The sequence below is a fragment of the Pangasianodon hypophthalmus genome, chromosome 7 (genome assembly GCF_027358585.1).
Source record: "Pangasianodon hypophthalmus isolate fPanHyp1 chromosome 7, fPanHyp1.pri, whole genome shotgun sequence".
Taxonomy (NCBI): domain Eukaryota; kingdom Metazoa; phylum Chordata; class Actinopteri; order Siluriformes; family Pangasiidae; genus Pangasianodon; species Pangasianodon hypophthalmus.
This window is the reverse complement of record NC_069716.1, coordinates 16,783,812-16,905,829: the sequence shown is the minus strand read 5'-3', so window position 1 is coordinate 16,905,829 and position 122,018 is coordinate 16,783,812. Positions and strand designations below refer to the sequence as shown.

Below are 122,018 nucleotides of genomic sequence, written 5' to 3'. Positions count from 1 at the left end.
AAAGTTCAGGCAAATCATGCAAATGTTTAATGCGTGATTTAGTAAGAGAATTCATGATTTAGTAAGAGAAATAAACTCTTGTGTAAAACAGATCTGAGCTATTTAAATATTGTATGAGTGTGATGCCATGTCACGTGGCCTTCCCAATCTCTTACTGAAGAATAATGTTAAGGAATTACCCAAGCGAGTGAAATGCTGCATGTTGGAAGTTTTTATTTTTTCTCTTTTTCTCAGTTTTGTGGATAAACGTGAAATACGCATTGATCTGGAATAGCAGAGCGGATTCAGGTGAATTGTTCGAGCTCTTCAGCAGCGTGTTTTCCACGCGCCCTTCACCATCAAAATGGAGGATCTCCACTGAGGAGAACGGAAGGAACCAAGCCAAAAAACCAACACAAAACTACAATCTGACCTAAAGCCTGAAGCGATCTTAATCTAAGAACTGGCTGATTATTCACAAACTACATCTGAATGAAAATATAGATATATAAATGTGGCATTTCCCTTGTGACCTCAGAATAAAAATAAATAAAGCAGTAGAAGGCCTGCTCTCCAAGCGCCTCCTCATTGTTGCAGATGAAGAGCTCGGAGAAGATGATCAGCTTCTCAGAAACTTGAGCAGGAATTCAGTGTGTGGCCTCGTATTTTACAACCAACACTAAAAGCTGATAAACCAGCACAGCCGGTAGGCCTAAAGTTCTCCGAGATGGAGAGGGTGACCTCGTGCAAATCGGTGTGTTGCTTTTAGGTTGCAGGTGGCCTAACACACAGCACGTTTAAAGGGGGATGGGGGACAATTAACCACAAGAATTACTGGTGTAAAATTTACAAAGACAACACACAAGTCTTAAAATAAAGCCCTGATCAAATATCCGCATATATATTATATATACTATTATATATTGAAACAGTGTAGACAGTTCGACTCTCTAACAGCACAGCATTATGACTGAGTGCTACAGCAGCTTCAGGAACTAACCAGGATCTGCCTGATGAATTAGTAGAAAGTTAGGGAATGTTGCTGTGAATCCACTTTGGCTTCCTAATAGGCCTAGCTGGACTCGAGGGAACTCCACACTTTGAAGTACAGATTGGATTTCACCTGAAACCCACTGAGTTGAGACCAAAACAGTTACCAAGATATCACATTAGAGCTGATAGGTGTGAATAACAAAGCTGGGGGAAACATGAAAACATTTTATCTCCATTTATTTGAAAAGGGAAAAAAAACACTAGATAAATACGTCATAAAGGCGTAACTTGGTTTAAATCTTATTGGCTGGTTATAGTTTCCCCCCTGAGTGTTTCTCTTTCCTCATATCTAGCAGCTAAATTAGGGTTTCAGTGTTCAATCACACAGGTGGTGATCAAATGATTTTTTTTTGTTTTTTATTTTGCCAAATTTAAAACAGCAATCAAAACAGAACTAAAGCATTTCTCCTAAATTAAGAAAACATCTCTTTTTTTTAATCATGAACATGCTGCTATAAGATTTAGCAGTAAATGAACTACACACTCGTCTACATGTTAACTATTGTTATGTGATCTACCATGGAAGCTCTGGTTTGTCACACAAAAGCCTCAAAGCCTCTCCAACGAAAACACGATGAGTTCTCAGACACACACTAAAGTCAGGAAATCACCAACAAAATGTTAAAGTAGCAGAAAGGAACTTTGTAAAAAAAAATGAATGTTACCTCCTTTATAGAGGTTAAATGTGTCAATTACCTTGAAAACTTGTTTTGAATCTTCGAGAATCCAAAAGAGGCGCGAACGTCTGGTCATGTGTTGGGTTTGTGTTGGGCGCCTCCCCAGTGCGCTCGCGCTCTCTCTCTCTCTCTCTCTCTCTCTCTCTCTCTCACACACACACACACACACTCACTCACTCACTCACTCTCTCTCACACACACACATGTGTACACACAAAAAAAAACCCCACACAAAATCCTCCTGCACTCAGGGCACGACAACATCCGCTACAATTCCATTTGCATAATTATTGCGGCTCCTCCGTCTTTGATTCCTTCTTAATAAAACAAATGAACACAATCTGTCATGCAAACTAAACTAAACAAATCGTTATAACGTAGCATATGTTATAATGCCTGATTACCCAGTTAGATTATTGAATATTCTTTGAAACAACTACTCGCTTAAAATCCTAAGTAGAAATCATAACTATAAAAACAGCACAATCCATTAAGTGTTAGTTCTTAATGTAATAAAAAAGCTAGTAGTAAGGAACCATGGAGCCAAAAATAGTCCTATAATAACTTAGACTCTTGGGATCATAAAGGAATATAGTGTATAGCAGTAGATAGTGTATTTCTTAAGTTTTTGTCCGACTTGGAGTTATAAAAAAAATAGCCTAATAATGATAATAATAATAATAATAATAAAGTCAACTTTGGTTTGTGCTAGGATTAAAAAAAAGATACACAAATCTGGATTTAAAAATTAAAATAAATAAATAAAAAAAATTCACAGATTTTAACCCTGAAACTGCTTGTAGTCCAGTTAGTGCACAGATGTGTCATGATGAAGAAGTGTTCTCCATGGAGCACAAAAAGTTATGTCATGCATGTAATTGAAGAGCATCTTTTTTTTTTTTTTTTTTTTTTTGCTGGGGGTTGGGTAAGAGCAGAGAGAAGACATATATACCAGTAAAAAAAACTTCTTCATTTAAGCCCAAATTCAAATTGAACAAAAATGATCAGCCCTGCAAAAAGCAGTTCTTACATAAGAAAACAGCATTTAGAGTTAAAGTCGGCCAAGCAGTGGAAGTGTGCTGTTGGAGTATTTCCTTTTGGTTTAGGCGCCTTATCGAATAGCTGGGAAGCCCTAGGAAGGCTGAGGTCACCTCTGACCTGTGTAAACCCTACCCCCACAACTCTATAGGGCCATTGTGCTGTGCATCAAAGGCACAGCTTCCCTAAACATTCCCGGCTGGATTTCCCTCTAAGCCACCAGCCCAAACTCTATTCACTTATTTATTCCTAGTGGAGTTGTGTCTATTTCTAAAAAGTAGCTTGTAACATTACAATATGCCTTCCTACTATGAAATATGGTTTATTCTGTAGGCCTACATAGGCTGCCCCAATTATATTCCACTTAGACTTTAATACTTGCAAAATCCTTGTGAATAAAACTGATTCTGATTTCTGATTAGTTTCCTTTGTTTAAGGCGATTATATCTAATCCGACATTGAAGTATTTCTAAATATGGTTTGATGGAACTAACTGGTAAGAAATAAGAATAGTAAAGGTGTAATATTCTCATATTAGGCTATAGGCTATACAGCATAAACTATTTTGCATGTGCAAAAGTCTGAAAGTAAACCTAGATGTTATGAGACTCACACCTCAGTTTAATTTGTTAAGTGTTTGCTGTTTATATCATGAGATAATAATCACCTTTTATAATCCGAATCAGGGAAAAAAAAAAAAAAAGAAAGAAAGAAAAAAAAACCTGGAATATGTGTAGTTTGGCATTTTTAGACTGATAGCGCCTCGACATTACTGAATTATTCTTTAGAGGTGTTGTTGCCAGGTCAGAGCAGCAGGGGGCAGTATACACACAGAGAACAGCATGTCCAACACTGCGCAAGCGCCGCCCTGGTGCATTTCCTACATACAGCATGCTGCCAGGTATAAAACATACAATATACTTTTACTACACTGTTCATTTGATTTTTATATGAAGGTAGTATTGTATATAAAAGCTTCCTGCTACTAGTAACAAACCTTATTTTGTATATAATAAAGGTTTGTAAATAATAAACAAAAAATGGGATGGGGGTTACAATTAACCACAAGAATTACTGGTGTAAAATTTACAAAGACAACACACAAGTCGTAAAATAAAGCCCTGATCAAATATCTGCATATATATATATATATATATATATATATATATATATATATATATATATATATATATATATATATATATACACTCCAGTACATATGTACAAACAGTGTAGACAGTTCGACATTCTAACAGCACAGCATTATGACTGAGTGCTACAGCAGCTTCAGGAACTAACCAGGATCTGCCTGATGAATTAGTAGAAAGTTAGGGAATGTTGCTGTGAATCCACTTTGGCTTCCTAATAGGCCTAGCTGGACTCGAGGGAACACCACACTTTGAAGTACAGATTGGATTTCACCTGAAACCCACTGAGTTGAGACCAAAACAGTTACCAAGATATCACATTAGAGCTGATAGGTGTGAATAACAAAGCTGGGGGAAACATGAAAACATTTTATCTCCATTTATTTGAAAAGGAAAAAAAAACACTAGATAAATACGTCATAAAGGCGTAACTTGGTTTAAATCTTATTGGCTGGTTATAGTTTCCCCCCTGAGTGTTTCTCTTTCCTCATATCTAGCAGCTAAATTAGGGTTTCAGTGTTCAATCACACAGGTGGTGATCAAATGATTTTTTATTTTTTTTGCCAGATTTAAAATAGCAATCAAAACAGAACTAAAGCATTTCTCCTAAATTAAGAAAACATCTTTAAAAAAAAATAAATAAAAATCATGAACATGCTATAAGATTTAGCAGTAAATGAACTACACACTCGTCTACATGTTAACTATTGTTATGTGATCTACCATGGAAGCTCTGGTTTGTCACACAAAAGCCTCAAAGCCTCTCCAACGAAAACACGATGAGTTCTCAGACACACACTAAAGTCAGGAAGTCACCAAAATGTTAAAAGTAGCAGAAAGGAACTTTGTAAAAATGATTGTATATGAAAGCTTCGTGCTACTAGTAACAAACGTTATTTTGTGATTGAAGAAAGTGCTGTGTGCATTTTTCACTTTTACCACTAGATGGCGATATTTCGCAAAAGGAACAGGTTTGATAAAAGGTGCAAAACATGACCGTTGCTTCCGTCTTTCCTTCTGATTATTATTATTATTATTATTATTATTGTTATTATTACTAAATGATATAACATTAAATATAATACTTTATAACAAAATGTGCTTTGATTCTGATGTGTTGAATATAGTCCTCCTTGGTTACCCATGTAAACAAAACAAAACAAAAAAAAACACATGAAGAACCAGTTCTCGCTCCCATGAACGAGTAGCTGATTCCTTCCAGATCTGCTGGTTTTTTTTAATGCTTTAAGCAGTCTTTAGTAGGTAGTTCAAGGAAAATGACTGAGTGCAGCGCAGTAGAAGAACTTGACTCCAGCCAGCACTGGGTGGAAAAGCTGTTTCCTCCTCACTTCACTTTCCAAGACTTGCTAGAAGGGAAAGGCTACAGTGCTGAAGAACCACGAATCGATTATACACCTTTAAATCTGCAATCTGACAGGACTCATTCTAAGAAGCAGATCTATTTAAGTGTATTAAGAAGAGTACAGCAGCAGGAAGAGATGATCAAGAGGAGGAACCTGGTACAGAGAATGAGCAGAAATGACAAGCCAGGGGATAGAGTCAGTCCTCAAGTTGATGGACAGGATAAACATTTGTGTGAAACACTGAATACAGACTGCAATGAGAGAGAGAGGTGCATCTGGAACCAGAAGGACATCTCAACAATCCGGGCAGCCCTGAATGAAATAGAAAGAGACAGATGGAGGCTGAGGGAACAGCTCAAAACTTCTGAGGAACAACTGAGCAACAAGCAAGAGGAGAAGAATCAGCTGCAGGGGCTGCTGGAGGAACGTGAGGAGCAGCTGAAGGGTTCAAGAAAAGAGGCAGCACGTCAAACCTTGGTGGTGAAGACTCTGAAGATGGAAATTCACAAAATGGGTGTTCAGTTAGAGGAGCTTGCTAAGCAGAGCCAAGAAAAGGCCATGGAGGCAAATAGGCTAAGGGCTGAGATGAGAAAAGCCAATGCCAGATATTGCCAGATCAGGCAGGAGTGCTCAGATTTAGCCCAAGAGTTGAAGAGCGTGAAGGAGCAACAGAAGATTGAGTGTGCGAGGGAAGTGCAGGCCACCAAGATGGAGCACGAGGCTGCTGTGGTGAGGCTGCAGATAGAGCTGGATGAGACTCGGGCCCAACTCAGGGCTGAGAAGGACAATCATGCACGAAATCTCAAGGCTCTGGAGCACCTACGCCACCACTTTGATAAGCGGTGACTTGGTTCAAGTTCAGTGTTTGCTTATGTGATTTTAATTGTAGCATCTGAGGATCATCAACGATTATACATCTGTAGATAATAAAATTCCACATTATTCAAGTATAAGGGTATTGATAAGAATCCAAGAAGCTCTTTAATATAACGTGTCAACATGTAAAGTGAACACATCAGAGATGAGACAATAAAAATGCAATTCTGAACATGTCAGCTTTGCTGGAAGTTTGATTTCTGAAATCAAATTTGAAGACATGATGTTTAACGTATGATTATAAAATGGGTCAAGTGACCTTTTGACGAGAAGAGATTTTACTGTTTGTTATAGTACTAGCATAAAAATGACTTCATTTTTTTTTTTAAAAGTCATGACATTTACTGTACCTTTGACTAATAAATTATTTGTGGTGAGACTGCAGACGAAGGTGGAGGAGGCTCGGGCAGAACTCATGGCTCCAGAGCACCTATGCCAGCATTTTAATAACCAGTGACTCGGTGAAGGACAAGAAAGTCCAGTGTTCATTTTAATCCACATCACTGCAGCATGTAGTGTTTCCCCTGCTCAAACACTTAGATTGAACCAGGTCTACGAAAAGCTCGGGAAAGTCTGAACTGTAGAAAATTTGGTCCTGTGGGACTGGGAGCAAAGAACACTGAGGCAGTCTGTGTATATACTCAATCCAGCATTGTAGTTGCATTTCCCCCCCAAAAAAATTATTTCTTCTGTACCAGGTCAGCAGTTTTTTTTTTGGCAAACATGACCTATGCTGCTCATGTATTTTGAGAGAGAAGTGCAAGCTGTATATTTACAACTTTACCAGAACACTGGTGGACTCTTGAAACTGACAAAGTTATTTCTCAATTACCTTTTTTTAAAAATGATTAATGAGCCACGCACAGTTGTTTATTTTATTTCCAATGTCTTCACACTTGTTTCATAAAATAAATCTTTTATGTACATATGTAACGCTAACATAGTGGAACAGACAACAGAAAACATACAGGAAACTGAAAGTGGAGTAAAACTTATATTTAAGTCTAATCCTGAAGCCAGAAACCCCAAACAATAATTTAGTAATCATTGGACATTGTCATTCTCAATCACTTTCATCAACAGACACATATCAGTTATTAAAACTTGGTGACAAAGGCCTGCATCCTATCCAAAACTGCACCACTCTTAATATAAACTATTCAGCCAAACAATTATATTCATTTTGACCCACTGGTCCTGTATTTGACTATTATATAGGTTTAAACTTTATAGGACAAACTCATATAAGTTTGTGTTGACTATCTTAGTATGATGGAGGTTCACAGTCACACTTTGTATCATTTGTAAAAGACGAAGGCAAAATTTTACGTACTGTATGTTGAGCTTATTAAACCCTGCACTCTACTTGCTGTTCACATCTGCTCGTCTTGGCACCATCCTGCTGTATTAAAAGGGACTTTTACTCTACAAACTCAGAGAACTAAAACATCCACATACACTGAGAAAACATATCAGCACACTCACACTCAAGAGTACCATACCAGCACATATCACAGTTAATGTTTTCCCTTGTAGATCCTATTCAGCAACTGAAGGGCAAAATTTGTTGTAAGATTTTACATTTTCTTGCATAATTGACATTGCTGCCATGGTAATTTAACATAAAACTGGTCAAATGGGGAAAGGACACTTAAGTACACAGCACTTAAGCAACTCAAAACCTATGAGGTATATAAGAGAAGAATTTGTGCAAACAGAGTACACTGAATACAAGGCTGAACTTAAGGTAATTCAATGAAGGCTTTTCAGTAGAATCCTGTTTTGCATTTCCATTTAAAAAGACCTTCCAATAACCAAGATGTACGGAAAAGTGCAAAATAGATTTGAACCTAAAAATACAATCATAAGATGCAACACATTACCACAGTTTGGACTCATTCAAGGTTGACAGTACAAATGATGGTATGAAAATGGTGTTAAATGTGGGTTTTGTGTGTGTGTATGGATTGGAGGCATCTGTTAAAGGCTTCAATGGTCTCTAGATTCATGTGCGTAGGCTGAAATTCAAAACGCAGCACCTGAGAAGCATCAAACATGGATCTGTAATCATCATTCTTACAATTTTACAGTGTATGTGAAGAGGTTAATGTTCCACATGTTATGTGTGTATCAGTGAAATAGGCAAACCCAGAATTAGTTTCACAGCTAATATACGCAACAATACCTAATTTTAAAATCTATATCTTAAATAGCCTCACATCCAGTTAAAATAACATGCTGACCAAGCTAAATCAGAATAATAGAAAAAAGACAATGCTATTTGAGAGTATCAACCAATCAATGCTATTCAAATAATGTAACCACTCAGGAAAGTGAGCAAATGGTCAGAAATGAGATAGTAAACCTATAAAGTCTGCAAGTTTTGAATTATAGTCAACTATGCTGGAAATTCTCCTTTGAAAGATTAAAAAACATTCCCAGTTGGCTTTTGGGGAGAAGGAAAAGAGATTTAATTATTATGATAAGGCTGGCATAAAAGTGTGCCTTACTTTCTAAATTCATGACATATCTGATATACACCTTTGCTTCAAATGCTTTGTTAACATTTGCTTTTAATGTACCCCTAAACAGCTATAACAGCCTACCTAAGACTTGAAATGTAGTAGAAATGACTGTGTGAAATGGCTTTCTTCCTTAAGCACTTCACGTCCTTAAAAAAATTAACTGCCTCGGAAAGGCCTCAAGTAATTATTTAAACTGCTTTTATACCATAGATTAAATAAACTGTTCACAGTCAGGAGCTGCAGAGAGACTGCAAAATAATCCATCAAATAATGTTTCACACATAAGGGGGAAAAGCTTTGGAGTATAAACAGAGTGCTTGGGTCCATCTTGCTTTTCACACAGCAAATTCACACGTGTTCCTAAGCAAAGGGAAAAAACTGAGTTTGCACATACTGACTACAACATTTTTTGCGCATTTTAGAGGTCAGCTGCAAAGAAATGGGATCTGAGAGAGGCCTGTTTGTCATTCTTTCTTTGTTATTTCCTCAACTGCATAAAACATGTCACCATCTCAACTGTTCAGTCCTGTTCTTTTGTCCTTTACGCGTCCTCCGGTGGTGCGGGCCTCTTGAGATCTCGTATCTGCTTGATGAGATAGTTCTTTTCGTCGCAAAACTGCTCGTCTTCTGAGCGGTCTGTTTGGAATTGGCTCAGGAAGTCCACCAGTTTGGACTGGTTCTTCAACAGGATGTCCAAAACAGGTTGTGTCTTATTTGGGTTTGCCACAAACACCTGATAAGCACACAAAAAGCTTGTTTAAATTTAAGCTGAGGCTATTCAGTCTAGCATCACTGTGGTTATAATGAAGGATAACAACACCCAAGACAACCCTGAATTCTAATACTGCTTTTTAATGTGCCTTCATTGACTTTCACTGACCATTTGTCCTTAGAGGAATCCTTCTCACCATCTTTAAGGGCCATACCATTACTAGATCAAGTGAGATTTGTGAGATGACCCCCATGGAGGCCACTGACATCAACAAAATAGACAGATACAGACTGTACAAAATGCCAAGCAGTCATTTCAACTAGACTGTTGCTGCTGACATAGGCACGCACAGTCCAACTGATAGTATGCTCTCCGCCCCTTAGGCTGCAAGTGGCCACTCAAGTGAGGTAACTGATATGCACTTCCAAACTGTAAGGGGAAGTCAATGTTAATGACAGAAGAGGAAGGGAAGCGCTGTTCAGTTCACAAAATCATTGATAACGAGAGGGAAAACTGTAAATAACGTCTACAAATTGACACGCGCACACACACACACTGCTTTTCAACTGAACAGTACAGCATGACATGGAATGTTAAGTAAACTGAACCCAGGACTTTTGTATCCTGGTTGAGTACCAGTGTCTATTTCTCAACACATTATTTCTTAATACTACAGCATGGAACATTTAAATAAGCCAGCAGCAATCTGGTGCTGTATTCTGCCTATAAGCTAATCAAGCTGAGCATGCTACATTAGATTCAGATGTGCAAAACACAGTACAGCGGCTGCAGGAGCAGGTGGACAGATAAAGAAAACCTGCCCCTCTAAAATTAAGACAAGCTCAAAAAGAGTGAAGCTTGGGTATATTTCTTTTATCTTCCCGACAAAGATTGGCACTGAACAGACACAATAAAACCAGTATATATCCCTCTACGGGAAAATGGCCAACGTGCATGGCATATGTGCTATGATTAGCCGCTTTTCTTGTGTAGTGACTCTTTTCTTAACATTTCTAATCACAAATGAATCGATTAATTTTTACATAGACTCATTTTGATGGAGCATGACAAAATATCGGTGATCAAAAAGAGATGTTAAACATACAAAAACACCACTTCATGAAATGATCCTGCTTAACGATACATGAACAGTGCAGTTTGAGGTTGTACAGTGTTGAGCTATAACTATCACTGCTATAACTAACATTTAACAACAGTTAATTCAGTCCACTAATTTGATTGGACAATCGGCGTTCCAAGATCGCTTATATTTAGTATAACCCTCCTGGGACATTTCGCTATTTGTCTGAGTTTGCAAAGTAAATTTACAATTCTTTTAACAGTCCCACTAAAACTGTTACTACAGTAGAGTTAGCGACATCAGCGAAAGCAGCAAACAATTTTTCATGAATATAACTTAAAATATTAAAGTTCGTAAGATGAAGATTAAAAGGAAGAAGGGAAACCAATTTCACTGGATGCACCTTTAACAGGAACGTACAAAGAATTGTGAGTTGGATTGCCAGCTAGACGGGCTATCAGTGAGTGTGGCTTTTTCAGGATCTATTTCCACTGATGGAGCAAAAATAAACAAATTATTTGACTATGTTGTGTCCTGTGTTACTCGATATTAATTTCTTATTTATAAAACTGGTGTATAAAAGCAATCGTGCTGTTATACTGAATATCGTTACAGCTGTGATTACCTGCGTCACTTGGCCTGCAGCCAAGCTTAATTAGAGCTTACCGACAACAGCAACAGTCTCCCGACTGCCGATTGGTCAGTCCTAAGTGTCTTTAATAAGTGATTTCAGAACATGTTACATGAAACCAGACTTCATTTAAATTGAATAAATTAAGAATTATTATTATGAATTATTTAGTTACTTATTTGTCATGAATAGCTCAGAATCTGCATTTTGGTTGTTTTCAAGTACTTCTGTGTGTCTCCACATTTTGAGGTATTTAACTACTTTTGGCCCAAGTATCATTTTGCTATCTGCTAACAAGAATGTCAGCACTGTACCTAGTACTTGTCAATATTTTGGTATTGTTACAACATTATTTGTCATCACATAATGCCAACCATGTAATGATAGGTTGTGGAGGTTGTGCAGTGAATAATAACAAGTACAAGTTGAAGTTACAAATATTTACAGATATTTCTGACACTTGACACTGAATCTCAAATTCATTAGTCTATTAGTCTATTAGTCATACCTGCATGAGGTATGATGTACAGCCAATTAGTAATGTTATCCTGTATATAGTGGGCAAACAGTTAAAAAGGAAGCTGTTTGGGATATCACCTAATTTAAAGATGGATTTCACACAGATTGTGAAAATGAAAGCAAATCTATCAAAGAGGAGGTCATTAAACTACTCCCAAATATTTCTATGCTGTACCGTACAGTAGAAAAGTCCTTCTAGCTAGAGACAGTATAGTCAGGGTGCTAACAAACGTACCTTAAAGACATGAAAAGCTTCAAATTGGATGTTGCGGCTGTTGTCTCTCAGCAGGTTCATCATCAGTTTCAGGTTCTCGGCTCGACTGATGTATTTGGTCATGACTGTAAAGTTGTGTCTGTCCAGCAAGAGTTCTCCCAAGAGCTGTGTGTGACATAAAATAGAACATGTCTTCAATGAAGCAATTTCAAGCAGTTGCACAATAACATGCGAGTCCTACTATTTACATCAACATGTATTTTTCTGTGGGTTCACAATACAGTGAGATTTCCCGAAAGACAATACATACTGCATCCAGTATGTCCATGCTATAAGGAGATACTTGTTTGGATGTTGTCTGTCTCACTTGATGTTTAAATTGGCTTATGCTGATTTATCTACAGCAAGATCTAATCACAGTGCAGGTGTGTCCAAATCATCAGTATGACTGCTAAAGTCACACGTGTCACGCATCTCTGTTCTCATCATAGAATTGCTAGAATGTGGACAACAACCAGAAATATGACATTTTAATAAATAAATGCAGACAGAACAGTACGCCTTTCCTTTACAGTGCAAAATTGCCCAAATATGTGGATATGCCAGTCACAAAGTAGAAACATAAGTGCAACCTGAGATTTCAACACAGCTATGTGTTATGTGTCTGTCCAAACAGGTGAACATCTTTCCTTGTTATTGGTTAACATGCGACAAGTGTTTGCAAAGTACCCTCACCTTTAGAGACTGACGTTTGGTGACGTAATTATCAGAATGCAGCAGCTTTTCGTACTCTGTAAACACCTGGAAAATTGTCAAAATATTGCCATTTTAACAGATGCACAGTTGTATTTCTGGGAAGCTTTCAAAAACCCCACAGATCACCTTAAATTATTAGTAATCTTTTTTTTAGCATATGGCTGAATTATACTACAGGGGAAGGTGACGCTTACTCTGTCATAATTTGTCTCCAAGAAATCTGCACACATGATTTTGTGTCTTGTTAGAAGATCCTAAAAATAAGAAAACCATGCAATAAATGAGTCAGTTCAACAGTTTTTTTTTTTTAACTGAAGTCATGTAAACAGGTAAGTAGTAGACAATACTCACCTTAAATGAAGCAAAGGCATCTGAGGCAATGTCGAAAGTGGAGAGTTCCACATAGTTGAAGAAGCAGTAGAAATTCTCAGAGAAGAGAACAGTGCGGGCCAAGGGCTCGTGACGGAGACACTCTCTCAACATCATGCCGCAGTTCAGAGCCACTTCAGGAGTTTCATAGCTGCAGTGATCAGAGCATAGATGGCCACCAATGAAGAACATCACACCACTGAAGGATAACTAATTACTGGTAATTACTAAAAACCTGAGTTCACTAACAAGATCATATTTTTAGCAGTTATGATATTTTATTCATTAATAAAATCAGATCAATAAAATCATCAATGAAAAAATCATAAATGTAGATACATGTAAAGGGCTTCAGTTAATGTTCACATCAAACATCAGAATAGGGGAAAAATTGTGATCTCTGTGACTTTAACTGTGGCATGGTTGTTGGTCCTAGAAGGTCTGGTTTGAGTATTTCAGAAACTGCTGATCTCCTGGGAATTTCACACACAACAATCCCAAGAGTTTACACAGAGCTGACATGAAGTCTATAGTAAGGCTTGTTTCACACTGGACGTGAGCAGAGCAGAAGCAGCAGCGCATATTGTTTTCAGCGCTCATGTTAACAGGTTAGAGCTTTCACACTGCATGCCGAGGCTACGGGGCAGCGCGTAGCAGAGCAGAAGCAGCAGTGCTGTGATCGGTTCAGTGTTGAGTCTATTTTTTTGCGCTGCTCACGCTGAATTAAAGTGACAGTGCATTTTTCCTGGTCAAAATAAACATGGGTTGACATTTTCACCATAAAAGCATATAAGTGATGTCTACTGTCTTTCATACAGTCACCATATGACTTTCACCACTGTGAAAAATAAAAAAATACCCTAAAACACACTATTGCCAGGAGTTTTTTGCCCAAACCACAAAAGCATGTTTAAATGATTTAAACTACAAGTCTAGCTTAAGCTGAAGATTAATTTTATCATATTAACTACATACACACAGCATGTTACTGTTCCGGGGTGACCAAAGCTTCAAAGTTCTGTCACCCTCCCCCATCACATCCTCCTCAAAGTTATATAACCAACATCAACAGTAAAATAAGACTCTTTAATAGGTTTTCCTCCTAGATATATTAACTGTAACACCATTTGCATTTGAAATCAAAATAAAATAATGCCCAATCTTGTATTTGCAGTACACAAGCTGTGGTTCAGTGGCGCGATACAACCGCTGCCAGTGCAAAAGCACAATGGGCATGTGTTGCCTCCGCTCTGCTTACGCATCCAGTGTGAAACAGGGCTAACTCGAGCACCCTACAACCATGGTGAACAGAAAAGCATCTCAGAATGAACAACACATCAAACCTTGAGGTGAAGTGGTCTTCTGCTGTTGTAGCCCAATCAGGTTCCACTGCTGTCAGCAATGAACAAGAATCTGAATCTATCATGGGCACAGACTCGCCCAAACTGGACAGCTGAAGTCCGGAAAAAGACCAGGTGATTTTCTTTTTTTTTCTTTTCCCCCTAATCTTCAACTGTCCAGTTTGGGTAAGCTTGTGCCCATGGGTGACTATATGTCAGCTCAAACTAATCTGGCCATTTTCCTCTGACCTCTCTTATTAACAAGGTGTTTACACCCACAGAAGTGTCACTCACTCAGTGTTATTTGTTTTTCCATTCTGTATAAACTCTAGAGACTGTTGTGTGAAATTCCCAGGAGATCAGCCATTTCTGAAATACTCAAACCAGCCCATTTGGCACCAAAAACCATGCCACGGTTAAAGTCACAGACTTCTGATGTTTGATGTGAACATTGACTGAAGCGCCTGAGCTCTATCTGCATGAGTTTATGCACTGTGCTAAATAATCAAATAAAACAGTTATTGGGAATCAACTCAGAACTTTTGGACTATATTGTATGTTTTTTACTCCCTGATGATCAATGGTCAATTCTCACGCACTAACTGTCCCTTATCGAGCACTAACTAAAAACTTCGATTGGCGTAGACAGCCACTACATTAGTTTGAGGTGCCACTAATGCAATGTCATAGCACTGCTGGATTTGCCTGGAGTATAATGCTAAATGCACAATTCTGGATGCAAAACCTAACCAACACACACATGAATGGCTAGCATCGTGCTTAACCAGCATGTTCTTCTCAGCCAATGAAGAAACATTTGGACAGCTGTGATATCAAAGGAAATCAAATTAGGGTTCTTACTAACGGCCAATGGTGCTACCTGAAAGGCAAGTATTTGTTCACTATTATACGTTTGTGAGAATGTGGAAAGAAGAGAACAGGCATTTACATTATCTAAACATGTAAATGAGATAAGATAATCAAGCGGTAAATGAATCAACCAACAAATTACACACTAAAAGGTGTCCAGTGCTTGCAGTTCTAAGAACAAAACCAGTAAATGCAGACTCTGTAGCTATAACATAGTTGAACACAGCATATCAGTAACGGCAACTGGAACTGACAGCATAATCAATGGGTTTTTTTTTTTTTTGGGAAAGTGCTGATCATGATTGTGCCCTGAGGCCTGGAAAACTCACCCTTTCAGCAGCATGAAGAGGATCTGAGAGTGGGAGGAAATGTACTCGACTGTGGGCGTGCGGGTGCCAATCTGACGCCGCACTATGTTGCTGAACAGATGAACCACATCCTTCTTTCCCTTTAGGGAGCAAAATTAAATCCAACTGAGTGCAAATGCCAAATAAGGCTGAACTATATGCATGAGCAGTGTTAAGCAGTAAATGAAAGCCACAAAGTCAGGCAAGCACAAGTCAATGAAAATCAAATTTAACAGATTTCTTAACCACATTAATAAATCTGAATTTATATCATGATTTGGAACCCCTCATGGTTATAGACCCACGAAAAAAAAAAACCACAAGTAGCGATGAGATAAAAAAATAATAAATGCAAGTTATATCTCCATCAGCAAAATGCCATCTTACTTTTCAAACACCCGTGGGCAAAAAAAAAAAAAAAAAAAAATGGCTCAAGCCCAAAATGGCAAAATATGAAGCTTTTAATGGTCTTAACAACAAATCATTGGTCAGTGAATTAGCAAGAATTAAACAAATAAATAAAGCAAATTAGTATGGGGTAGCTTTTCCCTTTGACTTCTTTAAATATTTAAGCTTTGTGGGTAAACTTCCGGACAGCTTTTTACAAAAAGAAGAGTCAATGGTGTTCCATTCAATGTCGATGGCTTCAAACAGTTGATGAGTAGTTGAAAAACATTTCCCGGTTAGTTTGTGGTTAATGTGAGTAAGTAAATATTGTCTATATGGTTCAAATCTGGACTCTGACCATGCCAAAACATGAGCCTAATGGACTTGTGCTCAAGCCACTTTTTGGTTGTCTTTGCAGTGTGGGCAGGAGCATGGTCTTGTTGAAAAATAACACCTGATCATTCCTCTTTAGCAAACAACTCTTCAATTGTGGGAAGCAAGCCTTTCTGCAATATTTTCCTGTATTCCAAAGCATTAACTGACTTTTCACAGTGAAGCAGCTCACCAGTAACAGCAGCTGAAAAGGCTCCCCACACCATGACACCTTGTCCTCCATGCTTAACTGTGGTAGAGATGCATTCACTATTGTATTTCTCACCAGATCTATGAAGACACCTCTCTGGAGCATCACCATGCAACTCAAATCGTGATTCATCACTCTACACAACTCTGCTGAACCACTCTAAATCAAACTATCCATATCCTGACAAAAACTTCATTCTCTCTTCAATGTTTTTCTGAGACAGCAATAGCTTTTTAAACACATCTTCTACACACAAAACCTGCATTAGTTAACCATTAGACAGTCATTTAGGGCTAGGCCCATTTTGTGGCCCAGAAGTGCATCTCCAAACAAAACCATACTTAATGTACTAAATGATGTTAAAAATAAAATAAATAAATGAATGAATGAATGAATGAATGAAAGAGAAAAATCCAAAATAAAAAGTCACCTCAAAGTCGATCCTCTGCAGGTTGGCTATGAGGGCGATGAAGAGGTTGGTATTGTAAAGCTCCTGTGCCAGTTGGGCCACTGCTTCCGTTTGAGGCTCCTTGTCTCCAGTACCACACAACACTTCTTTCAACGAGGCTAGATTCTTTGAAACTTCCTCAGCAACCTGTTGGAAAAATCTGTCAGCTTACCACCCACATAACTACTGCCTTGGCATGCACTGATGCAACATCTCAAACGAACTCAATTTATTTTTATTTTTTTTAATTTATATTTTTTATTCATTTTTAACAACAACAAAAAAGCAGAGCCAGATCAATATACAATCGACATCCACAGCAAACATTTAAACACAAACATTCATTTTTTTTTTTAATACAATGATCACAGTACACCACACACACACACAAAAAGTTTTATTTATGCATATGTGTTGTTGTTTACCTTTTCACTCTTCTTGTTGTCAGATGTTTCCAGCTTCTCTAAGCATGCCACATTCTCCTTGAGATTCTTCACAATCTCTGCTGGACTCTTCTGAGACTTCCCAAAAGGGAATGGCATGTTGTTTAGATGGTGTGCTTGGTTTTGGATGAAGCAAGAAACCTTTCACCTTCCAAGGAACAACAAATACAAAATCTGCTGTTATACAATGTATGAAATTAAAAATAATTATAAATATAAATAATAAAGTACTGAAGTCATGTGCAAACATCTGATCAAGTTATATCTTCCATATTTCACTGAATATATGCAAAAATACACAGTTGGGGTATTAGGTACCAGCTTTGCAGCTACATTTTATCAGGCATGTCTACCATATAGGTGAACTTTGAGGGTATGACTATAGCTATGTACAATTTGTCAGCCTCGTCATACTTCCTACAATGATAGAAATGGGCCACCATGGGTCCACCACTAACCACAGACACTGACATTGTAGCCGTATTTCAGTAAATGTCGTGGAGATAAATGTGTATAAGAGGAAGCAGCATTGCTGGGGAATTTTAAAGTCCTCTATGTCATTGCGGGGTACAGAATCAACCAACTAGATAATGATTAACACAATCTGTGCTTATAAAAAGGAGCTGTAATTTCTAAATATACAAGGTGGACCAAAGAGGTGGGTGTATCTAATGTGGTGTTGAATACACAGTGTCTAAAAACTGCAGCAAAATTGCTATGCCTCATACACTTGTACAAGCTCCATACACACTACCATGCAAGTGTCACTGCCACCTTGAGAAAAAGCCATCACTCAAACAATTCCTGGTCACCGGTGGTTATAAACAGTATAGATCCTACTTAAATTGAGGCAATAGGATTTTTAATATGGCAGAAATAAGATTTGAAATAAATGAATGAATCTGTGCACTGCAGAGGGTGGGGCCATAAAAAGGGAAACGAGGTACCGTCTCCCATTACGCGTCAGGATTTTTTTCTGTGACTGTCAAAGACCTTCTGCATCATCGATTTGCTATTCAAAGTTAGCAAGTTTGGTGTACAGACGTCACAAATGACATCAAGGGGGTATTCTCTGACTGCGCCATAACAAGTAGGCTCCCTTTTAATTTTAACGCAAAGAATCATGCAGTCTATCAAACATAACCCACATCAGAGTTGATCATGTGATTTTCCTTCCTTTAGCAGCAAAACAAGTGGAAATTTTAACCTCAGTGCAAAGACAAAACCACAGAAATTACAAATTGCTCCTTATGTTTATTCAAACATAAATTAATAATATCTAAGTAAATCAAAAAATGTAGGATTTTGGAGTTGGTACACCTACAGAAACCAGAGTATGTAACCTGTAATTGGTACAATTTTTAAATAATTAATACTTAATTAATATTTATAATTTAATAACTTAATTAATAATTAGTAAAAATTAATAATTTCTGCCAGCATGATTTATATGGACCATGTCACAGGACTTCATTTTTTGCTGGGTGCTCAGCAGCTAGTAATTTTCCCTTTGGGACCTAACCGGCTGGCACATTTAGACAGCTTTTTTACATTTATACTTTACCAGTCTGGAGTGTTACATCACTCCATGATAGCTAGTCACCTTCATATAATCCAGCTTGAGCAGAGTAAATGAAAAGTTATTTATTTTAAACATTAAAGCATAGTCAATCAGTTTTAAATCTCCAAAGTTCTAACAAATAAAGCCAAAGTCCTTACAGTAAAGTCTGTCCAATTGGCAGCCATCTTAGCAATACTCCATGGTATACTTCCAGTCATACTAAGTCAGGGTCAGTATCTTTTTGTAAGTAAGCTTTTGAGAATTTCTCTTCGAAGTGTACTTAAGGCCAAAACAATTCTTAGTTAAAAGCAGAGAGCAAAAAAATGTTAAAAAATGATCTCAGTGCAACTGTTAGTGAAGATTAGGAGTTAATGAGGCATAAATGTTAAGCATGAAATACGACAGTTGCATTACCATAAATGCCTTAACCACACCCCCATTTCTATAGTATGAGCCAACTGAAGTTGACAAGAAAGATGTATGCAAAGCACAATCACGCCAAGGCTGAGTATTTCAAAAGGGGATATATTTGTCTCAGGTAGGCATTTAAGAATAATCGCTCTAAGCGATTTGATCATCCAAAACCTAAAAAAGACAATAAAAAGAGCATTTACATGATTTATAGCTTTAAGGTGAGTAGGGGAGGCATAATAATATTACCAGCTGTGCAGTCAGGAACTGCAAATATTCTCCATTTACCCTGACAGAAAGCGAGAGCGCATTAGATAGGGAAAGAGGCGGGGCTTCCAGGAAGTTAATATTGGAGAGTTCAAAATGTCTGCTCAAATCATTCCAGATTCATGTTTTTGGTTCATCTCTTGCTTTGTTGGGGAGAAGACGATTGTTTTCTTTTTTGGACATATTTTTGCTATCAAAATCAAAATGCCAGACACAGATTGCAGCATTTAAAAAAAAAAAATAAAAAAAAAAACATCACAACAACCCAGACAAGAGACAAGTAAAATAATCTTATTTCTGACTGTATTTAAAACCCATATTAAGTTTATATACCATAGATTTGTGACACATGGCAGAGGAGGACTCACTGGCTGAGCCATCACAGGTATAGCAGTGACTCAGGACCCTTGAAAGTATAAAACCTAAAGCCAGTCATACCGCAGTTAGATGCAAGCATACTGAGGTAACTGGCGTAGCAATGGAAGTGCTTTATGGCTGCAATGTGTATTCATTTATGTACACAATGTAATAACTGGATTGTAAACTTTTACTTATGAGACCAGCTGAACAAAGATGCAGCACTTCCAAAATTGTTCTGTCAGCACTGTAATGTATTTAATTAGTAATTAAGTCTGTGTTAAAAATGGTTTGACCCTGTACATCTTTATCAACTCATCAGTCAAGTGCAGTCCACCTTTACTAGCCTGGAAGTTAGCGGGTGCATGTCTGTTCTGTCTCAGTGCTGCCACCTCTCACTACTCCTAACAGGTTGAGACACCTCTGAAACACTCCTTAATAATAATATTTTCTCATTTAAGACTACTTTTAAAGCAAAAGATTTTCAGTCTTTAAACAGTTTAAACAGCTACATGTTATGAAATATGGAGCTGAAATGTAGCTGCTCTGTTTTTACAGATATATCCATGTCAATAATCCACAATACACCACAATACACAACTCTTCTTTATTATCTTTGTCATATTGCGTCAACAGGTCAGTTATAAAATCTGGCTGCTGATTTGGCATGGAGTGAAACTTAAAGCATAATCTTGTATAAGAATTTTCATAACAATCCTGAGTACCAGTCATGGCCATATATCTACATTGTAAAATCTGATAAGCCTGACTTTTTCTATGATTATATTTTTACTAATAAGCTCACTGGCTCAGTTCCAGATGGGCGGGACTTCTCATAATACAGACACTGCCCCATTACACACGGCCCCATTCATATTTCAAGCAGTGGCCTCTAGTCATCTGCCATGTCTGATAAAGCTCTCTCTTCAGTTTTTTACTCAAAACCACACCTCCAAAACACACACATGTGGGCCACATGAGGAAGAACACGTGAATGCTAGTGCACAGAGAGGAACTGCCAGGCAAGTAAAGACGCCTCCTTATCCTGATTGGTAGGATGTTCACAGTCCTCATTATTTGTTGTTGTTGTTTTTTTTCCCTCTAAGGTTTACAGAATGCCACAGAAAATGTAGTTTTAACTCGAACAGATATTTAAATGACAGCTTTGAGAGAGTTAGTAGAACGTTATAGTTTAATATCATATTACAAAAAGTGCTCTGACTTAGAAACAACCCACATTTAAATAGTCTGTCACTGCTGCTTCTTTGGTCATATTTTTCACTGTTTATAAAGGAACTTGCTTAAGTTCCCATTGCCTTCTATAATGTTGTCTACAGTCATGGTGACAATCCTGTAGCAAAAAAGTCACATAACACATTTCACATATTGTTGAGCTGATAAAATATGGAATGAAAGTCCCCCTACGATTAAAAGTTCTCACTTGGTCCTTTTGGGTGGCTAACTTGGATTAGACCTAGATATAAATGTGCCCATTTTTTTAGTACCTCCATAACAATATTACGGATTTGAGAGGGTGTTTTTTTTTTTTTTTTTTTTTTGGCTACTGCAGACTCAAAGTCAGTCCGTATCTCACCAGCTTACATTTCTAGCATACTTCACCTTCAACAGCAACAATGCTGACTTTTTTTGTTGTACATTAAAACACATAACAGTCACTATGAAGTGTGAACGAAAATAAAAGAGGGCCACATTCATTTATTTCACTAGCGGGTCAGGAAGTTGTGAAAGCTTGCAAAACACGTGAGATTGTAAAAGGTGAAAGACATTTTTTTTTTGTTTGTTTTTACCTTTCCAAACAGAGCTATAATGACAAACACAGTATGTGTTAAATTGTAGTCTGAATGCGTCTGAATCCAGATTTCCAGGTGAATTGTTGGCGTTTGTTTGATTAATAGCTTGCAAGATCACTTTTACAAGCAGGTGGCGTTTATGGTGCCAATGTTATGAATTTATACTACATGGCAGCTCTGGGACGTTGCATTATAAATCAATGAGGCATGAGATGATAATAATAATAAACCACCCTGATGTAGTGCTCCACTAAGCAAGCCAGTGTTAGTTAGCAGAATTGGCTAAGCTACTAAACAAGCAAGCTGTTGTCTGAAAGCTATCGATCGCCACCACCCAGTCAAAATGACTGACAGAGCCAGCAGGTATCGACCAACTTTGAAATTAGATCTAAAAATTAGATTTTTAGAGAGCGTTGTTGCTTTCTAAAGTACTCAAAAACCTGTGTGATACAACTTCAGCTGTCTTGCACTCATTTTTTACTTTGCTAGCTAGCGTTAGCCCACTAGGTATCTCATTGAGGGCAAGTCGATTTCCTGTCTTTGATTAGCAGGCTAGGCTAGGGTGCTGGCTCTGAAACAAAATGCTAACTTAGTAAGCCGGTTTTGACAAGAGAAGGGAGAATATTTCTCAATGTACACATGTTTAAAGCAACAGGCTTTGCGAGGAGGTGCTCGAGTTGGACATTGTTTTTCTTTTCACACTGACAGGAGCAGAGTGCATGCAAGCACTGAACTTTTTCAATGACAGCCAGCTAACCGCAACTGATATGCAGCAATAAAAGCAGCGCTATCAAACAGCACAGAAACTCACTGCTACCCTGAAGCTAACTTGAAACAGAAATGTGGATGTGCAAAGAACACGAGAGCAGGCTGGCTTTAACTTACTCGGAAAAGCCACGCTAGCTAGCATGAACATGAGCCAGTTTAGCAAGTTGTGAGAGGGGGGATACTCACCACATTCACTGCTCAAACGGCGACTTTGAAAATCACTCAGGACAAGTTAGCTCGGTCAAAAACACCTCTGTAAGTACCAAAAGGAATTAAAACTGAATTTAGACAAGTTTATACATGCTATTCGTTCCCAGAAATGGTTTGTTGTCGCTGGAGAAAAGTGTCAGATTTACTGTTACCCGTTTTATCTTCTGTAGCTCACTACAGCCTTCACCGAAGAACAACTCTATCAGGGAAGTTGGCGAGTGTTCAGAGAGCCGCCCACCGCTCAAGATTGACATTCTTTCTGACCAATGGGAGCATATCATTGATAGGCGGAAAAAATGTTTTTTCATAACGTATCAGTCTCTGATTTTGATGCAAATCGATTTTATCAGCTGGAGCTGATAGCATACAAGCCTGGTTATTACATATGCAACAATAAGGTATGAAACAAACAGTCACTAAAATGTATTTTGTTACAAATCACCAAATCCTATGCAAAAAATTCAATTCAAGTTTCCATCAACTTTATGTGCATAATGAAAGCGATGAAATAAAAATGCATTAAATATGTTTGCACACTTCTCTACCTGTTGTTTTTCCATCATACAGAAATGCTTTATGTAATGACGTTACTTCCTGCATCAACTGCTGCTGCATAAGTTCTATTTATTACAATCCACTTATTACATTGTAAACTTTTACTTAGGAGACCAGCTGAACAAAGATGCAGCACTTCCAAAATTATTCTGTCAGCACTGTACTGTATTTAATTAGTAATTAAGTCTGTGTTAAAAATGGTTTGACCCTGTACATCTTTATCAACTCATCAGTCAAGTGCAGTCCACCTTTACTAGCCTGGAAGTTAGCAGGTGCATGTCTTTTCTGTCTCAGTGCTGCCACCTCTCACTACTCCTAACAGGTTGAGACACCTCTGAAACACTCCTCAGTATTTTTCCATTTAAGACTACTTCTAAGGCAAAAGCTTTTCAGCCATTAAACAGACTACATGTTATGAAATACAGAGCTGAAATGTAGCTGCTCTGTTTTTACAGATATATCCATGTCAGTAATCCACAATACACCACAATATCTCTTCTCTATTATCTTTGTCATATTGCATCAACAGGTCAGTTATAAGGTCTGGCTGCTGATTTGGCATGGAGTGAAATTTAAAGCATAACATTCATGAGTACCAGTCAAGACAGTTTTTCTCTGCCAGTAGCTTCTTTCCATTAAACAGAAATGCTTTATGTAATGATGTTACTTCCTGCATCAACTGCTGTTGCATAAGTTCTATTTCAGCTCTCAAGTCCTTCAAGTCACAAAGTGACTGTTTAACCTTGATGTTCAGCAATGTCCGGAAATTAATTACAGGCTCCAAATAGGCCATAACAGCGACCCTCGAAATGGTGGCATAGCACTCCTATGATCCCATTCCAATGTTATCAAATGTTATTCATGCTGTGCCACCCCAAGACTGGTTCACGTCAGTGGAACTGCATGATGCATATTTTCCTGCTCCCATCGCTCTAGAGAACAGATGCTTTTTGAAGTTTTCCTTTCAAGGACAGATATTTCAATTCTAAGTCCTACATTTTGGCCTCTCTCTAGCTCAACATGTTTTTTCAAGATGCATGAAGGCAGCCCTGTCATCTCTGATGGTCAGAGGCTACTAAGAATACTGCCTTATTTATACAACTGGCTCAAATGTGCCCCCACCAAGGAGCAAGCCACCCGAGACACATCATCCCTCCTCGCATACTTTACAGCACTCGGTCTCATGGTGAACTCAGCCACAAAATTCATCAATGTGAAGCCAGATTCACAGACAATGCTCAGTACTCTGTCACCCCATAAGTTGGTCTATCTAGCCCTCAGATTTTTCTTACTGGTTCTGAGACACCAACACATGATGGTCTGTTCAGCCATGGTCATGATGGTCAAATACATCTATTTGAAATACATCAACTATCAGGGCAGCATGAAGTGGGATTGCACTCTCCGTCAACAGCACAATGGTCTGGGAAAAGTTTGTCAGGGTATAGGTGGACCTTTTTCGCTGATGCCCCACTGTTGATTGAACAACTTCCTGAGCTGAACAATCCACTAGATCAGAACACACTGGCTCATGATTGGCCACACTGGCCACTATGGGCATTTCTGCCTCTCCTCCTGATTCTGCTCACATTGCACAATCCTGCTTGTGGTCCTGAAGTTGCCCACAATGCCTTGCATTTTGTAGCTGGTCTTATTAGTAGACAGAATGCCTTTGTCATCTTGCTCCCTGAATAGGTCTGTTGTACCAAATGAAGAGAATGATTTGGCACCATTGGTCAGGTTGCTTACACCTGTAGTTTTGACCCTTGGAGTGAATATCAGGTGTGAACCAGAAGTCCAAGAGACACTCTGGATGCAAGAGCCGCCAGTACAGGAGCCTTGGTCTGTATGATCTCAGATGGAAACTCATAAATTCATAAATGTGTCACAGCCTTTCTGAACGAATCAACACTCCTTCATCCACCACATTCCCCCAAGAGCCCAGTGTGGGATTTCATCCTTGTAATGGATTTCCTTAAGACCTTCCCCATGGGTACATGCAAGATGCCAAACTGAAGTCTCTCTAAAAGCAGACTTTTCTGGGGATCACTTCAGTAAAAAGAGTGGGAGAACTACATGCCCTGGCAATAAGCTCACCTTGCATGTATTGGTGGTTGTGTACTTGAACCTTGGGTTTCTGTCAAAAACCTGCTAAGACCATTTGGACTGCATGGCAGCAATTCATTCATGAAATAAACCATTTATCTGTCATTGTGGAAAGACATGGCAAGTTCCTCTATCCACCTATCCAGTGAGGTGGTTTCTTATGATATTGTGGTATAAGTTATCCAGGTGACTCTCAATGCCTCTGGCAGTTAGGACAGGTAAAACCAGCTGACCAGCTGTCTCACTGTCTGGTATGGGAACTTCACCATTTCAGACCACAAGATTACAGCAGCTTGTGAGACCATGACAATGACAATAAAACCCACTTGACTTAACTGTGGTTCTATGTTTAAAGGTTTGGCATGCGTGCACATGCACACAACATATCCAGCTGATTCACACAGACCTGGTGGTTATGTGGTGTCCATTGAACCACAGCTACATATTTAACCAGCGTTCTTTATATAAGCAGGGCAAAGTTCAATTGTATCCTATATACAACCATGTTTTATACATAGGCGGTTTGTATAACCAGACATGGTTTAGCTACCAAGCCAGCAACACTTTCCAATTGCCCTCAAGTTGATTGCTAGCAAGGTAGCTATCAATCACATTTAGGGAACTCACAAACCATAAACAATAAAACACAAATACGAAAAGAAAAAAAAAAAATTATTCATACTGTGTACTTCACTGTCCCAACTTACTAATGACAATTTCTATTCCCCCAATGCACTGACATGTAGCACATTGAGCCAAGCTACTGTTACAGTGAGAGAATTCTTCATTCTGGTTCTACGAAGAACCCCCAATGCATACTTTTTATGTATTATTCAAGTCAAGTGGGTTTTTATAGTCATTCCTCTATATAGCTTGCATACATTGGAACAAAATGTCATTTCCCCAGGACCATGGTGCAACACAAAGTACTAAAGTATTAATTAAAGTACTAAGTGAATTTTGGCAGATCTTGGCATGCCTGTGCACACACAGGTGATAAACAGGTGTTACATACCGGCCCTAGGAGATGGGGTAAATAGAGCCAAATATTTTACGTCAAAACCTTGTTGACTCTGCCAAGTGGTTAGGACTTGAGTAAATGTCTATTTTAACAAATATTTACCTGAAACACGTATCCAGTTCAACACAGAAATGGTCACAAGACACAGAAATCTATGTTTTGCAAAGGTCATAGTCTTAAATAATGCTAAACGAAGAAGGCACTTGACATGAACAAACCTAAGAATATACAGGAGCTTGAAAAAAAAAAAAAAGCACTACTAAGGAAAACTTGAATGTTTGAAAAAATTATTTTAAAATAGTGTTCTCATGACTTTAGGCTCATGGCAATTTATTTATTAATTTTTGCACATGCCCATGAAGGGTGCCACATTTGACTGCACATAATTTGACTGCTCAAAATTATCTTCTGAAATTCCTCATTATATATCTATACACATCTCCAGCAGCTATTCTTGCTTTGTTTTGAAAAGGAAATTGCACCAATCGCAGTGCTTTCTGGGTAAGTTGTGCTTCCTTCCATCACATTTGATTTGATCTATTGGAAATCTAGGCCTAACAAGCTTCACAACAACTATTAAAGTAGTATGCGTGGAAAGGCAATTCCCTGAAGGAAAAATGGTTAATAAAATGATCCTGGCACACAGCCCATGGAGGATTGTGAGAAGTGCAGTGGTACATTCGAACATTGCTTGTTTATTTCAGACACTGTTAACCTGTATATATACTTTAAACACTGTGTACTCTTTGTACTCCTTTTTTTTTTTTTTAAATAAAAATCAAAGGATCTACTCAGTCAGTAAAGTGTTTCCTAGAGTATTTTGTCAGTTTGTTGGCTAGCCTCGTACTGAAGGGAACATAAACAGGCTGAATGGGAGTGTAATGAGACGCGGCCAGCTTTAGGGGGCGTGGCGTTCACTTCCGTGGTGAACAAACGTGCTTTTTGCAGTAGCCAATGCAACGTAACTTGAATGCTCTGCAATGGCTAGAAATGAGCTGCAGCCGTGCAGTGCTCAGTAGACGGAAGAGGTTCACGCCACCATCCTTCTGCTTCCCATCCGTACTAGAGTAACGTGATCGAAACAGATCGGTGGTAAGGACTGATTATATGACATTTTTGGGAGCCCAGATTACAGAGTGAGTGTGTGATGGAGTGAGGAACGGTAGTGTTTCTAGTCTCTCCTCGCTTGGTTTGATGTAACGCCTATGGCGGAGTGAACATGGGACGCGGGTAAAATTGACTAAACACTATCAAACGTCAAGATCTTCCGTATCTGATCCATACTATAGACAAAAAGTAAGTTGACATGAATGTTTCGAATAATGATTTGCTTCATGAAACTTGGGCCTTAGCGGAGTGTTCATGTCAATGTGTAATATATAGTTATTATCTTTTTACGCTTTGGTGACATCCTGTTGAAAATTTGCATCTCTGTCAACAAACTGTAGAATGCAATGAAATGAAATTGTTTAATTTTTGAACCGTCATGCCAGGTTTAGGGTTTGGGCCTAGGTTTCCACACCTTTAACGACACGAGAAGTGCACGGGTCTGATGTGCTTTCTGCTCTACTTTTCATTGAGACTCAGAGATCTTGTTCTTGGATGTTTACTACACGGTACTTGTGCACGTTGTGTTGTGTTTCTGGGTTTGTGCTGCCGCTGCTCCGCGTTTCTGAGCTTTATCATGGCAGGAGGCCTGCTAGCGCTAAAGCCAAGCGAAGAAATTACCTTAGAAAAAAACTAGTTATGTTTTTAGCTGAACTGGAACAACAGAGAGCTTTTACGTTACCATAGCAAACTGAAAAAAAGAAAAAAAAAATCCCTCAAGGTTACCTCGACGCAACGACAGATTTTACACACTAGTTTCGTGGGTTAGCTATGTCCTGGCTTTGAGTTTCAAAGTGAGCTAACTAGCTGCGCCACTCTTTCCATTCCACATGTTTTGTGAAAATGTGAAATGAAATGTTAGCTAGCTTTATTTTTAAACATTAAACTGAGCTGGACGTTAGAATCGTTTGAGTTCACTTCAGGCGCTTCAGTTTCACTTTGGCGCGTTTTTGCTGAGGCGACTTCATAATTTCATCTCTTCCTTACAGGTTAATTTAGCTTAAATGCACAACCTTTTTCAAATGATAAGTTAAAATATTTCGATAAATGGCGGATATTTCTCACACATGGGCCCACTGCGTTATCTATACAGTAGATAGCGTGTTTAGTCAAGCAGGCCTATTACCATTCTCTCGTTAGGAGAGATTTTTTAAAATATTAAAGTTTTAAATAATCATATCTTCACAATAAGCATACTATTAGCATGTTTGGTCGCCTATAATTGCACATAACTTTAAAAAAGCACTTTTAAAACACTCATATTTGAGAAAGTCTTACCCTTTTTTTCTGTCAGTTAATTCAAAGTGCTTTATCACATAGTCAAAAAGGCTGAATACAACTGCTATTGGACTGCTATTGCTAATTTTTTTTTTCTTCTTCAACGTTATTAATACACTTACTTCCTTTCCAAGTCAGTTTATACACTCCTAAAATGTGCTTCATTAAATTATCAGGTTAAAGATATACTATTGAAGAGTAGTGGGATGTAAGGAGTACTGAATGTTTTTATTGACTTCATGTCAGGGAGAGGGAACACTGGATGAAGTGTCATTAATAGTTTTGAAACATACAATTATATTATGACTATATATATTGTGACTATATATACTGAGGGGGAAAAAACGTAATATGACCGTAATATTTGTCATACAAGTTTTACACCTTACTACAGGGTGTCCCAAAAGTCTCCATACATAGGGGACTATGTACGCCAGCACCACTTCGGTCGTGCCTTTGTCAGTGGATGTTCATGGACGTCCACTGCTCGGGTTGGTCCACAACACTTCCAGTCTTTTTGAATTTGTTCATAAGTTTGGCAACAGTGTCGTGTGTGTGATGTGCTTGCCATGTTTCCTGTTAAAGTCCATTGCAACCTTGCGACAGCTTCCCGATCCAGCCATGAGAATGATTTCCATACATTCTTCTTTTGTCTAAGGTATTCTTCAGGCTATCTGCGAAAAATATATATAATATAAACTAAGTATGAAAACTTTTGGAAGACATGTTGATAAAAAGTGGTAATTTCCTCTGTGTGTGGAGACTATTGGGACACACTTTATCATGTGACTATTCATAATCCACGGTCTGACATTCAGTCACTGAAAATGTATTTAAATTGCGATGGAGCAAATTTGATTATAAGTAATATAATTTGGCACATTTGGTTACAGTGTAGTGTTGACCATTATATCTTTTAATCAGCCTATTGTATTTAATCAACCTGATGTCATGCAACAGTTTTACTTAAGGAGTAACTGAATTTGTGCGAATGAAGTGTACTACAAAAAAGTTATACACCAATCAGCCATAACATTAAAACCACCTACCTAATATTGTGTAGGTCCCCCTTGTGCTGCCAAAACAGCTCTGACCCATCAAGGCATGGACTCCACAAGACCTCTGCAGGTGTGCTGTGGTATCTGGCAACAAGACATTAGCAGCAGATCCTTTAAGTCCTGTAAGTTGCGAAGCAGGGCCTCCATGGACTGGACTTATTTGTCCAGTACATCCCACAGATGCTCGATCGGATTGAGAGGATTGGAGGCCAAGTCAACACCTTGAACTCTTTGTCATGTTCCTCAAACCATTCCTGAACAATTTTTGCACTGTGGCAGGGCGTGTTATCCTGCTGAAAGAAGCCACTGCCATTAGAGAACACCGTTGCTATGAAGGGGTGTATGTGGTCTTCAACATGTTTAGGTAGGTGGTACGTGTCAGACTAATATCCACATGAATACCAGAACCTAAGGTTTCCCAGCAGAACATTGTCCACAGCATCATGCTGCCTCTGCCGGCTTGCCTTCGTCCCATAGTGGATCCTGGTGCCATCTCTTCCCCAGGTAAGTGACGCACATGCACCTGGCTGTCCACCTGATGTAAAAGAAAACACGATTCATCAGACCAGGCCACCTTCTTCCATTGCTCCATGGTCCAGGTCTGATGCTTACATGCCCATAGTAGGCTCTTTCGGTGGTGGACAGGGGTCAGCATGGGTACTCTGACCAGTCTGCAGCTATGCATCCCCATATGCAGCAAGCTTCGATGCACTGTGTGTTCTGACACTTTTCTATCATAGCCAGCATTAACTTTTTTGCAGTTTGTGCGGAATTGGCCAAGGCGGGCTAGCCTTCGCTCCCCAAGCGCAACAATGAGCCTTGGGCGCCCATGACCCTGTCGTCAGTTCACCCGTTGTCTTTTCTTGGTCCCACACCCCATAAGACCTGCCGTTTTGGAGATGCTCTGACCCAGTCGTCAAGCCATCACAGTCTGGCCCTTGCCAAGTCACTCAGATCCTTACGCTTACCTGTTTTTTTCCTGCTTCCAGAACATTACCTTTGAGAACTGACAGGTCACTTGCTGCCTGATGCATCCTACCCCTTGACAGGTGCCACTGGAATGAGAGAATTGATGTTATTCACGTCACCTGTCAGTGGTTTTAATGTTATGGCTGATCAGTGTATGTCTGCTAACCATGCCTCTTGGCCTAACTACCCATTTGTAACTTGTCTTGACTATTTTCAATCACAAGATCATTTGAAAGTAATCACGTCTGTAATTAAGATACTACTTAGAATAATAATCTCCCATTCCTTTTCTGTACAGGTCTGTTTACTGACAGCATCCTTGCTATTTAGAGGAATCAACCCAAGAGTGGAAGTCGCTAGCCATGTCAGGGCAAAGGAAAGGAGCTTCGCCGCGTCTGCGAAAATGTGCCTTCTGTAGAACGAACCGAGAGAAGGAGTGTGGTCAGCTCCTGATATCAGACAACCAGAAGGTGGCAGCCCACCACAAATGCATGGTGAGTGGACAATCTGCAAGCTACGAGATCTGATGTGTTTCAGCTGCTTAAAAAAAGTCCTCTTCCAGAAACTTGTACTTAATTTAAATTTGGTTACTGAAATTATTTACTGAATTTAATAAAATCAAACAATGGTTTCAGTGCATGACCTGAAATGATGTGGCAAATTTTTTTAGTGTGTCATCTATTTAACAGCATACATTTTCAGAGCTATTCCGTATGTTTGAAAAAAAAAACAAAACAAAAAAAAAAAACCTTTCTGCATTTATTTTGCAGCTTTTCTCATCTGCCCTAGTAACATCTCACTCAGACAGCGAAAACATTGGGGGATTTTCTATTGAGGATGTAAAAAAAGAGATCAAAAGAGGAAACAAATTGGTAAGTGGCAAGTACATGTCTTCATAAACCCACATCAGATGTAATGGGGTTCAGATTCTCATGCTGCCACTATCAGACACCATTTATCAAAAAAGGGCATATTTGTTTAACAAATATAGCATACAAATCCCCACAAACCTACCCTAGAAATAACAAAATTACCCACAAAAATAACGGTGCTGAAGACGACGATCAAAAACAGGACCAACCTGACTTAGAAATTTATTGAAAGGAAGCTACACAGACAAGCATAGTTTTGACATAAAAGCTGCTTCACATTTCTGATTCCATTTTTCCGTGCTTGTGTGCTTCTAGGGGTTGGGTTGCAAAATAAAATGACAGTTCGAGACTGTGTCTGTCTAAGTAGCGAATGCAATGAGTGATGTATTGATAAATTATGTGAAGGAACAATGACTGTTTTGGATCTCACCATGGAGTGTCATAAGCTCTGTGGCAGACTCATGAATAAACTGGTAGTTAGAATGATGTGGGTGTATTACTCCAAACTGTTGCCAGTCAGCCTCCCTTACACTAATTTCTTTTGACTAGATTTGCTTACAAGTAAATGTGACAAAATGTTAGTAAAAATTAAAGAATTTATTTACTGGGGCGATCTATTCCTTCAGGATGAAATTTAAGACCTGATTTAAGTCTATAATAATAGAATATGTAGGGATCCCCAAGTGTGAAGTTGTGTCTTACAAGCTAAGTACAGAGATTACTATTAATATCTTTAATATACCTTAATTTACCCTTTTCTGTTTTGTCTGTAATATGTTTTGCCAAATTTGTGAAATTTTATTTTATTCCCCCACTCTTCTACGATTAAATTTTTGTGACACCATTATTGGATTTGTTATTGTACATTTATTGACTGACTGTACCGGAGAAGACCTTTTAACATAATGGAAGCAACATTGTCTTATTCTGTTTTTCACAATGATAAATCCAGTGCAGACACAGCAGTGTTTAAGAGCACACAGTGTAAATAACCAGCTATATCCTTTAGAATTTGAGTAATTCAAGCCACCCTTTTAAAATTTGTATAGACTGATTTATATGTGGAATAATGTCCATTACTGATGTGATTGGTAAATAGGAACCAGTACGCAGGCAGATATGGTAAAGGCACAATAGAGAAAACGGGGGTAAAACTTTCATGTTTAGTACATGTGTATGAGGTGGTACCTGAGGTAATTTGGACTGTCTGCCTAGTGAGATAATCCTGTAACACCACTGGATGCCTAAATAAACTAGTTGACTGCTCATTTATTAGCGTTATGGTTGCATTTAATTCTGCCACACTTCTAACCTGCTTTGGACAAAACCATCTACAAACAAATTAATGTAAATGTTCTTTCTAATCCCTTTTTTTTTTTTTTTTTTTTTTTTTTTACACTGTGTAAATAGATGTGCTCATCCTGTCACCGGCCAGGGGCTACCATAGGTTGTGATGTTAAGACATGCCGAAGGACATATCACTACTACTGCGCCCTGTGGGACAAAGCCCAGACCAAGGAGAACCCCTCACAAGGCATCTACCTGTAAGGGAACATTTCACGTCCTTTTTTTTTTTTTTTTTTTTTTTTTTTTTTTTTTTTTTAATTTCTGTTTCAAAAACAAAGCTGATGAAGTCTCTTTATGTACTTTTTCAGTGTTTACTGTCGTAAACATCGTGATGCCTCCCAAGATGCCAGTGATGGTAATAAATGCTTACTATTTTAATTTGATGAAGGAAGAAACTTTCATATTCCATATTACAAACATAAGAGTCCGTTCTAACACAAATATAGTAATGAGAAAATGTGAAAGTATTAACTGCTACAAAGCAAATGCTGTCATAATGTTGTATGTGCTGAATGTTTGTCATGTGTACACTCTGCCAGAAGATCAAGGAGTCGCAGCCAATGATTCAGATTCATCCCCACCCCGGAGCAGAGGGCGTGGCAGATTTGAGAAGAGCCGAATCAGAGGTGTACCCCGTGGCCAGTCAGAAGACGCCCGTTCAACTTCTTCACAAGGCGTAGATGAAACGGAGAGCTCTTCAAATGTAGGAGCCTGACTCTTTTTTTTTTTTTTTTTTTTTTTTTTTCCCTTTCATTCACTTTGTGTGACGTACTATATGTAAATGTATTGCTTGATGACTGTCTAGACTTGACTCAAAGGATCTCCTGATTGTGTCTACCAATCAATTTGCATGTGCCAGAAAAGGAAATGTTTTGCATGCTAATGTGTAGTGGCTGTGGTTGTAGCGGGACCGGTCCCCTTTGAGGGGCAGCCCCAGTGAGTCAGGCCTTCGCTGTGGATTCTGCCATGCTGGGGATGAGGAGAATCAGACCCGCGGTGTTCTCCATTGTGATAATGCAAAAAAAGTTGCCGCCCACTATAAATGCATGGTGAGTTCCATGTCAGTATACTTATTTAAATGTACTGGTGCTTCACTTTTCAGATAAACATATGAACATCTAATAATGTTATAAATCATGCAAGGGAGAGAGACCACTGGAATGTAATGATGCATTATCATAATATTTGATATGATTTACTGTTTTTGAATTTAAAGAAATTAATTGGCAGTTACATTTTTTTAATTAGACTGAATGACATACTTTTTTTTTTTTCTTTTTTTTTTGCAGCTTTTCTCTTCAGGGACTGTCCAACTCACTACCACATCACGTGCAGAATTTGGTAACTTTGACATTAAAACAGTGATTCAGGAAATAAAGAGAGGAAAAAGAATGGTGAGCTCTTTTTCATTTTCAGAGCTGATAGTCTGAATAATGTAGTGCTGTCTGTTACTCAGTTTCTCTTTAAAGTGCTTTCTCTTTTAAACTGCTAGATAAAATAATAGTGCTGTCTGTGACCTTTGCCCTGTCTTGTAGAAAAAATGCTAGCAAGCTACTTGCAGAACAGTGTTGTGGGTTGGGTTGTGCTGTGCTGTCTTCCACTGCAAATTCATTTCACAGCAACGAGTTCCAAGTCGGTACACATTGACAGAGAATTCAGGGCTGTAGCCAGTAGTATGTCAGATTAGTAATGGTGTACTAAGACTAATTAGTGTGGTAAATACCTTTAGTGCACATTAACGTTACTGTCACTTACTGAGTATCAGGTGAAAAAATCTCTTGGTTGCTCTGCTGTAATCTCATTGCACATTTGCTATCCCACTAACTCTAGATAGCTGTCTAAAATAGTGTAAAAATAGTCTGGGCACTTCTGATATTGGCACTTGTATTAATCATTTTGTGTTCTCCTGCCTGTCAAATACATTAGCACTAGGGGTTTTTTGACTATTAATTTTTACTAGTGAGCCATTAATTCTAAAATAGTTGACTAGTCATCTTTCCATAATTAATCTAATTCAGGACCTCGCTATTTTAGGCTATTATATTAGTGCAGAAATGCGGATAAACATCAGCAAAGAACATGTCAAACCACACTTCAGTTAACATACAGAGGCTACAAATCTGTTTCCAGCTTCAGGCTTTTTTTTTTTTTTTTTTTTTTTAAAGTCCTTAACAGTCCTTCACTGTTAATAATTAATATAAATCAATAAATGTGTAAAATGGAAAATTGTGTAAATTTGATTGTTTTATCAGTAGTTAACTTTGAGAGGTTACAGGAGTGTGATCCTTTTATATCATACTTATCTTTAAATGAATTAAATTAGGTTTGTCCAGTAGTCATTTAATATAACATTCATATAATATACATGTTATAAAATTCATGGAAATTTTTTTTTTTTCCTTTTTCTTCTTCTTCTAATTCGTAAACATTCTCAGTTATACAGGGATATAACAAAGTGTTTACATAATATACTTGCATGTTGCTAATGACACAGTGTCTACTTAATGTTTAATTTGTGACACTGCTAATGTGATGGATTTGTTTTAGAAATGCACCCTGTGTGGGCAGCTCGGCGCTACCATTGGATGCGAGATAAAAGCGTGTGTGAAAACCTACCACTACCACTGCGGCCTGCAAGACAAGGCCAAATACATAGAGAACATGGCCAGAGGCATTTACAAGTAAATCTTTGTTTTGTTTTGTTTCCACTCATTGAACTGAGGGATTACTAGAGTGGCGCTCAGTTGGATTAGTCAGGTTCAGCCTTGCTTATCATAAGTGTTCATAGTGCTTCAAGCATATTTACAGTCAGGTCCATAAATATTTGGGCATTAACAAAATTATTATTAATGCTGTCTTCCACATTATATTGGAGTCGATTGGGTGAATGGTGTAGGAATTACCACACTTTTTATGTGGTCCCACCATTTTAAGGGACCAGAAGTAATTGGACAAAGTAACATAATCATAAATAAGTTGTCATTTTTAATCCTTGAGTGCAAATCCTTTGTAGTCAATGACTTCCAGAAGTCTGGAACCCACAGATATCACTAGATGCTGGGTTTCGTCCCTGGTGATGCTCTGCCAGGCCTTTACTGCAGCTGTCTTCAGTTCCTGCTTGTTCTTGGGGCGCTTTGCGTTCAGCAAGTGAAATCCATGCTCACTTGGATTCAGGTCAGGTGATTGACTTTGCCTTCAAAAGCAACTCTTTTTTAAAGTATGCTTTGGGTCATTGTCCATCCGAACTTTGAAGCGCCGCCCAATGAGTTTTGAAGCATTTGGCTGAATCCGAGCAGATAATATAGCCCTAAAGGCTTCCACACCATAAGATGTGAGCAGTTCCTTCCCTTTTCCATTCTCTTTTCATCATTATGGTGCAATATATTCTGGTATTGTTGTCTCGTCTGTTCATAGGATGTTGTTCCAGAAGTATAGTGTTTTTTTTGTTTTTTTTTTTTTTTTGGAGGGGGGTTGGGTTGATGGGTTTATGGGTTTGTTCTGATTTTTTCAGCCTAATGGTGGCCTGTTTCAGCTCTTGACAGCTCTTTGGACTTCATATTGAGAGTTAATAGCAACAGATTCCAGTGCAAATGCCGCACTTTAAATCAACTGTAGACCTTTGTCTGCTTACTTGTAAGTGAAATAATGAGAGATGAACACACACCAGGCCGTGGAATAGCTGAGCAGCTAATTGTCCAGTTACGTTTGCACCTTTAAAAAGGAGGGGACCCTCAAATTAAAGCTGAAAGTCTGTACTTTGAGCTCATTCATTATTTACTTTAAACTCTAGTATACTCTGTTAAACAGTTCAAAAATAACTTTTCAATGTCCAAATATTTATGGACCTGGCTGTACATTTATCATGGGCCAACACAGTTTAATGGAAATATTCTGTGACTTGTTTTTACAAACTATGTTAAAGTAATTTTGGCTTTACTCTTATAACAAATAACAGTTCTATCAGAATCCAATAATTAATGCATCCACTGACTTAGGCAGTTAAGTGATTTGCATATTTCCACAAATAGATTGTACTGTAAGAATCACAGTGGAAATGAGGAGCGGGATGAAGAGGATGAGGAGAGGGAGAGTCGCAGTAGAGAGAGGGCTGCCAATAACAGTGGGGGAAGCCCTCCTCCATCTCAAGTGAATGGCAACTAGGTGAGTTTTTGGACAGTTAAGGTACCTTTTCTTTTCATATGGAAATCTTGTATTTTGTGAGACAGTTACTATTTTCATAACTCTTACAGACATGCTGTATAATCATGTTTGTCTTTTACAGATGGTGGTCGGAGGTGTTGGAGAAAGAACAAAATATTTTTTTATTGTGCTCAGTTAGAACCTAGGGGCCAGCTCACAATATTGACTGTTTCAGTTTTCTCTAATTGCCAGAAACCACATAACCATTGATGACAGGCCATACATTTCTCTGCCATTTTTCCTCAATATTTCAAGAATATCATGAATGAGACTGGTGAGTGCAGGTAATAAGCCCACCCAAGAGAGTGAGAGGTTTTTAAGACACAGAAAAATCCACTTTTAAACAGGTTATGTTTAAAGAAAATAATGGGAAATGCCCATCAACATTATAGTTATGCGACTATTTTGAATCTGTGCCTGAAAAACATTTAAAATGTGAGCCAATAAAAACTGAAGGTTTCATGACTGGACCAATGGAAGCTCTCTTCCCCGGAGCGCTCTTCCCCAGTTTCTTTCTTAACAAACTGCTCTTTGGACTGGACCCGTTCTTTTGAGACTGCCTTCTGGTTGTTTTTACTCTCTTCCAAATCATGAGCCTATCCCTCTAATTTCCTGTCAATGAACTGACATCATCTTTACCTCTTATTTCTCTTGTATCATGTATTATATTTTACTACTGTATTATAATCATGAGTATTGTTGAATATCTGTGACTTTCTTTATAGTCTTGAGTCAGGATTAAAGATCATTGGCTAGCATGCACTTTTCTTTACACTGACTTGTGTAGTAGTCCTTCCTTCATGCATTTTGGAAGATCGCATCACTTCACTTGAAGGTACACCTTACTGTTTGAAGTAATAATGATATTGCTGAGCTGAGTCCAAGCATGCATTGCCTTTGAGGACACGTTGGACACATTGCTAGCGAAGAACAGGTATTGCTGATATAATTTTTATTATATCATTTATTAGTATTATTATAAAGCAGACTGTTATAGAGTTTAAATTGTAGTTATTCCAGTACAAATGGTACGAAATAACCTTGGCTGTGTTTAGGTTGGTTTAATTAAGCTTTTAAGAGCCTGTGAATGTATAAATATAAGTCACTTTAATGGGCTGACTTCCTTCATGATGGTTAACCATGTACAACATACTGGCATCTGAATACAGTGCCTTGAAACAAACATGATTCATTAATTGTCCTTTTCAAAGGGACAGTTTACTGAAAAAAATAAACAATTTTCCTCTTGGACATTTGGTGTCTAGTAGAGATGTGCATTTTAAAAAAAAAAGGGTAGTAGGAGTACATGCTCAGAAATGAAGATCATGTAGTATAGTTAGTATGACTGCTTGTTAGTAATTACCAGTTTAATTCTTACTAGTTTTAGAAAAAAGGTTCTCATGTTTAAAGATTCAAAATTGCTAGGTTAATTTTCACCTGGTGGAGAAGCTAAATGAACAACAACTTTACTATTTGTTTGTATGTCATTCATTCATTCCTGCATCATTCACAAATTTGCGTTCGGCTATAGATGTATTTATTTCCTTATTATTTGCAAATGACACGTTGTTAGCGGGGGCAGTGGTAGCTCAGTGGTTAAGCCGTTGGACTGCTGATTAGAAGGTCATAAGTTCAAGTCCTAGCACTGCTAAGCTACCACCGCTCAGGTGTATAAATGAGATAAATGTAAGTGGATATGGGCGTCTGCCAAATGCTAGAAACGTAAATGTAAGAGGTGATTGAGTTCTCCTAAGGGATCAACTCTGTTACACGTTTTGAGCGTGTTACGTGAGACTGTGCTCACCAATCACAGCCTGGGGTCCAGCCCTGTGTGTGTCAGTAGCTCCAGTAAACACGCCCCGCTCGCTGTGCGGAAGCCCCGCAGTGCCTTCAGCAGAGCTGGCGGAGGTGACTCTTCCCGGCTGAACAGACAAACCGGGTTGCAGTGGACCGGATATATAAGCGGTGAATTTCACACAGTTAACGGTTTGGCCATGGCGTCCAGCAGCTCCTGTGTGGTGGTATGTACTGCTATATAGCGTGTGCTGTTTCTCCTCAGCGTGTCTCTGCTATCATGGTCCGTTAGGTAACTCAGCTCCATACAGCTACAGGCATCTCACACGTTTACATTACATTTAACCTTGCTGGAAAACCAAATGTGTCTGAAAATAATCTCGCTATGAGTGTTCTTGAGTGAACTGTTCTAGGTGTATAATTTCCGCGTTGCATGTTTTTTGAAGCTAGCATAGCAGGTCTAGCGTTAGGGCCTCGGGGCACGCGCGCGTTTGTAGCAAGCATGGCACATGGAGGCTAAACGCTCCTGCTGCTGCTGCTGCTGCTCTTTACACACCTTAGATCATTAGATCACGCCCTGCGTCAATGAAAAACACATCTGGATCATAATTTAATACAGAAATTAGGCTCAGATCCACTGCTACGTAGGTGTTTGTGTGAAGCACCATTAACCCATTAAATTCATTTCATTCCATTTCGTAAAACTGCATTATCTATATTAGTTTAAAAGCCATCCTAATTAACCTACAGTAACTCCATTCTACACAAGTCTAAATTCCCATAGCTAATTAAATATGCTTATGTAGGTCATTACATTACACTCTGTAAACGGGTTACACTGAGCTCTGGCACTATAAGTTAAAATCAGTGTAACTCATAGAATGGCTTAACAGTGGTTATAATAATAATGATGATGAAATACAGTTTCACACTACTTTGAACTTCTCTGGAAATGGATTTCTCTGTTTCCTGCAAACAACTTTTTTCTCATTTCAAGGCAAATGCATACATACATTTGATCAAAGCAAAATGTCTTCTTTTTGCTCATTTAAAGGTTTTACTGTGTATTACATATCTTTGAGAGGAAAGAATCTAAATATTGACATATCAATATCATTTTAAGGAACACATTTAGGAAAAGAAGACCCAGCCACCCAACTGTAGTTATTCAAATTAAACCCAGGACACAGCCACGGATATATCGATATCTGTTTTGATCACATTGTCATGATATCAGTGATGAGAACGTCATATAATGACACATACTTTGAACATGTTCTCAGATTTCTTGGCACTTGAATGTAGAATGTACAGAGAGAGCTCCCCTTCCTCCCATATCCCAGTTTAACCCGTGATTGTAAAAACATTGATAACATAGTTGGTTCTAACACTCAAATATTTAACTTTTCATTTCGCATAAAGGATGATACACATTAATTTTTATAACTGCGTAAATTGTATACATTTTTATACCTCCCAACCAGTTGAATGTGCTTCAGTGCCTGTGAGTTTATTTATTCATTTATTTGCTTGTTTATTGTATTTCATTAACAACAAAAAAAAAAAGTTTTGAGTAAGTCTTTAATGTGATTCTAATGAAAATGTGTTCAGCCTCAATGCGAAGCAAAGCTAATCTCATGAAATATTAATATTATCGGCAAAACTCTGTCCTACTCATAGGCCTTGAAGTCTTTGGTATATGAGCTCATTTTAATGTTACAGTTATTGTGTACAAATTAATTTTGCTTACTAATATTGAAGATGATGCACAATTAAATGAGTAATTTACAAACCATGCCTTGAGAAGGGGTGGTAACTTTTGCACCGAGTAACCCTCTCCGTGATCTCGTCGGTCACCATTCAGTTGCAGATAAGGGCCATCTGTGGGTTGAGGTTTTGAGAACTGTGGACAGCAAATAGTAAATTCCATTTGGCAAAGCATACTGAAATTTAAAAAAACAAAACAAAAAAAACAAAAAAAAAAAACAGAAATAATCCCATAGAGCTATAGTGAGAAACATGAGCCAAAGCAAAACGGTTTCTTTCTGAAGTGTCAGTCATACAACAAATTCACCGAATTCACTTGAGCTATTTGTGGGTGGATAAAGCTTTCTTTTTTTTCAGGAGAAAAATAAAAGATCAAGGAAAAACATTTTCTGAATTATAATTGAAATAATAACATATTTTCCTGTTGTATATTCAATAGAGCTTTTGTGCTAGCTGTAATGTTTAGTGAGCTAGCTAATTTAACAGTCTACCAACCATGGAACAATAATGTTAACCATCTTTACTTCAGATAGCGAACACACAATCTTGTCACGTTTTGGTTTCAAAACATTTAATGCAGTGTTGAAACAGGACACGTTTATGGCATAGGACACTATTGATCTTTAAACTGTTTAGCTACCTACACTGTAGAATCAAGCCTGTTAAAAATTGACCTTGCAGTAAATGGGACTGTAAAGGCTTTATTTTTTAGAGTACTATCAGGATGATATGTTACGTTAAAAAAGCAACTGATGCCACTATTGCTTAGTATAAGGCTACCATTAACCTAAAAACTAGCAGTATATTAAAACATATCACCACTATATAAATCACACAGAAGGACTTGAGAGGAATTGTACTTGAGATAAGATATTAAACCATATGGAGTCTGATGATGTAAACAATTTTATATGTAGTTTGCTATTTTCTATCTTTATTTAAATCTGAAATCTGAGTGGTCAGAATACATTATTGTCTCTATAGTAACATCTCATTCACAGGGACTTGTGTGCCAGATGATCTAAGGCTAATAATGTACAGATTAAAACAAACATAAGTGTTTTTATTTATCAAAGAAAAGATGTAAAATCGTTGATTAGGTGACGTTTCTGTTAGAAAATGTTTATTTAACACTAATGAACAGAGTCTCAGTGCTTTGTAAAGGTTGTGAAGTTTTTCCACCATGGGAGAGTCTTCCGGTCAGAGGACTTTGTGCTTTCCAGTTTCTCTGTATTTTTTATGTTTTTGGGGCATCCGTCCGTCCGTTAGTTGGACATCTCAAGAACGAGTGGCTAGATGGTTGTAGGATTTATATGGAATTATCATTGTAACAGCAGAATTGATTAGATTTTGGAATTGATCCAACAGGGTCAAGGTCACAGCAAGGTCAAATGTCTTTAATACTTTCTCCCTGTTTTGAAGTATTTGTGGCATACAATTTTAGTAAAAAGAGGTCAAATGTACACTCACCGTCCACTTTATTAGGAACACCTGCACATTAATGCAGTTATCTAATCAGCCAATCATGTGGCAGAAGCACAGTGCATAAAATCATGCAGTAACAGGTCAAGAGCTTCAGTTAATGTTCACATCAAACATCAGGATGAAGAAAAAGTGTGATCTCTGTGACTTGGTTGATCGTGGCATGGTTGTTGGTACCAGATGGGCTGGTTTGAGTATTTCTGAAACTGCTGATCTCCTAGGATTTTCAAACAGCAGTCTCTAGAGTTTACACAGAATGGCATGGAATAAAAACACCATGTGTGAGGAGGGTCTGCAGGCTGAAACACCTTGTTGATGGGAGAAATCAGGAGAATGACCAGGCTGGTTTGAGCTTACAGGAAATCTATAGTAACTCAAATAATCACTCTTTACAAACGTGGTGAGCAGAAAAGCATCTCAGAATGCACAACACACCAAACTTTGAGGTGGATGAGCTATAACAGCAGAAGATCACATCAGGTTCCACTGCTATCAGCTAAGAACAAGAATCTGAGGCTATCATGGGCACAGATTCACTAAAACTGGACAACTGAAGACTGGAAAAAGACCAGATTTTGTTTTCTAATCTTCAGCTGTCCTGTTTGGATGAGTTTGTGCCCATGATGGCCTCAGATTCCTGTTCTTGGCTGACAGGACTGAAACCCAATGTGGTCTTCTGCTGTTGGAGACAGTTAGGAGCTCCATCTCACGATTAGAAGCGAATTACAAACTGTCCTGCTTTCACGATGAAAATCTCACCCCAGGGAATGTTGTGACAAACAGATTTCACCATGCCATATACATCATGTGGCGGACTTCTCTATGGTAATAAATAGCATGCAGCGTGTCGTTCTTGCAAGTTGATGCGCACTGTTGCTAACCTAAGCTCCCTGGAGTAACACATGTCGTCTCTGTCATTTCTTTCCTATTCTTGGTTATGTCTCTCCTTGCCTTAATAACCACGCTGATCCTGTCAGGAAAGGATTCCATCAGTGACCTAAACCTGCCATTCCAACAACCTTTCTATGGGAATCATGCAGATCAAGCCATAGATTGTAGACAGACATGAAACTTAGTTAGTGAGTAGTACATTCTTCCCCTACTCAGACAAGAGAGATGATCTGATCAGCCTGATCATGCCCTCAGTAACCTTTTAGCTCCACCCACTTATATTTTTAACTAATTTGCATAATATGTGAAACCTATTTTCAGTTTAATTTACTCAAAAATCCGTCCCTGTTGCTAAAAGGTTTTGAACATGAAAGTATTAAACATTTCCATATTTGGACTTTCTTGACATTCTGCTTTAGCAGCTTTATGCCAGAGATTTGGATAATGCATATACATTTCAAGCAAAGCCCTCGGCAGCTTTAAAACACACTCCTTTGAGCTGTGGAAAAATGTTTGGTTGATATAATGAAGACTAGTGGATGCAGATACCATGTTTAACACAATGTTAAAAAGACACCTACTCTTTCAAAATGATATTTGATTCAGTGAAGACATTTTCCACCATGTATTACTCCATATTCCATCCATCCATCCATTTTCTGTACCGCTTATCCTATCAGGTTTGCAGGGGAGCCTGAAGTCTATCCCAGGGGACTCAGGGCACATTGCATGCACACCCACCCATTCACACACTACGGACAATTTGGGAATGCCAATCAGCCTACAACGCATGTTGGACTGGGGGGAACCCTTGAAGCACAGGGAGGACATGCGAGCTCTGCAAACGCAGGGCGGAGGCAGATTCGAACCTGTGAGGCAGCAGTGCTAACCACTAAGCCACCGTGTTGTCGCCCCGCCCCCCCCCAAGTAATAATGTAGAAACATATATCGAGTTGTGAAGTTTGTGTGCGATGACTTTATTTGGCATTAATATGTATTCCTTCTGTACTGACCGTTTTATAATGGCACCGAGCCAATGCCTTTTCATGTCTGTTCCTTAAATGTCCTTGGAAAGATGGTGTACACTGTGTTGTGTACATTGCTATGTAGCCTAAATGACTCAAGAGCTGAGTGATGGGTTAATGACCGTCTGAACGCTTCCCTTACTGTCCTACTTCTGTGTGTGTGTGTGTGTGTGTTTCAGCTTCTGTCTCACCTTTGAGTTCTGTCTGCTGTGCTATTAACCAGGAATATAATATGTGAATTTCAGATCAGCGACGATGAGCAGGGTTATGATCTCGACCTGTTCTGCATACCAAAGCACTATGCTGCTGACCTGGAGCGTGTCTATATACCTCATGGACTAATCATGGACAGGTATTTGGCGAATATCTAACATTCCCTTAGCTCTAGTCCTTACTCTTAAACCCAGAGAAAGACTTATCTCAGTCATGGGAAGGTTGAGTAACCAGCACAAGTTTACAGATATGAGATTAAATGACCTTTGCTTGCATAAAATGTGTTGTCTAAGTACAGAAAACTGATACAATCCTGACTTTGAACGTAAAAGAAGAATCCAGCAGCCTCACTGTGCCCTGATTCCTGCAGGACTGAGCGACTGGCCAGAGAAATCATGAAGGATATGGGGGGACACCACATTGTTGCACTCTGTGTGCTCAAAGGGGGCTACAAGTTCTTTGCAGACCTGCTGGACTACATCAAAGCACTGAACCGCAACAGTGATCGCTCCATTCCAATGACTGTGGACTTCATTCGCCTCAAAAGCTACCAAGTAAAAAAAAAAACCTGACCTTTCTTTACTCTTTTTATTCATATTCACCTGTATTGTATATATGCCATGTAAGAATATGTAGATGACCCAAATTACACTTGGTCTTTTACAAGTCTCATGTTTACCAGGATTATATCTGGTTTATATTTACATCCAGTCACTCAAACTGTACAGCCCCCCAAAATATACCGTTTTTTTGTATGTGGTTAAAATCTTCCAAAGCAACTAAAAATAAAGAACAAAACAGGAAGCTGAGGCTAGAATGTAACAAGCTAATTTGCATGTTTAACACACTGAAGACACATGAAATTCAAATGTAAATGCATGTGATTACAGTCATATCAGGATACAAACCAGATACAAGACACATGAAATGACCAGGTGTAAATGGGGTGAAATGGCTAAAGAGTCAGATAGTCAGTCTTACCACTAATTCACAACAGATGCATTGCGTAACTCACTTTTTAGATTTTCTCAATTCTGTGCAGATTATTTAAGTTCCTACGCAAATACAAGCTGCACAGTCATGATATCATTACAGGTTATGATTTTTAATATTAAAGTCGGTCACAGTACATTGAAAGTAGAAGTGGGATTTCATCTCTACAGAGTGTGTAAAACAAGCGCTCGTGTTTTATGCCTATTTCATGGAGTTGGTGTGTAAAATGGACGTGTCTCTGTTCCATGCTACACACATCACTTGCAGTTTCTGTTTGAATCAGTCTTGAGTGCTAATGTAAAATCCAATTGCCCACATATTATTGCCAGTAATGTCATTTCTGTTTCTCCCTTTTTTTCTTTCTTTTTTTTTTTTTATTTTAAATACAGAATGACCAGTCTACAGGGGAGATTAAGGTGATTGGTGGAGATGATCTGTCCACACTCACAGGGAAGGTACGTGCGAAGAAACATGCGACTGTTATTTTGTTTTTCTTAATGTGCTACAAGTACAGAATGTTTACGGGGGAAAATGGAGAAACTGGGTTAAAGGAACAGGAAGTGTTCAAAAACTGCTGTGCGTCCAAAATGATTAAATACTGCCTTTTTTTTTTAATCTCTTTCCATGTTTCACTGAAGAATGTCTTGATTGTGGAGGTATGAGTGAATTTATGGTACATTAAATATCCTATGATGTCTCATCAGTACTTGCGTATTTATGGTATTCGTCATTAATAGAATTTTTTTTTTGTTCTGAAGGATATAATTGATACTGGGAAGACAATGCAGACATTGTTAGAACTCCTCAAGCAGTACAATCCAAAAATGGTCAAGGTGGCCAGGTAAGAAGAGATATGAGGAGGATATGAAGCTTGATATTAAGAATATTAATCAGACACTGTGAGTATAATGAGATGTATTTTTGATTATTTATAAAACCACAGTTGCAAAAATAGTAACTTTTTGTCTGTTTATTTAGCTGCGTGTTTTACTGTAGAGTCATTTATTTCTTTATTCATTATTGAATACCTTTTAGCTAATCCATGATCTTTTTTTTTTTTTTTTTTTTTAAAGTTTACTTGTGAAGAGGACACCAAGGAGTGTTGGCTACAGACCTGATTGTAAGTTAACTTATTAAATTAATTGCTCATGCTGTAGATTAGTGTTTCTTTACAGTATCTGTATGTACATGAGAAACATTGATGCGCATTGTAAATAATTAGATGTGTTTTTGTGTGTGTTTGTATTGTATACACACACAAGGTCACATGCTCGACTTATTAATTTACATGACAAATTATGCCTTGTATTTTACTCATTCTTATTTTTCCTTTTTTCCTAGTTGTAGGATTCGAGGTCCCCGACAAATTTGTGGTGGGATACGCGCTAGATTACAATGAGTACTTTAGAGATTTAAATGTAAGTTATCGTGTTTTTTTTTTTAAAGAAATGTGAAATTATTTGTATGTAAGCAAGTGTTCTTATGTTGTCCTGCTTACACTGATAGTTTCTCCTGTTTTGCCTTTCAGCATATCTGTGTCATCAGTGAAACAGGAAAAGAGAAGTACAAAGCTTGAGGTGGTCTGCACCTCCCCCTTTTTAGCTGTGCATAATTTTTACTGATGACCATTTTATATTACATCTGGCTTGTAATTCTGAGGAGCGCTGCTTGCAGCAGATACATCTCCTTTTCTGCAGGAGTGAAAAGTGCAGAGAGACACGGTTCCTCTCAGAGCACGATGCACTCGCACATACTGGTGACCCCCAAGCCTTTCTCTGCTGAATCACAGATGTATTTTGGTTTGAATGTATTCAACTATGAAATATATATATATGGTAGTAAATTTCTCTAATTTATTTTGTATAATTTTTTAAATAATTGCCTGACCTTTTCTTTTATGTTAATACTTAACTTTATTCAGCATGATTAGAGAGCTTGCAGCCATACTTAACAAGATCTTGATTGATTGGCTCAATAAAAATGAATTTCTAGTTAAATATTTACACTGTACAAGCCATGATGTGCATAATCAAATGGAATTAATGGTTTTTTTGTTTGTTTGTTTTTTTTTTTATTAATCATGTAATTTTTATGCACAATTATTTTGGGTTGTTCTGATTTTAAGATGAGCAGGACAGCTGTACTTTTGATCCAAAAATATTTTTTTTGACCACACTTAGGATGTTTACCCTTGGCGGCGTCTTTTTCTTTTTTAAGTGTGTTATTACAATAATTTTTCTTTGCTATTTTATTTTTTATGACGTTTTATTGCATATTATTATATATTCTGTAAGCATACTTGACATTAAAAGTAAAGGGGTAAAATGTTATGGTGCCTTATATGCTATGTCATATAGCCACAATAACAGTCATATCCAATACATTTTCTGTAACATAAACATGATGAAGGGATGATGACAAAGTGAGCTACTGTACATTTGCAATTTTAGCAACACCATTACCAGCTTGTACATTAGCCTTAGACGTTAATATGATGGGCATAAAGCAGTCTAGGTCCTATAATTGATTATCCTAAATAGTTGTGTGGTTTCAGATGTACACATCATTGCCCAAGCAACATCTCAGTCCTGAGGCAGCTTTGGCAAATAGGTCATTAGATCATCTAATCGGACCACTGTATCAGAGAGGACTGTAAATGATTAACAATGTATTGGATTGAAAAATGTGTGATGACATTAAATACTATTTCATTTGAACTCGAAAAAGCATTTGTCTTTCAACATTCAGCTTCTCTTAAAAGAAGTCATGGACTCTCAGAGGTAATATCGTGTGTCATATGGTGCACAGATGGTCCAAGTGGTGTCTGAATCAACACTACACTATGCAGCCTGATCCTGGAAAATTCATAGGAATTGTAGCAGGCAAGAACGGTTCTGTTGGATATCCATAATCTCATCAGTCACCTTAACTCTAACTTTGTATGAGCTGCTATGAGATAATATATGATAATATGCCTGAGATGAAATACAATTATAAAGATAAGTCAACTGTTCTAATTACTATTGAATTGTAATTCAGGTAAAATGTATCTCTATCCTTTTTTGTTTCAAAACCAAAAATATACTGTAGCAACAAATACACCACACAGCTGTAATATTTTCAGTTGAATTTTATTCAGTATTCCAGTTATTAATACACATACTATGTATAACATACCAGACATGCTTTAATGGCTTTGTCGAGACCTGGGTTTGTGTAGACAGGCCTTACTAGAGCAGAACAGTAACACTGGATACCCCAACATCCAAACTCCAGTATTGACGTGCTGCTATAACACAGCTCATACACACATGTTTGAAGCTGAACACGACCTAAGCGCTGCTGTGTTACCAGGATTGTGCTGAGTTGGTATAACTGGAGAAGGTGCTGGGATTTTAGCAGCAGCTCCTCATGATCTGCATCTCCTTTATCACTACAAACCATGATGTGCTGCTACTAAAGCTACCAGCAAGGAGGAAAAAAAACATACACCTATAGCACCGACTCAAAGGCGGTCCACTGAAATTGATGAATAAACTGTCTGGATGGAAAAAAAATATATGTAACATTTAATCATTCACAGTTCATCAACTGCAATGGACCCTGCCAATTCCAGCCTTATTTTTCAATCTATAATGTGTGTACCTCAGAATCTCTCTCTCTCTCTCTCTCTCTTTTTTATAGTTAGAATTATTCATTTTCTAGTCACAAGTGTTGGAGAAGTATTAACTGTTTGCAAGCAAGCAGTTACCTCAATACTAAAAAGTTGGGAGTGAGAATAGAGTGCCCTCTACAGGAATCAGAGGAAACAACAGGACAACTTAGTGGCTGTCGTGGATTTGAGACAGGCCTCAGCTTGCTTGCTGTTTTTTTTTTTTTTTTTTTTTTTTTTGCCTGGTTATAAGCAAAGTAGGTTCCCTGGAAATACAAACTAAAATCTGATCTGTAGTAATAATCTCTGAGTATCACAATTAAATGCAGGGTTCATCTGGAATCAGCAGTGCGTCCTGAGTCTCATGTTGCATGTCTACTTGCATTTCTGCTACATTTAGACATACTGATTACTCCTAACTGCTGAAATAACAAACTACTAATAAATAACAGCATAAATAATTACACAAGTGGAAGCAGAAATCAGTTAACCCCTGAGGTAATGAGAGCCTTGACAAGTGCTCAGTGTGGTGTAGGTTTCTCCTGTACAGTCTCACTAAGCAAAACACACTGCACAATAAACAAACAGACTATCAAGTGTTCTTCCAAGCAGTTCAGCATATTGATCTGTTATATAGTTTTATGGTTATTCCACTGGCACTGCTGTGAAAAATAGCCTTCTTGCATGAGGTTACATGGACCACAAAAACAAGTCTGTACATGCTGGTGTTGACAAATCAATGAACATTATTGCTTACTCAGCAAGTACAACTCGGCATGGATGTTAATTAAACATTTAATATGCATATTAACTACATTTTTTCACAGATTTTCACACATGTTGTAACTTTGGTCACTGTTAGAATTTATTTGGGGACATAATTTTGAGATGATCCCTAAAGCTGTATGGTCCCTATAGTGCAGCACTTAGAACTACTATGTTAGTGCACGAAAAAACACTTTGAGCAATACAACAGATACAAATATTAAAACACAACATGCTGAAATGGTCTGTACTACAGGTTTGTCATGCGTTTTAAGCGTATAAACTCTGAAATCGTGAAATCAAAACATCTTTTTATTCAGAACTACCAAGAAAAGTGAGCGAAATTTACCTTCAGCTGCCAGGAAACACCGCTTATATGAAAGCAACACAATGAAATCTCCTCAGAAGCACAGGTAAACAAATTAGAAGCTTATAATCGGAAAGTTCACTGACAGACTAAGAGACTTCAGAATTGTAAAACATATTACACCGAAAATCCTTCAACTCACCTCCTATCCAATCGAAAATGGCGCCGAAATGTAAAAAAAAAAGTCTGAAATTTGGCAGCACGGTCTCATGCAAAGCTTTGTGGGAGCCTGAGTGCTGCAGCAGCGCCTCTCTCTCTCTCTCTCTCCCCCCCTTCTCTCTCTCTCTCTCCCTCTTCTCTCTCTCCCCCCCCTTCTCTGTCTTTATCTCTCTCTCTCTCTCTCCCCCCCCCCCCCCCCCCACTCTCTCTCTCTCTCTCTCTCTCTCTCTCTCTCTCCCTCTTCTCTCTCTCTCCCCCCCTTCTCTGTCTTTATCTCTCTCTCTCTCTCTCTCTCTCTCTCTCCCCTCCTTCTCTCTCTCTCTCTCTCCCTCTCTCTCTCTCCCCCTTCTCTCTCTCTCCCCCCTTCTCTGTCTTTCTCTGTCTTTCTCTCTCTCCCCCCATTCTCTCTCTCCCCTTCTCTCTCTCCCCCCCTTCTCTCTCTCTCTCTCTCTCTCTCTCCTTCTCTCTCCACCCCTTCTCTGTCTTTATCTCTCTCTCTCTCTCTCTCCCCTCCTTCTCTCTCTCTCCCCCCTTCTCTGTCTTTCTCTGTCTTTCTCTCTCTCTCCCTCCCCATTCTCTCTCTCTCTCTCTCCCCTTCTCTCTCTCCCCCCCCCTTCTCTCTCTCTCTCTCTCTCTCTCTCTCTCTCTCCCTCCTTCTCTCTCCCTCTTTCTCTCTGTCTCCCCCTTCTCTCTCTGTCTCTCTCTCTCTCTCTCTCTCTCTCTATCTCTCCTCTTCTCTCTCTCTGTCATTGTTAATAGATATTAATAATGCTGTTATTATAATTATTATTATTATTATTATTATTATTATTACTACTGTTATTATAGATATTTAATGTTTGGTACTAGTCATTAGGGTATTTTTTTCGATAATGACTGAATAAAAGTTGTGTGAGAAAGTTAACTCTCTCTCTTTCTCTCTCTCCCTCCTTCTCTCTCCCTCTTTCTCTCTCTGTCTCCCCCTTCTCTCTCTACCCCCCCTTCTCTCTCTGTCTCTCTCTCTGTCTCTCTCTCTCACACACACACACACACACACAGAGGAGGGAGGAGTGCAGAGCCCAGCGGCCACCTTCTTACTACACACACTAATCTACTCCACAGTGTGTTAGATAAAATCAAGTGTAATCATTTTACAGTTTACATGTGTTTGTCTCTTTCCATTTCTCACCACTAGCTTTGTGCAGCTCGAAGGAAAAAATATTTCACAACAACAGAATGTTGTTCAGAATTTTACCCTAATAAGTGCTATTACTTTTTGTAACACACAGTGCTATCCAGCATGCTTCACACTTCTAATCTATTCACAGTCCTTCATTCTCTTTTTTGTTCATTGCTGTGGTTTTGCCCTCTGTAAAGCAAAATACCTGTATAGAGCCTGTGTGTTGCTAAACATTCCTAGAGAAGTTCAATTCAATTCAGTTCAATTTTATTTGTTAAGCACTTTTAACAATGGACAAAAGCTTTACAGAAATATATAAATTCAGGATATAAATTTTAAATTTATAAATGTATCCCTAATGAGCAAGCCAGAGGCGACAGTGGCAAGGAAAAACTCCCTGAGATGACAAGAGGAAGAAACCTTGAGAGGAACCAGATTCAGAAGGGAATCCATCCTCATCTGGGTGACTGCGGATAGTGCGATTATAAATAATTGCCTTCTATATCTGTATACTATATGGTCAAATAGTGCAGTTGTGTAACCAGGAAATTCATAATAGTTTTCACATGAAGTCTGTTTTGTTGAAGTTGTCAGCTGTTCACTGATGGAGACTTGAGTGCAAAACTGTTCATGGCAAATTGTAGTACTAAAGCTATCACAGCATAACTGTTTGTATCAATTGCTGTCCAAAGCCATCTTCATTGTTTCTAAGTGGTACCCTCCTCAGTAATCTCATGTATCTTTTGGCTGTCCATATGGGTCTATCTTCAGCAGCAGCGAATGGTTTCCAAGTGATGAGAACTCCAACCAGAAGTGACATACAAATAATTAAATATTAAAGGAAAATTCCATCCTGAAACACATGAAATAAATGTACAGTACTGTGCAAAAGTCTTAGGCACAAGCAAAGAAATGCTGTAGAGCAAAGATGCCTTCAAAAATAATGAAATTAAATGTTCCTACATTAAAAAAATACTATAAAGAGCAGTAAACAGTAATAAATGAAGCAAAGTCAATACTTGGTGTGACAATCCTTCACTTTAAAAAAAAATAGTAGTCTCAGGTACAATTTGTGCAGTTTTATAAGGAAATGAGCTGTAAGTGTTACTGAGCATCTTGCAGAAGCAGCCACAGTTCTTTCGGAGACTATGACTGCTGCACTCACTTCTTATTTTTACAGCAAAACCCAGCAGCCTTCATTATGTTTTTTTGTCTGAAAGGTGGTCTCTTATGTAATATGCTGCTTTCTTTACTGACATACAAACATTTTTCTGTAACATTTGATTTTGTGCTGGAAAACTAATGTTTGTAAATCTAAAATGTTTTTGTACTGAATCAATAATGTAGAAGTCATAAAATAAAAATCTATAACAAAGTTTGTACTCAAAAAAATAGGGTGCCTAAACTTTTGAACAGTACTGTATATCAGAATCTTTCTGATGTGTTTGGTGTTTCTGGTGCCACTTTTATTTTTGTTGTTCCTGTGAGAAGTTACTGTTGTCTGCCACACTTGCGTCACAGGGTGACAATGCTAGTGCAGTTACAGTAGTGTTTAATATATATACATACATATACATATATATCTCAAACATAAGGGATAACAATCAGATTTTGCACAAAATCACAAAAGAGCAAATGCTTCTTTTATCACCTATCATTTCTATCATTCAGAAACGTTCGGTGCCCAGTGTCATATTAATGAGAAATCTGTATAGAAATAGTGGAGACAGCAAACGCTGGACTTTCCAGAATGCAATGCAACAATATAATACAATACAGTTGTGCTGATTTATGGCAGAGACTCAGTTATCTGGGTAGAAATCTACAATATGACAAGCTTGGTGGTATTGCTGGGAAGCTTTTTGTGCAGAGCATACAGGTGAGGGGATGAGAAAACGCTGCTGCATCAGTCCCTTCAGGTAGAGTTAATGCAAGGGCTAAATCCCATTGGCACCACTATCAGCAGGTAGTTGAACGGGATTATGGATAAAACAGGAAACCAATAACCATAGTTATTGGTAAAACAGACCACCATGTCAATGAAAGAAGTTTAAACTAAAACAGTCAACTCGGAATTTCATTACAAAATAAATCTTGGATGCCACTGAAGATTACATGTTAATTGTAAACGTTAATATACAAGATATTCAGGGTGAATTTTTTGAAGGATACATTTATCAAATTTACCCCAGTTTGCCATTCCAAGAACTAGATCAGTAGTTAGGGATTAAAGTGTTGGCACTTGATTACCATGTTATGTGAAAACAAAAAGAATCCAGAATGGATATGAATCCTAGTGTATTGTATTCCAGTGCTGTAATCAGAAATAAAGAAAGTGTAATAATATGATATAGTGAAAAGAGTTTGGCAGTTTGAAGCTGTGAAGTGTGAACATGTTTGAGCTGCAGTAGGCTGGGCAGTCTGAGGAAAGAGCTGAGAAGAGAAGGTGTTTGCTGCAGGAGAGGTAAGGCCTTAAAACCCAGGCTGGCTCCTTAATGTTGCAGTGCTGTGTTTCTCCTGCTTTCAGACAGGCTAAGCAATCATAATGTGTTGAGAAATCAATATTAACATGAAAACATTTTGGTGCATTTTTAACTCATGTAGCTTAGCAGCTGTTTTTGTTGTGATTACTGGTAGGCCTACCAGTATTGGCCTACAAGGCTGCTATTCTGTGGATAATGGGTGTTTGTAAAGGTGTGCGAGAATACAGCTGCATTTTCAGTATGATTCGGTGCTTCAGTGTAAATGTTTCCACAAACTTTGAATCTTGCATTTTTGTAGAATAATTTGTAAGATAACTTTACCAACAAAGAGCTCAAGGCACGCATGCGTTTCCCTGGGCCGAAAATTAAGGCGGTACAATATGACGTAGAAACGTAACGTTTTCAGGAAGTACTTTCCAAGCTGCGAATTCATTGGCTACTCGTTTACTGGTTTCCCTTTCAAAAACGCACGCCTGCGGCATCCGAGACGTTTGATTGGCTGTAGGGCCTGTCGGTCACCCGGTGAAAACAGGAGGGGCGGAACGGCTTGGTTGAGTCTCGATGTCCACTGCGGCGTCTGAAGGAATAACCACCACAACTTTGATTGAAATGAGTGATGCACTCGCGTTATTTGTTCGCTCAAACCGATGTTTAGACAGGAAAGTGGACAGATAGAGGATGATGGAAATAAGTTGTTTGTTTGCTCAGTAATACATCAGTTGGCGGGTTAGCATTGCATGCTAGCGCATCAGCAGCATATCACGAGCAGCATATCTAGGCAGGCTAATTAGCCAGGAAGCTAGTTTCCCTTCTCGGTGATGGCCAGCTGAACGTTATTGTGCGTTACTATAGTAAGCTAACCGTTTCCGAATAGTACTAGCTCTTGTTGTTTGGGGAACGGTGTGTTCGTTTAATTTCATTTTCAAAAAATACTCCAGGTTTTGGAATTTGGGTTTGCAGGAGTCAGGCGAAGGAGCATCAAGCTAAGCTAACAAGCCTGGTAGCTGTAACCTGGGCACGGGACGAACCCTGACTAGAAGTTGGCGAGATCGCGTGCTCATCCAGGTTGAGGCTAAAATCTTATTTAAAAGCAGAGTTTAGAGATGGACGCATGTTTTAGTCTAGGGGTTTGTAATCTCGGGTCAGTCTGGTCATGCATGTAGCTAGCAGCTGCTTTCGGTTGTAGAGCTCCTGAAACGTGCAGGTATCGTTAGCCTTCGCTAACCGCCTGAAAACTGCGAGATGCGCAAATAAAAAGCGGCAGTTCAACTTGCTTTGGCTGCTTTAAGACGTTCAACGATGTAGCTTTCTAGTAGAGAAGCTCTACACGGTACTGGACGAATTCAGACATTAGCAAGCACCATGAACAACCCAGCCATGATGGCGCAGGAGAAGATGGAGCTGGACTTGGACATGTCGTCGGCTCTGCTTCAGGGAGACGGGCACTTGAGGCGATCCAACAGCGAGCCTATGATAAACGGCTTAAGGTGGATTCATCGTCCAACCATCATGCCTTTCTAACTAAGCCTGCTTTCAAGCTTCATTCTTATTGTTTCAGATTTCTACAGTGAACTGCATGGCTGTTACTTAACCACACTCTTGGAAAAACCACACACACACACAAGCACCACTTCACTGAATCAACAGGGTCATCAGTCTTAAATCACTGACTGTATTGTTAGTAGACATCTCACACAATATCCATGCAGAGACATTCTACACTGTGTTGTCCATGGTTGGATTGTCTGATGCATTCAATAACCCCTACATCTCTGTCTTACAGTGACAACTCTCAGGTTTTCCAACGAGAGATTCTACGCAGCAGACGAAACAGCACAACTCTTGTTAATCGACCCAACATGGTGCGTAACATGCCATCAAACTAGTTCATATTGCAGTCCTGTTAATCACTCTGACTGTGTTCAAGGTTTTCTTTGCTTATTGTTCTTTATGTAACACCTAGGTTCCGTCTTCCCCGGTTCGCATCCCTAGCACCAGGCTTGAACGAATCAAACAGGTAAACCTGGTCTCTCTTGATGCGTAAAATCTAGTACACATGTTTTTAGAAGATTATGGTTTGAAATTTAAGCCTAAAAATATCACAGTTTAGCGGTATCAGTATATTAACGGGCCATTTAATCACAAGCCATTGGTCAAAATTAAAAGAAACATTTATAACATCCTTGTGAATACATAATGAAGACTAAAAGAAAACAAAGATCAAATTCACTAATTTGTATTTTTTCTAAAAATTCTATAAAATCATTTCCACTGTCAGTATTTATCACAATTTTTCACCTAATGGAAAGGTGTTTATCACCATTTTTCACTTTACTTTACATTTTTCACTTTATCACCATTTTTCACCTAAGCTGAAAAAGAGAATGGCTGTGAGGAAAGGTGCAATATTATAGTAGGTGCAAATAGTATACCAGTGTGCAGCACCTACTTGGCCAAAAATAGATGTCATGTTGTGTTTACTGGTCATCATGTTAGGAGTGCTAGCGGAGGTAGTAAGGGTTTTCAGTGCAGTTGCTTTTGCAGAGAAATGGAGGTTGCTGTACAATGATTTTAGGGGAGTTCAGAAGGAAGGGGGTTGTGAAATTCACCCAACTTTTTTGGGGAGTTCCAGCTGAACACAAGAGATGAGAACCACTTGAGTAAGAAACTTAATCTGGTTTTAAAAAAAAAAAAAAAAAAAATGAGTAGATGATACACAGAAATGCATTTTAATCTTTGAAAGTCACGGTGAGGTGACTCTTCAGTCATACACCGTGACACTGTAAGAGCTCTATTTATTAGAAGGTTTTCCAGAACTATTGGAAGTGTTTTTTGTATTTAATTGTTTAGAGTTTGAGAGATTTAACTGCACTTGCCTGTGCTTTATAGTGTGACAATGGAGCTTGCATGTTACTGTTTTGTAGATGGTACTGCTTGAGTAATTGGCAATATGTATGTCTTTGATTGTAGGAGGAGGGGGTTGATGTGATGAACAGGGAAACAGCTCATGAACGGTAAATAACTGGCTTTCCGGATGCTGTTATCTTCATTATGGGTGACTATAACAAAATATTTTTTAAACAGATGAAATCTTGGCATCAACAACCTCTCTATGGTCTTGTTGTGCTCATCCATTTCCTTTTTATTTTTATGTGATTGTCTTTTCCCCTTCTTTGTCCAAACAGGGAGGTGCAGACAGCCATGCAAATGAGCCAGTCATGGGAGGAAAGTCTTAGTCTGGTAAGGCTTACTGTAATGTCCAGAAATGCCAGGATGCTGTATGTTAAGTACTCCACACAATTTGGGGCACTTTTGTCTTCTGTAACACTTGTGCCCCACTAGTTTATTTCAGAAATATACAAGCTTTGTGTATTTCAGTGTAGGCTATCCTTAAACTATGTAAAGGATTTGTAAATGATCAAAGGCTGAGGTTTGCATGCAGTGGCTTTGCTGCCACAACACGTCCACCTCTCCCCACTGATGAGATTGTGGCTGTAGAAACAGCATGCTAGAGTAACATGGAGTTAACAGGGCCACCAGTCTCTCAAGAACAGACTGCGTTGGTAGTATAGCACTCCTACAATAATTCCTACCTAAATACCTAAATCAACACTTTGATGTTGATCGTGATATGAGCTGAATGTGTGTTCTGTGTTATTCCAGAGTGACAATGACTTTGAGAAGTCCACATCATCATCATCCCCAAAGCGTATTGATTTTGTGCCTGTGTCTCCGGCTCCATCTCCCACCAGGGGAATTGGGAAGAAGGTATTATACCTATTATTTCATCAAGGAAAGCACTACACATGTCCTTTTGTTGTCCTGATTTTGATATTGCTAATGTTCATGCAAATGTTCCTTCCTTAACGAGCAGCAGTGCTTCTCTCCGTCTCTGCAAATCTTGGTGAGCAGTAATGGTCTAACTCCCAGCCCGATCCCCAGCCCAACACGTCGCTTCAGGTGGACGCATACAGTTTTAATTGACAAGAAAAGAATCAAATAAATAAATATTTGGTGTAACTTACTCTGTGTGTGCTCAGCAGGAGGAGTCAGAGCCCCATTAACTGCATTAGACCCAGCATTTTGGGGCCTATCAAACGAAAAGGTAAAATTATCATCTTATATACAGAATTAGATTGTGGATAGTCCTGAGTGGTGCTGCTGTCTAAGGATGTCTGTGGCCTCTAATTAGAGATCAAAATTGTCTGTAGGGTTCAAACTCATGATTTGCTGATCATGTAAAGCAGTTCTAGCAGGTCAAAATTGGCCCTTTCTTCCCTTGTCACAGAGACACAAACTAATTATTGGTGTCTTAGCTCATGTACAGAACGGGGCAGTTAGAGCTCTTCTCCAAGTGTGTTCAGCTGCCCTGTGCCTTTTGTGCAAGCACTTTGAAAGATGCTGCGAATGACTTCACATATAGTGAATATAAAAAGTTTACACACTGCTGTTAAAATTGCAGGTTTTAGTCATGGAAAAAAAATTAAAACCAATAATCATATCAGTTCTTTTCCCAATGTCCATCAGTGTGATGGCAACAAAATTCAAATGTTTTTGGGAAAAACTTAATAATAAATAATAACCTGGTTGCACAAGTGTGAACACCCTTTTATAATCTGGCATGTGACTGTGCTCAGTACCGATGACATTCAAACTCATGTTCAGAAGTAATTATCCTACATCTGTCAATGAAGTGATTCTGACTAATCACAAATAAATATCAGCTGTTTCTATAGGAAGGGACCAGGTGCTGAAGCCATGGTCTACAAAGGGCTTACAAAGCATGTACAGAATGTCATTGTCAAAAGATATTGATTAGGAGAGGGGTACAGCAACAAGTTGAGAAAATGGAATATCACAGTGACATTCCCAAAAACAGGACATCCCTCCAGTATTGACAAAACGGCGAGAAGAAAACTTATCAGGGAGACTGCCAAGAGACCAACAGCAACACTAAGGAGCTGCAGGAATGTGTTGCAAGTGTTGGTCAATCCCTGCATGCGATAACAATCTTGTATTCTTTGACTGTCTGGGCTATGGGGTAGGGTGGCTTGGCGGAAGCCATTTCTTATGGGGGGGAAAAAAATCTAAGCCTGTCTAACCGCCAAACAATGTGGTAAAATGTGTTATGGTCTGATGAGACCAAGGTAGAACTTTTATGGGCATAACTGTAAAATGCAGTTTATACCACACCCACTGTGAAGTATGGAGGTGGCAGCATCATGCTATGTGGCTGCTTCTCTTCAGCTGGGACTGGAGCAATAGTTCAGATAGAGGGAATCATGGATAGCTCCAAATATCTATTTTGACACAAAACTTGCAGGTCTCTGTTAGACAGATGACGATAAAAAAAAAGTCACTTTCCAGCACGATAATGACAGAGAGCACAAGTCTAAGTTAAAGAAATGAAGGAAAATGATCAATGTTTTCGAATGGCCCAGTCGGAGCCCACATCTAAATCCTATTGAAAACCTGTGGAATGACTTGAAGAGGGCTGTGCACAGGAGATCCCCTCACAATTTGATAGATCTGCAATATTTTGCAAGGAAGAGTGGAATAAATTAGCCAGATCAAAATGTGCTAAGTTGGTAGACTCTTATCCAAAAAGACTGACTGCTGCTTTACAAGCAGAAGGTGCTTTAACAACGTGTGCACACTTAACTTGGTTAACTTTTATTTATTTATTTATTTTTCTCCTGAAACATGTTTGTTTTTCACATTGATTTTGTTTGCCATATCAGATTAAAAAAAAAAAGATCTGACATGATTTATCTTGGTTTCATTTTTACCTCACAAAAACCTGCAATTTTAAACAGAATGTGTTGACATTTGTATGTCCACTATATTTCGAAAGAAACACTTGTTAGCCTTTTCTGTACCAGTCTTGATGGTTGTCATGAAACAGGTATCTTTATCATTTTATCAGGATACCGTTTTTATTTATGTACACAAGACTGTGAAACGAACCCTATATTGAATTTCTGTCTTATTAAATCTCTTACATCACCTCCTAGTTTCAGGTGAGATGGAAGCAGAAAGCCAGCCAAAGAGACTTTTCCATGGTACCACCACCATGTTGTCCACAGAGACGGCCCACCTGCCAGAACTCAGCTCATGGTGCGTCTTCTGTGGTGGTGATTGTTGGTGGTGTTGTGGGTGTTGCATAATCTGTTTTTATTATGACTGGAATGACAAAGCACATGGGTAAAACACAGAGTAGAGTGCCTACTAGAAACTGGAAACTTCTGAGACTGATTAGTGAAAGGTGAAAATTTTTGGTGATCTCATTTGATAAGTAACTTTATTTCAGCGTTAATACTGTATTGGGCTAAATTATATAAGGCAGTGAAACAGATAAGTGACAGTCGTCTACATTTGTACCTTTTATTCGGACCTGAAGCTCACTTTTACATCTAGGATGATGACTTCCAGTTTAATGGTTGACACATTGTCTGATGTGGGTTTGAGCTTAATGTGTGATTTCTTTATTCCTACAGTTTATCCCCTGACCTGCTTGATGGAAGCCTCAGCAGTGTTGGCTCCTCTTCAGGTTCTCCAGCTAAGATGGAAGGGGTTTCACCCTCCTCGAGCAACTCTCCCTTCACCCCCCTCCAGGATCTTTCACCTAAGTGATCAACATATCATATAATATTACAGGAAAGGCCACATGAATGAGCCTCTGGAGTTTCTTATGCTTCTGTTCCATGCCTTCCCAACCATGCTTTTGTTCTTGTCTTTGATTTTCTGGTGAGGATTTGCTTTTTCAGTGGGACAGTGTGAGGAAGCTCTGTAATAAAAGAAGCCAAAGCCCTGCAGGTATTTTGGATGGACTGTACCATTGGGGTAATCGGCAGGGGTGAAGACTGTGAATGCTGTTTGCACCAGCTGCTATATAAAGGTGTAATATTTGGGGTGAAGCTCCATAATGAAACAAACAGCATTTCAGAGCCCTACAGTTTCTGTATGAATTTGTGTTCTTGTAGCTCTCTTAAATTAGGGGAATGCTAATATAAAAATAAAGCTCTTAGAGAGCGAAGCATTCCCTATTACAGCAGTATCATTAGGTTGCCTGTGGCCAGGCCTATTACTATAGGTCTTTAATTTACACAAACAGATTGCCAACAGGTATTGTATGAAAGAATTTAACTTATTTTTGGTTCCAGCTTTGTTTTATTTCCTTTGTAAGTATGTACATTCATCGTGATGGCTATTAGCTTGTTATTTGTAATCTGCGTGGGAGTGAATGTATGCACAGTGCTCGAGTAGTTAACTGACGATTGGGTGCGATTGCACTTGCATACATTTACAACTGAGTTTGTATCTGCCTTCGGTCAAGTGTATAAGGATCAGCCTTTCATTATTCATGTAGATGGAAGGACGCGGCAACACCATTGATGAGTGCCTATTCATCACTCTTAGTGCTTCATTAAGTTTTTCCTAATGGAGTTAACGGTTGCCGTCAGCTATTTAGGAATGGCGCAAATGTTGGTTGAATGCAATATTAATGGGGATGTTTACCACTAAATTCAGGATTTGAACACTACAGCACATTCAACAGCCTGAGTTGCAATTTGTCTTGAGGTCTACCACCCTAGGACATGGTTTAGCCTTGTCAGCTTTAGAGAAGTGAACTGCCTCAATGCAGTGTGTTTTATAGCCCTTTAAACACAGTGGCTTCACCCTTATTCACTTGTCTATGAAATATCACTGTGTGACAGTACCAACCTTAAACAGATGAGTTATTTGTGTTTAATGCATTTATTTTTTTCTGCATGGGGTGAACTACTGCAAACCACTGTCAAAGGAATTTCAGAGAGAAATTCCTGAAGCAGTTTAGATAAATAGAAGTGGCTGCTGATGGAGAAATTTGAACATGCAATAGAAATGATTCATGTCTGGAGGAAGGTCATCTACTGATTCATGAAAGTAGTGTGCCATTAAAGGTCTGTAAATAAGAGAGATGTAAAATTGTACTTGTAAGTTGTTATTCATTTGAGCTTTTGTTATTTTAGTAAATAGTATTTTTTGTAAATGGTTTTATGAATTAGTTTCCTTTAAAAAAAGAAATGGCTTTATTTCCTCAGAGCATGATTCATCGTAAGTGTTTTGTTTTTATTTGCAAGCAAGAAAATGATTGTAAATTTTTTCATGGAATTGAAATTAACGGTGTGGTTTATTGCCCCATATTAGAAATATGGCTGTGGCAAAACTGCACTGTACATCCTTTTTCTGAATGTCTTTCTTTTCAAAGAGGAAAAGGCAGTAAGTGGGTCATGTTAGGTCCCTTTTCTGTAATGTATCGATGGTTGAAGTGCTTGTGGTTTGATTTACCAGTTTGTTTTTGTTGTTTTTTTTTTTTTTTGTCCTGTGGACTTGTCTGACCTTTTATTTAATTTACGCTGTCATCTTTCAAGAGCGAAAACCTTAAGCTTGTGTGTTGAATGAGTCGAGTGCTTTGCTGAGCTCTGCTCTAAATGGACAAAAAAAAAGATATTTTCTTGTCCCCTTTATCAGTGATCTTCAGATTACAAAATAAATTATTTGTCTGGAAATTCTTGGTATGGACATCTTATATTCTGGCTTCTCACTGGGTAGGAGGTCTCATGCTTTTTATGTTCTTGTAAGAGAATTGTTCCTAATTCAGGATGTAAACATTACAGTACTAGTGGATCTACACTGGTAATTGAACTAAGATCTCATTGTAGAACTACTCACTTCTCTCTAGTTGCTTTTAGCTCTTCACCTTCCATAACAAAGACCCTAAATGTAAGATTAAATCAATCATTTTCTAAGACCTCAGCTGGAAGTTGTTTTGTGTTTATCTGCCCTCACTGTGAAATGAATCGAGTCCTGTAGTTTTTTTCATAGTTGCTTACACATTGCTGCTGGACATGGGCAGACATTTCTCAATAACGAAACTCATGTTTTTTTTTTTTTCCCCCTTAGCATTTGGTGCACAGAAGTTCACTCTCATTACAAACTCAAACTTAAACACTTTGAAAAATGTTTAACATCTAAAAATATGTTTAACTTTTATGCACCATACAGAAAATGTGTGTGTTTGCAAAACAGTGAAAGAACTCTATCAGCAGGAAGGACGTTTCTTCAGGAGCTTTTCTTTTCACTTCTGCATCACTATTTATGGTCAAAATGTAATTTTTATAGGCCATATAACGCATACAGGTAGCGATAGACCCACCTGCCTATCTTGCTTTTCCACTCAAAAGTGCAAAGCAATTACCCATAATCCTCCACACTGTCACTATTCAATGCCAAGTGAGCTGCATTGTACTTATGTACACGTGCTGAATTTGGTTACCCTACTCCCCCCATGATTTTTGAAATGGATATTTAAAAAAAAAAAAAAAAGCACATTTATCTGGCAAAAATGTCTATCCTGGGCCGATATATATCATATAGTCACAGCACGTACCCTTGTGGAGTGGGGAAAAAAACAAACTGCAATTTACACAACTACATTAGGTTACTAACGTAACTATCACCAGAAAATCATGCAGATGAGGCAATCATGAAGCATTCATATTTTTTCTGGGGTGTAAAATTGCAATAAAAATCAGAAGAGGAGAAACAGGCCCAAAAAACACTGGTAAGAAATGAATGATAATTAATTTCAATCTATTGGATTTAGTCAACCATTATAAGAATGGTACATAATGAAAAATGTTTTTAAAAAAATATTTATTCTTCATGAGCATCTCTGAATCATTTTTTGCATGGATGAAAACCAAACATGAGGTGGCACAAACAACATGGCTGACGTGGTGGACTCGATAAAGATGTTCTCAATAAAACAAGCCACATGCATGTTCATGACACATTTTATGGCAGCAACAAAATGGCACAGACACAAAGGATATGAAGTAAAACACATTTAATTTAACATATTCCTCACGGTTATGCACACAACCCCTTCCCGCCATCCCTGATAGTCAGCGTGGCTCAGTCGCCAGCTCAGTCAGTGTTTCTGGGTGTCCACTTAAGAGTACATCCCTCCCTCGCCCCATGATGTTTGCATCTTCATTGGGCGTACATGTTTGTAATGTCATTTAAGCAGTTAGTTCCTGTTAAAAGGGTGGCTTTTATCTATCCCATGGGCTCACCCCTTTTTTCACAACTCTTCTGGTTGTGCAAATGTCTATTTCCCCTCTTTTTCTTCAGTTCCTCTCTGTACAAAGTCATCAGACAGTGGCACTTCATGTGCGAAGGATAACCATTGTAAGAAGACCTGCATACAAAGAACAACAGTCACAGAAAAATCAATGACTACATGCATTCAAAAAATAAGCTATTTTGCAAAAGTTCACAGTGCAACTCACCTAACACGTAAGCAGCTACGAGTTTCTTATTAACACTTAAGTGGAGGTAGACAGGCACTGTGGATGCCTGCTCTCCCAGAGTAGGGAGCATAAGGGCAGCCATACACACTAGGCCCAACAGGACGGTTAGCAGGCTGGGGCCCCCTGACGCTGCCCGGCTCTCTGTGGAACACATACACAAAGTTTACAAATCATTACTAGTCATGAACTTAGCTCTCTACTGCTACCTAGTGACATAAAAAGGAACTGCAGGATCATCTGGAAACATTTCTACATATTGATTACTAGGAATACGTCAATCCCTCCCCCCAAACTGAGTACAAGTATATGTTTTTCAATATTCTCCAATACCGATACTGAAATGAGCAACCTAGTTAGTATTAATCAACCAGGGAACATGTTCAATCACTCAAAGAACATGTATTTAGCTCTGTCTATGGTTCCCCTGTTTAAATAGTGTCCACGCACATACTGTACTAGGCTAATTCTTTATAAAGTTAGCTTGTGCATTAGCTAGCTACATTAGTTATGGAGTATGATTGCAATCGGTTTTGTTTTGCTTTGGAAAAATGCTTCTGTACAGTTGTAATATAACTGTAGTGTAAGTAAACATCCAGTTGTCTTCATTGGGTCAGAATCCCTCGCTGTCAAGAACCAACAGTGGCTGAACATCAAGAACAACATACTGGGTAAGGGCTGTTATTTTCACTCAGTTAGGTGCTGCTAATAATAAACTCCTCATGCTGAGTTTTATGTTTAAGATGTTTTATCAAGTTACTTGTATTGTAGGAAGATGCCAAAGTTCCTCCTTTTGATATTTTTGCTGAGCACAGTCTGCAGTCTGCTTTGCTTTGATTGCCTTCATTAATCATGGAATACTTTCAGACTGCTGTCATTTCGTGCTGTCTGCTCATTAGTATGTCAAAGTATACTAAGCTTACATCACATAGTATCAGGTGGTAGCGGATGCTCGTATCGGAGCAGTTTTTACGAGTACAAATTAATAGGCATGGTATTGGACTCACACCATTATCGGTATCGACGCATCCCTACTGAATACTACATTTAATTCCTTACAAATATAATTAGAATAAAAAATATAAATATCTCTATATATTAAATGTATGACAGTGTTCCACTATATGTAAGCCAAGGGTTAGAATTAAGTTCAACTATTCAGCTTAAAGCAAAACATATGAAATTAATATCCTGCTGCAATGGAAAATAAAGGGGATACACTAAACACACTCTGTACACATGACTCACACATGCTTATTCATGATTCAAGTCTCATGAGACTTCACAGGTCTAGTACAGATTGTCGCTACCTGTCTGGAATGCAGTCTGCTCAAAGAACAAGCTGTCAGTGAGCTGCTCCTTCATCCTGCGCTCCTCCTCCTGGGGCCGGCTTTGAGGCTGCTCCTGAGCTGCTGAGGGCAGCAGCGTGGCCATCACCTCCTTCCGGCCCAGAGCTTTCCTCTGGCTCTGCTCAGACACCTGCAGCCGGAACTTATCGATCACGCCATAGTGGCAGGCCCGCACATCTCGGTGCCGGATCACTCTGTGCAGTGGAGCAAACGGCAAGAGGTCAAAGTGGAAAGATTACACATAAACCCTTACAGTCATGGGAAAAAGAAAGTACACCCTCCTTCAATTCTAGGTTTTTATTTATCAGGGATGAAATAACAATTGTTAATTGAACCAACTTCTATAACCAGACAAATAACCCTACAACAACAACAAAACAGATTTCAATATGTAGTCTTTTTTCCAAAAAGTAAACCTACACTCGGAAACCAGGTGGGGAAAAAATAAGTATGCCGTATAATACAGTAAAATGTAGAACCACCTTTAGCAACAATAACTTGAAGTAAATGTTTTCTGTAGGAGTTTATCAGTCTCTCACGCTGTTTTGGAGAAATTTTGGCTCGCTCTTCTTTACAACATTATTTCAGTTCATTGATGTTTGAGGGCGTTCATTTATGCACAGCACAGCATCAATGGGGTTGAGGTCTGGACTTTGCCATTCCAACACCTTGATTTTTTTCTTTTTTTAGCCATTCAGATGTCGATTTGCTGGTGTACTTGGGATCATTGACCTGTTGCATAACCCAATTTCGACTGAGCTTAAGCTGCTGGACACATGGCCTCACATTTGTCTCAAGAATATTCTGGAATAAAGTGGAGTTCGTCATTGTCTCAATGACTACAAGTTTCCCAGGGCCTGTGGCTGCAAAACAAACTCAAATCAACACCATTCCATCACCATGTTTCACAGTTGGTATGAGGTGTTTGTGGTGATACGCAGTGTTTGGTTTTTCTCAAACATGGCACTGTGTGTGATGGCCAATCATCTTCACCTTGGTCTAATCAGTCCAAAGGAAATTGCATCTGGACAAACTACAAAAGTTCTGAAACAATATCCTTTGGTCTGATGACCAAACAGCTCCACCTTGGTCTCATCAGTTCAAAGAATATTGTTCCAGAACTTCTGTCGTTTGTTCATATGCAATTTTGCAAACCTAAGTTGTGCTCCATATTTAAGGGGCTTTTTCCTAGCCACCCTTCCATGAAAGCCATACTTGCTCAGTCTTTTTGTAATTGTGCTGTCATGCACATGAATATTTGATGTGCTTACAGAGGTCTGTAGGTCACATGATATGATCTTGGGTTTTTCTTTATATCTGTCTGCATTAAACAGCCTGATCTTGGACTGAATTTGCTGGGACGCTCACTCCCGGGAAGACTAAAGGTTCTACTTTTATAGAGGTAGTCACACTTCTTGATGATTAACTAATCTTGTACATTTAATTAGTAATGTACCTGCTGCTAATTTCTCTCTTAATGATTGTGGAAGAAGGAAGGGTGTACTTATTTTTCCCCACCTGGTTTCTGAATGTTGGTTTACATTTTGGGAAAAAATTAATTCATATTAAAATCTGTGTTTTTTTGTTGTCACATGAGATTATCTGTTTGTTTATAGAAGTTGGTGAGAACCACACAATTGTTATTTTGGCCTTGATAAATAAAAATATTAGACTTGAAAGAGGGTGTACTTTCTTTTTCCCATGTTTTGTTTCTGCCAAAATAATCCACTGTCAAATTAAATACTAAGAAAAATAAAATCATACATTGTATATTTGTCAAAACTTCTCTAATTACTCTTTTTTTCTAATTACATTCTCCTAATTGCATTATAGGTATCAGGTCAAGATCATTTTAACCTGGTGTTAAGAAAGACTGGTCTTTGCAAATATGCAAAATCACCAAAAGCTGATTTTGGACACTGTCACAAGGCAGATGCATGTCCTTCACATTTTTGCATTAAGATAAAGTTAATACTAAAGATATACTGGGTTTGTCTTTAAAATCTATACGCAAGTATACCCAGTTTATTTTTTTTGCTATAAAATTAAAAGTGAAGGCTTGGATCAACAATATATCCCTTGTTAAGTAGTGAACTGAGAGTGACAGTTGAGAAACTCATTAAGAAGCTTACATGTCCACACAGCATTGTGGTTTCACAGCACCGGTGGCATCCACTACCGCGTACTTATTTGGTGCTGTGCACAGAACTGAGAGGGCAAAACAAACAGTTACATGAGTGCACCGGTTGTAGTATACTGAAAGACAGTCATGTATTGCTTGCAGACTTGTGTTGATCTCACCTTTGAACTTGAGTGCAAACTCATATGGGTTGTAGAGGGTAAGCACCTGCTTGTGTGAAGCCTGCTCATCTGCATAAAAAAACAGCTCAGTGGGGAACACAAACACTGGAAGTCTTCCTTCCACTAGGTCGGGCTGCCGGCTGTGCTGCTGCATTGGCACAGACTGAGCGAACCTAGCCCTTCAGCTTATACTCTCTTTTTGACTCAGAGTGTGCAGAAGCTCCCTTAAACATCAGCTGGCCTTGCTCACTCAGTTCCTTTGCAGCATGATGATTAGCCTAAAAAACAAAGGGACAGTGTATACATTTTTCTAAATTTCTAGTAACAACACAGGAGTCAAAAAGTACTATGGCACAAACAGAATTTTAACAATTCAGAGAATTTAGAAAATGAAGGATTTATGTTAATATAAGGTGGGATTTATATATTATTCATAATATATTAGTATAATACATAAAAAATTCCATCTACCCAAGCATGTAAAGATGGTCTTACAGGTACATAGGTACTTTCTATGTGTACAATTGCTAACTATAGGTTATTTGTGTGCCCTTCTCTACCCTATATATCAATGGAACGTGGCGGCACAGATATTCTCAGCACAGCAATGACAGACATGGTAGTGTGTGCGGCACTGGTACGAGTGTATCAAGCACAGTAGTGTGTACACTCTTTATAAACACACCTACCTTGTATGTCACAGTTAGAGATGTACTCATTTGGCTCATTTTATCCAAACCAACCCAGTTAATAGCCCAGTTGCTTAACCAGTGAGCTACCACTGCTCTCTACATTCTCTAAACCATCAAGGGTCAGTAGACTATTCTGAGCTCACGAAAGACACTGAAATCTGAGCAACACTGCTGTGCCTGATATACCAGTGGAACACACACACACACACAACTATGTCTGTATCATTGTGGTGCTGAGAATGGTCATAATAATATCTGGTCAGTGAAGATTCTGTGGTGGTCAGTTCCCATGGATGGAGATAGGGGTGTAGAGACAAAATGGCCAATAAGTGTAGGAGCAGGGTACATGCAGCCAAAAATATCTAAACCCCCAGTAGTTTTTTTTTTTCCTGGACACACTCTTTGCCAGATCCTGACTAAAAGTAAACCAATACGCTTTTAAGACATCCCTGAATATTTTAAATAACGTCAGAAAGCGTTTGGCAATTCCTCCTAACCTTGGCAGCTACACGTGGCTAGTCACGTGACCATGTTTACAGACATATCTAACGCGAGCGGTATTCCGCAATAGTTTCTACATTTACTTCAAGAACACAACAACGCATAACACCATGTACATTAGCCAGCTGGTAAACTATGATTTAAATCAATAATTGTCTTGAGAGTCAGAGTACTCAAACTGGCGCAGTCTTCGCCAAAGTCTTTATGGTAAATGATGACATTTTCTCGATACATGAAGCGAATGTTGTCCAACAAAGCGAGCGAGGAGCTAGCAGGAGCTAACAACACACCATAAACAAGCTGCTATAAAACCATGATAGTTTTGCGAGATGGCACTGGTATCACACCAACAGTCATGGTCTCGCATATTTGTTGACAGAATGTCGTGTTGTCAAAACTGTACTAGAATAATACTTTATACTAGCCACCTAGTATTTGGTTAACATTAGCTATATCCCACAACTAGCTAACGGAGCTACAGCAGCCTGTGCGATGTAGACACTATGACGTTAGCTATCTTCGTAACATTTTTAAGTACCAACTTTAACTAGGATCATGAATGAAGATTATAGCACAAAAACAACCCACATAACAGCGTGCTAATCCTTAGATGAGCTTGTATATATGTGTATATATATATATATATATATATATATATATATATATATTTATATGTGTGTGTATATCTGTATCTCCTGCCACACAGGTTGTTGATCAGCTGTACCTGCTAGCTTGATGAAATGATGTTCGTATTAACCCGGATACACGTAGCTCTAACAAAATATTTTATTATACAGTTACATTCACATCACTGCCTTAATTAGGTAACAAGAAAAGTTTACCTTTGTCTCGACTATTATTGTTGATGCGAGGTATTGTGCAAATCCCACCCTTGTTTTTCTTTTTTTCTTTGTCAGTGCGCTGCAGCTCGCGCACTGAATTCTGGGATGCTGGAAGGCGTTCGTTTCGTTCTATGACGCAATGAGTCTCCATACAATAATTGTGGACGTGCTGTGCTCTTTCTTGTTTACGATTGCTTGTTACACTTGGCGAGGTTATAAAGTATCCCTCTAACTGAGAAGAAGTGAGAAATTCAGAAGATATAAGCACGTGGTTGGCAGACGGCTATTTATACACTGAAAGAGCTACATTAGACACTAAGATCTACATTATTACAAATTAGAAATGAGTACAGACCAAAAGAAACAAGCACAATGCATTTAGAAGACTTTTTTTTTCTTTTTACGATGCATTTAGAAGAGGAAGGCTAAGGGTGTCGTTGGTTTAGAGATGAACAGGCTACACAGGCAGGCGGATAGAAAAACACTTCGTGCAATAGCCTACTGCTTCCTCCTTCAAGGGCAATTCCCCTCTATTGTACTATAAACCAACATATGAGGTTACTTTCTTTCCAAGACAAACTACATAATTAGATTGTACCTTATTGTTAGGATATGCTTAACAATGCTGATCTACACTATGGTTGGAAATTTGTCTTGTAAAGTGCTAGATTGGAGTAAAGTAGGCTACAGTTTACTATCTGTGGCCACAGTGCCCTTGGGGATTCAACTTCCCACCTCTTAAGCAAAGACAGTGTAGGACTTTTAAATGGTTTATGGCTCATAATATGTACTGCCAGGATTCATTAACACTGGAGGAGATATCAGATTGAGAGGGAAATTTGATATCTCCTCCAGTGTTAATGAACCCTTGCGGTACATATTATGAGCCATAAATGACACACAAATGATGGAAGAAGCATAGACACACACATGGGTAAAAATAGGTTCGTAAGATAAATATACTGTAACATAAAAGAAATCAAAAGAAAAACAAAGCTATTATCAGCTACAAGGGCAGGGCTTTTCTGTGCATCTGCTACCTACATAAATAAGCTGCCTAAGAAAGAAAGAAAGACAGAAAGTGCTGCACATGCAGAGTGTAACTGCAAATGTTGTTAGTTTTGCAGTGCACTCTGTACAAGACTATCATCTTTACCAAATGTTTTTACTAATGAAGGAGCACACCATATTATTTCACAAGTGGAGGATTGAATCCGACAATGAATATTGGTCACAATATTGTGTGGTGTGTGCAGGGTCAGTTTAAATTTCGAGTTTAAGAAGTTGAACAGGAAAACCCATATGTGTTATCTAGGCTGTGTCGGCTGTGGGCGGGGCTTTGCTAACTGTTACATGAAGCTGTCCTAAAGAGAAGCTATAAAATGTGACGTGGATCACTGCTTCTCATGTACAGTGTACCAAGTAGCCTTCTGGAGTCACATAGATGAGATATTAATCATGTCCTTTGCACCCTTAACCATAATACAACCTTCCAACTTAAATGGTGAAAAAGATCTGGTTATCAAGTTTAAATCCTCGTGGCCATGTGAATAGACAGGTATGTCGCAGGGATTATATGATTATTGCTATTATATGTCGTTATAGTTTCATATTTTGTGGAAAAAACAGCAGGATCCCCCTCCCCCACTTCTGCAGTGTTCGTATTGCAAAGGGCATGTACATACATGAGTCCATAGTATTTGTGAAGCATAATTTACGAGAAGCTCCTGATGAGCAACGTTTTTGAGCTCTCCAAGCAGCCATACAGTGCAGCCTGTAACGTAAACATGGCGCTTTTCTATGGAGACAAACAAGAGCAGGCAAAGGTTGAGGGGTAGGCGCAATTATTATAAAAATCGCATTGATGAGCACAGAGCAGTTCCCCACCCCCATCAAGACAGCCAGACAAGTCCTATTAAAGCACGACGCTTTCGTCGGGATCATCTGAAAACTGTCTAAAGCGTTTTCACTCGCGAATTATAACAAATACGCATGCCTGTTAAAGTGTATCCAATGGCGTATCATACTCGTGTTTAGAACTGAAGTGAGGAGCCCGACGTGCCTGCGGTCCCCCCTCACACCAAGAAGGAAGAAAAAGTGTGAGGCGGGTGAGAAGCGCTCAAAGACCTCATTGCATATTCATGACCCAGGGGCGTGGCCACTGTGGCTTGGCTCAGCCAATGGGGTGTGAGCGGCGGAGCGAGGGGCGTGTCGGTCTGTTCGGAAGAGAAGTTGTGTGAGCGCGAGCCCCAGCACTGCTCAGAAAAGACAGATAGAGAGTCAGGCGGCGGCAAAGGGTGGCAGTGCGACCCTCTTTTTGAGGGGGGGTCTGATTATAACAAAATATAACACACCATATATGCATGCCCAGGCCGGTCATATGCCGATCATAGGGATTTTAGTAAACATCTAGATCTATATCTATACATTTCAAAATGCCTATTTTACTTTTCCTGATAGACACGTCCGCTTCTATGAATCAGCGCACATATTTGGGTACGACGTATCTGGACATTGCTAAAGGCGCGGTTGAGATCTTTATGAAGGTAAAGAATAATTTTACCCCGACTTTTACCGCTTACTGTTGTACCTTGTGGCAGTTAAGGATCCCTGTGATAGGATCAAGTCGAAATTAATGTGTATTGTTTCGTTTTCTTTAACAGCTGCGTGCCCGAGACCCGGCTAGTAGAGGCGACAGGTACATGCTAGTTACATTTGACGATCCGCCATACGGAGTAAAGGTAAATAAATGCTGCTAAATTGTTTGTATGTGGTTAAATCGTAGATTTTTTTTCTGACAGTGAGACTCTACTGTCCCTTTGGTTCGTAGCATCGGGTCAGACGGCTTCCCGGTGACGAAAACGGCTATTTTTTGTTAAAATACCCGCAGACGCGGAGCAGCGCAGCCTCTGAACATGGCGGACATTTTGCTTTTGTGTTGGGAAGCTCTCGGGCGCTTAGATGGAGGCGGAGAGATTTATTATCTACCGTGACGTATCGCGTGACGCAATGGTGAGCTAACTCGCCCCGGATTGGACAAGCGATCTGCCCTTCTCCGTCGAGCCCGCCTCTCTCGGCGCGCTGTGGCTGACCTCTGCGCTTTCTTATTGGCCAATAAAGACTAAACAAATCAAAACTGATTTGATTTGTGAAAAGCCATCAATAAGAAAATGAGAGTGCATTTCACTTAGGGGGTTGTTTTTTTTTCTTCTGGTTAATTTTTCATTGACTATAGTGTTGATATAGTCGAGGACATATTTATAACAAACATCAGTCTTCTGCCTTCTCCATTCACTTACTTCTCTCCATCTGAGTACATGAATCACCCTCCCATTTTGAGACTGTTTCCCAATGTCAGAGCCCATGAAACCACATAACAAATTGCCTTCTACTAAAGTTACATGATTTGCATTGCTTAAACAAACAGCCTGACAGAGATGGAAAGTTCACATTGCAGTATGTGACCTGCACAAGGTGATACTGACATTACAGGCTTTTGGTCTGGCTTCCTTTTTTTCTTTTCTTTTTTTTTTTAACATCTTCCAGTTCTCAAAATGAACATCTCAGTTTTCACAAAGCCCACTGAACTTTAAAAATTGGCTACTATAAATAAAATAGGTAGTTTTAATAAACTAAGATAGTGTTGATGAACAGAAAGAAATCATTCAGCAGTAATAATAAAAGGTGCAAGGGCAAAAACATGTGATTATACACACTTTTTTGTTTTTTTGCTAAAAATATATGGATCATTCCATAGTAACATATAAGCACAGTTTTTTTTTCGCACACTTTTTTAATTGCAGCTCAGAAGCATAACAGTGATCCAATTGTGCAACGTAAACACATAAAATACATTCCCTTTCCCAGGTTACTAAAGGTACGTGTGTACACTTGGGGGTACCTCCTCAGTCATAAACATTTACAACATGAAAGGGACTATTTGTTCATCTGTTTACCTTTTACTTCTTTTATATCACATATTTAACATCTTAAATTCCCATAACGTGTCAGCAGGCCAAGACTTAGACTACATTGCATTGCAGTTACATTGTAAATGCATACCATTTCTATTAGTTTCACTGTAGTTACTAAATAATTCATATTAGTAACTCAGTAATATGCTTTCCCACGAATAATGAACAACAATGAACAGTAAGGAGAGGGTTTAAGTGGTTAACAAGGACATGATAAATACTTCTGAAGAATATCCTTCATATCCTTGAGGATACCAGGAGATCCTTATATTCTCTGCAGAGAATCAGTGTAACATTTATTACAACACAACCCATTTTTGCAGCACAATTTGTGGTGTACTGTACTGAAGTGTGTTTTTCTTTGCGCAATAGAACTAAACGTTCTGCTTTTGTCCTGAGATGGATTTCAGGATTTGTGGATGTGACTTGCTGCTGCATGTGCAATTGCGTCCTTCATTAGCTGGTTGACATTGACAATGAGAGTGGCTTCATTCCCAGGCAGTTCATTAGTGTTTTCTCTCTGGCAGGTGGCCAGGCACTCTCTTGGGGGCTTTTCTAAACCCACACTCCTTTCCAGGCTTATCCTAGAAAGACTGAAACTACTTTTTTCAGTGCCTCGCGACCTCATAAAGTACAGTAGTTAGAATAGGCCTCTATTATAGCAGACTTATTTCCATACATATTATATACGCATTCTCTATTGTTCATTGTCAGTTGGAGAACAGACATGGACATTTGTTTTTTCCTGTTCATTGTTTGGAGTCCTTCAAGGCATCTGTTTCAGATTGCTATTAAGCATTATAAGACGCAACAGCTCACTAAGCTGTGAGCTCTGTGTGGGTGTGTGTTTGCTATTCATGGCCAGCTTGTCCCGCCCACCTGTTTAAAAACACTCTTCTCAACCAAGCTTTACCATCTCTGAATTAGTCACCAAGCTAACCCAATTCTCAACAACAATACACTGTATAAGAGCCAACAGAGCAAGATAGAATCTGGCTACAGTGTCTGAGAGAGTGGCTTTTTAATTTCCTGTCAATTATTCATGAGATTTTCAGCAGCTAGTCAGTGAAGAGTTGCAGTGAGCTTCCGGCTCTGACAAAGCTCTCTTTTCTGGGCAGTGTGCTTCACTTGTCTCATTCTTGGACAAGCAGATCATTATTCTTAGTCCTGCCCTTTTTCTGAAGTTGTTTTCTTGTACATTTTTTAAACTCTTTCCCTCAGCTGTATGTTGGTGATCATGTTGCTAGTGCTTACAAATGATATGTTTTGGGCTACATTTCTGTATTATTACATGGAAAAGAAATCTACAGAGTTATGCGAATGTAACTGCTGTTTTGTGCAATGAGATGGACAAATGCTTGCATGTGGAATCAGTTTTGCAGATGATGATTGGGTTCTTTTTTTAGGCTAAAGTAGATGGGCAGACCTCAGAGGCTTTAAAATTTCAGTGGAAATGGAAATGTTTCAAACGATGACTGTATTTATGGGAGAATTCTAAAAGTATGAGGCTTTTCCGTCTTATCTTGCTCTGAATCAGGCTACTAGAGGAGGATTTTTTTTGCATGCTTGAAATAAGCCCAGCGTAATTGCTACCACTTATACTTTTCACTTTTTCCTCATTTTGGGGTCCCTTCCAGTGTAGGTTTTATGTGGTTTGGTCAAATTGTCAGCACACCTCCTTCTGTTTCTTAAGCACTTTCAATCCAAGCATGAAGAGGGACAAGAAATGCTGGGAAAAGGCCTGTAATATTTTTGGGTCAGGACCTTGTTCTATTGCCCCAGATGCAGAGGAGCTTTTCACAGGGGTGATGACTTCTGTGGTTTAACAAGACATCATTACATCACAGTGACAGCTTTAGCCTACATATCACCGTCATCTCTCCACACATGACGAGCACCTGCGGTCATCAGCATTTTTTGCTACAGATCAGGAGGCTGAACTCTGCGTATGTTTTGACTTTAAAAAAAAAAAAAAAAAAAAAAAAAAAGCAACCTGATCTTGGAACAAAGCAGACCCACAGGGAGAGTCTCTCTCAGTAGCATTTACTTGTACAATATGCTCAGGTATCTAACATACACTACATTCCCAGCTAACAGAGAACATCCAGTAGCACACAGTATTAGAACATTCAAAAAGTATTCAATAGGTTCTAAGAAGGTTGGGCTGTAACTTTCCAAAAATAATGTTCCTGCAATGTTTGAAACACATGCTGGTTTGCTAGAACATTCCTTACATATTCCCAGGAAGACAAAAACGTATGTTGTGGACATGTTATTATTAATCATCCTGTAACGAAAAATTTGCAGCAACATTGTAGGAATCTTTATGAACAGCATATAAAAATGTTCGGAACACCCAGAAAACTTGACTGATTGACTGTTCTTTAAACCAAAACTTCCTAGAACCATAAAGCTATAAAAATATTTAGCAATCTAAAGTGTTAGCTGGGTTGTTCCCATGGTCACTTCAATTACAATCACTCCCCTGTTTCATTTAGGCACCATTTCTAGGCTGAGCTCATAAGATAAATGCTAAGTATACAGACAAGTCTCTGCTAAGGTTCCTTATTTTGGCTACATTTGGAGGAAATATTGCATGAGGTCTTGTCGGCAACGACAATAAATTTATGAGAGTTTAATGAGAATTTGAAACATTGAAACAAAATGCTAATTTAAGAGTCAACTCATGCTATTTTAATACAATATTCTGACATTATAAAGTGTGATGAAAGTTTAGGCAATTTTATGTTGTGAAAATATAATACTGCATGCTGTGTGAGTCCACCCCAGGCTGTCACACGTCTGGTTCTGCCAAGACGATTCCTGCTGTTCCCTCACAGACGCTGTATTTATACGGGTGCTGGTTTTCTCATAACTGCGGCTTAACAGGGAACAAGTCCTTATCTGTCAGTTTATGCTGTGCAGCTCATTTGTACTAGCCACCTGTCCTGCGTTTGGATAAGGAATACAGAGTCATGTTTGGGTTGTATATTAATGGCACTGTGCCTCTGCTCTACTCTACTTGCGCTTCTCTCTGTAAGAAAACTATCAGGATTATGTGAACTAACTGCAGGTGATTTTTTTCCCATGTTGGTCCCATTGGATTTGAGTTCTACTGCATTGCTTTGACACAAAATATACCCACCGAAGTATAGTGTATTTAACGTAAAATACATCAAATACAGAGGAATCTAATCAACAGACATGGTGCAGGACATAGACATATGTCTCTATCAGCGATATAGAGACATTAGAGTAGGCAGTCTGTGCTTTATTCAGTTGGAGAGGCTTTCTAGCTCTTTCTTACCGTTTGCACTTTGTGTCAATGGACATGGCAAGAAAAAGACTGATTGCAGTCACACCTGTTGATGAATTGTTAAAGTAGATGGGAAGAAATATAGAATTGGCAGTAACAATAGGTACTCTAACTGAATTATTGAGTGCCACTGAAGACACCTACACTCTTTTGTGTGTTGGTTTTCTAAACGTACACAAGTCCTGAAATGACCTCAAACCCTGAAATGTCAAATATGTGTGTGTTTGATTCTTATAGGAGCCATCCCCATACACAGCAGTATGATTAGGCTGAGCTGTCTCAGGGTGAAGCATGGCAGGATCTGACCTGTCACTCTTGTGGGGATTCACCATACATGCGCATTTACATCTGATGCACTGATTTCCTCTGAATGAATAATTTAATTTTGGACTGAGGGTCTTATACTGATGTTATGGGCCATTAAGCACATTCGTTTCCTGGGAAGCGAATCTGTGATGTCATGTGCACACAAAATGAAACAGCTCTATCTGCACTGTGTTATTATGAAGGCAGAAATATATGCACAGCAATGGTAAAATGATTTTCAAGAGGTGAACGCAAATCAGATCATGGGTTGTATATCTGGACTGTATCACTGAACTTTAGACTGCCTACGCGCACACACACACACACACACACACACACACACACACACACACACACAAAACGTTTTTTCTTACCATCATTGTGAGGATCTTCCATTGACATAATTGTTATTACAGCTAAATAAAGCTATGCTACACCTAAACCTCAGCCTAACCTTAACCTCAGCAAGCAGGTAAAGGAAATTGCTTGGCTCTTGTAGTTGTTTTTTTTTTTTTTTAAACTTTGTGGGGACCAGGTAAATGTCCTCACAAGGACAAAACTATCAGATATTTTTATGCGTTTGGGGACAGTTGGTCCGCACCAATATATAAAATCATGTCCACACACACAGCTTATTCTGTCTCTCAATGGATCCTGTCCATACTCTCTCTGTCACTTCCTCATTCCCTTTTGTGATTGGTAAGCCTGCAGGTCATCTGTAGATTAAGCATAATGCTGTAACAGTAAGGCACTTGACCTCGCTGGAGGAAACAGTGAGACAATCCACAGACAGCCGGATTCATTAGCCTGTGCTGTCCTGTGTAGGCTTTGATCGCGTTTTGTAGTACATGTCACCTGATACTGTGTGTGAGTCTGCATGTGTTTGTGTCTTCACAGCGCTGCAGTGTGACCTAATGCTCTCTCTCTCTCTCTCTCTCTCTCTCTCTCACACTCGGTCTTGCAGTGCTTTGCGTCTTGTGTGAAACCTTTTCCTCTGTGTGTTTGTGTGCACCATAGGCGGGCTGGAAAGAGAACCATGCCACCTTTATGAGTGAACTAAAGAATCTGCAGGCATGTGGACTGACCACTCTTGGTAATGCTCTCCGAACTGCATTCGACCTGCTCAATCTCAACAGACTGGTGTCTGGCATCGACAACTATGGCCAGGTATTAATGACACTCATTCATCTTCTGAAGTGGAAAATAAGCAGTGGAGCCAAAATGATGCCTGGTCTTAGCTTCCTAAAAATCAGAAACTATTAAAAGTAAGATGTAGAAGCCATGATTTTATACTGGGGCTGTACAATGATGGCAAAAAAAAGTTTATTTGATAAATATTGAAATCATTATTTTTTATCCAATTTTTCAGAAGCAAAATAGTTTTACTTCACTTTTTTTTATAAAATTTCTAAATCCATAGACTGCTCATTAATCAAGTATTAATTAACACTAATACTAAAATTTTGTTTATATTTAGCGTTTCAAATTTGAAATGCTAAATAAATTATAAACAAAATTAGACTCAAAATAAAATAAATACACCATCATCACAGTATACAATCAAATAAATAGAAACCTACAACAAGAGTCTTCAATGGTTCTTTGAATAATTAAGGGTTTTTAGCTTTCAGAAGGGGTTTTACTTGGAAGCAAGGGTCAATACAACACGCTCTCAAGTTGTGATTAAATGCACTAATGTTAGCCAATCAGCTAACTTTATCTAAGCTCACCACTTTCACAGACAATTCATTATGGAAGCCAAAAATTATGATCATTATTAAAATATAATTAATTGTGAAGCCCATTTTTGTAGCCTATATTGTGCTCTTACCTACATATGAAGTAATAAGCCATTTGGCACTCAGCCACTGATTTCACTGTGTGTCTGAGAGAGTGTATAGGAATGCCTAAAGTACCGTACAGGATATAGATAGAAAATTAAATCACAACGCTGTGTCTATTCTCAGTGTAGTCCTGCTGTAGCCATCTTCCATCCATTCAATGCTGCTAAAATCTACCGCACTCAGTCAGACTGCATTAAATGTATGAAGGGAAAAGTCAATAATATTGTAGCTTCAGGGCTGCTGCATTTGTGAGTGCTTCCCACTGAGGAATGATCTTATTTATATAACCCCACGGGCTAGTGGGTAGATGATAGCAGATCCCAAAGTCTAGGCTGCTGTGTAGATCTGCTGCTTCTCAATCTATGATCTGTTTGATCATAATGCAAAATGGGATCAGCAACATCAAGTCAAATTAAAATGCCGAAATAAAGTTCCACTAATGTTACACTTTAACCTTTAACAAACTTTGATGTATTCTAACCATTTTAATAAACTCTTAGGTATTTGTGCCTTCATATTGCAACACATTCTTCATATTTTAGATGGACACTTTTGAAGTCATACACTATACACTAGTTGCACCCTTAAAACTCTTGGAATGTATATATATGTTACATTTCTTGGCTGTATTCAAACGATGGAACCACTTTTGATGCAGGCTATATAGACTCCAGACTAGACTTTGGGAGGCGCTTAATGTTTAGTAAAAATTCTTCAGGTACTTTTATGGTTTGGTGATACTTTTAAATTGCTGTGGTGTCAATTTCTTATTTTAAGACCAATTTTTCCATTAATCAGATCTAATTGTCTATGGTCTAGCCATGTTTCCCACCCTTGCCGTTTGGACTGTATCATGTTAGAAATGTGTGTATATATAATCTTATACACTTACACACATATTTCTTCAGTCACAGCCAAGTATTGTAAGAGTGTTTTTCTTTCCCTTCAGGGTCGGAATCCCTTTTTCCTGGAGCCGTCAGTCATCATTACCATAACGGACGGGAACAAGCTGACACACAGCTCTGGAGTGCCAGATGAGGTGAGGACTGGTGACCCACCATTTGGACTCTCTGGATTCTGTATCTAAACTGCGTTGTATGATTATGGAGGTTTTTGCTCATCAAGGTTATTTTGGATATCTAGTAGTAGTACGTCAAGGGGACTGCATTGTGGTATAACCTTAAAGATTTTTTTCTGTTTATAGCATATCTCATCAAATCTTGTGTGCCCTTGTTCCCAGCTTCACCTGCCTCTGAACTCCCCGCTACCTGGGAGTGAGCTAACCAAGGAGCCGTTCCGCTGGGACCAGCGTCTCTTTGCCCTGGTGCTGCGCATGCCCGGTGCAGCCGTCCCCGACACCGAGCAGCTTGGCAGTGTGCCCAGTGATGAATCAGCCATCACCCAGATGTGCGAAGTTACCGGAGGTACTAGCACAACTTGTTCAAAGCCACTTGATGGTACTTTTCTCTCCATCGCTTGATTTGAGAGTAGCAGAGGAGAGTTATGCCCCCTGCAATGCCCTCAATGTCCTTCACACACTACTTCGAAGAGTGTTTTATGTATGTCACAGAGTGAGTGGTCACAGTTTCCTATAGAAACACACTTATCCCTGGTAGTAAGAATGTTATACCCATCTAATCCTTGATTAGCCTGTTTCATTTTCTCTTAACTGTACACAGAGTCAAATGGTTTTGCTACTTAACAGACAAAGTTACGGATGGAGACGTTTACAGATAGATGTGATACATGTAAAACCTTAAACCTTAAAATCCTAAAACCTGTTTTATTCTTTCTTACACTTATAATAGCTTTATTTCATGGTTTTGACAAGAAAATATGGTCAGATTGTAATGGCTTCTGGGTGTGATATGCTCCTATAGTATACAGACAAGTTGACATGTCATGTCATGTAACAAACCTGTGCTATTAAAATAATGGAACAACTCTTAAGATTTCCACAGGGTAAAAAGCCAAGGGCAAGTCAACCAGCGCATGCTAAATTCAGTAATGAATATTACAAACTGTTTTGGATCTAGATCATTTGGATTTGTATAATTCCTACTGAAGTTCAGTTCAATCTGTTATCAGTCATTTGATGGATAAATACAAAACATCTAGTAGGATGTAATTTTAATTAATTAGTGTGTTAATTTAGCAGGTGTATATGTACGCAGCAAATGATCTCAAATGCTAAAAATATCTGAATATTTCTTCCTATCGGGCATCTAAGGCACTACATACAGTGGATATGTAGATAGTTTACATACCCTTGTTAAAACGGCAGGTTTTTGTGATGTAAAAAATGAAGCCAAGATAAATCATGTAAGATCTTTTTCCACCTTTAATGTGATATAGTAACCAACAAAAAATACACCTGTCATCAGTGAAGTGCTTCTGATTAACCCCAAATAAAGATCAGCTCTTTCTGTAGGATTTTCTAAACATTTCTTGGTTTCATCCAACTGCTGAAGCCATGGTCTACAAATAGCTTACAGGATCTCACTGTCAAAAGATTAGAAGGTCAGAAGAGGGGTGTAAACGTACAAAATTTTCAACACATTAGATGTATCATGGGACACCGTGAAGGTCATCATCAACAAGTGGAAAAAATGGAGCGCCACAGTGACATCACCAAGAACAGGACATCTAAAAAAATATTGACAAAAGGACAAGAAGAAAACCTATCAGGGAGGCTGCCAAAAGCCCTACTGCAACATTAAAGGAACTGCAGGAATATCTTGCAAGTGCTGGTCACTCCCTGCATGTGATAACAATCTCTTGTATTCTTCACATATCTGGGCTATGGGGTAGGGTGGCTAGATGGAGTCTCTTTCTCGAGGAAGAAAAAACAGCCAAGCATGGTTAAATCATCCCTAAAAACATGTGGCAAAATATGTTATGGTCTGATTAACTTTTTGGGCATAATTCTAAAAGATATGTTTGCCGCAAAATCAAGACAGCTTATCACCCAAAGAACACCATGCTCACAGTGAAGCACCATGCTATGGGGCTGCTTCTGTTCAGCTGGGACTGGAGCTCTAGTCAAGATAGAAGGAATCATGGATAGGTCCAAAACCTGCGGGCCTGTGTTAGACAGCTGAAGATGAAGAAAAATTTCATCTTCAGCACGATAATGATCTAAAACTCAAATCCAAGTCAATAAAGGAACAGCTTGAGAAGAAGGTCATCATTTTGGAATGGCCCAGTCAGAGTCCAGATCTAAATCCTGCTGAACGCCTGTGGAATGACTTGAAGAAGACTGTGCACAGGAGATCCCCTTGCAATTTGATAGATCTGGAGCATTTTTGCAAGGAAGAGTGGAATACATTGGTCAAATGTATTAAGTTGGAGGCTCTTACCCAGAAAGACTGAATTCTGTATTACAAGCAAGAGATGCTTTAACAAAGTATTATTTAAGGGGTGTGCACACTTATGCACCCAGGTTAAGTTTTTTTCTTTTCATTTTTTTCACCTAAAATGTTTATATTTGTTTTTCACTTGAATTTTGTTGGTTGCGTTGGTTTCACTTGAATTTTGTTGGTTGGTATCACTTTTTTTTTCACAAAAACCTGCCATTTTAACAGGTGTATGTAGATGTTTTATATCTACTGTAGGCTGTAAGTCATTATATTGATACCATACCCTGTATAGTTGTGTAAATAGAGAGCCATTTGGGATTCAGCCTGTTACAGTTCAGATCAGGAACTGCAAGAGACATCTTAGCAGAGACTAGGCTCTGATTCGGGACCATTAAGACCTGTCTGCTATCTGTCATTATTCTAATTAGATATGACATGAGTGAATTATACTGATAATACAAAAGGAAATTTGTACTTGTCCTAACTGAGAGAAAAGACAATTCCTTTTTTTCTAGTCAGTACATTTACATTTACATTATTTAGCCTACGCCATTCATCTAGAGCAACTTACAGAAGCACTTTATAGGCTTCATTGAAAAACACATCCTCATGCAAGTGCATATAGGCCAGGGTCAAAGAACACCATTAAGCTAGAAGCTTGTTTGGGAGGATTTAATGTGGGTGTTACAGAGTACAGCTCTGAAAACAGAGTATATTTTTTTTCCCCTTTTTTCTTTTCAGAGTATGTTTGGTGCTCAGCGCTCAGTAGCTACAACACTGCCAGGATTTTTATAGTCTGCCGAATATAAACAGTATATTTTCTGTTGGTGTTTTCAAGGTCGGTCATATTGTGTTAGGACACAGAGGATGTTGAACCAGTGTCTGGAGTCTCTGGTGCAGAAGGTTCTGAGTGGAGTTGTTATTAATTTTGAGAAGACGGGCCCAGATCCACCTCCCATAGGTGAAGGTATGTATCCGTGGTCTGGCACAGCACACTGTTCTTACAATGTGATAAAGTGAATGTGGAAATAATAGGATTTTTTCCAGAATAACTTATTCATGCTACCTGTTTGATACACAGGAGAGAAAGAGGAATTATGTCTGAAATCCAGTGTTATGATGAAATTAAAATCTATTGCAACCCTGTTGAAACATCTCCGTGTAGCATTATAAGAAGATTTGAAATGATGTTGAAGAATGTATATGAAAACCTTGTAGTGCCTGTTTGCCGTGATCATTTTCACATGTGTTCTTCTTTTTGCTGTGCAGATGGTCTGGTGGATCCAGTACGACCTCTGTCATCCTTCAGCTCCCAACCATGGCACAGCTGCCACAAGCTCATATATGTTCGACCGAACCCCAAAACTGGTGTCCCTGTGGGCCACTGGCCGATTCCAGAGTCCTTCTGGCCTGACCAGAACTCTCCCACCCTGGTGAGTTATAATATAAGGGCCAACCATAATTTCAACTCATTTTAACTGCCCACACACTATTCACTCCAGCGGACACTTTTGGTTTTGGACTTTATTTAGCAGAATGTCCAGATGTTCTGCCAGTTTTTGCTATTTTTTTGCCAGCCAAACACCATGACAGCAGCAATCAATTAACCTCTAATCCATTTAGTACACAAGAACTGTGTACTTCCTGGACAAATCTTTCTTGGCTTGGAGAAAGCAGCTTTTCTCTGCAGCCAACAAGAGGTGTGTTGTCGGATAGAGAAAGACGTTAACCATGTGCTCATTCTAATTTGAAGCCATCATATTGTTTGAGTGAAACTAAATATTTGCTCGTTGTAGTTGAAAATATTAATGGATCAATTTTCAAAACAGAAAAGGGGTTGAATGGTCAAATCAAACAAGCCTAGTCTCTGTAAACCCAGAAAGTTGGCTCATGTTATAGAGCCCATCCTTGATCTGCAGTATTACATGTAAGGATATAGAACGCTAAAAATAACCAAAGCCAAATCAGTACTATTGGGCGTAATGTTACAAAAGACAGACTCAGAAAGCTGAACCTAGGTCAGTAGTAATGGGCTTAATGTTATAGAACACTGACTAAGAGAGCAGTACAGTAGTTTTACTAGCCATGATAGCCTGAAGGTGAAACCTGCCTCTTTTTGTGCTATGTTTGGTGTCCTGCCTTTCCTTGCTGTGTGGGCGCTGAGAGTGTGACTGCCATCTGATTGAGGCAGCAGCAGTACTCAACCTCGCCTTCTCACTCAGCTGCAGTAGTCCTTTACTGCTCGCCTCTTGACATGAGGTCATTTCCACCTCTCTGCTCTTTCTTGCCTTATTATAGAGTATTGTGTGCACTGCTGCCTGTGGATAACTGTGGAACTGGACATTTGCATTTGATTAAAGCAGTGGTAAAATTCTGCTGTTTTCTACTTCACTGAAGGTGTATAGTTAAAATGTCTTTGTAGCAATACTGTCTTATTTAGCAGTACTTATAAAGTACAACTTAGTTCAGTGCAGCATTGCCATTACCTGATTGAGCAGCTTGTGCTGTTATGTGCCTGTGACACCTGGGTTGATGCCTTCTATTGCTGTAATGTTAAAAATCAGCTGTCCTCCATCACCACACATATACTAACTCTCTGTTTTTAATTCACTCACTTAGCCTCCTCGATCTGCCCATCCAGTTGTGCGTTTCTCTTGCGTCGACTGTGAGCCTATGGTGATTGACAAGCTGCCCTTCGATAAGTACGAGCTGGAGCCATCACCTCTCACCCAGTACATTCTGGAGAGGAAGTCCCCTCACATGTGCTGGCAGGTGGGACTTACCTTTCTGATCATTATTTAATAAAAATAATATCAATGCATGTCCCGTTGACCCAGTAAAGTTACTCTCAGATCAAAGTGAGATGAACATAAACAGGGCTTTTAAAGTAATTTTTCATCCCCAATAGAGAATTCCATCCAAGAACATTAATTTACCATTTAAAAGAAATTATACATAAATAAAATGGGTAATTGTGTCTTGGACACAAGTAAGTGTATTGGATGTCAGTCTTTCTTATACATCAGCATTTATTTTCTTCTTAGACAACTACGACAGTATTAAGTGCATTAACATTAAGCTGATTTTAAGGCTGGGCACTATGACAACATAATATTGATATTTCATAAATTATGTTACAGTACACTTTTCTAAAATGTTGTGGACTCCATTGTTAATCACAATAAGAAGTAGATTTGACAGTAAGCATATTTTTGTACCAAAAGCTGAGCGAATAAGCGCAACCACCTGGGTATATCCTGAAGTGCCTTGTGTATGTAAATGGACATCGGTAGAAATTGATTTTAGACACTGGAATGCAGTTAGTTGGCCCATAATAAGGTTTCTTAAAAGGAATGCTTAACAGCTAAATTAAATATTGTTTAGAATTTGTAGCCATGTGGTATATAGATTGTCAAGGGACCCATTCGTCTAAAAAAAAAAAAAGGTTTCACTGAAAAATAAAGAGGGGGAGATATATTTAAGGTGGTGCTTTTGACGCCATTTTTAGCTTGCCTTTGTGGAGCACTCCACATGATGAGGCATTGATGAAGTCACTTTGTCTCGGAGGACTGTGTGAGAGCTGAGGGAGCTGTGCTTAGGAGAGGCTCTGCTAACACTTCTCCCCTGCCACCCAGGTGTTTGTGAGCTGCAGTGGTAAGCACAGTGATGTAGTGCAGCCCTTCGGCTACCTGAAAGCCAGCACCACTCTCACCTGTGTGAATCTTTTCGTCATGCCTTACAACTACCCCGTACTGTTGCCACTCCTCGGTAAGTGTGTGTTTTAGTTCCCACAGCTAGAAGGAATTTTCCTTATCGCCTTAACGTCCCAGCATTCATCAGTGGGCCTAGACTTACATTCTTCACTCTCATAGCTATATACAGACCCCTCCAAAAGCACTGGAACAGCAAGGCCAATTCTCTCTCTTTTTTTTTTTTTTTTTTGGCCATACAATGAAGACATTTTTAAATTGAGTTCAAAACATGAACATGAGATGATAGAATTTCAGCTTTCATGTATTCATAGAATATGGCCCCTTTGGTGGCAGACCATCCAAATTTTTAGTTGAGCAAAAATATTGGAACAGATAGTCTTAAAGTAAATAACACTTACTATTTGGTTGCATATCCCTTGCTTGCAATAACTGCATCAAGCCAGTGACCCACTGACATCCCCAAACTGTTGCATTTTTCTATTGTCATTCTTGTCCAGGCTTGTACCACAGTTCATTCACTTGTTGTTTGTTTTAGGTGTTTCTCCCTTTAGTCTCCTTTTCAGGAGGTGAAATGCTGCTCAATTGGATTAAGGTCTGCTGATTGACTTGGCCAGTCTAAAAACTTTCACCTTTTCCCCTGATGAAGTCCTTTGTTGTGATGGAAGTGTGTTCTGGGTCATTGTCTTGCTGCACGATGAAGTTCCTCCCAATTAGATTGGATGAATTTCTGTGTAAATTGGCAGACAGGATGTTTCTGTAGACTTCTAAATTTATTCTGCTGCTACCATCATGAGTTCCATCATCAATAAGGATTAGTGAGCCCGTTCTAGAAGCAGCCATGCAAGCCGAAGCCATGACAATACCTCCACCATGCTTGACCAATGAGCTTGTATGTTTTGGATCATGAGCGGACCCTTTCTTTCGCCACACTTCGGTCTTTCCATCACTTTGGTAGAAGTTAATCTTGGTTCCAGAACTTTTGTGGCTCATCTCTGTATTTCTTTGTGATTCCAATCTGTCCTTCTGATTCTTACTGCTGATGAGTGTTTGGTGATCTTGTGGTATGGCCTCTTTATTTCTGCTTCAAAGAGTGGAGCGTGATACCTTCACCCCTGCCCTGTGGAGGTCGTTGGTGATGTCATTAACTGTTGTTTTTGGGGTTTTCTTCACAGCTCTCACAATGTTTCTGTCATCAACTGCTGTTGTTTTCCTTGGCCAGCCTGTTTGATATCTGGTTGTTAGTACACCAGTGGTTTCTTTCTTTTTTTTCAGGGCATTCCAAATTGTTGTATTGGCTATGCCCAATGCTTGTGCAATGGCTCTGATCTATTTTCCATCTTTTGTCAGCTTCAAAATATCAGTAAATGAAAGCTGATCAATCTTCTTTCATCCTTTGACCTCAAACCCAAATGTCTTCAGTGTTTAGCAAAAACAAAAGAATTGGCCTTGTTGTTCCAATACTTTCAGAGGGGACTACTGTACCTTCCTTATTAGTTTCAATGTAGTTATTTAATAATACTGTATACCTTAACATTAATAACACATAACAAAAAGGTAATAGAGAAGTCGCATGTTAATGTGTTAAAAATGAATATTCTGTATTAGTATGTTCACACTGTGTCATATGATGTCTTAATCTTAAGACATAATGAAAAGTGTTAAATTAATTTAATATCCTCTTACTTTCTTGACTTAACAGATGACTTGTTTAAAGTGCACAAACTCAAGCCAAACCTCAAGTGGAGACAGGCCTTTGAGGTGTACTTGAAATCTATGCCTCCTTACTTTCTGCTGGTAAGAACTGCAATGCCACCCAGGGAAGTTACGTGTTAGATGTGTAAAATTGTAATTTTAAATTTTTTTTTTATAAGTATTATATTTCTGGAACTGGAATGTTTAAATATAAAGAGACATTTTTCTTTTGTTTGGATTTTTTAAATTTTATTTATACTTTATGCTTTATTGTGTTTATTATATTTACAATGTACATGATTTTCAAGTGAAAGAGTTTAACCGTGAAGTGCTTCAGTTAAAAAAATAAAAAAAGCTTATTAGTTTTTAAAGAAAACAATATCGGATGTATATCTGTATCAGCTGATACTTAAGGTTTCAATATCGCTATTGTTATTGGAAAAGAACAGGGCGTATCCTGTCATCACTATATATAATTACTTCTGAGATTAGGAAGGGTTTATGTTCAGTTTAGTAGATTTTGTAATGTTATTGGCTGGAAACTTCCTTATAATCTAGAAACCTTGCCAAACAGTGACAACCCTTGTGAATCCTTACCATTATATTATACCAAATATACTAATGGCGGAGTAGTCATGGAGCTATTAAGACATTTTTATCTGTGTCTCTGTAATATGACCCCAGTTAACACTATTCATTTGTGTGTGCTGTAAACCTGTGTTGTAAAATCTGTAATGAGGTTGAGATCCTGTGCTTTGATGAGAATGACCTCATTTTGTCTGCCTCTGTTTCTTCTTTACTCGTCTCTCTCTCTCTGTCTGTCTATAGCCCTTAAAGAAGGCACTTAGGATGATGGGAGCTCCGAATCTCATCTCTGACAACATGGACTGTGGCCTCAGCTACAGTGTCATTTCCTACCTAAAAAAACTCAGCCAGCAGGTAAGCTTTCCCTTTAATTTGCCTTTGAAATCGCACATGGAATTTAGCATCAGCTTTGATAAAATTAACTAAATGTTGAATAAATATGAATGGCTATATATATACTGTATATACAGGCCCTTCTTCTGTAACATCAACTGTAACATTCTGTAACATATGCACATATATACACTATATGGCCAAAAGTTTGTGGACACCTGACAATCACATTCACAGTTAGCATTCCACCCCAAAAGTGTTCAGTGGGGTTGAGGTCAGGACTCTGTGCAGGTCACTCAAGTTCTTCCCAACCTTGGCAAACCATGTCTTTATAGACCTGGCTTTGTGCACAGAGGAATTGTCATGTAGGTTTTTAGTTCCAGTGAAGGAAAACGATAATGCTACAGCATACAAAGACTTCCAGCTTTGTGTCGACAGTTTGGGGAAGAACCACATATGGGTGTGGTGGTCAGATGTCCAGGGAATGTTGTACAGCCAAGGAAAAGCACTTAGTGCCTTAAGGAGTATGGGGTACATAGAGAGAGAAGAAAAAATTAGAAACTTATTCTACTAATTAGAAATTTAAGACAGTGAAACCTAGGAGGGGGTCTAACAATAACCCACCAATGTCAAGGACAATTACAGAGAGCAGTGTTTTGGTTAATTTTCCATACGTAATTCCATATTTAAATGAAGTAACCACATTTGCTTTTTTTAGGCAAAGATTGAGTCAGACCGGATGATTGTTTCGGTGGGTAAAAAACCCCCTCAGGAGACTGGCATCAAGGTGAAGAATCACTCAAGTACGCTGTCCCTTGCCCACCGGCGTGACTTCAAACAGCTACTGCAGGGCATCACAGGCGAGGTGCCCCTCCGCCTTAACGACATCAACCTCAAAGAATTCGCTGGATTTCAAATCGCTCTTCTCAACAAGGTACAGCCTGTAGCAGCGGGGCTAAGCCAGCCCGGGGCCTCACTTCTAAATCATTTATGTCACAGATCATGTTTTTGGGTCAGAGTATAGCTGGCCTGAGGAACATATGGAATGACACTGTTACGTTCATTTAGTTCATCATTTTAAACATTTTATTTCAGTTTTTTTACTCATAAAAATATGTCTAACTGATATGTATGTCTTGGTTTCATGAGTGATACAGTTGTTATTGCATTGTACTACAATTTATTTCTGCATTTCCTGTACAGGATGTAAAGCCACAGGCCTATCGTAATGCCTATGATATTCCACGGCGGAATCTTCTGGATCAGGTCACACGAATGCGCTCTAACCTTTTAAGGACTACTCAGAAGCTAATCAGGAGCCAAGATGAAGGTGTGCTCAAAACACATACACAGTGTTTGGACTGTTTTCAGGTTAAATATTTGTTCAGGATTTTTTGTTTTGTTTTGAGCTAGGGTGTGTTTATTAAATACAAAAAAGAAACTAAAGGTATGGTGAATTTCAGCACAAACCTTCATTCACAGTTTTGAGTGAACAAGTAGATAAAAATTTGTGAACTGAAAACGTGAAAGATTTTTAATGATATAAACTGTTTTTTGTAGACTATTTGCATAGTATTCCGGTGGGTCAGATGGGAAACTATCAGGAATACCTGAAGATGATGCCATCCCCCCTTCGAGAGATTGACCCTGATCAGCCCAAACGCCTACACACTTTCGGCAACCCGTTTAAACAAGATAAGAAGGTGCTTCCTTTTACACCCTATCTTCAAGTATCAGTTACACTTTCTGCAATACTCAAACACTCAATAGTTTAACGAGTACAATGGCTTTATTTTTTGTCAAAACATCACGTTTCACCATGACAACTTAAACTTTATTGAGAATAGGACAGTCTTGAGTTTTTTTATCCACATGATCTCCACTACACTTGGTACAATGCACAAACACTTGATATCTTAATCAGTATGTTCTTTTGTTTTGCTGTAAGATTTTAACCATGGAAACATCCAAACAGAACAGTTTTCAGATAAGAAATGTTTTCCTCTGTATGATCACAGGGAATGATGATTGACGAAGCAGATGAGTTTGTCGCAGGCCCCCAGAACAAGAAAAGGGGAAACCCAACTGAGCCCAACTCAGGTGCAGCTCCAAAGAGGCGGCGGAGCATGTCCCCTCTACTGCGCCGGCCCCAAACCCCACCTATCATTAGCAACCATGTGCTGGGCAAAGGGACCACAGCAGTCCCAGGCCAACATGGTCTCATTAAACCCATCCCACTGCACAAAGGTAAGCATTATAAAGCCAGTGGTCTGGTTGAAGATATTCTATTCAATACCTAGCAATCGACTTCCAATTAACTCAGACCATCTTTGTTTCAATAGCCATACAATTGTAAAGCTGATTAAATTTAATCTGAATGCTTAGCAAACAAACAGTGTTTATGTAAACAGACACAAAACATTGCCATGTGCTTGGGGCTCCACCTGATGGCAGGAGCGTGAACAGATGTGAGTGAAAATAAGACAGAAAGGTTACATAACGGTCACTTTTTTTTTTTTTCATATTTACAAAAGCCAGACATTTTGAAACCAAAATTTGACATTGTTACTGTAAGGTAAAAAGACCCGAATACAATCTCTATAATATAACAAAATCTCAGGATAGAAAAGCATTTCTAGAATAGGTCCACTTTTATTACATACCTTTCCATGACCCAACTTTGTCTCTCGTTGGTGTCCTAGAATTTTCTGTTGCTGCGTATGTATGTATGTATGTACAATGCCTGGCGTTAAAAATTCATATACTGTAATTGTCAAAATGATTGGGCCTCTGTATGATTTTGATTTAAAAAGGATTCTTTTATAAATTCTTTTATTAATATTAAACTTTAAATATCCTATCATGTGAAATTGTCCCTTATTTAGTGACCCCTTTATTTAGGGAATAATGACATGCCACTTCCTATATTCCTTGAAATGGTTGCACATTCCATTTTTCTTAAGTAGAAAAGGAACAAAGGTAATACACTGGGATTACTGGGCAGCCATGAGACTTGAGACAGCCATTTGGATTGTTACTTTACCATGTCTTATTTGTTTAACTAATTTTTGAGAATATGAGAATTTGTTGCTTTGTCATTACTGTCAGTGTAGCCTTCACTACTGCTGGGATTATGTTGTCACTATGAGTTACTAGAGCATATGTTAGTAATTACAGCATGCCTGGTCTGGGTGTCTCCCCCTATAGGAGTGGAAGGGAACAGTACGGTGGGTGCAGAGAGCAACGGTGAGAGAGTGATGAGTGGGGAGTCTGGAGACAGCTGGTCTGGAGGAGTGGAAGGGGTTGGAGGAGGAACTGTAGCTCTCTCTCTGGAGGAGAAAGGAGGAATGAAAGTCACTGATGGAGGAGAAGAAAGGGCACTGCTGGAGAACAGGCTAGGAGAAGAGTGTATGGAGGAAAGGCCACCTGAACGGCCACAGAACTGTGATAATCCAAGTCCTCCAGACCGCGACAGAGACATGGAGGAAGCTGGAGGAGACACCTCTACACGACCCACCATTGTTATGGTTCCTTTGGAGGGAAGCAATGCCGAATTACGCACTCGAGTCATTAAAGAGGTCCGAAAACCTGGCCGCAGTAAGTGTCTACATACTTTTATATCTGGATGATATTTACACAGAAATATTGTATTGAGTTTTAGTAGTTTTCTTGTTTAAATATCTGTTAATCACTGCCTTTGGTAGATTATGAGGCAATATTCAGGCTGCTAGAGGAGGTAAAAGGACCAGTATCAGTGCAGAGGTACTTCATCCATCATGCCATCAAAGAAGCAGCCAGGTGGGTGTCTATTGATACACACACACAATTTGAAAACCTCATTTAAACATATATTCACTGCTGTTCCTATCCATATTTATCAACATTGCATAGAAAAGGTTCTAAATTGCTTCTTGCACATAAAATTTTTTATAAAATTGATTCATCAAATGTGCATACACATCATATGCACAAGTGTAAGCAATGAAGCTTAATAAAAACCAATTGTAAATATACCATGTACACAAGCATTTCACTAATCAGATAAATAGAGACATGGCCACAATTAAGCATATATGGTATGTAGATATCGCTTTGAAGGGTACCTAAAAAAGTTAGTGTCACAGAGAAATGCACAAGCAAAAGAAACTTTTTTTTTGGAAGTGATTTTAATTTTGATTACTAAAGTGGACATTTAATTAGCTGTGTTTTTTGATATTTCTGTATTTTTGCCAGTTTTAATATATTTAATAAACAAATGCACATCACAAATCAGCTGCACGTTCATGGAATAGAAATCCATGTTGAGGTCGGGAAACTCAGCAATTGTATGGAAGTCCTGCTTCACATGTGTCTGCTGCACAGTGGTGTGAGGCACAGGTTCCCAGCCCTAGTCCTGGAGTATCGCCTGTCCTGCACATTTTATTTTCACTGGCACACCCACTTTAACTCAGGAATGACTGTTAATTTGCTGATTAGTTGGATCGGGTGTTTTGGGAGCAGGGAAAATGCTAAAATGTGTAGGACAGGGTGCTCCAGGACCAAGGTTGGGAACCTGTGGAGTAGGGGATGAAGGTCAGGTCAAGAGAAATTCTAGCATCCAACAATATGGACATTTACAGCATTTAGAAGGGACCCCTATCCAGAGCAACTTACAGAAGTGCATTCTCTATCAAAAACATATCCTCATGCTTGTTTATTAGGGACTAAGAGCTAAAACCCTGTTAGGGGGATATTAGTACAGCAAGAAAAGAAAACACACAAGTCATTGGATGTTTTCAATAATTGCTAATTCAAGTGTTTTGTGAATAAGTAGGTCTTTAAGACTTTAGTTTAGTTTTTTGAAGACAGACTGTGACTCAGCTACTTGGACAGCCAGGGGCAATTCATTTCACCGCCTGTATGCTAGTACAGAGCAGAGTTTTGCATGTCTTCCTTGTACCTTGAGGGATGGTGGGTCCATTTTTGGCATTGCAGAAAAATAACTGTGTTTTATACCAGTGTTCTAATATGGGCAGCTACAGTCAGTGGTGGGAACACAGTAATGGCGTGGTGTCAGAGAACTTGGGGAGATTGAAAACAAGCCTTGCAACTGCATTCTGGACCAGTTGCAAGGATCAGGTGGCACACAGGGGCACACTTGCCTGGAGGGAGTTGCAGTAGTCCAGTCTTGAGATGACAACGGACTGAACAAGCACCTTTGTCACCTCCATGGATAGGAAAGGCCAGATGCTCCTGATGTTGTAAACAGTAACCTGCATGACCATGTCAGGTTATCAGTGTGAGTCAAAAAGGATAGTTGGTTGTGTGCCAGTGTCAGATGGTGTGTTTTGAGAGTTGCCCATGGAGATCACAAGATTTTGACATGGGGATGCGTCTCCAGGGATATACAACAGCTGAGACTTGCTTGCATTTAATTTCAGCTGTTGTGCTGCCTTCCAAGACAAAATGTCTGCCAATTATTTTTGATCTGTGTAGTAACATAAAAAAAAATGTGAGGATGTGACATCACTGAGGGAGTGGGTAAAGAGAAAGAACAGAAGAGGACCCAGCACTGAGCTTTGTGGGACACCAGTGGATAGTCTGTATGCTAACTTGAAGGCAGTCGGTACATAACCAAATCTTATGGAGTCACTACAGCAGAAGTGATGAAGGGGTGGAGGTCTTGTGAGACAATCTGGAGCATTGTGAAAGGGATGGGTCCAGCGGGCAGGTGGTAGGATTGCTAGAAAAGATAATCTGCAGAATCTCTTCTCTAGAAAGAAGACAAAAATGTGCCAAGGAAGAGGAGGGAAAAGAGAGGGTGTAGTGTAATAGGGCTAGAAGGAAAGATTGGCAGATTTTGTTAATCTTCTCATCAAAGCCATCAGCAGTCATAGAGGAGTTTGAAGGAGGAAGGTTGAGAAGTGAAAAAAAAAATGGTGTGGATTTTGCATGGATCAGCAGCAGATGCTTCCAACTTTCTCTTATAGAAGGATATCTTAGCAGTGGTCACATCAGAGCACAACTTAAACAACAGAATAAGAGATCAGCATCAGAGATCAAAGAAGGTCAATGGATGAAGAATATAAAGAAAGGACAGTACTGTTTGCTGATTCAGGTAGAGGTAGAGAGGAAAATGAGTGTGGTAGGGTGGTTAGGATGCTGGGAGCTAGGGAGGAAGGAGAGGTTGAGTGGAGGTTGATGCAAGTGGGGGAGAGGTATGAATAGTTGATGATAGGCAGGGCAGGGATGGTGAGTGTTAAGAGTTAAGCGTTATACAAGAGTTAAGATTTATACAAAACGATGATCTGAAAAGTGGAGTGGGGTAACATTGATGTCTACAGCTGAGGAAAGTCAGCTGAAGACAAGGCCCAGAACATTTCCTCCCTTGTGTTTTGGAGGGAATTTGTTGAAGGTCAGGTCAAAAGAGTGCAAGAGAGAGAAGGCAGGAGGACTGGAGTGCAGAAGGGAGGTTGAAGTCTTCAGAGTTGGTGAAAGAGGTTCCAGAGGAACTATTTACTTGACATATGAAGAAATGATGTGCTATAGCCCCAGTTTCTCTTTGAAATGTGCATGTAGCCAAAAATCATATGGCTGAAAGGACTTAGACATACATATTTATCGCATTATTGTGCATCTCATTTCCATCTCCAGCTTGGTTCCTATTATCATTACTGGTTTTCCCAAATCTGCTGATAAGCCACTTGGAGCGGTCAACTAAAATCCAAATAGCATGATGCATAGTATTCTTCAACAAAATGATTCTCCATTAGTTAACCTGCCGATTCTTAGCCGCTTTGTGGAATATGAACATAATCACAAATTTGTTTGTATTATAATATTTTTGTATTATAGAAATTTACTTTCTACTGTAATTCAAAGTATTAGCAGCCCAGGCCCTGTGAAAGCGCTCCTAAGCAAACAGCTTTGCTTTTCAGCGCTACATGCTTTGCAGGCGCACGGTCAGGGCTGTGCATAAATGTATGCCCAAACCTATGCAAATATTATTTTGATAAATCCCACACTTTGCATTGAAAAGGCAGTTCACAGAATTAATGCACAAATTTGTGTGTATACACCATTTAGGGCCCAAGTCTTTTTGAACTGAACTGGACGTCGTCATCTGAGGGCCATCAGTTCTACTCACCTGAATGTTTATTAACAGAGGGGTTCAACTACACTCCACACCTCTTTCCTGAATCCTGCTAATGTACATACAGAAGTATCCAACCTCTTCTCTGTCTATCTCTCTCTCTTTCTTTCTCAGATTTAAGAAGCGTGTACTGATCCAGCAGCTGGAATCTGCTCTTGAGGAAATTGAAGAGAGGCAAATGCTGCCTGCACAAGTTAACAACGTACACGGCAGATAGTGAAACGTCCTTGTTTGGCAGCGAAAGAAAAACGTGTACACAAGTGGAGATGGCGGCGCGGGCTACATAAGCATGCCTGTTAAAGGCCAACACTGTACTTCAGAATCAGAGAAAGACCCAGAACGAGAGAAATGAAGAAGCAGAACTTCATTCTATTGATGACACTCTGAGTCACTGGAGTCGTGATGCATTAGAAAGCGCTTATATGGAAAAGTTATAGATTTGACAATATAAGTTTTGAGTGGACCCCCTGGCCATTTTAGCACATCAGACAGTCCATGAACACACCCTCCAGCAAAAGCAGGTTTAGCCCTGAGAGATGATGAGAGACATCATGTAAAGCAATTGTGTATGTCTGTAGATGTCTGTCCGCTGTCATAGACATCAGTTTAACATGATGGGTATGCTTTTGCACAAAATATCTGTAGCTCATAAGGTTCAATAGTAGTCCAGGGACTCCAACCAGCCTGGCCACCATCCAGTATTGTAGACCAATGTGGAGCAATAATCCTGTTATCAGTAAAACAGGCTCAGTTTTCCTACACCCACTCTTGAGAATAATGCAGTCTTAACAATTCTTGATACCTGACGCCCCATGAGATCATCCTGAGCAGGAAATGGGAGGTCGGTTTGTCTCTGTGTTTGTGGTAATAAGCAATGCTAAGCAACATAAAAGGACCAGTCAATTTGATGTATTGAAAACCTTCAGTAGACTTTGTGCAAATTAACTAGAAACATGCAACACATCTTTTAAGCAATAGATTCCAATGAACGCCGGGCCAGCTGGCACCACAATGTCACTTTTATTCAGGCCAAAAAAAAAAGAGGGATGTAGTTGTTTGGAAGCTCTAGACCCATTCAACATCATCTGTTCTTCACTGGAACATTTGTTAAGACCGTCATCGGCTACTTTTCACATGGAAAAGCTACCTTAGTGACCACATGGTTGTTCATTTTGTTTATTTTTCAAAGCAGATGTATACGACTTTTTGACGTTCATAAATAATATAGATTATTTTTGGATGGTATTCTTACCAGAACATAAGAATATTTTAAGAATTGTATAAAACATTTTTGTAACTTTGTTATTATATATGAAATGTAAAGTTTTATGATTTTTTATGAAAAAACAATGAAAATGAAATAAACATTATAAACAAATGATCTTTAAAATATTTTTAGTCTCTATTGCTCGAGAGGAGAAAAGTAAAGCTTGTCAGGACTTACTGAGGCTGGTTTCCAGCATACAGTCAGTAATGTAGCCTGTCTTTAAATTTAAATCCGTTCCACTCCTGGCAAATTTCTGATTTGCCAGGAGCGTTGATACATAATCAGTAACATTAGAAGCAGTATAGACTGCACGATGTGATTTTGCCAGTTGTGACTAGCTTTCATTATACCAGTCTGTAGATACTGTAATACAAATAAAACCACTTTGCTTTTTTTTATCCTTTCTATTTTGATGGAAAATGGTGAAGTAAGGATGAATGTAATGATTCCAAACTGTGAGGCAGAAATTTGCATTTGTCCCTTCATTATTTTTCCATTAATATAGCACATTCAAAAAGAAGGCTCAAAAATGTTTCCTGAAGTCTGTAAGAATATCTATAGCTTGTTTACATCTATCTTCTCAGTTGCAGAAATATTTAAAAATGTTTAACTTTTACATCATATAAAGCAACAAAGGGCAAAATATACAACATTCCTGAGCCATATATCCTTATATATCTACATTCTTTATGGTAACTAACATATTTGTATTTGTTGTTAAGGAAACATTTATAAAGCTGAGTAAAATGGATATTTGAGTAAAATTTAATTTATTACTTTTGGATTTTTGCCCAGATTTAGGACTTAACATGCATTTCGCAGATGTTTTTAATCTAAAACAAGAGAGACAGAATCCAAATGAAGCACAAAGTCCTGCTGTTGAGAGTTAAAGGTGGGCTCAGTGGTTTTTAAGTCAGAACACTTTTTGTATCATTTGGAATAGTTCCCCTCATATTCTGGCAGCTCTCAATAAAATATGTGCTTGGAGGAAAACTACTGGTCTCTGTAGCACCCCAGGCTCTGTAAAAGGAAGTAATTTTGAGAGTGTGGCTTTGGCAAGAAGTGGGTTATATTTGAATTTTGAGTTGCTCTGGGACCCAGCAGTTTCTCTGTGGCAGTCCTGGGACTTCTACCCGCAGCTTTCCACATACCAGCGTAGAATCTCAACCACTGCGCTACTTCTGCCACTTTTAAAGAATTTTGTTGAGAAACAGTTGTTTAGATTGAAAATGACCTCGGGAAGCTCAGTGGGAGCATTCTGTTTAAAAGGCTCAGGATAATAAGCTTAAACTAAACTTCTTTTGAAGGTCCACTCTCTGAAAATACAAAACTATAGGTGGTCAGAAGGTAAAGAGCACCTGGAAATGTTATACATTCATAGCACCTCTACATAGAACAAACAATTCATCTCACACAGCCACAGTGTAAAACCACTTGAACTAGCCTTACAGCTTACATTATATACAGATGGTTGATATATTAAAGGAAAAAAATATATATGATGTTGAGCCATGAGCTGCCAGGACAGTTTCAATGGACCTTTCAATGGCATAAATTCTGCAAGTTTTTGGAGCTGTACTGGGGGCATGAACACCATTCTTCCAAAATATACGTCAGATGGCATTCTGATGGTGGTGGTAGGGATCATTATCTAAAGTCTTTCATAGGTGTTCAATGAGATTGAAATCAGGTGAGTGTGAAGGCTATAGCATATGATTTACATCATTTTCATTCTCATCAGTCTATTCCGTGAGCCCTTGTGCCCTGTGGATTGGAGAATTGTCATCATGAAAGAGACGACTCTCATCAGAGTAGAAATGTTTCATCAGAGGATGAAGGTAATAATTCAGAATAACTTCTAATTCGCAGTGACCCTACTATCGAGACATAACACTAAACTTGTAGTGTAGGAACTGCCCGCCTTTCATACATGCCACTGTACAGCACGTTTGCGCTTACGTTTCACAGGGCTGAAGCGCTCGTCAAAATCTCCACCTGGACGCTGTGTTTGATGAAAGTCAGACTCAAAATGATTCAGAAATGCACTGGAAAATGGCCTTTAATGTGACTCAATGATTGACGCCAAATTCCCAAGTGTAGAAACCTACAACTATGTTAAAAACGAGACAAGAGAGATTAAAAGACAATATTTTCTAAGCAGAGATAAGCGTGTGTGAGTTCTTGTCTCTTTCTTACCCCTATATTTTCAATATTTGGAAAACAGATATAAATAAAAAAAAATTTAATCAGACTAATAAATGTTATCTCCTAATGCATAGAGCTGAATAGTTAGCCCTAATTTATCCTAGAAACCTCCTGCTCTACTTTCAGCGCTTGGCTACTGGTGTTAGTTGACAGAATAGATAAGATGTTAAACAAGTAGAACTCGATGCCAATGGCTTCAACAAGGCTGCCTCTACCACCACAAAATCTAGTGCTTCATGTTACTAATTTGCCGGAAATACCCTTAAAATATACTTCAAACAAGAAGGAAGCCATTGAAGAAAATGTATTATTTCAGACATTTGACCTTGCTATGACCTTGATCCTGTTTGGATCAATTCGAAATTGTTCATCTGGTGGTTACAAATCTTGGACAGACGCACAGACAACCCAAGACATAATGCCTAGTGGCAGAGGCATAAAATGAATATCCTTAGATTTTGTCTCTTCAAGGACTCAGAAAAATACTGATGTGGCCCAGGTAGAATTTCAGTTCGACACCCTGCTTCTAAAGAGATGGGTGGATTCAAACCATGCCAACAAAATAACCCCCACAACACAACAGAGCTGTTTTTTTTCCTTTGTCACCCATCTATATATATAATATATACCCGATATCACAGTGAAGAGATGTCCTAATATTGTGAAAATGAATACATCTCTTCAATTAAAAAAAATTCTTCAATAAAATCTCAGATTTTATTGTTAAAAATAATCAGATGCACTGTAACATAAAACAAAATGGAAAAAACTTCACTCCCATCCACCCCCCTCCAAAAAAATGTACCATTCATTTCCCACAGCGCGTTCACAGTATTGTTAGCGTTATTAGACGTCTTTATTTTTCATTTCCCAGACCAGGCATCAATTTAGTAATTACACTAACCTTAGCATTATTTGCATACCAAAATCTATTTTGTAGTCCGTCAGTCATAAATAGCACATCTTAACACAAGTAAAATTAATGGTCCATAGTAGTTACCTCCTTTGAAAAGGGTGTGGGGAAGAAAAAACTTCAGTTAAACATGGCAGCACAGCAGGTCATGTGGCAAACTGAACGGTATAGGAGATGGGATTCGGGCCCCTCGTGAAACAGAAGGATGGCTTTTCCCTTCTCTGTGTGCCACCTGATTGAGTACAGTGTATCTTTCAGACGTTTTAAGACAAATGTATCAGTTGGAGGAAAAAAAAAAAAAATAAGGAGTTGGCACAGTCCATAGACTTCAAAGTAGTGAGATGCAGATTTGTACAGCATATTGACATATGCACAGAGAGGAGTGAAAGGAAAAATGGTTTATATGCCCATTCCAACCGAGGATCTTACTGTTGCAGAGGAAGAAAAAGACGGCAAAACAGGCAAGGGGAACCCGTTTCAAGGCTAGTCTCAGTGAAAGTTCTCCAGCTTGCGTAACCTCAGCGGGTTGGACGGCAAAGCCTGAGGAGTTGCAGTAGGAGCCTCTGGCTCAGGTGAGCTGAAGAGCATCCTGCCTCGGTGATTAAACAGGTAGAAAGACGGGTGGTTTCTCAACGTGTCAAATGTTCTGGCAAAAGAAAGAAGAGGGGGTTTTATGCTGAACACCAAGTTTCAGACACTGTCTAATGAGAAAAAGACTCTAGCTTAGGCAATTAAAAAAAAATAATAGTTCACTTTACTTACTTGTGTTTAAGCTCTGAAGATGCGTCCATGTCTTTAAACTCACCGGAGATGTGGACTATTCCACAACATGTAATCACAAATGCTAACAATGTCTGTAATACTATCTGTAAGCACAAAATAGATATTTTTAAACAATTTTTGACTTCTCCCATTTTATCTTACACATTCCAATTACAAAATTTAGAAACTTGGGGCAGAAACTTACATCTATTGGAAGAGTTTCATTCTCTTTTTCTGTCAGTCGCATGTATGATCGATCTGGAAAAGAAGAATTACAAGCATTTATATGACGGCTTGCACAACATAAACAGTCATCTGATGAGAATAAACTACAAAGGACTAAAATAACCAATCTGCAATTCTTGCCTTATATTCAATTCAATTGTGTGTGTGTGTGTGTGTGTGTGTGTGCAAATATATATATATATATATATACTTATATATATATATATATATATATATATATATATATGCACACACACACTTTATATAATTGCTTTATTTTTATACTTTACATAAATTTAGCAATTTTTCCTTGTCAGAATATGGTTCTGAGTGTAAGCTGATACTGTTCTGTCATGCTCGTATTAACGAGGCTTAATCTCAACAAGCTTCTGCTGCCAAGCTATACAAGCAGAGACTTGCTGCTGATGTGCCTTACAATATGTTGTGTTCTGTATTCATAAACAAGATCTGTGTCAAATTTGATCAGACACAGATGAAGTGCTTCAGGTCTGTATTGGACCTGATACTTGGTATTGCTAGTGCCTTAGTACAACTTTTGGATGAAAAGCTCCCCAAGTACAAAATTTACTCATATCTACCGGTTACTCTTCCTCAAATCAATGCTGATTGCAGCTTCAGGAAAAGAACGAGTAACTACATAAATACCAGTTAATGGTGGACAACTCACTCATTATTTTCCTGCATAAGACATGCAATTACATTAAATTTTTTCCATAAACTACTAGTTTTCTCTTCATTAAGTGGACAGGTGTTTGCGTCCAGATGCAGAAGGGTGTAAATATTTACATAAAAGTCACTTTCAGGTATACCAAGATGCTGAATGCCTTTTCAGCTGCCAAATCTGAAAGCTCTTTAAGGCCATGCTTCTCAAAGTGGGTCCATGATTCCCCAGGGATCCGTGAAGCATAGCCATTCATGTGTATTTGTCTGCGTCCTGCAGGATAACAAACCACGCCCTTACAAGGCACGCCCACTATTACAAGTTACGCCCACAACAAATATGCAAAACATAAGGTTAGGGGACGGTCACACTACACTTTTCGCTCCATCCGAAGAAATTTCGCATGCTGAAAGTCTAGTCAGGGGGGAGTGGGTGTGGGAATGTTGTGTAGTGTAATTTACTAGTAGGTGTTCCTTATAATGGGCGTTCCTTGTAATAGGCGTGGCTTGTAGTCTTGCAGGATGCAGACACACCCTTCTCTTGCCATTGGGTCTGTGATTTTTTTTATTTTTATTTTGGGGGGTACAGTTGTGGAAAACACACAATCATCATCTTTGGTTATATTTACTATTGTGTTCTAAATAGCTATTTAGTCTACAAGTAGTTAACTTGTCTCTAATGCCAATTTTAATAGAAATGTGGTCTGTGAGTGCAAAATTCAGGAATAAAATGCATAGCTTTAATATTTTTTGTGCACAATTAAATTATGAGCCTGACATTTGAATAGTTGGATAATGTTCATAAAATAAATAAATCTATATTGTGCTGGTTGGTGGATTTTATAACAGTTTAAGGGTTCGCTGCCTGCAACAAGTTTGAGGACCCTTCTTTAAAGAACCTGAAGCTTTTTAAACATATTAGACGGATGAATTACAGCTACGGTGCTGATTTAAGGTGGAAGTTTAATCAACTACCACTGAATAATGACTTGGGTGACAAACTGCTTTAGTTTCACATGAGGCACTGAGACTGTTAAATCATTCCCAGACACTTCACTAACATGCATGACCATGGGAACAGAGCTAGCATGGCATAAGCTATTAGTCAGCAAGCCTGGAACATAATGCTAGCTACTTGGTTAGCCAAGTATTAGCTTAGCTTAGCTAGCCTTAGTAAGCCGGTAATGGCCAAATATGTGGAATGAAAACAAGCTATCGTTATTTATATTTCATTACGCTGCGAGTGATAATATGGTAAATATGGCAGATAACTACAGCACAACGACATGGTCGCATGTTGTCACTTAATACTCTATTTATCCATGAAACTAGAAATGAAAGGCGATGAAACCTAGCGGCTGAAAAACGTTAATCTACTTCAGGTCCATTGAACGCAGCCGCTATCTGTCATGCTAACTATCCGACTAGCTTGATAAGGCCAGTCTATAGCTCGTGATTTAAAAAAACCTAGCTTGTTAAATATCATTTAGTTCACCCAGTTTTACCCGAGAAATCATTTTCACTCACGCTGCGCCGCCGAGAAAGCTGCATGGGCCAAGGCGAACAATCCTAAACCAACAACGCCTTTCCAAAAGGACGAAGCCATTTTCAAGTAAGCGAAATGTACTGCTTCCAGTCGGTTAAAGCGAGCCAGCAGCGTGAAGCCGCCTTCAAGGGCTACTTCCGGTTACTACTTCCGCTTTGTATCTGCTAGTTGGTATGAAACAACGAGGGCAGTTGGAGTAGACTTTCTTAGGGCTCTGTGGTGGGGAGGAAATGTGAGCCAGTGAGGGATAGTTTGAATACCGGAACGTATAGATAATATGATACTCGATAATAATTAATGTTTGTCTTAATGATAAAGTATTCATGTGATAATTTACGTATATATTTCATAAAAGATATGGTGTAAATACATAATTTTCTCAGTTGCAACTTTTGTTTTGAAATATCCGGCTCAACGGCAACCGGAAGTCAAATATGTTATCTGTTGGATCTGCGGTTATCTGTTATACAGTGCTGCTTCACTGCGTCGCTTTACTGGCCTTTTATGTGGTTTATTTTTTTTTTTTGCCTTTTTTTACCTGGTCTTTTCTGTCAGCATGTAAATATATAAGCCATTAACCAAGTTATAAACACGAAAAAAGCTTCTCTAGCCCATTAGTAAGTATTTAATAATACTGAGTAAGTGTCCTGAAATCATGATTTAGTATCTCATCGTTATGAGCTGTAGCAGTATAGGACAGATTCCCATCCCTGTTCATGGAGGAGTACCTGCTCTAACACACAGACCTAAACTCAGCAAGGACTGTTAATTAGATAGATAGATAGATAGATAGATACAACTTTATTGTCATTGCACAGTACCCGTACTCAGCAACAAAATGCCAGAAGTGCAAACAGTAGCATCGTGCAAATTAAATTGCATAAGTGCAGGTAGAATATGTAAATATATATACAATAAATAAATAAATAAATAACAAGGCTATGGACAGTAAATATGTGCAGTAGCTATTGAGTGTGAACAACAATATGAATAGTAATTACACTATGTTATAAAGAAAAACTCTATAGAAATATAATATATGCAAGTATTAGTCAAAAATATATGTAAGAGATACACTCACCATCCACTAATAGGAACATTTCTAACCAGAATTGAAGTATTAAATAAATACTTCAGGACAGATCTTCAGAGATGTGGACACCCAGGAACTTGAAGCTGGAGAAATGCTCTACTTCACTCCCACTGATGCAGATGGGAGCGTGTCTGCTGCTTTTAGATTTCCGGAAGTCCACAACGGTCTTCATGGTTAGCTCTTTGGTCTTCATGGTTAATTGAATCAGGTATGTTGGAAGCAGGGAAAACACTAAAATGTACAGGACATAGGGTACTCCAGGATCAGGGTTGGGAACCTGTGGCCTATAGGCATTATTTCATGGTGGGTCTACAACAATGCTTTTAGGAAAAAGGGTTCTTCAAAGGTTCTGTAGGGCTTTATTGGGTAATTGAGAGTTTTTAGCTTCCAAGATGGTTCTACTTGGATAGGGAAACCCTGTTGTAAGGTTCTACAAGGACAACCAAAAAGCCCTTAATGGTTCTAAATTTTCTTAGAATATGAAGGGATTTCAATACCTAAAGTAAAGAAAAAAATAAATAAATAAACAGTAATCAAGTAAATGATAATAATAATTGATTTAAATGCTTTGGAATTTGTAATAATGCTACTAAATGTGACAAATATATGTGCTTTGATTTTCTTATTCCAGTAATAATTTAATCGTTTCAGTTACTTTAAAAGTGACCTGAAATTTCAAGTGTCATTATCACTTATCCCACAGAGATCTCAGTGATGGTGGAGTTCTTCTGAGTGACGTATCTGAGTCTCTGATGCCTTCTTTTAATTTGAAAACCTTCAATGGTTCAAATGGCACTTGTTACTTATGGCAGTGACCAAGCATTTTATTTATTTTTTGTTACCTGTAGAGGCATTTTTAGTGCTGTCTCTGCTCTAGTTATCAACATACTTATCAACCCATACTTATCAACAGCTTGACAACAAGTTGAGGGAGGTGTAAGAACAAATAACTAAGAACTAAGTGTAAGTGTAACTAAAAAAGAAATGTTTTCTTAATTAGTATAGAAAAACCTGAGTGTCAATCTCAACATCAGATTAGCTGCAGTTTGTGTAGAGTAACTAGTGAGGTTCCACTCCCTAAATTAAGCCCTTCATTATTTCCTCATAGCCTTTTTGAAAATCAGATGTTTTATTTACAACGAAAGACAAAATATGTGAAAACATGCTTTGAGGATCACAACGTAAATTCAGGCTAAACTGTATTAAGCTGATAATGTATGTCTGAGAGAGTCACAGTGACTTTCAGTTTTCAAGTGTGTTATCTCTCAGCTTGATCTGTGTGCTGACATGAAACCAATGTTTTGAACTGTAAAATTTGCTGAGATGCAAATAAAATAGTGATCACTGTAGTTGGAAGAGGAGTCTTGATATTTGATATTCTGAAGCTGAAATGAAGTGTGCCTTCCAAATGGCCATTAATTTTGACCTCTATAGAGGGACCCTTCTGAATTCTCACTGTGAAGGATGGAGGCTTCTGAGGGTTTAGAGCATAGCCATGAGAAGTTCAGGATGGACTGCGGCCCAGTTCAATTCAATTCAGTTTTATTTGTATAGCACCCATCCTCATCTTTTAACAATGGACATTGTCACAAAGCAGCTTTACAGAAATAAATAAATTCTGGATATACATTTAAAATGTAAAAATTTATACCTAATGAGCAAGCCAGAGGTGATGGTGGCAAGGAAAAACTCCCTGAGATGACAAGAGGAAGAGACCTTTAGAGGAACCAGACTCAGAAGGGAACCCATCCTCATCTGTGTGACAATGGATAGAGCAATTATAAATAATTCCCTTTTATAACTGTGAACTACATGGTCAAATAGTGCAATTGTGTAACCAGGAAACTCATTACAGTTTTCACATGAAGTCTATTTTGTTGAAGTTATCAGCTGTTCACTGATGGAGACCTGAGTGCAAAATTATTCGAGGCAAATTGCAGTACTAAGGCTATCATGGATACTGTAGTCCTAAGCCATGACAGAAAAACTGTTTATATCAGTTGCTGTCCAAAGCCATCTTCATGGTTTCTAAGTGGCACCATCCTCAGTAATCTCATGTATCTTTAGGCTGTACATATGGGTCTATCCTCAGTTTCCAGTGATGAGAACTCCAACCAGAAGTAGGGCATCAGGCTGGATCAGGCAGGTCTGGAGAGCAGAAGGGGTCAGGATCACTTCCTACCCCAAACCCAGGAGTTAAACGAAGCTAAATGCGCATCGGTAGCGCAGCAGCGCGGGAACGAATACTAACGGCTTTCCCCGTCGTGTGACGTCACCGAGAAGGGGGCGGGGTCACGCCTGGAATCAGGAACAATCCACACAAACCGAATTCCGCCTCCTGCTTATTATTTTCTGACCAGTCATCAAACCTGTGATGTTTTAACCGAAAAGAAATGTCAACATGGGCTCTCAACGGAAATACCACGCTACAGAGGGAGCTTGGGGAAGACTGCCTTTGTGCTTTTTGGCTAGCCTGTCAGCTTGTCTGTGCTTTTGCAGAGCAGAAGACAGTTCGATGGAGAACATCGTGACTGAGAAACAGGCTGAGGAAAGCCACCGACAGGACAGTGCCGACCTGCTCATTTTCATCTTACTCCTCACCCTCACCATCCTGACTATATGGCTCTTCAAACACCGTCGATTCAGGTTTCTACACGAGACAGGGCTGGCAATGATTTACGGTGAGAACAAGCAACATGTCACTGGTCGCCATCTGCAATGTCTAGATTAAATTTGGCGCTAGCTAGACCAGATAGCCTCGCTAAGCTAAACTTGTTACAGCTAAAAGGCAGTCGGGTAAAGTAATATGCTACAGAATAGCTTAGGCCATGTGTTTATGTAGTCATTATTATGACAGCTTTTTACAAGCTGGTTATCCTTTAACCAAAGCGCTCAACACGACTGAAATCACAAGGCCATAACATGTTAAACGCTAGTTAGCTAGCTGTCTCTTTTCAGGCAATAGCTTTGTGAATATTTTTCGCTTATGGTACTGCAGCCCAAGGCAGGTTTAGTTAATCATTTTCTGCCCTTTTGCTATGACAACACAAGGTCAGCGGTATAACTGGAGCTTTATAGCTGCTGGAGAACATTTTGGAGAATCAGTAGCTAACCTGTAGCTAATTATTGCAAGAAGTCTCTTGCCTACTCATGACAGCAATAACACAGTTTACATGCTGATTAGGATTCTGTGCAGGCTTTACACTGGACTACAGCAGAGCTTCCTAGCTCTATGTCATCACTATAATCATTTGAACAGTTTTTAAGCATAAAATAAGAATAAAAACAAGGAAAGGAGTTTAAAACTACTTATAAAGCAGGCCTTGTTCTATTCAGTAATAGGAGAGGTGCCTCAGTTTCTAGTGCTCATTCCTTGTCTGATTTAAGACACTATCATCTGTCACCTCTTGTAATTCAGATATATTAGCCCACTTGTTGTCTTTCACTAGGATTGCTGGTTGGGGTTGTGCTGCGTTACGGGATCCACGTGCCTCGTGACATCAACAATGTTACGCTGAGTTGCCATGTCAATGCCAGTCCAGCCACGTTACTGGTCAACGTAAGCGGCAAGTTCTACGAGTACACACTGAAGGGCGAGATCAGCGCCAGCGAAGTCAAGGATGTTCAGGACAATGAGATGCTTCGTAAGGTAAAAACAGGGACTGGCACCCAGTCTGATTAAAGTTTGCTCAGGACCTCAGTGCAGTTTTGTTCCTTAAAATTCTCCTGTCTGTTTCACAACCTCATCAGACATGTGTATATTTACTTCCTTCAGATGCATTCATGGCTACGAATTTGTTACTGAAAAACTGGTATATATATTTAGCGAATATTCCAGATGGGTATTATATTATAAGTGTGGGTCTTGTGCCTAGTGTGACTTCACTTGCAGATATAAAACTTTTAACCATCCTTTCAGTATTGTTATTTGCACTACACATCATATTTGAAAATGAGAATTGATGATCATAGAAATGCTATTAGAAGCCATACTTTTAGGAATCCAGTTGCTGTACATTGTACAGAAGCCACCACAATGTAGCGAGGTTATTTTAGTGTTGAGATAGTACTCCCTAATAGAGGAAATGAGAAAACAAGAACCATTTATTACAAAGAGAATTATTCGGATAAATTAAACTTGTTTAATAGGGGTTTAAACAAATAATTCAATAGTAAGCCTTTCCTGTACCGTAGAATATCATGTGACTAAACTGTTGTTTAAAAAAAAAAACAAAAAACTGCCACTGTTGAGCATGACCTCAATCTTCACTTATGGCACATGACAATGTTGAGGTAATGTTTTTATAATAAAATAATCACAGTAAAGGTTTATCATGGCATCATAACTCATTCTATTTCAGGTGACCTTTGACCCAGAGGTATTTTTCAACATTCTTCTGCCGCCAATCATATTTCATGCGGGATACAGCTTAAAGCGGGTATGACGTCTTCTTTTTATATTGCATGGCAAAGCTTAGATAAATTTTTAAGAGAGATTTTTAATGCTTCAATGTAAAATGCAGTTATTTAAAGCCAGGACTAACAACATACTTACCATTTCTCATTAATGTTGGTAAGTGTAAATAAAAAGTCATTGTTATTCTCTGTCTTTGCATTTCAGAGACATTTTTTCAGGAACATGGGCTCCATTTTGGCCTATGCCTTTGTTGGAACGGTGGTGTCCTGCTTCATCATTGGGTCAGTGTGCTACATGAATATTTCAGTATCTTTTCTGCAGTGGCTCTTTTTGGTGTCTGAAGTCAAGAACACAAGTTGAAAATGATGGTATTGCCTTTGCAGCTTATTGATGTATGGATGCGTGATGCTTATGAAGCATACTGGCCAGTTGGGAGGAGACTTCTTCTTCACTGACTGCCTGTTTTTTGGTGCCATCGTATCCGCCACTGATCCAGGTGTGTCTTACAAGCTTTACAACTGTCAAATTCCAATTTGGATCACGGCGCTTGGAGGTGTTTTATAGAAATAAATCAATAAAAGGAGGAGTTGTTAACCTAATTTTACTTAATATGATCGTATGATATAATGTCATACATATAATATCTTGTAATGTTATGCTACATCAGTGTAGATAAGGCATTTCCATGTTGTATGTTATATACTATATTTTAATATCCAGTTTTTGTGTTGGTTTTATAAAAAAAAATTCTGTGCCATACCGAGAACTATAAAATGTGGTCATACATTTATCATATTATGATTTGTTCATACAAGTTCCACCCTTACTTTAAACACACAAGGTGAATTGAATTGGTATAGTTATAAATCTCAAAATAAAGACTAAAGCTTGTGTTTTGTATTCTGTGAACCTTGCATTCTAGTGACCGTCCTGGCCATCTTCAACGAGTTACAGGTGGATGTCGACCTCTATGCTCTGTTGTTTGGAGAGAGCGTATTAAATGATGCTGTTGCTGTGGTGCTTTCCTCGTAAGTCCTCCGTCCTACAAGAATTCATATATACAGTTACAGTTGACAAACTAAAGATGAAAACACAGTGTTGCTGTTATGATGTGGGGGGAATTTTGCTGGTATTGTTTGGGTGCACTTGTGCCCTTAGAGGAAGTTATTCTGACTGATCACCTTTACGCTATGATGAAGAATTTCCATCTTGACATGCATAGTCTCTTCCATGATGATGATGATGATGATGATGATGGTGATGCCCATGTTGACAGGCCACAAGGGCTTTACTGAGTTTGTTTATTTTACTGAGTATAAAATTGATGTAAATCATATGCTATGGCCTTCACACTCAACCCAGTTGAACACCTATATGAGATTTTGGACCAGCGTATTAGCATTGTCCACTACCATCATCAAAACACCAGTTGAAAGAATATCTTTTGGAAGGATAGTGTATAGTTTCATCCCTACAGTACAGTTCCAGAGACTTGTATAATATATGAAAAGGCACAATGAAACTGTTCTGGTGGCTTCTAGTGGCCTGAAATGTTAATAAGACACTTTTCCTTTAATTTGTCTCCTGTCTGTATATACACAGCTGCACAGAGTTTTAGTCATGTTTCCATTGAAATGTTTTGCATGCTTTAAGGGGACGTTCGAAACGGCTGAGAAAGAAACGGCAAACTATGAGTTGGAATGATTTCTCTTTATGCCAGTTATATTGCGATTTGGGTGTTGTCAGGTTTGTAATAACACACAAATTTAATAGCTGAACAGTGTGGGCTGAAAAACAATCCACATTTGCTAAAACCACTAGCTCTATAAACTCAGTGTGGGCCAAACAAAAGATTAGACCTTATTTGCATTACACAATAAACAGTCCGCAGAAACATTGTCTAAGAAACGAGCGTGAGGTAGATGTCTCTCTGTTAATATAATACAAGCACATACAGCTGTATTAACTTTTTAAATGCACTCTTAGGCAAATTAATAAAAGTCTGGAGAAGCGGCAATAAAGAAAACAAACTAAATTATAGCAGTCAGGCCAAATTAGATTAGTTTTGTTATGGACTGTTTATGCATCAAAGGGGAAAAGATTGAATTTCCACCTTGTTTAAGTGTGCAACACAACACAGTCTTGAGCATGTCATTTAAAAGGGTTGAGATTTATAGACATAGGCTTTAACCTACAGATAACGCTGGGAACCAGCCCAAGCTAACCATTTAATATTTACACGAGGTCACAACAAAATTATGTAATTGAAACATTGCCAGACAAATTCAACAGCCATGGAGAGACTGGAACACGTACTGGTTACGGCTTGTCCATAGGGGCAGGCGGAGCAGATCCTTACCATATATATCAGCCAGTCAACAATATATTAATCATCATCATGCACAACTCCATACATTTTAAAGTATGTTGAAATATTAATTACCTCTTTTAAGCAACCAAAAATTTCAAATTTGCTCACCTTTCTAGTTGCAAAATCATGGGGCAACCAGCACACTCCCTCACTTAAATATCATAGTCATTATTGCACAGAGTATTTACTGGGGTTGCCAGGTGGGGATAGTTTGAACACACTCAATGACTGCCACGCTCTTGTTTTATAGCAAATAATTGGAATTAATTCTAATAAATAAATTGCATACAGTGGAAAAACATGTCAAAACATGTCTTTCTTTTGCAGTGCCATGATTTTCCAGGGGTTAGTTTCAGGTCTTTTGTGTGGTTTTTGAGATAAAGTTATTTGGAAACTTTGCTCAAACCTGGCAACCCTGGGTAAAGATATTAAAACTAGCTAGTAGCCTGTATGCTGGATGATTGCATGTTGTTGACTCTCAACTACCTATTACAGGGTTGCTTTTTTTTTTTTTTTTTTTTTTACTTCCATCTAGCATAAGTGAAATGTGATATCCTCTCAACTTAATTTTGTTTCAGGCTGTGTTGAAACAAGAATCAATGGTGACGACCTGCCGTTGCTTGTTACATTTTTACTTATTTGAAATGTGCTTCCATTATCTGTACTCATACATTCTTTGTTTCATATTAGCCAAATGTGTTCAAATTAAATCTGTGCAATTCCCACTCAGGCTGTTATAAACACCAAAAAAAAAAAAAAAAAAATAGATCCCACTGTAGACTGGCTAAATAAATCATTCTCAGCATTCACTTCTGCTTGCAATTCTCATATGCCGAGCATGTTTCATTTTTCATTTTACTTACTTATTGTGTCTGTTACATATTACTAATCAAAAACATTACTCAGTGTGGAATGTTCCTAACACTTGTGTTTTTTCTCCTGCTGGACTCGTGTTCTCAACTCAGAATTTTCCTTTATTACCGGAGACACAGTGGGGTGGGCCGGCACTGCCCTGGAGGTGTGGCTCAGTGCGTAGAGGGCGGTAACCACAAGCAAAGAACGCCCCTCAATGGGTGTGCTGCACAAGTAGCTTTGACTCTGCAGTTAGTTTGTTTTCTTGCGTGTGCATTGCCTGGTGTAATCCAGAGTATGCACAGCGAATGACCCACAGTCAAACCTCAGACTAGATCCCATTTTTTGTACCAAACTAAAAGTTATACATTTTGCACAATATGGTGTAATTTCATTTTACATTCCATATACTCATACTTACTGTTCATAAACTTATTCAAAATATTCCATTTTCATTACATCGTTGACACCCAAACCAGAGAAATCAAGTTGGTTAAAGAAGGAATAGAGTATTATTATTATTATATATAGTATATATTATTATATATATAGTATATTATTAGCTCATTTTAGCATGAGTCTGTGACCAGGTTCAGTGTAGGGTCTTTACATTCAGTCTCACATCCTGTTTCTTACAATTAATTGGATATTGAGGCTGGACTGTGGGGATTTGCTGGCTGGATGAAAGGTATGTTGTTTTAGGGTTTGACCCCGGCTGCCATCATGTAGAACAGTTAATTAGTCTAGCTACCCCTCTATCTGCCCAGCTCACACTTTTATTTGTATTGCTTAGAGCTTTAGGTCCCTGAAATATGGGGAAACATCTCTACCGGATTTCCACTTAGATAAGAAGAAGAAAAAAGCAGGTCTGCTAAATTGCTTAAATGGATTATTTAATTTTTTTTACTTTCGTCTTATTTGTCTTTTTAAAAATCAAGTGAATTAATGAAAGTATTGAATAACCAACAGCACATAAAAGAGTCAGTGTAAGAGTTTACAACATTTGGTATCACCCTCAGACTCCAGACTGTATTTACAGCATTTACTATAATTCTCGCTGTATTTTGTTTTTCTGTGTGAAATAGAACAACAACCTGAACATTGATTTGGCTGGTAGGTGTTGAGCTTGTAGTTTTGCATCACCGCAAACAAATGTCCTGGTTTATGATAATAGGGAATGTGGTTTAGTGTACTAGGTAGGTAGGGCATGGTGTGTTGTGTCTCCCCTTCTTCATTTTCACTGATCTTTGTGCTTTTCATAGAGACAACACAACATTACCACTGTTTGTGTTGAATTCTGTTTACTTACCAACATTATTGTGTACTTGAATATTCCTTTTCTCTTTATGACTTCAGAGACCATTGCAAGTGTCAGGGTTTGAGTCCTCATCTTCATTTGTTTCTCTGTTTAGGTCCATTGTTGCATATCAGCCCGAGGGAGACAATAGTCATACATTTGAAGCCATGGCCATGCTAAAGTCGTTCGGTATCTTTCTGGGAGTCTTCAGTGGTTCCTTTGCTCTTGGAGTGGCTACCGGTGTAATGACTGCCTTAATATCCTTTATAGGCTTCAGATTTTGCGACATTCTATAAAGACCTTCTGTAAAGGTCTATGGATTTTACAGAGTCTACTCATCAATAGTTATAAGAACATGCATGATCTTTCAATTGCCAACAATTTAGCGGTCAATTTGTGGTTTGCTGGACGTTGCCGTGAAAGTGTCCATGATTAAATTTAGCCAGCTGATGTAACACAACCTGCTAGGCATCAAATAGCACTACTTTCTACGTAGCTGGCTATATTATCCTGCTTCCTCTTGGTTTTAAAAATGGTGTCCAGCAAGAATAGTTACAGGTAATTATCATATTATCATGATAACATTGTCAGCTATGATAAATGGTTAGGCACTTTCCATGAATGCATTTCAGCACACAATGCATAATGTATAGTACCAGGGAGTAAGGCTCCTTGACTCTTTTTCACGTCACCAAATTTACCAAGTTGCGGGATTTTCAGCTGCTAGAAACAGCCCTCTTCTTCCTCATGTCTTGGAGCACATTCCTGTTGGCTGAGGCTTGTGGCTTTACAGGTGACCTGATCTAATTCTAATTCTGACAGTAATTCTGAATGTCTCAGTCTATATTTTTTTGGATTGTAATGTGGTTATATATTGTTTGTGGTATGCTTAGGTGTGGTAGCAGTTCTTTTCTGTGGAATTACACAAGCTCATTACACCTATAACAACCTTTCCCCTGAATCACAGGACCGGACCAAGCAAGTAAGACCTGTCACTAATTTAAATGTCTAGCGTTGAAGTCATACAATTTTTATTTCGTTATATTGCTACTAACAATATTGCTGCTTTCTTATATAAAACATTTTGAGAACTTATACTGAGTTTGTGCTCATTTGTTGCATTTCTCATTGTGATTTTTATCAAATATAAGCAAAGATATAAATTTTGTGCTTCACGGTGCTCATTTTTAGTTATTTGAACTGCTGAATTTCCTCGCTGAGAACTTCATCTTTTCCTACATGGGCCTGACCCTGTTCACCTTCCAGAACCATGTCTTCAACCCCATATTCATCGTGGGAGCATTTGTATCCTGAAATGGTGTTGAGATGGAGGTTTTTGTTTTTTTTTTTTGTTTTTTTTTAAATCACCAATTCATTGAATACAAAAGAGGGTGTGGGTAGTGCATGTTTGTGCAACCATGAAAATGATGAACTAAAGTGTGTACCTAAGTCAGCATCAAGTTGTTTTCTGAAATCGCACAAAACAGGCTTTAATAGACATAGATTAGTGGTGCTCCAGTCTAAATGTGAGGTTGACTTCATTTTGGCTCATTCCAAAGAGGAAGTGGCTAGTGACCATCTTCTGAGTGAATTGTCATTAGAGGCATTGTTATGTGTGTGTGTGTGTGTGTCTGTGTGTGTGTGTGTGTGTTTGACTTCCTTTATTAAAACAGGAAGGGCAAATAGCCTGTGCTTAGGGTTTTTTGGTTCCTTAATGATTATCTATTCCAGTTGGCCATTTTTTTGGGCCGTGCAGCCAATATTTACCCGCTCTCCTTCCTGCTCAACTTGGGCCGCAGGAACAAGATAAGCTCCAACTTTCAGCACATGATGATGTTTGCAGGTTTGTTGATTGAGTTAGACTGAAATTGTATTTGATTTTTTAAAAAAATATAACAGTAATAAAATCTGTTTTGAATTAATGGTTCACATGAGCTTTCAGGCCTTTGAGAAAAATAATTTTACACTTTTCCATTGCCTTGGAAAAGTGTACAATGGCAATTGCAATGGAAAAAGATTCATCAGGTCGTTATCTACTAGAAAATATCTTCTATTCACTGACTCTAAAAAGTATACAATCAGTGAATAACTAAGAGGCTGTTTGTGCTTGGGAGTGTTTACAAGCATGAAAGTGATAGAAATTATTCAAATCTTTTTCAAATCTGAGCAAGGAATATCACTCTATTGTTACATTATAACAAATGAATCAGATTATGTCTCCATTTCACTCTCTTCCCCAGGTCTCCGAGGGGCCATGACTTTTGCCCTGTCTATCAGAGACACAGCCACATATGCACGACAGATGATGTTCTCCACCACACTGCTGGTGGTCTTTTTCACTGTGTGGATATGTGGAGGAGGCACTACTCAAATGTTATCTTTCCAGCGCATCCGGTCAGTCCTGCAAATTTAGATTCCTATCTTCTAAACTGTATCTAATCAGCATATTTAAAGATTTAATTGTGTTTTTGTGGCTCTGCTTATCTACTAATTCTAGAGCTAGATTTAGGGTAGAGGTAATGCAATGCTTATGTATACTACTCTTGTCAGAGTCAAACCCATCTAACCACTGCAGTTACTTAAAAACTATATCTAGAACTGTTTGTTCATTCTGTATTTGTTGTAACAGTGTTGGAGTGGACTCAGACCAGGACAATTCGGTAAGTGCATTTTTAGGTATGCTGAAGACATATACGGTTTTAAATGCACTATGATGTCCATGTTAACCCTAAGGCTCTCTGTGGATGCATTTCTCCAGATTGGCCCTGAGGGATTAGAGAGGAGGAGCACCAAACAGGAGAGTGCCTGGTTATTTAGGATTTGGTACAACTTTGACCACAAGTATCCTTTGTGACACGACTCTAAGGCAGACAGTATTGAATTAGGGGAAAAAAATTTTGAACAGAAATAAAGAAAGATTTTAATCTCACTGTATAATTAACCACAGATTAATCTTTGGCAGTATCTCCGTCATGGTTTTACACCTTGCTCTATATATTAGTTTTGTACACAATAAATTGTCTAATTGTTGAGTTTAATATAATACAAAAGCTAAAAGCTATTGGTCCTAAGATATTATAATTTCCTAAGCCCTGATATCCTTTAGTGTCATTAATTTGCAGTTTGTTATACACAGTGTTCCTTGACCTTGCTCTCCTGCAGCTATCTTAAGCCCATTCTGACTCACAGCGGGCCGCCACTCACAGCTACTCTTCCAGCCTGCTGCGGCCCTCTGGCCCGATGCCTCACCAGCCCACAGGCGTGCGAGGTCAGCCTCATGCACAACAGAATATACTCAGTGACCTCCTTCTGGAAGGAAAACTTTAGCATTTTTCGCATTTTCCTCAACATTTTTGTGGCAGCTATGTTCATTACTTTTCCAGAGTTTCAACAACAAACTTACAATGCAAGTAGAACAGACAAAGCTAGTATCAGCTAAAATCCACCACTTGCCAGGAGAACAGTGTAACTACGCAGATGATACACAGCTATTACCCCAGATAGCACAGCCTGACAGACTGCATAGCAAGTATTATCACTGGAATGAAAAAAAAATCCTTAAAGGTAATGAAGAGAGAACAGAAATTCTTCATGTGTGTATCAACACTGGCGGACAAAAAATGTGAGCAAATTAGGAAATTTAGATACACAGGTTACATCTTCAGGGTGGCAGGGTGGTGCAGCGGGTAGCATGGCTGCCTGACAGCTCCTGGGTCCCGGGTTCAATTCTGAGCTCTATAAGCTCTGCGTAGAGTTTCTGTGCATGTTCTCCCTGTGTCTGCGTGTTTTTTTTTTTTTTTGCCTCTGGTTTCCTTCCAACTCCCAAAAACATGCCAGCAGGTGAATTGGCCCTTGGTTTGTATATGGTGCTCTGTGATGGAGTGGCTTCCCATCTACACAGACTCCCTGAGCCATCGCTAGAAACACATGAAAACTTCTGATTGATTGGTGAACATTACCTTTAAAGGAACAATGTCTTGCACAGTACTTTTGTTGTTCGTTCCAAAGTAGGATTGTCTGTTTAAATCACTGCACCTCATGTTTTGATTAGAGTTAAGTTCTCTTAAGAAAATGCTTGTCAGTTCCAAAAACTGCGCTCTTACATACTTCACTGATTGCTTCATCTTCTCCATGCAGAATGAGGGCCAGCTGAAGGACGATGACTCAGACCTTATCCTGAACGACGGTGACATCAGCCTGACCTATGGCGACATCACGGTTAGCACAGATGCGACGGGCACACGCACGATCAGCATTCCGGCTGGTGCAGCGGGCGTCCACTCTGATGATGCTCTGGACCGAGAGTTGACCTTTGGTGACCATGAGCTGGTGATCCGGGGCACGCGTCTTGTGCTGCCCATGGACGATTCAGAGCCGCCTCTCCGCCACCGGGAGATTTGAGCTGCATGGAAAAAATCCTGAAGGAAATCAAAGGCTTTTCTGTCCCTCTCTCCATCACCACCACAGTCTGGAACGATCTCTCTCTCTTTCTCTCTCTCTACCACTACCACTGTCCTCTCTCTGAAGTGGCTGGTTTGATGTCTCTACCTCATTTGTCATTTTCTTTCTGCTCCTCCAAACATGACTTGTGAAAGCTGGTCAGTTCTTGCCATCCATTTTCTGCATTTTTTTTTTTTTTTTCACAGATTGGGTGTTAAACAGTATGGCATCTTCAGGCATTGTTGCACTGTCTGTCTGGGAGGTTAGCGTGAGAAGTGATAGAGCAATGCTTTCTTGTCTGCAAATGTGAGGTGTAAAATAGCTGTGCATGCTAATTCTTGCTTTCCTGTTGGTGTGTGAGGCCTGGTTCAAAGGGGATTCAAGCTTGGGCAGTGGTAAAACTGCTAAGAGTGTTAGACTTTCAAACCGCCTTCTGTATCTGAGGATCAGAAAAGAGGTGTGGTAACCTGATGGCTCAGTGTTTATGTGGTTGCAATCAAGTGCCTGTTGAATGTAATTTTTACTTATCCTTGGAGCAAAACAACACTGCCATCCACTAGAGGGAGGCCTTGTATCTTAATACTGAACTCATCTATGTGATGTAGGCTTCAAATTGGCAACAAGAGGGACTTATTGTAGTTTTGAGTGGCTATGGAGGGATGTCTGTGCAATCAGAGGGCCCAGAACTCACATACTGACCTTTGACTGTGACTTCTGGTGGACCTGCACCTTGTTATACATGTTCATGTTAGTTACAGTAAGATGTTCTTTTAGTTAGAGTCACGGTACAAAATCTGAGGCCGTTTTTGTCTCATTTGTTTGCATTTTATAAAAAGTCACAAAACATCCTTATTAATTTTACCATGCAGCTCTAAATCACTGAAATGACTTAGTGTCATGTTTAACAGTGTACAACTAAAACTATCCATCATATGTATTACTAATATAAACCAAACTATAGAAAATCCTTTTTTTTTTTTTTTTTTTTAAAAAAAAAAAAAAAAGAGGATTTTTACCTTGGCTAGTGCAGACCTGCAAGGATACAAAGAACAACAGTTCACAGCAATGTGTTTTGATTTCTTCATAGGCCTTTTAATGTACTAACCTTTGCATGATGTGTGATGTGTGGAGATTTGGATAGCATTGCTATATGCATTGCCATGTGTTCTCCCCCTTTTTTGTGGCATTTTGGATTTTTATAGCGAATTGAAAAACCATCGTCCAAGTTGGTGTGTAATGTCAGTGCAGCACAAATTAAACTTACACTTTTTTTTTTTTCTGAGTATAGAGGGAGGATGGCTGAATGATTTTAAGCATGCTATTAAAGGGCTGAATGAACAGGTATTAACTGTTTTTTAATATTTGTACTTTTGGTGGAAAAAATGTCTTGGGGAAATCGACCATTTCCTGTTTGAGTGTAATGTTAGGGTGTGGTGCAGTGACGAGATGAACAATGGCGCTGATGGGTGTGAGCACAACTGTACGTGTGTTACAGTTGTATGTAATTATATGTATGTATATGAATATATAGTGAACTATGGGATAAATTAAAGCGTGACTGATTTTTAATACAATGTCTATTAAAAAGGATATAAAATCAGTTAAAAAGGTGCGAACAACCCATCAAGAGATTTTTGTGTTGCATTCTTGTCTCTTAAAATTCAGGTGTGTGTGCGTGTGCGCGTGTGTGTGCACGCTCATAAAACAAGCTGACTTTGTAGAAGGGTGACTATTGCTTTGAATGGACGGTGCTGGCACCCATAATGCAATGGGTCTCCTGAATGAAGCAGTAAAATAAAACACTGTCTGTGTTACACTGTTGCTGTGGATGAAGGCCCCTGATGGACAAGGCAAGAGAGGAGTAGATGCAGAAACAGAGAATGAGTGAGGGCCATCTAAAAGAAGAGTGAACAAGGCTTTCAGCATAGCGTTATCTCCTGCTGTGCAGGACATTTTCCCAGAGGGCAATGTAGCATTCCTGTAGGCCTGCCTCTAGATAACATGGCCCACAGAAACAGGGCCATTATATTTGAATGGTCACAAGATGAAGGAATTCAATATGGTTGCAGTTTTTGCACTTTGTTTTCTTGCCTTGTTGACTTTTTTGTTATGTCTTGAAATAGCTCTTCTATTTATTTAATTGTCTAATGGTGGGTGATTTTCACATGAAAGTGACGAATAGAAGAATTGACCTGCTGTTAGACTGAGATCATTTTGCTTATTTGTCATGTGAAGGAGGAGTTTAGTAGACAAGCATCTCTCAGTCTGTTTTCTTGAAGAGCAGCCATCTAGTAATGCCAATACTAGCCACACATATATGAGCAAGAATATTCACAAAATTGCAACCAGTGTCTCTACTTGTACTCTTCTGATCCGTGAGAAAAAATTTTGAGCTCAGAATTATAAAGACTTAAGATGAGCAAGATTAAATTTTTCTTTGTTTTTCCTGAAATGTGCTGCAACTTTCCTAAAGACTGGATTCACAAAAAGCCACTTGGGTACTGTTGTCCTTTCCGTTCATAGAAATGGCACGATATTTCCCTAAGAAAAGTGCATTTATTCCCCCTCATTTCTGCTCCACAGTTTTGAGCTCGAGTTTCTTGAGCAATGAGGGTTCGGGTTCTGCTTATTAAAGTGTGTAAGTCTGTGTCCAGCTCTGCTGTTCTTCTGCTGCTTGTCCAGGATAACTTACAATCAGCTTCAGTGTCCATGGCCACTAAAACGCTTTTTTTATATGGGTGATAGCTTGTGCTATGCGTTTGACTTGTAACAGAAAGAAACAGATCGACATGCAGATTTGCCTATGTTGTGTTTTTACTGATATGTAGCTGAGCTCTAGTCACATCATGTGCAGCCTCTGTTATTACATGTTGCAGGTACTGACTGTTTACATATGTGTAAATATGATCATCTGTTCATGTGCGTGCAATGATCAATAAATAGAAGCCTGTGCTTTCAACTAAATCGGCTTCCTTATTATTGGCTTTGGTCTGAACCGCTCATAGTTCAGTGTGACTAGCAGAAAGTGCTGCCTGGATGATTCAGCCATGACATCAGCAGACTCATTTTTAGCTAATCTAACATAGAATGAGCCCCAGTATAAACTGAAAGCTGTTCTGTAAATGTCTTGGCAGTATTCCTCACTAAACTAACCCTCATTAAATCATTTAGGACAAAATCACAAGCCTCAAGAGCATAGTTGCTCACAGTAATGAGAGACTCATTTTTCAGCGTGATTTGGCGCATTTCCTAAAGCAGATGTATTGGAAACTTTTTGTAATGAGCAGTGTTTTATCATGCACTGATGTTCACTGATGTGTAGACTCCTTTGTGTCTGTGAAGGAGATTCACTCCACAGCTGGAAAATGGTGCTCTCCAACACAGAGAAGCTGACTCAACCCAGCTGGGTATAGCTAGTCCACAGCAAGAGATCAGGTAATGTGCTCCTTATATGGTCCGAAAGATCCACAAGAATGCGTCTTCACTGGGATATACACATTTTACAGAATCGTAATATTGTTTTCCCAATTTTTTGCTGGATTTTGTTGAACTTACACTGCCAGTCATACGTTTTTGAACATGTGGAATTTCCCACTATTGGCAATTAAATAAGGATAAAAAGTGTTCCATAAAAATCAAATAAAATA

The 122,018-nt window shown here is 38.8% G+C and overlaps 9 protein-coding genes and 1 non-coding gene across 16 annotated transcripts; 7 read left to right on the top strand and 3 right to left on the bottom strand.

Annotated features, from left to right (window-relative positions):
* Positions 1–3,994: 3,994 nt before the first annotated feature.
* ccdc160 (coiled-coil domain containing 160) lies at positions 3,995–7,005 on the top strand. Its single transcript, XM_026918078.3, has one exon. The coding sequence runs from the start codon at positions 5,173–5,175 to the stop codon at positions 6,103–6,105; it is 933 nt and encodes a 310-aa protein (XP_026773879.2). The 5' UTR covers positions 3,995–5,172; the 3' UTR covers positions 6,106–7,005.
* cab39l1 (calcium binding protein 39, like 1) lies at positions 6,997–23,018 on the bottom strand. Of its 2 annotated transcripts, XM_026918183.3 has the most exons (10): positions 22,898–23,018; positions 22,722–22,788; positions 17,343–17,508; positions 16,900–17,064; positions 15,482–15,600; positions 12,925–13,093; positions 12,768–12,827; positions 12,553–12,618; positions 11,839–11,982; positions 6,997–9,393 (listed from the first exon to the last, which is right to left on the bottom strand). In XM_026918183.3, exons 3-10 carry the CDS (start codon positions 17,457–17,459, stop codon positions 9,202–9,204), a joined length of 1,032 nt encoding a protein of 343 aa, XP_026773984.1. In that variant the 5' UTR covers positions 17,460–17,508; positions 22,722–22,788; positions 22,898–23,018; the 3' UTR covers positions 6,997–9,201. The 2 variants fall into 2 exon arrangements, with proteins under 2 accessions (XP_026773984.1, XP_026773983.1); XM_026918182.3 differs by having other exon boundaries at positions 22,722–22,948.
* Positions 23,019–27,364: 4,346 nt separating this feature from the next.
* Positions 27,365–38,030, top strand: phf6 (PHD finger protein 6). 3 transcript variants are annotated; one of them, XM_034305577.2, is made up of 11 exons: positions 27,365–27,519; positions 31,138–31,333; positions 31,610–31,711; positions 33,122–33,255; positions 33,367–33,413; positions 33,598–33,761; positions 33,964–34,107; positions 34,348–34,452; positions 35,606–35,739; positions 37,087–37,219; positions 37,341–38,030. In XM_034305577.2, the coding sequence occupies exons 2-10, from the start codon at positions 31,202–31,204 to the stop codon at positions 37,217–37,219; spliced, it is 1,095 nt and encodes a 364-aa protein (XP_034161468.1). In that variant the 5' UTR covers positions 27,365–27,519; positions 31,138–31,201; the 3' UTR covers positions 37,341–38,030. The 3 variants fall into 3 exon arrangements, with proteins under 3 accessions (XP_034161468.1, XP_034161470.1, XP_034161469.1); XM_034305579.2 differs by lacking the exon at positions 27,365–27,519 and adding an exon at positions 27,545–27,563; XM_034305578.2 differs by lacking the exon at positions 27,365–27,519 and adding an exon at positions 27,570–27,723.
* Positions 38,031–38,867: 837 nt separating this feature from the next.
* hprt1 (hypoxanthine phosphoribosyltransferase 1) lies at positions 38,868–48,149 on the top strand. Its single transcript, XM_026918528.3, has 9 exons — positions 38,868–39,279; positions 44,463–44,569; positions 44,801–44,984; positions 45,813–45,878; positions 46,062–46,079; positions 46,182–46,264; positions 46,497–46,543; positions 46,765–46,841; positions 46,952–48,149. Exons 1-9 carry the CDS (start codon positions 39,253–39,255, stop codon positions 46,997–46,999), a joined length of 657 nt encoding a protein of 218 aa, XP_026774329.1. The 5' UTR covers positions 38,868–39,252; the 3' UTR covers positions 47,000–48,149.
* A 6,330-nt stretch (positions 48,150–54,479) lies between these two features.
* pabir2 (PABIR family member 2) lies at positions 54,480–62,560 on the top strand. Of its 2 annotated transcripts, none has more exons than XM_026918259.3 (10): positions 54,480–55,495; positions 55,792–55,870; positions 55,972–56,025; positions 56,979–57,022; positions 57,194–57,248; positions 57,672–57,776; positions 57,883–57,968; positions 58,052–58,113; positions 60,023–60,125; positions 60,506–62,560. In XM_026918259.3, exons 1-10 carry the CDS (start codon positions 55,371–55,373, stop codon positions 60,639–60,641), a joined length of 849 nt encoding a protein of 282 aa, XP_026774060.1. In that variant the 5' UTR covers positions 54,480–55,370; the 3' UTR covers positions 60,642–62,560. The 2 variants fall into 2 exon arrangements, with proteins under 2 accessions (XP_026774060.1, XP_026774059.1); XM_026918258.3 differs by having other exon boundaries at positions 58,049–58,113.
* Positions 57,441–57,593, top strand: LOC113529417 (small nucleolar RNA U109). Its single transcript, XR_003403054.1, has one exon. It is a non-coding gene; the product is annotated as a small nucleolar RNA U109 (small nucleolar RNA).
* Positions 62,561–63,885: 1,325 nt separating the features above from the next.
* On the bottom strand, positions 63,886–70,374 carry mospd1 (motile sperm domain containing 1). The gene is made up of 6 exons (XM_026917347.3): positions 70,049–70,374; positions 68,014–68,291; positions 67,845–67,920; positions 65,674–65,906; positions 64,346–64,507; positions 63,886–64,254 (listed from the first exon to the last, which is right to left on the bottom strand). Exons 2-6 carry the CDS (start codon positions 68,165–68,167, stop codon positions 64,223–64,225), a joined length of 657 nt encoding a protein of 218 aa, XP_026773148.1. The 5' UTR covers positions 68,168–68,291; positions 70,049–70,374; the 3' UTR covers positions 63,886–64,222.
* Positions 70,375–72,180: 1,806 nt separating this feature from the next.
* ints6l (integrator complex subunit 6 like) lies at positions 72,181–97,329 on the top strand. Of its 2 annotated transcripts, none has more exons than XM_026917874.3 (18): positions 72,181–72,594; positions 72,712–72,789; positions 78,662–78,811; positions 80,438–80,527; positions 80,729–80,912; positions 83,686–83,814; positions 84,117–84,280; positions 85,467–85,619; positions 86,483–86,615; positions 88,260–88,354; positions 89,081–89,191; positions 89,889–90,104; positions 90,374–90,500; positions 90,731–90,873; positions 91,189–91,417; positions 92,378–92,767; positions 92,875–92,968; positions 96,236–96,559. In XM_026917874.3, the coding sequence occupies exons 1-18, from the start codon at positions 72,484–72,486 to the stop codon at positions 96,255–96,257; spliced, it is 2,619 nt and encodes an 872-aa protein (XP_026773675.1). In that variant the 5' UTR covers positions 72,181–72,483; the 3' UTR covers positions 96,258–96,559. The 2 variants fall into 2 exon arrangements, with proteins under 2 accessions (XP_026773675.1, XP_026773674.1); XM_026917873.3 differs by having other exon boundaries at positions 72,257–72,594; positions 96,417–97,329.
* Positions 97,330–100,477: 3,148 nt separating this feature from the next.
* Positions 100,478–104,051, bottom strand: mmgt1 (membrane magnesium transporter 1). 2 transcript variants are annotated; one of them, XM_026917501.3, is made up of 4 exons: positions 103,883–104,051; positions 101,655–101,707; positions 101,450–101,553; positions 100,478–101,333 (listed from the first exon to the last, which is right to left on the bottom strand). In XM_026917501.3, the coding sequence occupies exons 1-4, from the start codon at positions 103,959–103,961 to the stop codon at positions 101,177–101,179; spliced, it is 393 nt and encodes a 130-aa protein (XP_026773302.1). In that variant the 5' UTR covers positions 103,962–104,051; the 3' UTR covers positions 100,478–101,176. The 2 variants fall into 2 exon arrangements, with proteins under 2 accessions (XP_026773302.1, XP_034161886.1); XM_034305995.2 differs by having other exon boundaries at positions 103,861–103,984.
* A 2,935-nt stretch (positions 104,052–106,986) lies between these two features.
* On the top strand, positions 106,987–121,335 carry slc9a6a (solute carrier family 9 member A6a). Its single transcript, XM_026917805.3, has 16 exons — positions 106,987–107,675; positions 108,444–108,643; positions 109,356–109,433; positions 109,616–109,692; positions 109,795–109,907; positions 110,334–110,439; positions 114,047–114,188; positions 114,619–114,724; positions 114,825–114,913; positions 115,123–115,236; positions 115,663–115,774; positions 116,172–116,325; positions 116,561–116,591; positions 116,690–116,772; positions 117,094–117,199; positions 118,069–121,335. Exons 1-16 carry the CDS (start codon positions 107,396–107,398, stop codon positions 118,330–118,332), a joined length of 2,055 nt encoding a protein of 684 aa, XP_026773606.1. The 5' UTR covers positions 106,987–107,395; the 3' UTR covers positions 118,333–121,335.
* The last annotated feature ends 683 nt before the right edge of the window (positions 121,336–122,018 follow it).

What these genes read in the sequence shown, in the direction of transcription:
- mmgt1 (XM_026917501.3), bottom strand. Translation starts at nt 103,961, where the DNA reads ATGGCTTCGTCCTTTTGGAAAGGCGTTGTTGGTTTAGGATTGTTCGCC. An exon ending in AGCTTTCTCGGCGGCGCAGC is followed by an intron (nt 101,708 to 103,882) that starts GTGAGTGAAAAT and finishes CTTCTTTTCCAG; the next exon opens with ATCGATCATACATGCGACTG. An exon ending in TCTTCAGAGCTTAAACACAA is followed by an intron (nt 101,334 to 101,449) that starts GTAAGTAAAGTG and finishes TTCTTTTGCCAG; the next exon opens with AACATTTGACACGTTGAGAA.
- slc9a6a (XM_026917805.3), top strand. Translation starts at nt 107,396, where the DNA reads ATGGGCTCTCAACGGAAATACCACGCTACAGAGGGAGCTTGGGGAAGA. An exon ending in CGGGATACAGCTTAAAGCGG is followed by an intron (nt 109,434 to 109,615) that starts GTATGACGTCTT and finishes TTTGCATTTCAG; the next exon opens with AGACATTTTTTCAGGAACAT. An exon ending in GTGTCCTGCTTCATCATTGG is followed by an intron (nt 109,693 to 109,794) that starts GTCAGTGTGCTA and finishes TTGCCTTTGCAG; the next exon opens with CTTATTGATGTATGGATGCG.
- hprt1 (XM_026918528.3), top strand. Translation starts at nt 39,253, where the DNA reads ATGGCGTCCAGCAGCTCCTGTGTGGTG. An exon ending in AAAATGGTCAAGGTGGCCAG is followed by an intron (nt 46,265 to 46,496) that starts GTAAGAAGAGAT and finishes TTTTTTTTAAAG; the next exon opens with TTTACTTGTGAAGAGGACAC. An exon ending in AGTACTTTAGAGATTTAAAT is followed by an intron (nt 46,842 to 46,951) that starts GTAAGTTATCGT and finishes TTTGCCTTTCAG; the next exon opens with CATATCTGTGTCATCAGTGA.
- phf6 (XM_034305577.2), top strand. Translation starts at nt 31,202, where the DNA reads ATGTCAGGGCAAAGGAAAGGAGCTTCGCCGCGTCTGCGAAAATGTGCC. An exon ending in CAGCCCACCACAAATGCATG is followed by an intron (nt 31,334 to 31,609) that starts GTGAGTGGACAA and finishes TTTATTTTGCAG; the next exon opens with CTTTTCTCATCTGCCCTAGT. An exon ending in CCCTCACAAGGCATCTACCT is followed by an intron (nt 33,256 to 33,366) that starts GTAAGGGAACAT and finishes GTACTTTTTCAG; the next exon opens with TGTTTACTGTCGTAAACATC.
- cab39l1 (XM_026918183.3), bottom strand. Translation starts at nt 17,459, where the DNA reads ATGCCATTCCCTTTTGGGAAGTCTCAGAAGAGTCCAGCAGAGATTGTG. An exon ending in TGCAGAGGATCGACTTTGAG is followed by an intron (nt 15,601 to 16,899) that starts GTGACTTTTTAT and finishes TGCTCCCTAAAG; the next exon opens with GGAAAGAAGGATGTGGTTCA. An exon ending in TGGAGACAAATTATGACAGA is followed by an intron (nt 12,619 to 12,767) that starts GTAAGCGTCACC and finishes ACAATTTTCCAG; the next exon opens with GTGTTTACAGAGTACGAAAA.
- ints6l (XM_026917873.3), top strand. Translation starts at nt 72,484, where the DNA reads ATGCCTATTTTACTTTTCCTGATAGACACGTCCGCTTCTATGAATCAG. An exon ending in GCTCTGGAGTGCCAGATGAG is followed by an intron (nt 80,528 to 80,728) that starts GTGAGGACTGGT and finishes CCTTGTTCCCAG; the next exon opens with CTTCACCTGCCTCTGAACTC. An exon ending in TGCCTCCTTACTTTCTGCTG is followed by an intron (nt 88,355 to 89,080) that starts GTAAGAACTGCA and finishes GTCTGTCTATAG; the next exon opens with CCCTTAAAGAAGGCACTTAG.
- mospd1 (XM_026917347.3), bottom strand. Translation starts at nt 68,167, where the DNA reads ATGCAGCAGCACAGCCGGCAGCCCGACCTAGTGGAAGGAAGACTTCCA. An exon ending in GTTTGCACTCAAGTTCAAAG is followed by an intron (nt 67,921 to 68,013) that starts GTGAGATCAACA and finishes TTGCCCTCTCAG; the next exon opens with TTCTGTGCACAGCACCAAAT. An exon ending in CGTAGCTGCTTACGTGTTAG is followed by an intron (nt 64,255 to 64,345) that starts GTGAGTTGCACT and finishes CTTTGTATGCAG; the next exon opens with GTCTTCTTACAATGGTTATC.
- ccdc160 (XM_026918078.3), top strand. Translation starts at nt 5,173, where the DNA reads ATGACTGAGTGCAGCGCAGTAGAAGAACTTGACTCCAGCCAGCACTGG.
- pabir2 (XM_026918258.3), top strand. Translation starts at nt 55,371, where the DNA reads ATGAACAACCCAGCCATGATGGCGCAGGAGAAGATGGAGCTGGACTTG. An exon ending in GGGGCCTATCAAACGAAAAG is followed by an intron (nt 58,114 to 60,022) that starts GTAAAATTATCA and finishes ATCACCTCCTAG; the next exon opens with TTTCAGGTGAGATGGAAGCA. An exon ending in CTGCCAGAACTCAGCTCATG is followed by an intron (nt 60,126 to 60,505) that starts GTGCGTCTTCTG and finishes TTATTCCTACAG; the next exon opens with TTTATCCCCTGACCTGCTTG.